The 123,107-nt window shown below is 38.4% G+C and overlaps 3 protein-coding genes across 5 annotated transcripts; 1 reads left to right on the top strand and 2 right to left on the bottom strand.

The window, feature by feature from the left end:
• Nucleotides 1-38,310: 38,310 nt before the first annotated feature.
• enpp7.2 (ectonucleotide pyrophosphatase/phosphodiesterase 7, tandem duplicate 2) lies at nt 38,311-41,842 on the top strand. Its single transcript, XM_026915588.3, has 6 exons — nt 38,311-38,628; nt 39,410-39,555; nt 39,843-40,475; nt 40,596-40,839; nt 41,482-41,596; nt 41,694-41,842. Exons 1-6 carry the CDS (start codon nt 38,382-38,384, stop codon nt 41,749-41,751), a joined length of 1,443 nt encoding a protein of 480 aa, XP_026771389.1. The 5' UTR covers nt 38,311-38,381; the 3' UTR covers nt 41,752-41,842.
• A 7,974-nt stretch (nt 41,843-49,816) lies between these two features.
• On the bottom strand, nt 49,817-51,453 carry nog3 (noggin 3). The gene has a single exon (XM_026915545.3). It carries the CDS (start codon nt 50,972-50,974, stop codon nt 50,288-50,290), a length of 687 nt encoding a protein of 228 aa, XP_026771346.1. The 5' UTR covers nt 50,975-51,453; the 3' UTR covers nt 49,817-50,287.
• A 1,708-nt stretch (nt 51,454-53,161) lies between these two features.
• ankfn1 (ankyrin repeat and fibronectin type III domain containing 1) lies at nt 53,162-120,861 on the bottom strand. Of its 3 annotated transcripts, none has more exons than XM_053238803.1 (24): nt 120,518-120,861; nt 118,957-119,081; nt 118,541-118,687; nt 115,747-115,982; nt 106,707-106,936; nt 94,809-94,846; nt 84,194-84,322; nt 82,607-82,799; nt 81,649-81,859; nt 75,935-76,129; nt 73,787-73,900; nt 73,419-73,516; nt 72,120-72,210; nt 70,718-70,825; nt 66,814-66,913; nt 66,569-66,701; nt 66,139-66,255; nt 65,509-65,724; nt 65,158-65,324; nt 62,799-62,949; nt 60,768-60,936; nt 59,893-60,059; nt 57,464-57,674; nt 53,162-55,780 (listed from the first exon to the last, which is right to left on the bottom strand). In XM_053238803.1, the coding sequence occupies exons 1-24, from the start codon at nt 120,611-120,613 to the stop codon at nt 55,071-55,073; spliced, it is 4,152 nt and encodes a 1,383-aa protein (XP_053094778.1). In that variant the 5' UTR covers nt 120,614-120,861; the 3' UTR covers nt 53,162-55,070. The 3 variants fall into 3 exon arrangements, with proteins under 3 accessions (XP_053094778.1, XP_053094779.1, XP_053094780.1); XM_053238804.1 differs by lacking the exon at nt 120,518-120,861 and adding an exon at nt 120,094-120,499; XM_053238805.1 differs by lacking the exon at nt 120,518-120,861 and adding an exon at nt 120,332-120,499.
• Between the last annotated feature and the right edge of the window lie 2,246 nt (nt 120,862-123,107).

The following is a 123,107-nucleotide window of genomic DNA, read 5'->3' as shown; positions in this document are numbered from 1 at the left end:
AAGATCGATTTCTGTTTTTATGGAGTTAATTCAATATAGACTATTTAAACTGGCAGGGCAGAGAAAGAAATGAGATTGTATTAGCTAGGTATGGATTTTTGCCATGTGAACGCTCTAGGTGCAAAAGAAGGGATGGTTTATAAGTCATGACACTCTTTAAAAGATCCTCACAAGGCTAATTAATTTAAATGACTGCATTGATTATTCAATATCTTCAAAATAGCATGTTGCTTGCATCCCAGTGTAATAATTTAACCTGTTACTGTTTTGTAGGACAGGGAAATATAACACTGGTGTTTTTGTGGCATTTTGTAATTATTCTACAATTTCACCATACATATGAATATAACTGACTGATTGGTTTATGTGGATTATGACAAATAAAACAGTCAAGTTAAGCCACATTTAAATAACATTTAATGTTGCTTTAAAATTTGAATAATGCTTTATTAGCAAAGTCCAATGTAGACACACTACAGACAATCAACACACCATCTATAGGCTGTCAATAACCTGTCACATGACTGCTATGAACCAGCCACTAACCAACAGCTAATTCTGAACAATATGTCAACAGTTTATGATTGCTGATGATTAATAGTTAATCTACACACAATCTATAGACTAGCAGGTTGGCCCTATTTATTTTCACACTATTTCAATGGTCCAGTTTATCGTCGTTGATGTTTAGTGGATCATTTGTAGACACAAAACTCATTCATACTTCTATAACAATACCAACTCCACTCCATGTTGGTACATTTTATGACATGCTGATGAAAGATAGATAAACATAATTAGTCTTGTTGAGAATCAGTTAATACTCTGATTTAATGACAGGGTATAGAGTGTCTACATTGGTCTAAAAGAGAGCCTTGTGCAGGCACCATTGACCAAAGAAATTGGGGCCATTTAAGAAATAATAAGCATGAAGCATAAATGATTGCTTTGCTTCACAGTGGTTTAGTGAAATAGCTTGGAATCTACTTTGGCACCTACCATCTTCTTACACTCCATGATGCTGGATGATTAAATACCGCCATCGTTCAGCATTCTACACAGTTCACCTCATGGGAATAAGCAAAATGTCTCCAACAATCAGTACAGATCCTAGATTTAAGGCAACAGTCTTTCAGCAGTGGGGCTCATTCAGAAATAAAAAAAAAACAAAACATAGCCTTATCTAGCTTCCTACATACTTACTAACATGGACTGGTATATCAGGTTATATTTCTCTGGTTTTGGACTTACAGGATTCCTCCAATGGCATTAGAGTAAAGCAAAAGGTCCGGTGTTCCTTCTGTAGCGCAAAAAAAATTGAATAATATCACATCCATATTGCAATGTAATCCATTTTACATTTTAAATAATGTCAATTATTGCTATGTAGTCCTGCAGGTACCGCAAAGTTGAAGAGACCTATATGAGGGATCCCTAATCTTACACCAACCTCTGACCCAGACAGTTCAAATGCTTGTATACTGCAAATATATACAATCACTTTGCAGCTCCGAGTGGCATCAAATTCTCGGTCACTACGTGAAGGTGCTTTTTATTCATGATCATTTGTCTTATTGAGTGCTGTTGCTTTTGAAAGGTAACTCTGTGAAGGCTTCTTGCCTGGGACATGCAGCACATCTATCACTGTCAAAAAGACAGAGATCCTCACAGTGGATGGGTCAGTGTTAAACTGCGGCATGGTGCAACAAAGGAGAGGATGGCTTAGGGTCACTGGGAGATCCTAACTTGTCTGTCAAAAGTTGGGTATAAAAAACAGTTTACCTGGCACAACTAGATCCTTACTGAAATAATAACACAAGGCAATTGTGACTGATGCCACACACATTCATTAACTCATAGCCTCAGTGCAAGGGTTTAGACAGCAGGTGCCAAGCTCTGGGAGGATACTTTTGGTACTTTGCAAAGTCACACAAGTAGCGCAGATGTTTATTTTGCTTATCTTCTGTAACAGTAGGAGAAACTCATTTGATAGCATACTTCATACTTTACCTTCATACCGACAATACTACAGATTTGTTCTCAGGTGTTTCTCAGGCAAGTCATGAGGAAATTAAAGTGACTGGAAGGTAGCTGCTAATGTATTCAACAAAATAATTGGAATTAATTGCTTTGTAAAATATGCTGATCAAGGCACATATTGAGGTTCTATCAAATCACACAGTATTAGGTTTTCTTAAGAAATAATTCCATAAATAATAAAATAGCCATACCAACTGAAGCTAGACAGTACTGACAGATTATTTAGCCTGATCTTTTTACTACCTGAAATGAAATCTTGTGATTCTCACTGACTAAATTTATATGCACATCAGTTTACAAGTGCTAACTCTTTCCGAATGTTTACCTGCTCAACGAAACAAATAAATCATTCTCATTTTTTCATTCATGGCAAACTAGATATTCCATTTTGATTTGATAATTTGTTGCTAGCTCGTTTTTCTCTTACAGAGAGGTTTATGAATGTTAAATAAAATTCACGAGTCATTGATAAATTTAATCATGGAATGCTCTTTTAGCCAAATTTAGCATATCAAAATATCCTCCAGCACCTTCCAGTAAAACACTGCTATGATGTGTCAGATTAAGAATATGAAAAGTACAGTTTCTGACTAGCAAAACAGAAGCACACAGGGCCAACAGTCATATATTACACTAATTATAAGCTACTGGAAAGGAATATATTTCTTTTAAATATTTCATAGAATCACCCAATTTAGTCCAGAGTATTTCAACATCTACTGAATAGTAACAAGAGAAACGTGATATTCCACCAGTCTCAGGACTGTCCTTTAAGAACTGTGATTCAAATATGTCTGGCAGCACAAGACAGTGATTATTTCTCCATGCTATATTCTCACAGAAACCAGAAACAGGGGGTAATTCTCAAAGAACGGTACCACTCCGAAGTCATTTTCCTATATTAAATGTGTCTGAAGCACTTGCTGCATCAAGTATATATAGGTAGGTGATTAGGAATGCAGGGGTTACTTGATAATGGTCGAGTAATACTCTTTATGTACAGTATATATGAATGATATGTCGTGAAACATCACAGAAATCATATTTTTTTTATTACAACTCACAGATTTCATAATTTCTATAAAAAACAACAAAAATAGCTTGTTATAATTCTTATCAATTCTGCCCACCATTTGGTTATAAGTATGTATGTATGTATGTGATCTAGCAGCTAAGGCTCCCGCGCTCTCATTTCTGCAGCCCAGGTTCGATAACTGGGCAGGGAACCAACCCAGCCAGTGGGTGTGTACTCTCAGTGCTGGTCCCAAGCCCAGATAAAATGGGAGGTTTGCGGCAGGAAGGACACCTGGCGTAAAACGTGTACCAAATCAAAATGTGCAGACCCATGATCTGCTGGGGCAACCCCTAATGGGAGCAGCTGAAAGAACAAGAACTGAGATACCTCTTATAATTTTCTGAAAATAATTAGATCAAGGTAAGTAGAGACATGGACAAAAATCCGATTTTTTTTTTTTTTCAAACTAAGAATCTCACTGAGCCATTCCTCACAATTCAGATATTCAAAGCTATATAAAATCTTTTAATTCGTGCCCAGCATGTCGAATATGCTATGTAGAGAAACTACATTCTTGTTCATGGAAGCTGAAAGACATACTTCAGTTTGCCTTGAGGAAAGCTGAAGATAATATTCAACCAGACACAATGATCACTGCTGTCCTGTGAATCTGGCTCTTGCATTTGGTGAGTAGAAAAAGCCATCAGCTTTGCTTCAAAGCCACACAAGAGAAAATCAATCACAGGTGCCTGGAGTGCTTCAACTTGGGGTGCTTTTCCACTGAACAAATGTCTCTTGAGCGTATACATGAAAGATGCATAATGCCCCACACTGAAGCTCATTTATTTGAAGGCCAGACATCCAAAAAACAGCAATAGCATGATAGATGTCAGTTTATATTGACTGAATCATTTTTAAAGGGCCTCTTATGAAAAAAATGACCCTGAGTAGGTTATCAAAATTGCAATAGTAAAAATATGTCTGTGTATCTACATAGTTCTTTTACTCACAATTTTCTAGTACAGACTTTCTTGAAAAATAGCTTTCTGGAACACTGAAATTCACTTCTGGTCCTGCAGCATTAATAAATGAATTGTATCTAGAATGGTTATAAGAAAAGTTAATAATGATAAACCCCCTGCTCTACACCTCTATCAGAAGTAAGGATGAACACTGTTAAAAAAAGCCAAGAAATTGCTTTTCTATCTAAAAAAAATGAATGACTGTTGAAGGTCACTGGACCAACAGAGCTAAGATAGAGGATAGATTCCCATTGGAGCTTTCAGCTACTTTTCAAATTGGAGTCCAGCACTGCTTTGACACGCTGCTCCATCCCAGTGATGACCAAAGTGTCCATTATTGGTGGCCTGGTCGCTAAATGAGCAGGGGGCGGATGACCTCTGTGATCTAATGAGCTGGTGTCACAGTTAAAAAGTCTAGTGTGGCTGTGTTCAGGGCTAGATACCTCCCTGAAGGACAGTTACACAGTAATTTGATACATTGTCTGCCTCTGTGCCTGGTCAGTATGACACAGACTGCAGCTGCGGCCCAAAGAACCTTGTGTTGGACTGCAGCTTAAACGAATGAATGAATGAATGAATGAAGGAATGGATGGATGGATGGATGGATGAAGGGTTTATTTGAGTCTTGTGAGAACGTATCTCTATTCAATTTGATAGATTAAAATCCCAGCAAAAAGAAATTAGATATACAGTATGTTTTTCATCAAAGTACCTTCTCTTACAATCAGACGTAATTGTTTTCATATTTATCATTAGGTCGTACAATTACAATATATCCAAAGTTGAAAGGAGTCTATTCCTGCTTCCCTATGCAACCAAAAACATACACAACAAAGTATGATATTAAAATGCCCCTAAGTATGTCTAGGGGATTCATGAAAATATATATCCATAGCATATTAACATCAAATATCTCCATATTAGGACTATAAAATTGTACCACAAACTAAACAAGCACAGCTAGATGTTAGCAAATCAGCAGGCTTTAGAAGTTCCATTTGATGGCTATTGTACTTTCATAAACAGAAAAAATAGCACTGACTATGTTTTTCTGTAGCAGAAATAGAAGAAACCAATAATGACCAACTATCATAACAATTTGCACAAAGAAACAATCAGCAAAACTAGTATGAATTATAATATTCATGACTCAAAACTAAAGAATCAAAGCACAATATCAGACAATAACCACAAAGCCACAAATTATAAATAAGTGTAAAAATTCTGTTTTTTTTTTTTTTGGTTTTTTTTTACACGCTGGTGACGGCCTTTGTGTGCAGGTTTCAAAAGTACATTTTGCATGGTAAGTTTAAAAAACAATATTAGCATGGTGACTTTTACCAAATGCTTGCAACACCCCTGCTATTCCCCAACACAACACCAGCAAAACTGTCAAAAATGCTTTAAAAAGCATTTAAACAATCTAGAAAAAGACTAAAGCTATTTAAACTGTAGCTATTGCAGTGCTAGCAAGAAAAAGCATATTAAGCATGCTAATGATAGCGTACCAGCAATTGCTTACTGTCGCCTTGGTCTCTATTTCTCTTAATTTTTACATGGTCTTTGTTTATGTGCTTCGTTTTATGTTGTATGGCTGCTCAGGTCATTTCTCACTTCTTTTACTACATAACATGCCCATCATTTCTTTTGCAAAAGCAAACAAAGACTTGTGCATATTCATGTTTTCAGATGGTTAATGATTCCAGCTTTCTACTTGGGTTCCTTTTAGAACCTTTTCTGAAAGTGAAACTCTCCGTCGTCATTTCTACATAGAAACTTTTCCCCAGAGGAAAAACTGAAATAGCTTCAGGGTGGTAGATATAGCCCCTTTTTCTAATAGTGTAGAGTAGAAAAGTAAAAGTTAATTACCCATTAAGTAGATTTATTTAGCTTTGGCAGTCTGTATAAATATTAGCTAACAGGCTCTCTGATTATTGTTACATGTAGTACTGCTGTTAAAAAAAAAAAAAAAAAAGTATTGCATTCCTACAAGCACGGTGAGGGCAGCAGACTGTCTGCCACTACTCAAGTTAAAGTATTTATGTGAGGAAATTTTTTCCACAAATCTACTTGAGTAAGAGTAAAATCATATAAAAGTAATATTGCATTACATTTTTGTTTACTATTGTATTCTTCACCTACTGACAGATCAGGGGTTAGCAATGCCGGAAAATAAAGATATAGCATATTGTTTGTGATGACTACGAATGAAAACCTTTGGCCTCAACGTGATATGATTTTCTTGAAAGTTCCAGCATAGACTGTTCTCACATTGTCAAGGACTTAAATTGCAAAATATTCTGTAACTAAAGATAGGGGAAAGTGTGTGCTGTGTATCTGTATTTATTTCTGTTGCAGTAATAGAACATAGCTAACTAAATATGCTCTAAATGCTATCTAAAGAAGAATATTGCTACTTAAATTTAATTTTATTATAATTGTTAAAAATGTTATAAATAGTAAACCTCTACTTTTATATTAACAGCTGTTTTAACCATTTCTCTACACATCAAATGCTGAAGCCACTGTATACATTATTAAACTCTATCACATTGCACCATGGAAATTTCAAGGAAATCATATCTCTGTGAGCTTAAAGGCTTTCATTCTTACTTGTCACAAACAATACCTTGCCATGTCTTTATTTCACAGTTATACATACAAGATAAGAACACGGTCAAATGCCAAGGACATCCTTCAAAACAAACTTTCCCATAACTTTCTTTAAAAAAAACAATGACGTGCTCAAGGAGAAGCCATTCAGTGAAAAACAATTTACGACTCCAAAAGAGAGTATGGTGGAAATCAAGGAGAGAAAGCATGAAAAAACGTTGCAAGGGCTTTTGACAAGACCCAAAACTCACTTAAAATGGTTGGCATTTGTTGCAGCCCTCACCTTGAGAAGGCCTCATATAGATTGTGTAGAGATGTAAGGCTCAGAGTCACATATTTTCCTCAAACATTGCATTCCATGGTCACTCGGGGAGGTTTTAACCCTGAGAATACAGTTCAGTTTAGCAGACTCTCCATTAATACTGGCTGCCTTAACATTGTAACCTTTGTGGTGCTCATCTCAAGGGTGTTTTTAAAGAAAAAGACATACAGCTTTGGAACAACAGCTTGGGGAGATTTCAAAGTGACCTCCAGCCAAAGTCTGGGTTATTATTTCTTTTAATATTTTGCTCTTGCTACTCTGCCCTTCACTCTTACCTAGCTTTATTTCTTCAAGCATCATTTCTGTTGCCAGATAGAACAGACTGAAGCATACAGCAGTCTAAAATGAAAGGGAAGGCTAAGGAGCAATAATCATGTCACTGTCTGTAATATCTTACTGCGTTTACCTTTTCATTTATATAAATAATAAATAATACCATCATTTATAATTTCGACTGTGAACATTCTGTTAAAGACAATAATAATGTTACAGTGTTCTCAAGTGAACACAATGTCTGAAACCACTGTGATGTGTGACACACTATTACACACCCGATGAAAATGCATTAAAATAACATAGAGGTGGTATGCTTAAATTCAAACTGCGATCTGTGTAGGAACATTATGGGTTTTTAAACGTAGATTAGCACCTCAATTCTATATTCACTTGCTCAAGGCTCTCCTCACATGTCATCAATGCAGCCCATCAGTGTAGCAAAACTCTGGGCATTACAAAGATTTCAATTTATTTTTATTTGTAAACCTCTTTTAATAATGTCATAAAGCAGCGTTACAGAAATCCAGATGTAGATTTAGAGCCATAATGAGCAAGTCAGAGGCAACAGCGGCAAAGAAAAACTCCCTGAGATGGCATGAGGAAGAAAAAATGAGAGGAACCAGACTCAAAAGGGATCTCATGCTCTTCTGGGTGACACTGGATGGTGGGATAATAAATCATTACACTTCTACAAGCGCATTCTGCAAACGCAAACAGTAGTTAGTGTGATGAAAGGATATTCAGTATGAGAATATTTTGTCCTGGGAGCACAGGACAATGTTTATGATTACACCAACAGTTTGCTAAAATGTTCTTTAAAAAGATCTATAGGGTTTAAATACAAAACACATTATTGTCATGAAGGGGGCAGTAACAATTCCTCTTCAAATGCTGTGTTAGAAATGAAACTATTTTAACCCCATGGCTTTCTGAACCTCCATCTGAAAATTTTGAGCTGCTAGAGTTGCACAGTTACACATCAGCTATCACTGGCAATCAGGAAAAGGGCTGTGTGCAAGACGTCTGTGTCCATTTTAATATTCCAAACAGAGAGAAACAGACAGAAAATCAATACCTTCATTTTTCCTTTCAATATTACAGAATGAGGGAAAACGGCAAAGCCTCAACAACTCATAAAATCTGAGATTAGCTTTAAAGCCATTTGCCATTTCATCTGAGACTGAGCTAGACACAAGCCTCTGGGGCAGAGATATTTAATTTTGTGCAATCACACACATTTTTTTTTTCTGGTTTCATTCTAAATGATCATACAGTCAAGTGTGTTCAGTTTACCTTACCGTGACTCAAAACTGACAACCCTCTATATACACGCTATCTGTATCTTGTCTGTATCTGTATTTGTTTAGTGCTCCAGATATTCATATCTGTGTCTGTATTCAGATTTAAACTGGGAATGGGTGTGGCCTAAACCTGACTTTTTTTTTTTTTTTTTTAAATAACAATAAATATCCCTTCCATTATGACCACAGAAAAACTGGGGAGCACTGACAAAACAAAACAAAATAAAATAAAATAAAATAAAATAAAATGTAGAAATACTATCAGGTCATGGTGTGTGAATTCTGACTCTGATAATTCCTCATCTAATATCTCTAGAGAGATGGGTGCAGGACTGTTAATCCCACTCATACAATTATCATTTTTGTTTGTACTTAACCCACAATATTTTTTAACAAATTTAATTGGTTCTATTTCCCAAAATATCTAGTAGCCTAAGTTAAACCACCTGATCAGGCAGTTGCTAAGGACCATCGCAGGTCCTCAACTCACTTGTGCATACATGAAAGAAAAAACCTCCTGCTTATGCAACTTTTTGGTTGCATACTTTAAGATCCTGGGGCACATCTCTAGTCTCAACCAGATGCTCTGTGAACTTTCAATCTGAATAATGTATTTGTATTCGGTTGCATCCCTACTACATAGTCTTAAAATTCTTATGTAATACAGTATATTGTTTGAGGTCATGTTTGATGTTGTGTGTGTTGATATTAGAAACAAGCAACAATTATGTATCCGATCAAAGGATATGTGAATGGAGAGAATTTGTGCAACACCAAATATGTCCACTCAATTACATGATTTATTTTTTTTTATATTCTTTATAGTACTGAGAATTCAGTTTAAAATGAAGCCTCCCAAGAATAGACTTGATACACCTGCAATCAGTTGGGTAGCAGCTCTCATTCCTATTCTTAATCCATGAAATTTTTATCATGGGCAACTTTTATACAGCTGCCATGAAAGTCAAAGCATGAAGCCAAAGCTGAGAGTAAACATGACCTGAGCTCCACTTGTCCGTGCCTGGCATCATTATCCCAAATCTCACAGAGATGCTATGTTTGTTTTTTCTGACATCTGATACAGAAAGTATGTGAACAGCAACCAAACTGTAAGCCAAATATTGCCCATGGTTCATTTGGAATGAGAAATTTTAATTAAAATAATTTTTATTATTAATTTTGACCGTCCATTTTAAAAAACAACTGACCATTTTAAACATATTGGCATTACATAAACAGCTTGGGATGGTCCTTATTGTCAAGTATAAAGGGTTTCAAAGCTTTATGTGCATCTGAGTACTGGATTAAAGCCTTTTTCAATAAAGACCCCCCACCCAAGTCAAGACATGACAGACTGACTGTCTCTGTTGAACACCACTGTTTGATTTACTTTAAGTGGATATCAGGTAATACTATCAGACTCCTCCAAACCTGACTGTTCACTTGTCTACTCTGGTCCATGCTGTCTGCCTTCAGCTCATATAAGAGCCATATAAGAGCAAGTCCTACTATCTCTCTCTCTCTCTCTCTCTTTCCTTTCCACTCATTTTCAATCTCTCTTTTTTGACATTAGTTCTGACTTCATGCTTCATCTAACCATGTGTGGAAAATTAGCTCAGAACCATAAGAAGATATTCAAAATAAATGATAACATCATTATGGACGCCTTAAAATATCATCATGGCCCCAGTATTTCATCAGTGGCAGCTTCAATATCATTTGTAAAGCTCCTTATTTAAGCCAAATATGAAAACAATATCAGAAATCATATAATTTTGTTCAACATATGTAAGATAACTGCCTTAATAATGTGAATATCAGTCATAATTGTGCCAGTTAAGGCATTCCTGTGAATAAATTTAGCTAGCTTAAACAGGCTGCTTATGTAACCTGTTGTATAATACTATAAACAGTGACAGTAAACAAATAACAGGTAATTATTGCTATTAAAATTATCAGCAATTATTGTGGTTTTGAAATTATTTGCCATTCAAATTGCATACTTCCTATAGCATAGGTGACCTACTGGTTTTTTTTAATTCCAGTTCAATTCTTCATGAAATCCACTCAGAGTATAATGGTATAAGAAATTCTGAAATATTATTATTACTGAAGTATCATTACTTTATGCCATACCATTTATACAACAGCAGATGATAAAATAAAATAAATATCATTTTGTCTCAGGTGTATAGTCATGGCCATGCTAATCTATTGTCATGTTACTATGTAGAAGTAATAAAATACAAAAAAAAATGTATTAAATGAATTACATCTCATTTAGTGTGACCTCATTCTTTTAATACAACACGATACAGAGTACTCAAATATTTCTGCAATGCTACTCACATTTCCTTTAAATTATAGTCATTTTACTGACCGCAGTTGTAGTATTTTGACAGACAAACCATAGTAATCATCGTATAAGTATGGTTTTTAAAACATTTTTCTATGCACATTGTAGTTGTCCATGTGTATCCATTTAATCAAGGTATCCCTCCCACACAAAGTGTTCATGATGCCATTAAAGCTGAGATAAAAAAAAAAAAAAAAAACAGCAGTAAATACGACTAAAGTGTGTTTCTCGTGCCTTTAAGCACTTTTTCAAAGCAGCATCAGATTACAGATTACATGCAAGCAGAGCTTCAGTGTGACAAGGCTTTTTTAAAGATTTCTGCAGGCATTGTAGGGGAAAACATTGTTGCAGTTGTTGATGATCAGAGATTACAGAGCATCAAACCTTCGTCATTTATTACAAACTTCCCCAGGGCTATTAGCTCGCATTCCAAACCCTAAAAGAGTCAGAGTTAAGGCCTTTTCCCCATAAAAAGGCATCACTCCACAAACAGATATAGAAAGAAGCTGGAATCTATTGACATAAGCTGTATTCTTATTTGGTAGTATGAAAAGAGGTATTGTACAAAGAAATTTCATTTAGCTATACATTTGTGTGATGGAATTTGGTTTGTTGTGGTTTTGCATTTGAAGAAGCAAATTCTGCCAGTTATTCCACGTGACAAAGCACGCTGAGTTACTTGTTATTAGTAGAACAAATATTAGTTCATTATTACCATGTATTTTGCTACAGTAAAGCTGTAAAACTATTATTGCCAAAAGGCAACGTGTAATACATGCAATGTATCTTTGTAATATTACTAGGGCAGAAAAAATTGGATTTATAGAAGGTTCTTAGTTCACAAAGCTTTCAGTAAAAGCACGATCAGGGTATTTGCAGTACTAATTCCTTTAAAGAAAAACCAGGGGAAAAAACCTACAGAGTAGTCTTTGTCTGTAAACCACCTAACACATTAGAATGTGATTAAAATGTCTAAACATAGCAGGTCAGAGACAGGGCCTTTTGATCCACAGGGTCTTCTCCTGAGTGTTTTAAAAATAACAGTGAATTATGTTGCTCTTGGCTACCACAAGCTCATCAAAGCCTCTATAGTTATACTTAGAACTATACTGCATTAAAGACATGATCCATATTATGTTACTGTTATTTTAGTTAATATTTCAGACCTTTCAGACCTATGATGCAGACAATTTGCATCATACACTCCCTCAGTACTGGCAAGTCATGTTGGAACTGTTAATGAATAAATCAATTTTGCACACAATTTGATGCTACTTTATATTCTTCACTCTGAATACAGCTTTACAACATTTTCTTGCAACAATTTCTGTGTTAACGTGAATGCAAGTTTTGTGTCATTACCTTGTGAAAAGCACTTCTCTGACCTCCTGGCATAGGTTTGGTTTTCATTTCTTACTGCTGACAAATATGCCTTGGGCTACCTTCTCTGCTAGCTTGTAAGCTCCTGCTAATTATTCATGACTGCTAATGTTTCAATCGCTACAGGTCATGAAAAGTGAAGAAGGAAAATGGTAGTTGTTTTCAGATTGGGCAAACATGAGAACTGAGAACACAAAATATCAGCTAGTAGCCTAGCTGTGAATGGTTCTTGCCATGAAAATGCTAGTGATTTAATGTTAGAAAATATTCCAACACAAAACTATTTTTCTAACATTAGAGAAAATCCCTAACCAACAACTATATAGGAAATCACTCAATACTCAAGAAAGCAATTCTACGGAGCTGTAAAACATTCACTATATGTGTGTTTTGGGAGCTTTTTACTCTCAAGTGAGTGTAGTGATACAATCATTTTTAAAACTTCATTAAAAATCTTACCGTTAAAAAAAAGAGCTACTTAACTATCTTGGTCATCATTTTAAAAGGCTTATTGAAATTATGTTATTTTTATGATGTAGTTTCCCATCAACAGCAACAAAGTGATAACATGAATCCGGCACTGATCAATATTCAGTGTAAAAAAAATGGATAAATTGGTTTAAAGCATTTATTTATTTATTTATTTATTTATTTATATTTTGTGAAATAGAACCCATTATTTTCATAAAATCACAGGTGAATATCTCACAGAAAAAAACTTCACCTGCAATATATATGGTCTACTGAAAGGATTTTAAAGGGTTAATACAGGGGAGTAATGCATTGACTGCTATAAAACTCAAATATATTGCCAGATTAAAACAAAATGCCCATCATCCATGTTCATATGGAAACTAGCTGGCACAACTAGCCATCCATGCACATGCAGCTCAACTCCTCAAACAATAGGACTCTGGATCACACTGACTCTCCAGCATGGCCATAAACCCTGCCAGTCCTCAGAGTGTAAAATAATAATGACAGTGTTGCAAAAAGCAAGCTGTGATAATAACAACCTCTAATGGAGCACTCTTATCGGCATCGAATTCCAATAATGGACATCATATAAAATGTAAGTAATTACACTGTGCAAGCAGAGGGCGTCCTGGGCAAATATCATTATTATAAAATTAGAGCAGAAGGCTGGAGCGGATCATGCACACATTTGGATGGAGGGCCCTGGGGATGTTGAATGGTGTAGGATACACAAAGTACTGAGGCTATCCCATAACTCCCTGCTAAAGTCTGCTTTAGAACTACTCAACCTGTACTGACATGCCATTTACCAAAGCTTTAACTGGGGATTAGTAGCACTCCCAGACATGTTAGTAGCTCAAGGAAAAGATCCAAGAACCATTTTGACCAACAGTATCTTCAGTCACGATAACAAATAAAACATCTCTAGTGATAATAAAAATGTATCTTTTCTGTAGCCCTAATTTACTAAGATCCCAAATAATATGCACTGATTTGATGGGCTATGGGATAATTTGCACATTCAAAAAGTGAGTGTGCTGCGCGTAATTTTAAAGGATTAATTGTGTGAATTACATTGAGAGCAAAGTAGAGGGAAGTGTGAATGTAGGGCAAATATCTTATATGAAACCTTTGCCATGATAATATTTAGTCATCATTTTCAGAAATGTTTTGATCACTTTCATTTGCTAAGGCATATTCTTGATTTTATTCTTAATCAATTCTTATTGATTTTGTTATTATTTGTAGGTGCCACAATTCAGTAGATTAAAATATGAACATATATTTGTTATGTTAATTAGACACTCCCTTAGTTGTAATGATGCTCCCTTAAATGTAGTGACATCGCCTAGGAACTACCAGTACTGAGCTGTGAGGCCTGAGATCAACAAAGTCTGTTGACTGTATGCCTGAATGTTTTGTAAAAACAATTTATTCACTTCAGTAAATCTTGATGAATCTTGATGAGTCCAAAATGAACATTCTTGGACTCATGTGATGCGTACAATTTCTGTGTTTCCAACAGCTCTGTCACAAAATTATGTAAATTACTGACAGAGTGCCACTACATTATTAATAATGAAAGTAAAATTTAGTCGAAACAAATTTCGGCAAATATAATATAGGAGATAATATAAACTGGGAGATAATATTATGGGTGCTAAATTAATCTATTGGCACAGACACCAGCCTGTATTCTCCCAAGTTGCATATTCCTTCAAGGCAAATCCTCAAGCACATACTCTTTTTCTTACGTGAACTGTGCAATTCTCAGTCGATCCTTTAAATCAGTAAGTCAGCTTGCATGATGTATTTTGCAGGTGTTTTTAAGTTATCAAACCTTTTGTAAATCAGTGTGTAGTGTATTAGTGTATTACATGGTAAAAAAAAAAAAAGTCAGCACGATTATACTTTTATAGAAATTATACAGTCAATACAATTGAAGATAAAGCATACATTTATTTTGTGATTCTTTTTTCACTATTTTGAATATATAATTGTTAAAAGTTTTTGGGCCTAACTACCAGATTAAGATCATTCTATAAACCACACTTCATGGCCCAAAATATTTTAGGGCGCAAAAGCAGAATTCCAAAACTATCCTGTACCCATGAGTATCCCAACGCATCCCCATTGATTTACATGCAATGAAAATTACCTAATACATTTCCCTCTCTTTTTTCTTTTTAGTACATACTAAAGTCACATAAACATTGGATGGTGATCCATGTACACATGCTATGTTTCAACAAGCCGTGATGATTTAATATGCATTTACACACATCTTCCCATGATTGCATTTGCATTTGTTTGACAGATGATGCATTCTCTTCCTTTTTTAATGCATTAATATCTGAGAAAGATTAAAACCTATATTAAAACCTAACCAATTTATGCCATGCATCCCTGCAGGCCATAAACATGTAGAGAAGGGGATGTGACCTCGGATGCAGGTGCCAAGATGAGGACTCACAGCTTTTTTGCATCAATGATCAAGGCATTCCCACTAGCATTCCATCAAAGTCATTGTGCTATTATTTATTACAAGTATTTGTTTTATTAAATCGCAGCCCTGAGGTATGTTGTTTGTCCCCTCAGCTCACGTGCATCCATGCACACACCTCCAGTAAAATTGTGCTTGTAAATGAAATCAGACTTAACCATGCGTTGGCTTTTCATCAATCTCTGTGTGATGGCTGCTCGCCCTTGATTCATGGCTCCCAACCTCTTCAGCTCCTCCCTGTGTGCTCAGATATAAGTAATGGCCTTCTATACCTAATTCCCTGCTGAGCTGTTGACCTGCCTGAGGGACAAGCACTGAGGGACAAGGATCACCCCCAGCTATTAGCCATTACCAGCACCCAAATACATATTTATAATCACTCAATATATATATACCCAGATGCAGACCAAGCAAAATATTTCTGCTGATCCAGTTTTTTAAACACAAACTATCACAGCTTCTGCAGCAGATTCTTTTTGTGGCCTGTTACAGCCAATAAGGTAAATCATTATTTACCTGAAGGCAGCTCATTGGGAAAGGTAAGAGTTTTCACAGATTTTCATAGATTTTTATTTCATGATTAGTGAAGTGGTGAAACCGCTTAATAAAAGATGAAAATAAAATGTTTGAAGACTGTTGGACAGGGAATTATTCATTTATTCTCTGCTTCAAGTTTAAAATAGACATCTACGTCAGAGTCTGTGGCACTAGTTACAAGTGGTAATGTGAAGAGCCAGTATGAAACAAAACTTTAAATTGATGTCTTATTTATTAGCCATGTTAGCTCCTTATCCAGACTTAAACAAGAAATTTTATGTTGCTGAACCTTCACAAATGTTAGTTGAAGACCTCTGAAATATACAAATCTATCATTCTGAAATACAGTCAGGTCCGGAAGTATTTGGACAATGACAGAGTTTTTGTGATTTTGCCTTTATACACCACCACAATGGATTTGAAATAAAGCAATCAAGATGTGATCGAAGTGTAGACTTTCAGCTTTACAATATCTAAAAAAGCTTCCCATGTTCTGGAATAAGATTCTTTGGACTGATGAAACCAAGATTAACTTTTACCAGAATAATAGGAAGAGAAAAGTATGGCAAAAGAAAGGAACAGCTCATGATCCAAAGTATACCACATCGTGTGTCAAACATGGTGGAGGTAGTGTTATGGCATGGGCATGTATGGCTGCCAATGGAACGGGCTCACTGGTGTTCATTGATGATGTGACTGCTGACAGAAGTAGCAAGAAGAATTCTGAGGTGTATAGGGCTATACTCTCTGCTCACATTCAGCCAAATGCTACAAAACTGATAGGACGCTGCTTCACAGTGCAGATGTGTCCCTAAACATACTGCGAAGGCAACTCAAGACTTATTGAAGACAAGACTGAAGGCAGAAAGACCCACAAACAAGCAGCAACTGAAGGTGGCTGCAGTGAAGGCCTGGCAAAGCATCTCCAGGGAGGAAACTCAGAATTTGGTGGTGTCTGGGCTCCAGACTTCAGGCAGTCATTGACTGCAAAGGATTTTCATCCAAGTATTAAAATTATGGTTATATTTACAATTATGTCACTTTGTCCAAATACCTTTGAGCCCCTGAAAATGGAGGTACTTTGATGAAAATGGCTGTAATTCCTAAATGGTAAATGCCATATTTTTGTGAAACCACTTAAAATAAAGCTGAAAGTCTACACTTCGATCACATCTTGATTGCTTTATTTCAAATCCATTATGGTGGTGTATAAAGGCAAAATCACAAAAACTCTGTCATTATCCAAATACTTCTGGACCTGACTGTATATTATGATGACATTAGATTGTGAATTAGCATATATGTAATTATATATGATAATTCATAATCTAATGTATTCATAATAGTACTTCAAAAACGATTGCTGTGATGACACTGAATTTCCTTCCAAACAATGCTTCATGACAAACATGATGAGTCTGATTTTGTGGGTGAGATTAGTGTCGTCCATCGATGTTGCACTGTAAGGGCTGCTCACAGGTCAAGGCTTCGCAGGTCCTTTAGTGTGCATGTGAGTGTACCCAGCTCTGCCCTGCGCCCACAACATCTCTATCTGCCCAGTCGTGACACGCCATTAGCATAAACAAGCGACGGTGGCCATGTCTGGCTGTCAGGGCCCTGTCAGTGGCTGCAGAAGAGACCATGGTGCATTAACCCGGCCAACTTATCTCCCACGCTGTCCTCAGAGGGGAGGATTACTGCACGAGAATTGCTTTCAGGAGCCCTGTCACTCCTGGCTGATTAGAGGCCGTCTGCTCTGCCATCAGCTGGCAGACAACAGGGAATCCCGCCTGTTTGCATGGCCCCCACCTGCTGAGTCGCGTCCACAGCACTAATTGGCCGCTGTCATTATCCCAAATCCAGATAGCTGGATGTGACTAGTTAGGAACTGGCACCTCTACCTCTCTATTAATAAACACTGGCACTCTCTGCACACACTCAACAGGCAGGTGATACACGCTTGGCAGAGTCTGGACGCTGTGCAGCTGCGCCATTAGCACTTGGAGGCTAATCCATAATGAGAACCTCAAGGTCAAATCAAACTAGTTTCAAAGCAGTGATCCTACACCAATCACTTAATTAAGCTTGGAACAAAACCCTAACTGATATACATTTCTCCTTCTGCCCAAAATGTATATCCAAAGAGAATGAGACAAAGCAAATAAACCATTAAATGGGCTGTTATAAAGTAACAATGAGAGAATTTTACAGGCATATATAATATCAAAAATCTATAAAGCATTTTCAAAAGATATTAATTTACTAATGAGCAAAAAAGTCTGATAAATTAATGTGTAATGCTGGAACTAGAATACAAATTACATTTCTAGTTTAATATGATTGAATTGCCTGTCCAGCTGCCTTTGTTAGCTATTTTTTAACAAAAGCTCTATTGACTATTGAACATGTCATATTTACTTAGTGAAAGCCAGTTCACTTGTGAGTATATAGTAACAGTATCTCACAGAGATCATACTAGTCCTTGTGTTATTTATGTATATTTATTGTAACAGATGTTATGGAGCAATCAGGGCAGCTTCCACCAAACTGCAGGGTGACACACTCTTAGCCATCACACTCAGCACAGAAAAATATCCTGAACACATGCCAATTTTACAATTACCTACAGTCCAGTAAAAGTCTTTTTGCTTACCTAGAAATGATAGTATGGTGTACTACCCCAGATGCCCCTTATGGTACAGGGAGGTTTACTTCTGGAAACTCTGATTTGGAGAGAGCAGCATGCCAGTAAATGTTCCCCATAAAGCTCCAGCAACAGAGAATAGCTTTCTGTCTCTAAGAAAGCTCTGATGTACTTGTTCATGAAAGAAAACAGCTCAATGACTATGAAGCAATAACACATGTTCTGTAGTGCAAATCAATTTATATTGCAGCTAAGTATGAAATATTAATTTTTACTAGGTATACTATATGGCCAAAGGTATGTGGACATCTGATCATTACACCCATATGTGGTTCTTCCCCAAACAAACACAAAGTTGGAAGTACACGATTATATAGCATGTCTTTGTATGCTGTAGCATTACAGTTTCCCTTTGCTAAGGGGCCCAAACCTGTTCCAGCATGACAAAGCACCTGTGCACAAACCGAGGTCCATGAAGACACGGTTTGCTAAGGTTGGAGTGGAAGAATTCGCGTAACCTGCACAGAGCCCTGACCTCAACCCCACTGAACACCTTTGGGATGAACTGGAATGCTGACTGCACCCCAGGCCTCCTTGCCTGACATCACTGCCCAACCTCACTAATGTTCTTGTGGCCATGCTCCAAGATTTAGTGAAAAGCCTTCCCAGAAGTGTAGAAATTATTATAACAGTAAAGAGGGGTATTAAATCTGGAATGGGATGTTCAGCAAGCACATGAAGGAGCCCACAAACTTTTGGCCATATACTGTATCAGCCTAAACATCTGAAGGATTTTAACCTTTTACTAAAACTTTGAATTTTATTGTCTGCGCTTACTTTTTCATTTCACATTGTTAAGGGACAGACCGGAGGGCAGATGGAAGGGTTGTTTGTTAACGTACGTGGATGGAACACTGGAAGGATGCAGCCAATTTAATGCAGCCCTGATTTGCCTTAATCTGTAAGGTAAATTTAAATTAGTTTTTTTTCCTAACTGTGGGGGAACAAGCCACAGATGGATGCCCTCTCAGCAGCCAGCTGCTTTGAAAAGAATGACTTTTTAAATTACCCATAAATCACTGTCAGCACACAAGGGGCCGCTGTTCCAGTGGCCAGTCAGCAGTCAGGGGAGGGCGCTAAGGTGGCACAGCAATCTCACACCCTATGGCATGCCTCACTGCGCCATTCCAGGTACACAGAGATACATATAAATAAACAAATATATACACTGACACACAGTAAGAGAAATAGGCACACAATATACATATACACTCATAAAACAGTACAAAAATAGAAAATAATAAGGAATGAGCAGAAAATAAGTTAATTAATTGATTAAACATATCCTAATCAAACTACACTGGCAAAATAACCTTAGTGCACTTCTGGTATTCCTTACTATATCACTCACACACAAGCAGACACACACACAGACATACTAGGACTGAAAGTGAGAGGCAATCGAGTTGATTAACAGAAGCTTCAATTAAATCAAACCAACAGCACTTTCATAGAGTTCAAACTTCTAATAAAGGTTACTGTACTGTAGCTCAAAATTATAACTGCAGCGATAAGAAATCAATCAAGTGGCTTTGACTTGAAAGATCAGTAACCAAAGGGCAACAGGAACAAAACTGAAAACAAGTGGGATAACAAGAATAGGTGTTCTATCTAATCCATGCTCTGAAATGTGCCTGTTATACCCTTGGGAATGTCCAATTTTACAGGAATATGAAGCAATGAGTAGAATTTAGAATTTCATGAGGAAAGCTAATTATAGAAATAACTACACATATGTATGTAGTTTTATAATATTATATTTGATTGCATCTAGTGTACTTTTCTGGAAGCCAACAAACCTCTTTAAAAAAAAAACAAAATTGGGATTTTGCTCAGTGGAGGCTCAGTGACATTGTCTTCTCCAGACAAGCAGATGGCAGTACGTCTTATGCTTGTATGCTACAGACTAGCTTTGTCACCATGGACATACCTCATGTTTGACAGTAATTACTACACAACAGTCTACGGCAGCCATGTTTGATTTCCCAGCATAAATTAACACGATAAAACTGGCTCCATCTATTCCACTCTGTCTAATTCTACTAATATAATTATGACATGCCTGATGCAAATCAGTGCTGCACATCTTCAATACGCTACATCAGATATTCATGAAGCAAAAACCAAAACAGCAAACAAGGCCAGACATGCACACATATTTCCAGCTGCGTGTGTGTCTGCGTGGAGTGTGTTTAGAGCAGGTTCAACCTTAATGACAGGTAATTAGTCAGCTACAGCTTTGGTAGAGTTTGAAAAGCTGATCTCCTTGTGATGAACAGAGGTGTGCAGGAGAGAGAGCTTGGGGGAAGCCAACCATGCTGTATTCATCTGTCACACTCACAATTAACACACTTAATTAATCGGAGAGATATCAGTATTAGATCCGTATGTGACTGCCGCTGTGTAACAACATTTGCCGCTAAAAGGAATTAAGCAATAATCATTGATTACAAAGTAGTACAGCAGCAGATTTGATTCTTACAAATGACTATGTAGCACAAGCAGGATGTTACTGTATTGCAGCAGGAAAACAAGTAATTTCTTTACAGTCTAGACTCAACCATTCTTAAATATGTACTTCATCCACTGACCTACTGTATAATGCTGTATTTTTAAACCATATTAAAATCAAGTACAGCTGGAATGGAACATGTTATAATTGATATTAATTTCTAGTCTAATTTAACTCTTAAATTAATCTTACTATATTATGCTATTATTACTGAGAGAAACATGTCCTCTCCCAAACAAGTAAATATGAACACAATATGTCCCAATGATCTGCACTTCCCAAAAAAAAAAAAAAAAAGACCAGTTTATGTCTGAGTCTCACTTTATACTTCTCCTTGGCTCTGGGGTGGTACTATCAAGGGTACATCTTTTATACCTCTAGTATGCATTGTGGTGCATGTGCTGTACCACTAATTAGCTTTTAGGATCAAGCTTTAAAGTGTACCTTATTATTTTTTAAAGCTATAAATACTATATTCATGTTTCTTGGTGAGACACATACTAAAGGAACAAAAGACCCACCCTAGCAACAAGAAAAAGTACAGTTAATACCTTTATTTCTGAGAGTATTACTTCAGTGGATAATCTCACTGCTAAAGACAAACGGCTGCTGGTGTAATCATAAAGACCTGCCCCGTGCTCATCCCAAAACTCCTATTCACAATATGTTCATTCTGAACATCCCTTCAGCATACTTAATTTGACTTTATATACAGTTGTAGATGATTAATGATTTATAAACCTCACTATCCACCATCACACAGAAAAAGGTAGGCTCCCTTTTGAGTCGTCTCAAGGTTTCTTCCTCATGTCATCTCTTTTGTCTTGTCACTGTTGCCTCTGGCTTGCTTATTATGGAAATTTACATCTATACTATACACTTAAAATTCAATCTGAATAAAAAGAACTGAATTTGAGTAAAATTATAGTCTAGAATAGACATGCATCATTAATACATTGGTTAATTGTGCATGAGAGATTTTCTTGTGGGCAGATGGATTTGGTTTGGAAAAAATACTGGTCCAGAGTTTAACAGGAAAATGCATTTTAAATCTCAGCTGTGTGTTACAGGTTCAGGTTGGTACTTCAGGGGTACTAACAAATTGTGATACACCTTCATTAGGCGACATTAATAAAGAGGGCTTAATTTGTGAGAAACTGTTGTGAGAAACTTAAACTTGCCACTCAAACCCATCTGTGCCAGAACAAAAATTCCACCTGCTCATATGTGCAAAGCAGCCCACTGATTCTATTCTGGTCTATAATTATATTCAGTCTGGTGTTTTTAATACCTCCATGGCAATGACTGTATGAAAGCCTGCAACTATAGGCTTTCCACACACATCAAGCTATAAACCCTTCAATCTTTTAAACTGTGGTCTCTGATATCCCCAAATCTTTAACCAGGTTAACATAAGGCACTGGAACTATCAGAGGCTTACAGTGTGTGTTACGAAGTGTTTTTTCAAGCCTGTAATAAATGTGAGTCTTTGACATAGGCTCTAGTGTAGTATTTGCAGCCTTACTCAGAGCTGAGCTTTATGATGGCTTAGATCTAACCCCCCTTGTACAGAAAGACACAGACACACAATCATCTGCCAAGCTTTTGTTTATACCACTCCTACAGAATTGAGTTCCAACTTGAATTCAATATACCTACTGCAGTTAATCTGTCTACCTGTTTAGCCAGATCAGGCCTACTGGAAGGTAGATCCTGGTTTGTTGAAATACTTATGAAATGCTAAACCCTACGCAGATGATAACAGCACCAAAGGTAGGCCAGTGTGGATGGAAGGATGAGGCAATGCACCATACTAAAAAATGGTTGACTAATTTACATATATTCATTAGGCAGACACTTTTATACTTTTAGACTATTCTTCAAGTTTAACTCTGACAGTGTCATTAAACCACAGCCCTGGTTATACCATTCAAACATACATCTTCGTTTCCCTCACTTATGTGGGTAAACATGAACAATTAGTACAATTAGTGCCAAATATGGAAATAATAATAGTCTTATCTTCATCTTTAATCTTTTTGAAAGCACAACATATACCAAGCCTGCAATCTATGAGGATTTGATGGATTCCAAAAAAGCTTGATCATGCTGACCACGAGTGTTCTCCAACAAATACAAGAACATTCATTATCTGATGCTGGTTGCACACTACTAGACTTCAGCCTGAGAGTCCTTTTATAATGTAATCATGGTCCAGCGTCCACTTTGCTTGTGTCGTGTATTTTTGCCTGTTTTGTATGTGTTACTCTTATACATCTTTTTCCAATCATGTAGTGGACGCATCCTTAGAGCATAAAAGACTATTCACAATATTTTATTAGTCATGTTTCCCATTTTAAAGTGTGACGCTACAGAAGAAAACTCCTGATTATGGAGCCTTTCGAAAAGAAATGTGTGATGTCAAAAAGCTCAGCTCATCATTTATCTTTAAAAAGAATAAATGATTAGCTGAGAATCTGGTAGCTGTTCACTGTGTACTTTTTTCAAGCCTGAACTTTCATCATTGATATTCTGTATTACATTATTGCTTCTTATTTCTTCATCTTCAGGAGTCTTGTGTTTCTTAAGACCCCAAGCTCAAGATCAGCAGTTCAGTGTTCAGACTGAACATATTCAGGATCACCATAGAGTGTTTATTCTCAGTTTTTTTTTTTTTTTTTAATAATAATTTGGGATAAATGTATCACTTCTTTTTTTCTGGGGAATCTCTTTGACTTGGCTCAAGTGCTCCACTGGATATTTTACAGTGATTTCACTGTCAGTTCGACATCTATTATGGACAACATTTCCCTGTATATGTGTAGATGAGGAGCAAAATGTACAGTCAGGTCCATAAATATTTGGACATTGACAGATTTATTGTTATTTTCGGTGTCTACCACAGTATATTAATTTAAGAGTATGGATGGATTTGGCATTTGAATGTAAATACCCTCAGATTAAAGCTGAAAGTCTGCATTTTGAGCTCATATTCATTATTTAATTTCAAACCCAGTATACTGTGGTAGACACTGAAAATAATAATAACTTTGTCAATGTCCAAATATTTACAGGCCTGACTGTATATAGTGAGTGTTTCATGTGACAAAATGTTAAACTAGTAGTGCCTGTAAGCCATTGTACTTTCCTGAGGTATTTGTAGGGTGTTTGAACACATTAAATAAGCATTACTATATGGATAACATATACAGGTCAATAACTTCAATATCTTACACACTCCTCCAAACTTGTGTTCAAAATAGAAAGCCTTCTCACACTACAAATTTATTAAATAAATATATCACATGTTCATTTAATTTACTTTACTTAATGTGTTCAGACACACTACAAATTTATTAAATAAATATATCACATTTTTCTGTGAAATCTTAATTTAAAAATGTTATTCGCGTTTTAATTTTATTTATTTATTTATTTATTTTTAATAAACTGACATAGAGTTGCACCCACAGGACTGAGTGCAGGTGAGCTCACACATTTCATGATCTTTCATCTGCTCCGTTTTCAGCCCTACTGATTTCAAATCGGCATTGTATCAGAAAAATAAACGCAAAAAAAAATTATCATGTTACTTTGCCAAAAGTGAGGCAAAAACAGCCTGTTGTTCCTGGACTCATTTATGCAGAGACACGAAAGAAGTGATTTATTTTTAATATGAAGGAGATTTTGGTGATTCAGATTTGTGCCAGATTTTTTTTTTTTTTTCCCAGCTTCACCCTTATTTCCTGGGTCTCTGCATATCATTGCAGATCAGTATTTGCCATTTTGTCTGCATGGTTGATGTCAGCAATGGATCATGGTCATGCAAGCCCCCTGGGAACAGGTCTTTTTGGAGACCACCATTCTACTACCCCCACCATGCATTGACACAGGCACTAGCATGATAAGGACATAGATATTTTATTCTACTGAAAAATAGCAACCATTAGGCCTATTAGTTATCAAATTGGATTTAGATTTGGATTTGGATGTTTTACATTTTGAATAGTGAAATGTAAAATCAGGAAAACAATTCCCCCAGTGAAATCAAAACTCTAAACTTGATCAGTCTTCAATATACCATTATGAATCATTGTTCTAATTTCTTTTCAAGTCAAGCCAAGTCATAATCAAAGCAGAAATATCTGTACACATACGAACACCACTCGCACACAACCTAAAATATATACTATCTGAAATATCAGACTGTCAACAACAGTATGTCATGAGTTAGTAAAATACAAAATTTATATAATATGTGCACCATAGGTGCTGCAATAAAAAAGAAAATGTGTGTCTCCCTGGCATCTAGTAAAATATGCAAGGCTTATAACACACAATCAGCCTATAATGAGTTCCTACAGTCCATCATTCAGCGTGGTCAAATACATAATCTACTCTACTGCCCATCTCTGTCAAGCCTAGTCAATACCCCAAAATTAAATACCAAAGAGGTACCAACAAGAAAAAGTAAACCAAACCTTTTCCTCTTCCTCACCTTCCTCCTAGCAAAACATGTCAAAAATGTGAAAAAATCCAGTTGTCTGACAAGGTCCACTTCTACGGCCATATGATCATTTCACTGAAGATAGTGTCTGTAGAACTGCAGGAAACCTAACACATTCAGTGCTTCCATTTTAAAGGTTTCAATCTGGCCCCACTTTGCCATCACAAATTCCCACAATGAAGACAGGAGCAATGCTGCTGTAGAGATATCAATGTCAATTTTCTGTGATTGCAGATTTGTAGCCTAGAACCGGTTAAGTATGCCATGAATACCACGTTTAAAATGCCCAGACTGGCACTGAGTGCATGAGGATCAGTCTGTGTCTCTTGTTTCTCATCCACATCATTAGATATATTATGTAAGGCCTCACTAATTTGTGCATAATGTCTCCAGAGTGCCTTGGCTGACTTGGCTCAAGTGCTCCACTGAGTATTTGACAGTGAATATGTGCTATGCATGATAGTGGATGTAGGCTGTTCTCACTATCCAAAGATATGTGTGGTGTTCTGGGAAAACCCATTGGATTTTGCTGTGGCTGACAAGCAATCAGGTATACTTTGACACCTCTACTATAAGAAAATATACTTTAATAAATTTATGTGGAAATGTTTTGTTTGCACTTTTATTTATTTAACATTTAACTTTCTAATTAAGAGCAGAGTTTAACAAAAACGGATGTAAAAATGGTCAGTCTGTCTAAAGATGTTTAATTGCTAGCTTGCTATTTCATCATGTAGTAAATGTCATGCTTTAATCTGGCATGTAAATGTCATGCCACACTGAAATAGACATAAGCCTAGTAAATTTTTGTAAGCTGTCTAAACGCTAGCTGTCAAATTGCCCATGATGCACATGCGCCTTCACTCACTATACAGATGGGAGCAGACAAACGTGTAATGTTTAAATACTACTAACTAAATGTGAAAATTCTGCAACAAAATATGAATATTCTGTTTCATGTCCTATTCTTCTGGCTGTTTCCAGTCACTAACCTGTAGTAAATGTATAAAAGTGGCAGTAATTGGATTAATGTGGGTCAGACAGACCATGTGAACTAAACCTGGTCATCTAAACTCTACTTAACTAAAATAATCCTTAGCGCATATTTGCTATCAATCTAATCCATATTTCATGGTGAACAGTGTGGTGACATCATAAATATCATATACGTTTAGGAAATAACATTTACCGTATATGTTGCAATGTATGTTCGTTCTTCCCAAACACACACACACACACACACACAAACATATATAGATACTGGGACCCCATGGTCTACAAGGGAGACCTTTTGCCTTTGTTTCCACGGACTCTGAAAACTTAGATTAGATTAGATTCTCAGGAACCTAATTAACCTACATCCTGCCATAAAATACATTATATCTCTTCCATCTAGTACTCTGGTCATGATGCACTTCAAAGAGACGCAGGAGTATAAAAAAGTATGCATTATGCAATGGTGAGCATTTACTATCAAGCATCCTACTGTATGCCCGCGACTCTGTCCACTGACTCTGTAAGATCTTTTTGTTTTTATTATCTGTATATCATGCATTTGTCTTTTGTACAATAAACCCATTTATTACTTTCAGTAACTAAAAGATTATTCTTTAGAATCATTACATTAACATAGTAAGTTGGAGTCAGATAATTAAGTTAATAGTTATTATAAATTGGATCATAGGAGAACAGCGGACTAAGATAATATCACTTTATATTTTAGTCCTACAGCTTTGGTGACCCTGACATGATAAAACTACTTAATCATCGGCATTAATATCTTTCCAGCGTGATAACCAGTGTGTGATCTGAAATCAGGTAACTTTATTCCTACAGTTTTGGTGACCCCGACGCAATAGAAAATATTTTTCCAACATGATCATTGTAACAATCTGTTTAAGCTAAAACCCGTCTGATACAGATATCCAGATGTGTCTACTGTAAGTAGCCTGTAGTCTGCAGCATAGTATAAGTATATTCAGTAATCCAGAGTGAGTTCAAACAGTTTCACCCACAGGTACATAGTTATTACCTTACATGATAAATGTTAAATATCTGTCATGCAAAACCTTAAAAAAAATGAGAAACAGTAACATTAAGAAGCTTGTGCCTATCATGACCGTATGAGCATTTGGTAACACCTTTTTAAAGACTTTAGTTAGCAAGAAGTGCTCGACACTGCAATTTGTGCTTGCACTTACCTCTAAGGTAAGAAAAGCTTATCTTACTCTTTGACAACAAGGCAAGCTATAGCTGCACGATATATACAGTAGTCACTTTTTGTAGAACGGGTCAGAATACCCAACAGAGCAGCAGGTGCTCCAACGCATACAGTCTGAGAAAGAGCGTTAGCTTTGTACACAATGGCTGAGGGAAAGACTAGCAAATCCAGCAAGCATTCACGCAAATGTGGGCTGATGATGTGAAGGAGACATTAACTCATATGCAACATGAAGGTTCAGTTGTAGACGTGAGCAACGAGTCTGTTCCAGAGTGGTTCTTTTAAGAACATGGTAAAAATGGCACTACAGCACAACGTTTTTTCGCAAGTAAGCCAAAGTTTAATAAACATATATATCAGCCTTTGGATACTTACTGTACAGAAATAGCCTGGACTCTTTGGAGGATGCTATAATTGCATTCAAGAGAATGTTCGAGTCAAATATAACCAGCTATAATGAAGGGAATGCGTCTGTAGATCGACAGTTGCACATGAGAAACAAAACTGGTCAGAGCAGAGCTCAGCATTCACTGAATTCAGCTGAGGTTGAACAAAAGCTAGTGCGCCATGAAATGACTTTTGAGGAATTCTGTGCCAATGCCAAGTTAATCGAGACCACTGATTCACCCTCAGGCCCTCAAATTTCACTGGGATGATCTCACATGTGGAGAATACGTCACCGTGTAGTTCTAGTCGCAGGCTAGATCAGACTAATGAGACGAAAAGTGAGGTCCTACCCACACTAGCTCCATCACTCAGATCTGATCCAGTAGTATCATCTGTGCAAGGTAATGGTGCCGCCCACCAGCATCCAGCTGTGAACCTACAGTCAGCTCCATGTGAGAAAACAGATTTTCAAATTTCAGCAATTAAACGCAAAACAAAAGTGTACTCAGATCAAATTGCGCAATCCCACATAATAAGAGAGGCAAATTCGGTTCCTTCTGCCACAAAATTGGGCATGCAGTCCAGAAATGCTGGTCTTTAGGAAACGAGCGTCCATCACCTTATTTTCTTCTTTAGTTCTGGGGTTTGTAGGAAAAGGGTAGCTGTCCCCTAATAGTAAACTTTGTTTTTGATGATGCCTTGGTTAATGACCTTCCACATTTTTCTGCATTTCTGTCCTGACAAAGATTTCTGAGATGTCCAAATAGCAATCTGTTGTAACCAGCTGGTTTGTGAAATTCTTTGACATCTGAACTAAGCTTACATTGTTAAAATTAGTTTCTTACATCAAATACAACTGCAGTTGTTCTTAAAGAAACACATGCTATTAGTTGTTTATGTATTGAATATACAATCAGACTAATGTGGCTTTTGCTGATGTTGAAAAGTTGTTAATGCAGTATAGTACATTTAGGCTAATGTAGCTAAAGTTGTTACAGTTGTTTATGTATTAAATATACATTTAGACTAACGCAAATACAGCTGTCCTATAGTTGTTAATGTACTGTAGTTCATTTAGACAAAAGTAGTTAAAATTGTGACATAACTGGATAACTAGACTGGATTTGGGTAAAATTGTAGCATTTAGGCATACCAATGCTGTAAATGTTAACCACAGCCAGTAAGCTTGGGTTTGAGTTAAAACTACAGTCTGATCTTAAAGTAGCCATTAGATTATTCTAGACCCACGTGTACCTATGTTGAACTTTTTCCGATCTCTCCAGATGGCATTGTGTGGGTTATTTCTACCATTTCTCATTTGTCCGAAGCCATTGATTAATTTTCTATAACAGCACACCCTGCCATGTTCTATTGCTTGTGCATAAGTAAAACACATAGTCACACACATAGTAACAAACACACACATAGAGAAAATACAGACTAGGTGTCTTAATACATATAGTAATTAGAAAGCATTTTAGCCACCCTCCATTGACCCTAGGGGTGTGTGTGTGTGTGTGTGTGTGTGTGTGTGTGTTAAAGAAAAAAAAGAATGGATGTCATTCACATTAACACTTTCATTGTTGCTTTGCTGTATTTCTATAGAGAGATGTCTAAATTTGCAGTAGAAAAGTTCATGTTCACGTTTGTCCCTCTCTTCTGTCTATTTTAATTTACAACTAGACTATATTAGGCTACTTCTCAGTACCAGAAGGTATAGTCTAGTCAACACTAGGAAACATCCTTTTATTTTTCACATTTTTGAGATTTTATTTTGAGCCATCCATAGTACGACCATATTAAATCATTAATTTTGCTTCCACTATAACTGCTTACCCACAAGCATAGGGTATCTGAGATTAAAATGGTCTATTATGAGATAAATTAACTCTTTTTTTTACGAGAAATGTAAGTTCATTTTGTACAGGAGCAACTTATCTTCTATATCTGTCTGCGTATATTGTCATTTCTGACTAACATTAATGCACAACCTTTTATACCGTCTGAGCGTATGTTTCCAGATTTAATAACTTATTAGAGATGTTGGCAAAGATCAGGTTATCAAATGGAGCCAAATGGTTACATTGCTTAAAGGTAAAGAAACATTCACCACATTGTTTTCCCATGCAATATGAAACTATGCCATGTGTCTGTATGAGTTTACAAGCGCAATTTGTGTCAAATGGAAGTATATCAGTCTATCCAAGTGTTGTCCAAACAGAGAAGTGTCTGAAGGATTGAGGACCTCTTCAAACTATGGAGGTCTCCTGCATCCCACAAAGGAAATAAGGAATAACTTCAAAATGGCACTTTCATGCATCTTGGACAAGAGTACCACTGGACACTGATGTTCTTATGTTTACTAATCGAGTAAGTGTAAAGAAATGCATCATTAGCTGGCTAGCTAGCTTAGTCAAATGCTGTTGGGGTTTGAGTAGCTTGCTAAGCTTATGCATGTTCATGCATGTTTCTAGCTACATAGTTAGCTGTCTGGCAAAGTAAAGGGCCATAATGTAAGGCTATTCATTTTTTAAACACATTATTGAATTATTGATTTTACTGCCTAACACCAATAATCTAGGTAAGTTTGTGTGGGGTGAAAGAAACAAGACAGCAGGTTGTGTTTGGCCTGCAGGCCTTGAGTTTGACACCCTTAGAGCAGCACTTAGATATATTTAACGATTACATATATTTAACACAACAGGTATTTGCTATTGAACATCAAAGTCACATCTTCAATTTAATACAGTTTTTTACAGAGTTTTCATACTGTAAAACAAGATCAGGCTAGCTATTCTAGCTTACTCAGCTAGCTAATGACTTACCTGTCCATGTTTTTGCAGGTTGGATGTTGAGCTGTGAAATGCTGATATTTCCATGGGTTTTGGCTCACATAATTTGCAGATCATTATCAGTCTAATTCCATTGAAGCATTTAAAACTGAAAATACCTGATAAATTGGACCAGGGACACTCATGTGTCTCCACTGTTTGTGACTAAGCATTTGGCCCTTGAACTATTGAGTTTTGGCAGGAAACCGATTTATTTTTATTGTGTCTGAAAATGAATTATTTTTTTCGGATATACTGTCTTAATTGGCTTACAGTCTTTTGGCATTAAATACACTTCATTTTTCCCCTTTGTAATGGTGATCATATATAAATGTAGCAAAGTTGAATGATTTTTTTTTAAACTCAAGTAAAAGTTAAAATACTGTGTACACAATTACTGCAAGGAGAGTACATGTAGTTTGTTACTTTCTACCCCTGGACATACTTAGTAAATCTGGGGGCAGTTGTGGCCTAATGGATAGAGAGTTGGACTTGCAACCCGATGGTGAACCTGAAGGTCGTGGGTTTGAGTCTCAGGTCCGGCAGGGATTGTAGCTCTCTTCCACCCTCAATATCACGACTGAGGTGAGACCCTTGAGCAAGGCACTGAACCCCCAACTGCTCCCTGGGTGCCAGGTGTGTGTTCACGGTTTGTGTTCACTACTGTGTGTGTGCACTTGGATGGGTTAAATGCAGAGCACAAATTCACTTCACTTCACTTCAAATGCATTTCACATGTGAAATTACAACCATTTTAAGCAAAATACTTCCATTTTCTGGGGCTCAAAGGTATTTGGACAATTGACTGACAAGTAGTTAATTGATCAGGTGCGGTCCATTCCCTCGTTACTTCAAGACAAATGAAGCGAATAAAAGGTCTAGAGTTGATATCAGGTATTGAATTGGCATTTGGCAGCTGTTCGACTGGAGCTACCAATCAATGCAAGTGAAGGAGGCCATCATTAAGCTGACAAAACAATATAAATCTATAAGAGAGATAGCAAAAACCTTAGGTGTGGCCAAAACAACAGTTGGGTACATTCTTAAAAAGAAAGAAAGCACTTGTAAGCTCAACAATATCAAAAGGCCTGGAAGACAATGGAAGACAACTAAAGTGAATGATCACAGAATCCTTTCCTTGGTGAAGAAAAACCCCTTCACAACATCAACAGAAGTCAAGAATACTCTGGAGAAGGTAGGCGTATCATTTTCAAAACTGATGAAACCAAGATTAACTTCTACCAGAATGATAGGAAGAGAAAAGTATGGTGAAAGAAAGGAACAGCTCATGATCCAAAGTATACCACATCATGTGTCAAACATGGTGGAAGGAGAGTTATGGCATGGGCATGTATGGCTGCCAATGGAACAGGCTCATTGGTGTTCACTGATGATATGACTGCTGACAGAAGTAGCAAGAAGAATTCTGAGGTGTATAGGGCTATACTCTCTGCTCACGTTCAGCCAAATGCTACAAAGCTGATAGGACGCCGCTTCACAGTGCAGGTGGATAATGACCCTAAACATACTGCGAAAGCAACTCAAGACTTTTTGAAGGCAAAGAAATGGAATATTCTTCAATGGCCAAGTCAGTCGCCTGGTCTCAACCCAATAGAGCATGCTTTTCACTTACTGAAGACAAGACTGAAGGCAGAAAGACCCACAAAAAAGCAGCAACTGAAGGTGGTTGCAGTGAAGGCCTGGCAAATGTCACTTTGTCCAAATACCTTTGAGCCCCTGAAAATGGAGGTACTTTGTTGAAAATGGCTGTAATTCCTAAATGGTAAATGCCATATTTTTTGTGGAACCTCTTACAATATATACATCTTGTATGTGTATATATATATATATATATATATATATATATATATATATATATATATATATATATATATATATATATAATCAAGCATTAGAATGGGGAAAAATGACACCTTATTGACTTTGACTGTTGCATGGTTGGTGGTGGCACACATGCTGGTTTGAGTGTTTCAGAAACATCTGATCTCCTGTGATTTTCACACAAAACAGTCTCGAAAATTAACAGACAATGATGCTGAAAACAAAAAGATTAATTGGGCTGAATTTCTACAGAAACACCTTGTTGATAAGGGAGGTCAGAGGAGAATGGCCAGACTGTTTCAGACTGACAGGAAGTCTAAAGTAACTCAAACAACCATTCTGAATTTCTGCAGAAACACCTTGTTGATAAGGGAGGTCAGAGGAGAATGGCCAGACTGTTTCAAACTGACAGGAAGTCTAAAGTAACTCAAATAACCATTCTTTCCATCCCACAATGCATAAATGTCAAACCTTGAGGCATATGGGCTACAACAGAAGATCACATTGGGTTCCACTCCTGTCAGCCAAAACAGGAATCTGATGCTACAGTGGGCATAGGGTTACTGAAACTGGATATTCGAAGATTGAAAAAACACTGCCTGGTCTTTTTCAAATCCAAAATAAGATCTGGGTTACCATTTCTGGATGCAGACTCCACTGCCCTCGACATACATACTGTATCAACAAATAGGCTGCCACACCACTGTACTTGGCAGATGAGTTGCTTTCAGGGAGACTAGTTGTGGATGGGCCCACCTGAGGAGATTCTGTGCATGGCATGGAAATGTTGAAGAACCAATTCCCAGCTGGTTAATGTGTACCTTACACCAGGAATCCACACCCCCAGTACTCCTGTAGCACCACAGGGTTTCAAAGTTTCTAGCAAGCCTGGAAGATTTGTAGGAAGCATCTCTGTTCCAGAACAATAGGAACATGAAAATAAATGTTGCAGAGGTCCATAGATATGAACATGGAAATGGGGTGTGGCATTCTAAAGACTGACAGTCCATTTAGCTATGCTGGATTTGTGATTTCAAAACCTCACTGTTCTTATTTAGGGCCTCTTTGGGGCAGCTCCAAAGAGTGACTACAGCACAGAAGGCAGATTCCACAGGGATGGTTTGGTTGCATAAACATTTTAGATTGCATCAACCACACATGGCAGTGGATACTAAAAAGGTTATGAGAGAGTCACCCTATGACTTGGCCTATGACTTGGACTATGACTAGGTGTCTTAGCATCAGGAGTGAGCTGTCAGTCACGTCCCTTACTGAGGGGTCTGCAAGTTGACAAGACTACTATAATGCTAGCAGCAGAATAGCTAACATATTACCAGTGCCTGCACATGGTCTTCACCTGGGCATCTGCAATAAGCACTCAGATGGCAGTGTGAAAGAATGTATTTTCTGTTGTTGGTTACAATGCATCATCCAGTGTTACTCAAGCCACAGCCATCTTCTGTATAACTGCCAGCACTATTTTAGAGATTCCTGCAACATGGTATAGGCATAAACAGGCTAGACACTGCTGAGACCGGAGTTGAAAGTGGTAGCTCAATTAGTAATAATTATTTTTCTAAAAGGACCTCCAGAAGAAGCCAGTGTAGACATAGCATTCTCATGCTCCTCTGATGACTGGATATTGAGCTATAAGGAGGCCTCTGTTGAGAAGCCTCAGACTTGTATGGTCTCAGTTCCTGTATCATTGATTTCAGATGAGCTTTGCTTGCTGCCAAGTTCTTGAGTCCTCTAGAGGGTAATTCAGACTGTTTTCTGGGCTTCTTGTTGTGCTTGCTGGTCATTGCCGGGCCTGAGCCTTTGTGACCAGCAAGCTGTTTAGACTGAGGGATTTGGGCCAGATTCTACTCTGAGCCAGGATTCAAATCTGCCAGCCAAGTGCATCATGTCAACATTGGCATCGCCATCCATTCAATGCAGGGGATGTCCAAGTCAGACACAGTGTCCTTGAGATGGTCAAGTCCAAGCAGTGAGCACATGCTCGTGCCAATCATCGCCTTCCAAGAGAATTATACACTAACTACATAAGTCTTTTAGTATGGGTATTTATGGCTACTCAATCAGTATATCATGAACTATGGGAGTGATCTGACCCAAGTGTGAAGAAAAAATGTAGATTATGTGTAGACAACATGCACTGAGAATTAGCAAGAGTCCAACTAAATTAGAAGGTTCAGCAATGGACAGTGCATTGTATGTCAAGTGAGTACTACTCAACAACTTTAGGAATGCATTAGTGCCAGCTAGTTGCCAGGGAATGTGGAATATTCAAAGGTAAAAATGCTGAAAGGCAAACCAACTCAGCGGGAAAAGAAATGACTAAGTAGAAACTGCTCAGTGCAGGAGAATCCACTGACACTACAGAGAAAAGTGTTTGGATCCCCAGAGTATGTAAAAATGAATGTCCAAGATAATAATGGAGGCAAAAATGAATGAATGTCCACATACAAGAATGGCGAGTAACTAGCTAATTGCTGGTCAGCAATGCTAATGAGAGAAAAAATTACTTGAGCCTAACAAATACTACGGTACCCTATAGGTTTCTATGAATAATGCTTATGACATAGAAGAAAGCACACTTACTGAGACAAAAAGTAATAAGAGGAGGCCATTTCCAGCTTTGGAGGGCATGATACCTGTAACTCTGATTAGATGACCTTGTTGGAAGATGTTGGCATGCACACAAGTGGTATACAAATCAATCTTGACCATCTACCTACTTTATCAGTTTTCACATTTATACATTTTCATGTGTGTGTACTGTAATATATATATATATATATATATATATATATATATATATATATATAAAGAAGTCTTGAGCTTAGTAATTACGGATGAATCGCTAACATTATAGCACTTGGAATCAAAGCAATTGAAAAGATATCAATTATTCATAAGATATACACAATTATTTCCTTAATTATACCAATACAAATCATCTTAATGAAATATTTTGGTTTGTTTTTTTGGGCCTCCTATAGCAATGTAACCAAAGCCACTAAGTTTCATTTATATTTAAATTGGACAAAAATTCAAAGACATTGTCCCCACTGGTACAACTGTACAAATTTTGTAGGTGACATGATGACATTACACATCGGATGTCTGGTATGTACAAAATCGTGTAATTCTTTTTGGAAGAAAAATGCTTTAATATTGAGGAATATGTTTGTGATAGGAATCACAGTTGCAACATTTAGGGTGCATTTAGCTGGACTACCAACTACTACGTTCAGTGCTAACTGATATCAGTGTTCTAAAAGTGATTAAAATGATGTGTTTAAAGCTTATAATTCCATATGCTTTTTTTATATGTGTGTGTGTGTGTGTGTGTGTGTATAATATATATATATATATATATATATATAAAATCATGTCTTCTTTTAAGATATACTTTAAAAAAAGGTCTAGTCTGGGCTGTATTTCATCTAACCATAGTGAATACTGCCCTCTGTTGGAAATTCAGCTATCTCAGATTTTACACTAAAAGATTCCCTTACTTCACATCAGGCTGATGCCAGTTTATTTATATATTAATTCTAAGCTAGATTTTCAATCTAAATATTCATGTTATTATGCCATGTAAAGACTGGCTATCTCTCCTTACCACCTCACCACTTTGTAACAGCAATTAACTCACATCCTACTTTTATAGCTGCATATTTGTCCTGTTATGTATACATTGCTTTTAATATGTAAATGTTCTCTCTCTGTTGTAATTAAATCCTGAATTCTTCTTATATGAACTAAGTATACAAAATTGCGTAAGTTATTCTTTTTGCATGGTTTACTTTAATTTTACTTAACAGGTCTTTTGCAGTACCTCTCAAAACACCTCTCAGTACCTCTCACACAGCTACATTTAATACATCCAGGTCATAAGACAACGAAATCCTACTGATTGCCTTTGAAACACAACTGTTCAACAATTTTTCTATTCTTCTTGTAATTGTTAAGATAAGGAGCCAGGAACAGACAATCAAGCATGGCCACTACTAATAGGTCTGTATAATGCTGTTTTTAATTACAACACTGCTATAATTATTATTCTCATATATTTCTCCCCAGACATCTATGAACTACGAAACCAAGCAGTTGCCACTAGGAGTTGGATAGCCTGTTACAGATTTTGCCTGTCTCTGAATAAATTAGCCATGTTCTGACCTACTGATAAAAATTAATTTAATCATTCATCTACTGCTTTATCCTGGTCAGGGTCGTGCTGGAGCTGGAGACTATCCCAGTAACACTGGGTGTAAGGTGAGAGATGGGCTCCAGTCCATCGCAGTGCACTATGCACACACACATTCATACACTCATTCACACCTATGGGCAATTTAGTGTAGCCAATCCACCTACCTGCATGTTTTTGGACAGTCGTAGGAAACTAGAGAACCCAGTGCAAACCCACGCGACCACAGAGAGAACATGCAAAACTCTGCACAGACAGTAACCTGAGCTCAGGATTGCACTGGAGACCCTGGAGCTGTGAGGCAGCAATGCTATTCACTGTACCACCATGCCACCTATGTTTAATTAATTTGTTAATAATAATAATAATAATAATAATAATACAAAAACAGCTAATGATAAAACCTTTTTACCTATATTAAACCTGACTACACGTTTACTGCAAAGTACTATGGTACTATGGTGCTGTGGTTTGGTGGTGGCAGAATTTGGTATGATCATATACATATACTGTCTTTATTCTAAGACAGCCATCTTTCCTTTTGGTACATATGGATTTGTTAATGAATTTCTTTAAACTGGGATTATCATAATATAAATTATTAAAGCCTGATACACCTCACATACCTCACACATACATGGAGCTGCATTATATGTGTTTGTTTGTTTGACAGTACACAGTTAAAATCTTTCCCCATAAAACCTTTCCCACATTAATGCCATTTTAATGTATAATCTCTTTTTTGCAAGGTGGCTAAGCGCAGACCCCTTGGATAAAAAAAAATTAAAATTTAAAAAATATTAATAAATAAATAAATTTAAAAACACATGTAGAAATATAATATCTATATACTGTACTATCTATATATTTTACCTTTTTTCTAACATTGTTGAGCACAAATAAATATAACAACACAATGCACAAATTATATATAACATAATAATTGTAATTTTAGAGTTTTTAATTTGATTTTTAGATGAGTTATTTCAAGTCTGATACAATTTTGTACTGGAGTAAAGTGTCTAATAAGCATGCTTAAATATTCAATATCAGATACACATTCTCACTATAGTACAAAAATGACTGAAAACATTTGCTTCAATATAACCTGAGTAGAGTTATAAACCTCCAGAAAACTGCTGATTGAAAACTGCCCCATTATTAACCTCTGATATAGCAGTTGTGATAAGATAAAATGAGGTAATCTGATCATAAAAAGTCAAGGTGAAGTATCATAAAGTGTAGGAAAGGTTGGGAGCAGTCAGAGAAAGATCAAAGCACATAGCACTAAGCACTGTTAGGGTGTCTGAAGTCTTCTAGCTATGTTGTTGACAATAAGTCTTTGGCTTTTTGCAGTTTCTCCAGCTCTCTTTGCTCCAGTCAAAGAACCTTGTACAACAGGAAGAAACAAGCTGCTGCTCATCTCCTTTGATGGATTCAGATGGGATTATGACCGGGATGTGGACACACCAAATCTCGACAAGATGGCTCAAGATGGTGTAAAAGCTACTTATGTCATCCCACCCTATATAACAATCACTAGCCCGAGTCACTTCACTCTGCTGACAGGTGAGTGAAAAGATAGAATAGCAGATAGATGCAGCATACCAAGTAACATTATGAGTGGATGTACAGAATCCCTTAGATAAACCATAATAATGATAATTTTATGGTGTGAATGCAGTACTCAAGCTACTCAACTGAAATTGTAGAAAAGTTAAAGAAAAGCTTCATTTATTTTTCTATTTTATATTAACATTAAAAGATCTGCAAAAATAACATTTGGATGACCATTTGAGATTTTCGTTCAGTCTTGTGTGTTGAAAAACATGCCGTTTTGATTTACACATTATGTAAGCTCACCCTATAAGAAAATAAAATGCAGTGTCATTGTTCAAAGTGTAAAGTTCCTTTAATTACTCCAGTATTAGACGCTACACTCAGTTGCCAGTGTATTATGCATACCTTAATTTACTAAGTATAGCCATCATCTAGTCAGTCTATCACAAAAGATGGACCACAATGGTCATCTGGTCCGAAACTGATGAAGGGCAATGAGGTGACTAGCACAAATTGTGTAGTATGTACTGAGTACTGTGTATACCTATAGTCTCTGACTGTACATCTACAAGAAAAGGGTAAATGTGACTAATGCAGATGTTATAAGAGTACATACTACTTAAGTGGTGATCCTATGATGGTTGCCGTGATTGATGGAATAAATGAGAGCTAACAAATTGTGCATAGCAACAGACTGGATAAAAAAATTGCAACTCTGTGCTCTGCGTGTGTGTGTGTTTATAGACATATTCTTGAAATATATCATATTTCTTTATACTTATCTGTATAGGACGTTACATTGAGAATCATGGCGTGATTCACAATATATGGTTCAACACCACCACTCAGGAGAAGAAGCAATACTACATGGCACAGTTTGTTGATGACTACTGGGACAACGGCAGTCTACCTATATGGATTACAGCTCAAAGACAGGTAAAGAATCACTTAACCAGCTAGAACATTTTCTAAACTTCCATTTGGTGTTCATTCTGTAGGTGAAAAAACCTTGTTCTAGGTTTCAGTGTTTCAGTGAGGAACTTGAGGTGATAACCAAGTGCATGTTGACTTGAGGGAGCTTACCAAAAACTCCCTAAATCTCAAATATTAACAATGTTGTTGCTATGTTCAACTGTTCCCAAGTTGATTAATGGTGAAGTATCTCATCAGACATCTTAACTATTCCTTTTAACTCATCATATTATTTTTTGAAATTCTCACAGGGTCTGAAAACAGGCTCCTTGCATTTTCCGGGTACGGCTGCCACATATCAGAATGAGAGGGTGCGAGTGAGAGAGGTGGAGTCTCAATTTTATGATTACACCAATGAGACAGATTGGAGAGCAAATGTGGATAAAGTGATGGGTGATTGGTTTAAAATGCAGGATCTGGATTTTGTCTCACTATATTTTGGTGAACCAGATCAGACAGGCCATAAATTTGGGCCTGACTCCCCAGAACGGCGTGATGCAGTCATGAAAGTGGACCGCACCATCGGCTATATACGTGACACCGCACAAAAACATGGTCTTGCTGACCGCCTGAACATCATCATCACTGCTGATCATGGTATGACTACTGTACTGAGAGGGACCGGAATAAAACAGATAATTCTCTCCCAAATCCCTGGCTTCTCATTTCGGGATATTAAATTCCAGTTGTTGGACTATGGACCTAATGGGATGCTGTTGCCTAAAGATGGCATGCTGGAGAAGGTTTATAGTGTCCTCAAAGGTGCCCATCCTAACCTCCATGTCTATAAGAAGGAAGACATGCCTGCTCGTCTTCATTATTCAAATCATCCACGTATTTTACCCCTCGTTCTCTATGCTGACCCAGGATATGTAATCAGTGGGGTGAGTGTTTGAAAGTATTACAAATTATACATTTAGAAAAGTGCAGATTGTTTCAGGTGATAGAAATCTGTTCACAAGCTTATACATAATGAACTGTCCTTTGTTCATATCATTTTCCAGCTTCTCCCAGTTCAGACCAATAAAGGAGAACATGGATTTGACAATCAAGCCTTAGACATGAAGGCTTTCTTCAGGGCAGTGGGGCCTGACTTTCACAAGGACCGGGTAGTGGGACCTTTTGAGACAGTTAATGTTTATCCTTTAATGTGTCATCTACTGGGAATAAAGCCCGAGGTCAATGATGGCTCTCTTGATAACACTAGACATCTTCTAGTCTCTGGTGGGCAACAGTGTGACAGTAAAGGTGGGTTTGGTTTGATTTAAGAACATTTTCTTTACTACCATTGATAATCAAAGGACACCAGAGCTAAAAGGTGAACCTTGATGGTATCATATTGAACTTTGGCTATATCAGATTAGGTCCCTCTCTCGATAAGAATCAGTTCGAGGAATGTTGATACTGGGCGATGTTATTGCTCTTTTTGTAGATTGAACAAGATTATTTATTACCATCAGAATCCATTTTTCCATGACACACACTAAGTGTTATGGAATAATGTTATGAAATAGCATGTAGTGGTGCATGATTTCCCTTTCACTTTAATCAAGTTGAGTTAAATTTTAAAACATTTTTTTATACAGTGATAGCTAGGTATAAGGATGTCAAGTTTTAAAAACTAATAAATAAAATAAACCAGTTGAAGTAACAATAAGCATACAGACAGCAATGCAATGAAAATAAAAAGTGAATGCATAAAAAAGGAGAAGGAAAAATGAAGGATAATAGCTTAACAGAGTAAAAAAAAGGACATATATATGATAATCCTAGTTGATTTGTTGGACATGGGATGATTTTACTGGCCAAAGCTTGCAATGCCAATGCTGAATGTCAACATGTGATTAAATGTGCCTGATGTCCATCTCCCAATTTGTCTTCTTTTATCAGAACCAGACCAGATGAGCATTGTCATTGGCCTAGGTGCAGTGGCCGGGTTTCTGGTAGTTGTCTTCATCATTGTTTCATCTTACAATATCTTCAAGCGTAATAGAACAAATACAAGGTAAAGTAGATCACACTCACATTTATTATAAATCAGTCAAGATACAGTTTGAAAAATCACCTCTCTCTCTCTCTCTTCTTTCCTTTTATTTCTCTAGGAATGATCTCAAAGCAGAATATGAAGACAAAATTGATTCAAAGCAAACAATAATGTGATTATCATTCAATTACATTAGAATGTGTTCATACATTTTTATTTCCCATTTTCCACAACACAATAAAAACACCACATGTTCAGTGTTAACAATTTGACTGGGAAATTGGTGCTATACATAATGGTGTCATACCATCCATTCTGGTAAATAGTTTAATGTATTCTTTTAACTAATATTAATTTATGAATTGTCTGTTCATCAAATTTGATTAAGGAAAAACAAAAACACTAAATATTGTCAAGATACGCATTAAATATGTGCTGTTTGTTTCCAGAATAAAAAAAAAGACATTATAAAATAAAGGTCAAAAATTTAATTTGATAAAATAATTCAGGATCTTTATTTGAATTCTATCAGGCTTGTGTCCTGGTTCTCTAGTGCCATCTAGTGGAGATAACTATACTTATAGCTTAGCACTCCGCTTTCCATAGCAAAACTTCATTTTATTAAAAAAATAATAATAATTAATTAATAAACAATAGAAATAAAATCTAAATAAAATTTTTTAATATTTAGAAACATCAAGCCACATCAATGCACAGCTCTAATTCTTAAACTTACCTGTGTTAACTGGGTTTAAAAAAAGGCAGTTCAGGAGGTGTATATGACTGACAGAAGTTATCATTACACAAAGCTGCAGATTCAATGATTTATAGTGAAATCCTGTCCAGTCATGTGGAATTTTCCCAAAATAAGTTTATGTAAACAGCTCATGACAAAGAGCCACTCAGAGCAGCCTGGTATGCATAAACAGTTTGAACAGTGCGCTGCAGTGTAACCCCCATTTGGACACACACACACACGCACGCACGCGCACACACGCACACACACACACACACACACACACACACACACTCAGGCACCCGCCAGAGTAGAACAGAGCCAGTCTGGAAATGTGGAGTCTCCCCCTTGGCACATGTGCCAGACTCCAATCCATCTTTCAGTGCAATAACATCTCTGCTTCTATACATGGCCTATAATTAGACTTAGTAGCTGCAGCAATCAGATTTCTAGCTGTAGTTTGACACTTTTCAATACCTATAGCATAGTGGGAGGCGCCACCTCTATTGCTCTTATCTCAGTCATTATAAGTGTGTATGCAGCGCCAGATCTCAGGCTTTTGTTAACAGTCTTTGTAAAGCTGTTATGACTGTGAAATCTGCCACTGAGCGTCATAACGTAAACAAAAGGGAATTTCGCTCTGAAGCCCTGGATGAGAGAACAGCACGTTTACACTATGACAACAATCTGACACCAGACTGGGACACACTAATACTCTCCCGACTCATCCATCAATTCAGACAGGACATGTCAAACACTCCCATTCTTTGGAGCCTTTCCCTCTCTCTCTCTCTCTCTCTCTCCATCTCTCTATGTTCTCTCTCTCTCTTTCTCTATGTGTCTCTATGTGCTTCCATATGTTTATGATGTTGAATGCCAGATCTGTCATGAAGTGTCACATACTACTAGGAGACTAAAAAGCCTTGTGAAGCTTTCATGCCAGCATGGTTTAGAGCCTGAGCAGACTTACAGTCTGCCTTTCCCACTAGAATTTCACAAATCTGACCTTATAGAATGTACCATTCACTCATCTTTCGCTGATACGTATTATATCACACCTCAAAAAGAAAGGAGACAAAGCTCTGGGAACTCGAGGTGCTATTTGTTCATATTAAAGTGTAATTTTCAATTGCACTTACTGGGAATATGTGCATTTCCCATGAGCTGTGTGTCTCTAAAGCTCTGTGAATCTCAGAGAGTAGATGAGGTTTGAAACCATGTGAGCTATTTCACAGGAACTGGCCAGGATGCTTTGGTGGTCTTGGTCAAACGCCATGTCTGCCAGCGGCCTTGTCCTGCGGGGGCTGACAAGAACCGTGTCGCCTTGCACTCGGGTGAGAGGAGCTTGTGACGGCAGATTTACTCCAGCAGTCTTGCCAGCCTGGCTGGCCGCGGACACCACGACATACCTGTCAATGAGGTGTCACTGCGTAGCGCGCCTGCAGGGCTTTCTTTCTTCTGTGGCTAAAACCACGGAAAAACTGACTCGACACCTCCACATCCACACACAGTATGTGTGAGCTCAGTCCCGTCCCTGCCATCCTGCCCAGGCAGTTATGGCAAAGGCATGCCTTCGAGCTGAAACAAGGCGTTAATCCATGATAACTTTTCCCCATGCCAACATGTGGGTGCAGGCCTCGCCCCCGCAGCCTGGCCCTCTCCTGCCAGCCTGAATAACTCTACCATAGCTGCAAGATTTAGGAGGTAATATCGACTGACTGCGCGGGGGGAAATGGTCTCAATAGGAGGTTATAAATCTCTTTCTCTTTTTATTATGACAGACACAAGACTTAAAATGCTTTGTGCCAGCCAGTCCTTGAGAAGACTTTAATGTGCCTGAACATATCCATATGGATAATAAGATATGCAATTCAACACTAGACCTCAAGCTAGTGACTGCTATGACGTTTAAAGTCTAATTCTTTCAAATCCCAAGGTAATAGTTTCCCCATGCATTTAAATTTTCAAACTCAAACATTTCAGAAATAATCCCTCACATGAGATCTAGAGATTGGCACCTCAGCTGAAGTAATCTAAGATTTCCAGTTTTCTTAGCCACTTTGTATAATTATGCCTCAGATCGTGACATTTGCTATTATTTCTATCTGATTTTGAATCCATGTATCAGATTCTTGCTTTGCCAGTACTCCCAGAATGATCTAAACATGATGGGCACATTCTGAAACTCATTTTAGAACAAGTAATGTGTTTTATAATAGAGTTTAAAGAAGTGATTCACCTAGTAGAACGCACAAAGATGCTTTGTTTGCGTCGAAATAGTAAAATGGTAGTGGCTGCTAGAAGCATTTTGCGTCGAAATAGTAAAATGGTAGTGGCTGCTAGAAGCATTTTTGTCCTCTAGTGATTGAGCACATAAACTGTTCAAACACATGCTAAATACTTCTGTAAATATTTTATTGCATGATAAAATAACGAGAGAGATGAGTTTGGAAAATGCTGTCAACAACAAATCTACAACAAAACAATGCCTGGCTTTTTCCACTCTCATTTTCACAAGCTGACGTCTCTCTCTCTCTGCCAACATGTTTCATCTGGTTGTTAATTTTGTCAGCTTTTAGCATCAAGTTTTGCACCAAGTTAATTCAGGCAACTAAAATTAAAAATGTAGGCTGTGAGCCAAAACTGAGCACTGCGGAGCTCCTTCATCCAATATGTTCACTACTGAACCACTAGGGGGCACATTGTTATTGGCCTAGATCAGAAAGCAGATTACAAAAGGCATTTTTGATTCTGGAGTCTTTATATTAAAACAAGTGTAATTATTAGAGGGTAAACAAATAAGGACATTAGCCTGCAGAGTCGATGCTTATGATATTAATGAATGTCATATAAAGACAATAACAGCAAGCCTTTATTGGTATGCATTTCATGTCTTTCATCAACAGGATTGTAATTCTTTTTTGGCAAGTTTGGATCACTTGCACAAAGTGTACGCTGAGACATGTCAGAGGTGTCAGAGGGCTCAGAGTCAGGATTCCTAACAGCCAAAGCTATTCTAGCAACTATATAAACCTAGAAACACTGCGCTGTCTTGTCTGATTGGTTTTGTTGGCTGTGAAGGACCTGGGGATAAAAAAGGGATTAAAAATATATATATATATTCTCTTTGAAAACTGTATAAGTAAATTTTATACTGTCTCTATCCATCAAACAGTGACACATGTTTACTTTGAAACACACACAACGCAGACTCTACATGCCAATATTCTTTATGACTCTATGTTCTCTTCTTCCATTACTCCACATGCTGGAAAAGAGCGCCGTCCCAGAATGTATAATCAGAAGTTTTCATATAAGGGCATTTTAGAAAGTGGTCTATCATTCTTGTTGAAACACCTAATTTTATACAATTGCAGACAGACAGAAACTTTCATTTGCACCCACACCCACAATGCATCATCTCTCTCTCTCTCTCTCTCTCTCTCTCTTTAATATAGTACAGACAGCAGATATGCGCATACACACTTACACATAATACAGAAGTGGCGCCACAGTCTGCTGGGTGCATTTATTATGGATCAGCGCTGCCAATACTTTCAACACCAGTCCAGCCTTCTCCAAACAGCTACAAGCTGATACATGATGGATCTCATTCCACCACAGATGACTGATGCAGACAGTTCCCATGTGTTCTCTGCCAGTCCTGGAGTCCAGAAATCCTCACACTCCAACACCTGAATCATCCGAATGATGAATTTGGACAGGGAACACAGCAAGTTGAGATTTAGACCTTAGACCCTGACCCAGCGCGTCGGTTTAGTGTAGATCTCTCTCCTGTATGAATGTGATCTGTTCCATTACATTATAAATTAAGCTCATATGCCCTCCTCTGAAGTAACCATACATAACAGCTAAAAGCTGGATCTAAGAAGCTCCAACTAACTTGCGTTTTAAAGCTTCTTCTGAAAAAATGTCAAAAATGATTGTGCAGCAGACAGCTGGAGGCTCTGAGAAATGCTATGAGTGAAATAGAAAATCTGTTGCCAGTGCTGTAGAAATTATCCTAGGGGTACAAAAGGAATAGGTGGAATGATGGCATGCAGCCCACACAGGCCTGGCCATGGGGAGAAAATTACAGGGGGAAGCTGCCAGTTTCTGCTGCCATAAGCCAGGCAGAACAAAAGGAGATGCAGCTTGTGGTTCGATTAAGCCAAATTGACTCAAGCATTTTTCGGAGCATAGAAATGGAGAAGAATGCTTGAGTTGATGAAAAATAAATATCCATGATGTCAATCTAACATGCACAGAAATTTCAGACTTTTTATTTTTATTTTTCTAGCTTGCTGATTGATGTTAAATGATGTTAATATTACGGATGGTTATAAGTATACAAGTCTGATATGTTCTTTGTATGTAGGCATGTCACAACATATTCAAACATCATTAGCTAGTTTCACTGGAAGTTTGACAAATGTTCAGGATAGTAAAATAGTTATACTCTGTTCCATACTGAGAAGTTTATAAATACACCAGTTCAAATCAGACCCCTTGGCTAGTTTAGTAACTGATAATTGAGTAAACGTTTTAGTTCTTTTACTATGGTAGACATTCTTGTCATAAAAAGAAATTCATTACATTTGGATGTAAAAAAAAAAAAACATACATGTTCATCTCTTCCAGCCATTAGGAGCTTGGCAATTCAGCCTGGAGAAAACTGTCTTACCGATGAATCAGATGCAGCGTAATCTCATCCACTACCACACTGAACAGTATGAGACATTTGAGGGACAGATTCATATTTAACACCTGTGCACTTCTCTGATTCATTGGAAGAAAATGATAACCTTGCACATGACTTATCCAAACGGCGGCTCATGCCAGTGCCAGTTTAAAATGCTAGTGAATAGGCAAATAAAGCATGCATCACTGTCAATACAGTTCATGTTGGCTGCCATTTTAAACACAACAAACTACTTGCTTCTTCATTACAGTACTACTTAACACCAGCTGGTTTACTAACTGACATTGTGGTTTACTAAATGATGTTCTGGTTGACTGACATTCTGGTTGACAAAATGATTTTAGTAATGTGATAAAGCAGTAAAAAGCAGACATAACTCTAAATACATCCAAGTCATGCAAATGCAAGTGGTACAGTGCATAAATAGCTCATTATAAATGATCTTTTATTATGATACAGCAGACTGACTCTAATTGTTAATCAGAAGGAAAGTAGTTATTATACTAATACACAATAATGGAGGGCCTTATTGAAGCCCAGGAGGCATGCACTGTACATATGTTGCACTTCGGAAGCTATTATAATAATACGGTATTCTGTGTAAAGACCCTAGTATTTTTCAAGACTGAGAAGCAGCTTATGTCAGCCTATAGCTTGTGTTGATGCATGTTTCTTCCCAAGACATTCATCAACATACAGCCTATAATTAAAACTTTTTCTTATTCACCACATGATGCTCTGACAATGCATTCCACTCACATAAAGTAAAAATGCTGACAAATGATAATGCACAAAGTTACATAAAGTTCTGTTTTGCTGACAGTAATGAAAACATTTCTTCATTTTCTCCATTGGACCAGCTTTCACTGGTGGGTGCAGATTTTTTTTTTTTTTTTGTGTGTGTGTGTGTGTGTGGTGAAGTTGTCTATTTCTCCATTACTCAAATAAAAAATGAAACGTCAGACTAATGATGCAAAGCATGTGTTCTAATTGGCCAGATTTTCTCATTTGGCCATCTTGAGGTCTACCCATGATGCAAACGCAAAAGGTTAAATTGCATTCCAGGTTTATTACAGTTCATTGGTTTTATATGAATTTTGTAAAGGTCTGGCAAAAGGTGTGAGCTTTGCCAGGCTTTCTCTTTTTTTTTTTTTTTTTTTTGGTTGTTTGTTTGTTTGTTTTTTCAGGCATCCACATTCTGGTATCCACATTCTAGTCGGAAAGATATTTAGTCTAGTTACTAAGCAACAAACACTAGCAATAAGAATCCGTTTTGTTGCCAAGGCGTGGCTGGAAAAATCCAGTGTGAAAGTTTAAAAGCAGTGATTTTTACCACCCTGGCATGGTGAAAGTGAAATTGTGGGTGGCCATGCAAGCCCTCCTCATGGTTGAGGCCCTGACACCTGATTGTTAGTGATTCCGGATAAATGCCAGTGTCTGGGTGGCATGCTGTGGTTTAATGATACAGAGCTTTCTCTTATATCACCAGGAATGAGATGGCCTTAGAGTAGGGTGAGACATGGGCTCTGAGAATCTATCAGCATTTAGCTTAAGGCTGCAGAAGGTAATGATACCATTGTTCAGAGGGATTTTTAACGCTGCCTACTAATGTGGAACGGTGTAAATTACCAATGACGAATCAGTAATAGAGCACTGATAATCAGCAAGGGAGAAAGGGGTGTGATTATAATGGAAGACGCTTATTAAAAAGCAGACTGTAACCCTGTGATCTTATTATATGGAGTAGAAAGAAAGGGTGATATTTATGATGCGGTAAGTCATGAAGAAGAAAAGACATTACAGCTAGCACAATCTCACGTCCGAAACTGATGAAGGCCAACATGCTTTTGGTCATTATTAAAATTAATTAAAAAAAAATAATTATAAATTTAACACATTGTTTATGATCCTAGATTTAGCTAAATATGCTTGTAACCCATGAGGCCAGTGCACATTAGCCAGTCTTTTTTTTTTGGCATCATGTACACAAAGAGGGGCAGTGTTTCTCACTCTGCATGGGGGAAATTTAAAGTCTGTTTTGAAAAGTGCCAAACACCCACAGCGCACTAGGCCGTGTAACATAGTCCCGAGCATGTTATGACTACCCTCTCAGACGACTATCAATATGTCAAACTTGCAACAAATCACTCAACAACATGGTTTCATCACTTCTCAAACTGTATGCATGGAAAAATTAGGCTTATCATTAGACTAATATTATTTTTAGGTCTTACACTGCTTTGATACTAATCCCTACTAATTTAAGGTTGCTTTTAAATGGACTGGAGTTATACAGCGGCATGGCAGCCTTCTTTCGGCTTGTCATATAAGAAGCTTTCAAGTTAATCGATAGAGAAAGAAACTTTAGCGTCTTCATTCTTCACCAGGGTCAAGTTGTTCTTTTCATGCCAATAGACTTTAGGCTGCAGACAGAGCAAGAATGTTTTTACATGTGATCATTCATCCACTATGTGTTTCAGGCGCCACACAGATTAAATGAAAGAATCTGAAAATGAAGGTCTTTAACTTTTAATCCTTTTACAAAGACCCTTCAGACTGTCTGAGGATGGATGGCGTCTGTGGGGGAAAAAAAAAACTGAAGTCACTGATCCACTCCTTCTTAGGCATAAGAATTAAATCCTAACACCTAGACATATGTCACTTGCTCAGTAGCTTTGACACAACAGTTCAAGCAGGGTAAATAATATAAAAATTAATAAGATATCAGCTTTCACACTGGCCAAAGCACATAGCATTTACAGAAGTAAACAAATTAACAGACAAAGGAACAAAAAAACAATCATGCAGTTTAAGTGGTTTTATTTCAAATGACTTTGGACTACATGGAAATAAAGAATAAATAGGTGTTTCTCTTAATTTACAGGTTTATGATTACTCTATTGCCACTTTATATTCACAGCTGTAACAATTAAGCTGTAACAATTACACCGTAATTCATACTTTATTTGAGGTCTATAAAAACTTATATATTTTTTTCCGAATAATGGAAAAAAAAGCTTACAATTCCTTCAGTAAAAATGTCCTTTAATTTTTCGCAGCGCGAAATTTTCTCCACATAAATACATTAACCCAGAGTATGCTCAACAAATACAGTAGACGCTGGATATAAGTAAATACTGACCTCTTTTACAAGGTATAAACAACATAAAATGTTTAAAATAACACCACATATACATCGCAGAGACATTCCTACACTTCGGGCAGTGCTTGAGAGACAGGGTAACCCGCGGGTTCGGTTCGGTTCGGTTCGGGTTCAGTTCGGACAGGAGCACTTGCACTCGGATATGACTGGGTACTGCACGGGGATCCATGTGCACTTGGATGTGCGCCGGGACATGCAGTGCCAGCGCAGCAGCGTGAAGTGCACAGACTTGGAAGGTTTACACATCATGCCCTCGGGCACCGAACACGAGCGCTTTGTCAAGCAGCTGCCCACTTTGACATAGCGCGGCCAGAAGCGGCTGCCCAAGTCCTGCCACGCGTACACCACCGGGCAAAAGGCGTACGACCAGAGCCACAGCTGGAGGCGCCTGCGCAGCTTCTTGTTGTGTTTCTTGGCGTCGTGCGCCGTGTCGAAGTCCAACGCGCGGATCTCTTTGGGCATGGACCGCTGCAGAAACTGCTGTCTGGTCCCGTCAGTGTCCATGCCCTGGTCTTCGCGCTTCTCCTCGGGTGACACGACGGACATGAAGCGCGCGTCGAAGTGCGCGCCCAGCATGCTGCGCAGCTCCGTCTCATTCAGGTCGCGCTCTCTGGGGTCGAGCACGGGATCGGGGTCTTCCTTGAGCACCACGACAGGCAGGCTGTCGCTAGGGATAGGACGGAGGAGGTAGTGCATTGATGTGTGGTGCTGACACGAGCCGCCTTCTATCCGGAAGCCGAGAGCGAAAAATAGCACGCACATGGCCAGAAAGTGAGGCACGTTATCCATGTTATCCATGTGATCTGGCGCGCGAGGGTATCTCGGGTGTAAATCCTGGAGAGCCTGGCGCGAACGTCCGCTCGTGCAAAGCGCCAAACCCCTGATCCTGACTATAAAGCACTAGTAAACAGTGTCCTGCTTGAGAAGTTCGGGTTGCCGAACGGGCCGCTCCACACGACGAGTCGATTTCGCAGTAGCACACGTGAGAAGTGCGCATCCACCGAGTCGCCTAGTTGAAGGTCATGCCAGGCGCCAGTGCAGTAGTAAGCGCATGGCTCCGTCACACGGCGCGCGCTCGGCGCTCAGCTCCTCGTTGCTGCGTCCGCGTGTCTCCGCACCGCCCCGTGTCCGCATGGTGCTTCCTCGCCTTGTGTCGTCCAGCGCCCAACTGAGTGTCGCCATGGCTCGTCCGATTTATGCTCGCCGTTTGTGATGTAACGCAAAAAGCCCAGTGTGAATGCCGGGGGTTTTGCCAGGGCTCCCCCGGCGCCTCCTTCTCTCAGAGGGAGGGGTGGACGGGATTATGGAGGGGGGCGCGCAGGGTGCATGCGCACATCACTATCACAACCTGTCCCAATGTGACACCTAGAGAAAGAGTCTAGGGGTCTCATTAAATCTGTATTTTCCTTACCAACATGCATGACAGGTCAGCATGCAGTTAATATTTTCAGTCCTGCATTCTTTAACTCATCCATTCACATTTTAACACCTGACGCAGAGGTGCACCTATGATTAAAACTATTTTACAGTTTACTAGAACTTTTTTTTTTTTTTACAACTGTTTGAATTGACACACTTCTGCCTGTGGTCTCAGTCTTAACTCCACAAGACTAAGCAGCTGAAAGAACAGCAATAGAAGCAACTGCCATGATGGCATGCAGGGTTAAAAAGGCTCTGTGTTTGGAACTCCTCTGGGTGGTGTTTCCGATATTCCTGTATTCCCCTTTAATGTCTAAATTGACCTTGGAGTAATTTTCTGGCCTAATACTGTGACAATATACGTCCGGCGCCAGTAGGATGTGAGGTCTTACTCGAGACAAAGGAAATGGGGTGAAATTATGTTTCCAAGATAAGAGTGCCAACCAACTGTAGTGACAGGGGGACTGGTGGCCCCCTGCCCTGAAGCGAATACTGCAAAATAGTTTGAACTAGTTTGGACAAGAATCAAAAGTCCATCAATGGGCAAAGATATATTACAGAAGTTGATTATACAGGCCATTTGTCAAAGTTTAACATTAAGCATCTTTAAAAAAGTAAGTGTACTCTGTAGTCCCTTTAGATGCTGTAATAATTCTAATGTTAAAAAATCTACCATGATTGTTACTGTATTTTTTTCCACCATAAACAACTATACTTTAATATAATGATAGGCTGGATCATTTACAGTCCAGCTGTACAGTGGGTCATTAAATTGGCTGCTGTCTGTTTCTGTTAAGTATCAAACATCGCATTATTTAATTCTATCACTTACAACGCTTTTTCATATTTAGCACTATTATGCATTTTGAATTATTTCATTAGCAGGCCTATTTACCTTTTGACTTAAATGGAAATATCTGAAGAAAGGGGGGTTGAAATGCAGTCACAATGAGCATCAATGGTCTCGCACACTCCATGCAAAGTGCACTCAATCTTACTGATGGATCAAAAGGCCCTCCCAGGTTGAGGCACAAATATTCCTGATTCTTTCATGATCCAGCTAGATAAAAATGTAATTTGTTTTTGTTTAATTCCTCAACAAGACCTTTGATGATCTAACAGGAGACCAATTTGAACGCTCGATTTACAAGCTATGGTTTCACTGTAACTGGCTTAAGGTCAGTTCAGTTTTAAATGCAAACATATACACAGACTCTCTCTTCCTCCAGACCTCTTTCCCTTTCTCATTCGCTTTGGACACTCAGAGTTTTTTCCAGCTGATATCACCGAGTCCATCAGTAGTAGATGCATCGTACCATCGCCCCAAACTAATTTAGAGTAACTTACACCAGAAATATTATACCAAAAATCGTAAAAAAAAAAAAATAAATAAAATCCAGTTTATTTTATTTATTTATTTATTTTATTAGAACATAATACATTTAGAGGTACCAACATTCATAAATCGACTCCTGTCAAGAAAGAGACTGTAATGAAAAGTAACGTTATAAGTGATATTATCTTTTTTTTAAGTGATGTCGGACAAAGAACACTTCATAGCATATCTACAATGAGTTGGTGATTTATTTCTGCTTGTAAGTTCATAAACACATCTGCCACATGGTCAGATTCAGTTGCATTGCAAAAGCTAATGAGTAACAATAGAAACAGGGATAAAACACAGTAACTGTCAAAAATATGATACACAAATATATTATTTGGATCAATAAATGCATAATTCAAAAATATACAGATATGATGCTCTTCAATGCTTTTGGCTTGCTGTGTGCACAGTATAAAGGTATAATGACAAAGACGTATCATTTAACCTTATCTGGAATGAGAATTGTTTAAACAAAAGTAATTGCAGTGAATTTTTACTTAAATGCATTACTGATTAGGGAACAGGCAGAACACATACTGTAAATACTCAGGGCTGAGCCCAAACACACACACACACACACACACAAGATAAAGTAGTGCATTTTATCATTAGTTCAACTGACATCACTGTACAGAAATTGGGAGCATGGAACAATTTCAATCTTTAAAAGGACAGAAGTGCAGTAGAAACATTTTTTGAGGAAACCATGGTGCAAATACATATTTGTAATACACTGCAACATCAACAAGTCATAACAGTGCAACAGACAATTTCACTATGTTGCTCACATAAGCTGCCCTTGTTGCCTCTTTTGTCCTGACAAAGAGCGCTTTGTCTCTAAATACTTCAATATTAAGTATCCAGTCTATTCTACATACTGTTATTAAAGTGAAACTGCATGGATTAGCCGTTATAAATTTACAGAGATATATTGTGGCTGAATGTATACAACCCCACTATCAGTGCAGTACTGAATCCACAGACAGAATTGTTTTTTTAAGAATATAATTCTCCATACACTTAAAATCTCTATGGCTTTGAAGACACCAAGAGTCGCCAAGTGGTGCATACCCTTCATATAAAGTGGTACAAATGTCCAGTACCAAAATTAAAAGCAAAATGAAAAAAAAATATTTAAAAAAAACTGTTTTATTTTTACTAGGGCCAACAGGAGAACGAAAATGTCAACTTTACTTGCATTTGCTGCATAAAGGATGTAAACAGGTCTCTAAAGTGCTCTTTTTATGTGCCTGTTCATAAAACATGAGTGGTTTTAATGCCAGCAAGATAGTGATCACCCCAAGAAACTTGGACAGACATTTCACGCTGTTGACACGTCAGATAATAAAATATGTACACTACAAATCATTCGAAAGAGGTAAACTGAATGCAAGTCGAGCTGTTTGTTATCAAAGACCTCTGCCTGTTCACTAGCTTTCGCTTCTGAAACAAAGTGGACAAGTTAAAAGCTTCCAAATACCCACACTGCATGTTTCTAAAGGGTTTTCATCCACTCACACCTTCTAGAACAAGTCATTTAAGACCCTTTATAAAGGTGATTTGATAATTTACGATTCTGAGCCCATGATCATTTTCAATGGTTTAGAAGTGCCTGGAAGCCATGCTTTAGTAATGTGAACTGTTTGTTTCTATTCAGCACCATCGGATCATGACTAAATTCTCTTTTAATTATATCTGACACTAATGAATTTTTCAGGTTAGAGTAAGTGTGTGCCAGAGGCAAGAACTGAACCTGAAAGCCGATTCTAAAGACTGGGAATTTAAGTACTACTTTTCACCTTTCACCTGTCATATCAGTCTATGCAGAGGCAGTTTCAAGTTCAAAGGTTAAAGCAGCACATTATTTCATGTTGCATTAATAGTAAGTATATTAACAGTCATAGCCACGGTTTGAGTTCTACAGAGTTGACCAGCAACTTATTTTTTCTTCCTGCACATTCTATTAACGAATTTTCCACATACTACAACACAGAGAGTCTGCATGCCATAACTGTATTCACTTAGAGGCTGTCTGGTGGCAATATGACAAAACACATCAACATGACATATAATAATGCAGGATGGTTTATTTTAGAGAGTGCTGCTGAGTATTTCAGAAACCAGCTCATTGGTTTGGTCATCCGAGTCCACTTCCTGAGCTGTCGTTTCTCCTGCTGCAGCTCCTCCATGTTCCTCATCCTTCTCATCTGGCCATCGAGCACCGTCTCTGCTCGGGGACGTCTCACTGCACGACTCCACAAAGATCCTGCGCACCGTGGGTTTGCTCTCCCTGTTATTCCCCTTCCACTCGTCCATGCTGTAGGAGGAGTGTGGGAAAGAGACAGGGAGCTCTAGAGGCAGGTCCAGCTCACTCTGCCGGGTGTAAACTCCCTCTGAAAGTGAAGATGTCTGGTTCTCACTCTGGACCCTCAGCCAGCGATGTGTTCCGCTGAAGCAGCTCCTCTGGGGCTGGCTCCTAGACAGCAGCTTGCGCTTGTAGCGGGACGTCTTTTCTGACGATCTGCTGGAGTAAGAAGATAGGGACAGTTCCTCCAGGTCTTTAGTGAAGGATTCAGTCTCCAGCATCAGCTTAGAGCAGGCGCTGGGTTTGAGGTCATGCATCTGCAGGACATCAGGGGCGCTGCCGCTCAGTGTATGCACAGCCTGATGGGATAGATCCTGGGCTGAAGAATAAACCAGGTCTAGATCTCGTGGGCTCAGAGCATCGCTGGAGTCATAGTCGCTGTCTGTCGGAAGGAAGACCTCAGAGCAGCCTTCTTCATCTGAGACCGCCTGAGAGTCTGGAATGAAAAGAAAAAAAAAAATGTGCTGATCATTTTAATTTTCAGTACACATAACTATAGTGGCCCATAAGTGCAAAACATGTTAACAGGCAAAAAAAACATAACAGTAAAATCAGAAACGTCAAAATTAACTCAAAATGTAAAAGGAAAGTCTGTATTAAACATTTAATCTTTTGGCTAGAGAGGAGGTGTACCAGCTCACAGAATGGTGTAGAGACAACACTCTATCTCTTAATATTGATAAGACTAAAGAGATGATTGCTGACTTCAAGAAGACCCGAGCAGACCACTCACCACTGCACATCAGCGGAACAACTGTGGAGAGAGTCAAAAGCTCCACGTTTCTTAGTGTGCACATGACAGAGGACCTTTCCTGGACTCTCAACACCACCTGCCTAGCCAAGAATGCCAGCAGCGCCTGCAATTCCTATGGAGGCTGAAGAGAGCCAAACTCCCCCCTCCCATCCTCACCATCTTCTACAGAGGGACGATAGAGAGCATTCTGACCAGCTGTCTCACCATGTGGTATGGGAACTGCACAGCCTTCTTCCGCAAGAGCCTAGAGCGAACTGTGAGAACGGCTGAAAAGATCATCAGAGTCTCTCTACCCACCTTCGATACCTCATACAACAACCGCTGCATCCGCAAAGCCACTAGTATTGCAGACGACCCCTCTCACCCCTCTCACGAACTGCCATCTGGCGGAAGGTACAGGAGCATCCGTGCCACCACCAGCAGACTCCACAACAGTTTCTTCCCTGAGGCAGTCAGATTACTCAACACCCTGCTGCCTCCCAGTGCTCACCTGGGCTAGTCAAACACCTAACCCAGAGTGACTCAAAAACATTGCACACCTGCACTTTACAAAGCTGCATCAGACACTTTTTTATTATGGAACTCCTTCTTGCTGCCAATATTGCTGCTATACTTATTGCTGCTACACTACAAAATTTTACAGTTTACAGCCCATGCTCTGTGTATTTATTGTCCTGTGTATTTATTGTTCTGCACTCATCTCACACTGTCGTGTATTGCACTTTATGTAGTCTTGTGTACTGCTCTGTGTCGCACCATATCCTGGAGAAACGTTCCAATGTATACAAGCTAGCTATATAGAGGAATGACAATAAAAACCCACTTGACTTGACTTGTCTATAGCATGCGTCAGTCTGAGAAGCCGCGGGTATTTACAATAAAAGGAAATATTAGCATAAATAAATCAACTAATGCACTGTGCTTATTTTTGTCAAGGGCACACATATGACATTATTTAAAACGTGCTAGCAACTTAGTATGACATTATAATATGAATATGTGAACACTGAAAGCCCACCTAAAGAAAGAATTACTCCTCACTATAATAACATCAGTAACTTCACAATAAATTGTTTTCACTAGGCTAACTAGAAAGTGAAATTCTTTTTCCTGAGATTGCTGTAAACTTTTCACATTTGCGATGTGTTTTGGGTTTGCTGTTATGTTTTCTGATTTTATTTAGCTTTTTTGGTCTTACTGTTACTGTTACTTTGGTCTGTTACTAATTCTTATTAGAAGGTATCAGTTCAACAATAATCACTTGCCTAAAGTCTCTGGTAAGATGTCCCATTAAAATACTGTCATTATTAAACACCACCATATATATGATATACATGCATATATATAATAACAAACATGTTTTACCGTCTGTAGCCTTTCTTCTTAACTCAGGTGAGGGAGATGGAGTAGGCAGGTAGTCTGCATTGGAAGAGATGGAGTCATACTTCTGTGGTACAGGTTCTGAGCTGGCATCCACCAGCCTTGTGATGGGCACACCACCCAGAGGCTGTTTATAGCGGGCATACTGCAGGGCATCAGTGATCCACCGGATATCTCGCCACATCTCGTCCATTTGCTGAGAAACAACACATTCATAATGCCATCGTGAAAAGAGAGGTTTCATTCATTGCCTTTCCAGTTGCACTCTGGTAGAATAACTCACTCTAAGAGAAAAACATTATTTTGAATGATGCTTATCTGGAGTTATCTGGAGTGCACTAAAACCGCATTTAAATGGCAAGTTGCAATGAAAGAAATCAATGCCAAAACATTACCTAAGACCTAAGAACTATAAGGGACTATCTGACAGTGTGTAATATTAAGATATTGAGCCATAAATGTTTTTTTACTCTCAATAAGATGCAGAATAAGAAGCAGATTCAACTTTCCACCATTATATATATATATATATTTATTTAGATTATATATATTTAGATTATATATATATATATAGACTATTAATCTATTTTAGTGCAAAACGTCTGACATTTATTCAGTGGCACATAAATAACATCTCTAATAAAAAATGTCAGCTAGAAGCTATTAATTATCAAGGTCTTGATTGCCACCAAGCCTTTTTTAAAGATTTTTTTAAATCTGAGTGCCTTAGAGTGGCTCTTTGAATCTTCAAAGTTTAATAAACCTCAGTCCGTGCTAAAATAAAGTGAAAAGCAGAATGTGTTTTCAATCAGAGCTGTTGACTTCCACATAGTGAATCTCCTCAATTCCCACTTTCATATTTTCCATTCTTGAAACTTACTATGCAATTGTATTTACAAGGAACTCGTTTCAGAATGGTGAGGAAAATGTAGAGAAAAAAAAAAGTCAGGGGAGATGAAAAAAAAAAAAAAACGCTGCAATTTGAGCTCCTCCTTGCAAATGTCATGTGAAATTCAACTTATGGGAATGAGGTTTGACACCAGAGGATGACTGCTTTGGAAAGTATGCTGGTGCTCTAATGACAAAAGGAGGGACTAGAATACGACAAGTGAAATAAAATGGAAGGGGCAGCTTTCACTTGCGAGAGAGCTCAATTCAACAAATCAGTGTTCATTTTGATGTTGGCTTGGAGATACTGCAGCAAATAGGGGGAAAGTACACAAAGGATATTGTAGTCTATACAAGAGCATTAGTTTTCTGCTTTTTAGAATAAGGATCTTGTTTTTGTGCATTTGTTTTTCTATTCCTAACTAAATTCAACATGATTTCTAAGCTGTTTAAGATTTCCTAAGCTTTTCTTTTTTCTTTTTAAACAGATTTAAAACAAGCCCTATCTGTAACACCGAGCCATCATGTACTTGCTGCTGACCTGAAATGATTCAGAGATTGCAAAGCTTCCACATATTAAACGGCTCCACAAGAGTTCTAAAAGCTATGATGATCAATGACAATTTTTGATGATTTAGTGGATGACACACTGAACCTATCCCAAGTAAAATAGCCAATCTGTTAAATTAAGAGATTGAGGTACCCACTTAAGAAAAGAAATATGTCACGGAATCTTCACTTGTGAATGACACGATATGGCTCAAATATTTAAAGTGCATGTTTTTGTGGTCAGTCTGTACTAGTTCCTCGACAGGACCTGACAGTGGAAAAATCCATCTCTCATACCAGAGCAGAACCTTAAGTGCTTTGCGCTAATGTGCCATTTTGACAGATGTGGCCCTTTTTTTTGCATGCTCCTCTGTGGAACATTAAAATGTTTATGCTAATTGGTGCCACATTGCGTAGCCACACACAGGCCACGCAGTTCCTCACATTGATTGGTATTCTTTCTCTCCCTTCACCACTCTCAGGCAGTGTGTAATCTGCGGTCAGTGTGCCACTTTTTTCCACAGCCTCTTGGATCCGACATCACACAAACACTCTTGTGGTTTTGTGGTCAATCTCAATTAATAGTCCAGACCGTGGTGGCGAAGAGGGATTATTTCAGCCCAGTGCACTGAACAGACAGCTCTCTTTCAAGTCCTGTAGCGAGACTCTGTTAAGCTCGTATTGAAATTTCTACACAAGAAAAACAAGCCATTTTACAGTTTATATGTCTAGTAGTTATACTTTACAACATCAATAAACTATTCTAATTGGATTATTAGCTTAAGTTGTTTTTGTAGTTTGACATTTCGCACACATCGGTGTGTCTGGGAATACGTGTAACAGTAATCACCACTGTGTAACAAATCACGTTTCGTCAAATCTCACTGCTGCCGTTGGAGTCATAGATGCGTGATAAAATGTGTGACAAAAAAAGACTAAATCAGAATGTTGTGAAGCCAAGTGTGCAGTAGTAATACCTGAATATAGTCAAGTATATGTTGGTGTCTTTGTTTAGCAATGGACAGTTCAGTATCTGTTATGGCCTCTCTCAAAGCCTGCTGGGTTATCAAGGCGTCCAGGTCAAGCACAGAGGACAGGCGGCAGTACAGGCTAATGAACTTCTCCTTATATGCACAGAAGTGAACTGAACACAGAGACATGGAGAGAAAAAAACAGAAGTAATTCAGTAATGTTGTGTTACATAATGTATAATAGCCAGCTACATCAGAATCTCAGTTTATTTAGTCAGTTTTTTGCTTTGAAAAAAACTGAATCCTTCTAAATTATCTTGCAAAGACTCAAGTACATAGTGAGGCTATAATTAATTTACCAAGAACATTGACAATTCTTTGAAAAGTCTTGCCTTTAATGGAAATCTGTGGGTGGTTTATACATGTATTTAGATAGAATCTGCTCCATATGATCATATTTCAAACAGAGCTGTTCAAAACTGTCCAAATAACATCAAACCATCAGCCAAACAAGTAACTGAGCATTCTAAATTACAAGCATGGCTTTGCACATCAACAAGATTTGATTCTTCACACAAATTCACAGGCTGATTGAAATAAAAATGATTTAGTGGTGTTTGCACAGATCTGGTTCAATTACAATATCAATTACTTGTTTAACCTTTCTTCATTTTTACCCAGTCTGGGGCGGGAGGGGGTATTTGGCTAGCCACAAAGCAGACTGCTCCCCTGCTGGCGTGTGTATTTGTGGGTCTGTGTGATTTAGTGAGGCTCCGCTGGGAGTATGATTGGACGCAGAGGAGGGGGGGAGAAAGGAATCTGTGGATTTTATAAGGCCAACTGAGCTAATATTGTAGAGCTTGAAACAGAAGCCAGTGTACCGAGCTCAAACATTTGAAGAGGGAGGTTGAGGAAGCCCGAGTGGGGTGTGTAGGGATTGGTCTGGCCCGGGGCAGTGCACACGGCGTCTGAGGCAGGCAGCAGCAAAAGAAAGGACACATTGTGACCCAACTCGAGCACCTCCTGTGTGTAGAGACGGAAGTGCTTAGCCTGTGCAAGAAATAGACACACAAAGGAACACACACACACACACAGTTTTCAGTTTAAGTGAGACAATGGCAGGCCATTTTAGCTTAGTGGCCAACAAAAATCAGAGGCAATGCTTTTCAATAAACATGGGTGCAAGTAAAAGATGCGCCGAACAATTAACACAATTATTAACAATTAACACAATTGTTGCAAAGAGAAGTGCAAGATTCAAAAATATTTCCTAGCTATTCCTATATTTTTACGTTCAACTTAGAAAACAATGCCTAAATGTCAGCTTCACATGAATACGCCAGTGTTTTTCAGCCTAATCTCTATTTACCACATCTGGAGTGTGTGGTTGATTATCACAGACGAGAATTTTAACACATTACTCTGTACCGAGAAAAGAACCCAAAAGGATGTTTACTCAAAACTCGCTGATAATGGAAGTCTAAGGGCAATAAACAGTTTTGGGAAACTATGTTTTGTAGAATGTGTTCATAAGTTACTCAAAGGTATGTGTTAATTAAGATCTAAATCTGCATAATTGGTCATTTTTTTCAGAGGAAAAAAAATGTGTTTTTGTTTTACTTAATGTAATTGTGTGGGTCTGATGGCACATGGATGCCAAAAAACATTGCAGAAACCTGAAATGACTTTTCACTGCATTGTTCCCGTGTGTGAAAGTTTTTCATGAAGAGTTGCAGAGATACACATTTACATGTCTATCAATGAAGTGCAAAAACTGTTAGGCGTTTATGGATTTGCTTATGGTGAATTATAGCTTGTGACATTTGTGAAGAACACAAGTCTACCCTTGATTGGTTGGTTGGTTGAATGCAATGCGGTGACCACACTTATTTGCACGAAGCTGAGCTTTGCTAAACCTTTGATGCTGCTGCACACGAGCCAGATTTTTCCACACTGCAAGTGCCAGACACTGAGCTCTCCAGTGGCATGAATAGCATGCAGGGTGGTGAACTTGGACATGGACACATACCAGTAGGCTTCCATTATAGGATTGTACTGAGTAAACAGATTTTATGTTCTTTTCTCAGTACAGGGACACACAGAAATTCTTTTTGAATTGGTGAATGGTGTGAGAATCAGAGCCCTTTACAAACAGTCTCCCAAGAATTACTCATCGTTCCAGAGGTGCCAACATCGCTAACAAGAAAATACTAGCAGGCAGAGAGAAAAATAACTGAATTTTACAAAAAAAAAAACCAAGAGTATGATGATGGATGGGATGGGATTTTTTTTTTCAGATGTGCTCCAAGCAACAGTAAGAAAACATTGAAACATAGTCTGGTGTGCGCACTACTTAATAATAAGAACCTCCTCTGTTTTTTAATGACCAAACAGACTACAGTCGTGTCTTCTTTTTTCTATATGGCCCAAAAGACAGAGGCTTGTGAATTCACAGGTCAGAGTTCACCTAGATAAAGTCTGCATGAATTGAAACTAACTGCTACTAGTGAATTCTACTTTTCAGTTCAGGAAATTGGCATTACCACTGGATTACAGACCACTGCTTCAGCTGAGTCACGTAGTTTACAGGTGTCTCCTGTATCGCCATGGCAAGAGGTCAGAAATTGTAAATGCTACAGCGAAACCGTTGATGTTGGCACCTTTGTAGTTCATTAGAGGACCAACAAACAAACAAACCTGCTGTGTAGCAGATGATGAGTGCCTTCAGTCATTCATTGTGCAACTCACAGACATGATCAAACACACTATGTTTATACATCAGAGTGAAAAACTTACATTTTAATAGAATTAGATGTCATTCAACCTTCATAACCATGAGATTATTACATGTACTCCCGTGCTATTGTTCTTTTGACATACCAGAATAAAGGTCACCTTTTTGTGTTTAGTACCTGGTGCAGAGGTAGATTGATCTGGCGCAGCAGATTCTTAATGGCTGTCTGGAGCTCGCAGAAGAGCAAGGGAGCGTTGCAGTCTGCTGCCTGATCTGCTCTTTCCACCTCCTCAGGCCCAGACAGGGCATTCAGCCATTCCCACTCATCTCTGGGTGGGAAGATATGGCACTCAGTAAAGACACATACACACACGGAAAAACGCTATTGACACATCCGTCTCTGCTGAGGTGCCCACTATAGACTGCGCCACTCCACACTCCCATTACATGACGGCGGAGTTTCCAGAAGCAAGTGAGCAGTTAAGGAGCCACACCAGTTCCTGATATGCAGAGCGAAGGCTCAGAGAGTGAGTAAAATGCCACCAACCACTAGACACCCCATTATTTTCAGTCTGAACGTTCTTAGCCAAAATGTGGGAAAGTTCTATTCGTGCCACCCTCACACTGAGCAGGATGCTTTACAGAATTTATAGAAAAGCTGTGTGAGAACATGTGGATGCCTAGAGGGTAACAGACAGCTCATTCTTATAATCTCTAACATGCAAGGCATTTAACAGTGAGAATACTACCACTTGGCATCAAAGAGGTGGGAATGTCTGACATTTGAGAAAAAAAAAAACCTGCCACTGCTTCTTTTCTCGACTAACGTTTGTGTCTCATCAGCACAGCTAGAGGCTGATAAGCCACAGATGGTGTAATAAGAAGCGTTTTGGTGTAGCTCATAATGATAAATAAGTGTCTGGGGGCTAAGCTGGTGGAAAAAAGAGAATTTCTTTGCTTCAGAGATTTTCCTCGAGCTGTGAGTGGGCATCATCCTGTGTGAGCCTCCCGCTAGCTTCCACGCTCCGGCCCCATAGTAAATTTAGTTTTACTACCACACTGAGCGGCAGGATAATGCTCTCCCTGTCTGGACCTACCTACCGGGGTCAACAACATGACCTGAGATGAAAATAAATAAATAGCTCCTTTACCGAACAAAAACAAACAGGAGTTTTGTTTTGCTCATAAAAAATGACCACGTCAAGAAAGTATGTGCTCCTGCGGTGAGGGGGAGCATTCCACGACAAGCCAGCGCTTTGACACATTTCAATATTTCATCTTTACAGGCACACGCACTCCTCATTTATGCAATGTACCAATGAGGAATCTGTTTGTCTGGTCCTGCGTTATACAGCATGTACTGCTGGACTTATTCATCGGACATACACAAATCTCTTTTGGGTGTGCAAGAATATTACACTTAATACATGAGAGGGTCATTTATTAATCTGATCACAAACTACCTGAATTTCCATTCTGTCTTCTCTGTTTCCAAAAATAAATGTTTATTTTTAGATTTATTTTTAGTAAGAACCTCATCAAAAAGGCAGAAAATGTGGAAATGTGGAAACATGGTATTAATATTGTTCACAATCATAACATCGAATGTCATCATCATTGCCATTTCATTTCATTTCACTTTTATTCTAAGAGTCTTAAGTGCATTAGTGCATTAAAGCCAGGTGCACACTACACAAGTTCCAAAATCTCCGCTGCGCTCACACTACGCAACACGATTGCTCGCATATAAAGGTCACACACTACATAATCTTTGATTCCAGATGAGTGCACTGGATTTGCAAATCCCGGTTTCTCACAAAAATAAATGTGAGAGCTGTGTATCATGTGACTTTGTCACTATTTTTTATGGAAACAAGAAAGAAGAGCAAGGAATGTCTGCTCTGAAAAAAAGAACTGGCAGTATACTACAAAAAGAGGCTATTTTTATACTGTGCTTCACCAGGAATCAGGTTGTGTTTGATTTTATTTTTGCTGTTCCCAACAAGCATTTGGGTATGACATGCTGAATAATTTCTTACAGAAGGCATTATTCCTGTGCTTACATTTTGCCCTCTCCATCCCACACAAATAGATGGATGAGAAACTAGATTCAGGGAACCGCTGTGCATTTCAGCAGATGAATCTGATTTCTTCTCGGACTCTCTTGTTTCTCAGCTCTGTTCTTGCTACTAGCCACAGAGGGGTTCAAACTATGTGATTCATCACTGTGAAAATTAAACATACTTGGAGCAAGTGGTGAACACTTGCAGACTGAGAAAATCATCGCTGCTGAACCGTTCGCACTACATGAGCGGTCACTGCGGGAGCGGAGCAGCAAGTAGTCACCGAGCTGTAGGGGTAGTACCAAAATTAGTCAACAACTGGGAAATTGGTGGCTACAATCATGTAGTGTGCACTAGGCTTAAATGCAATCACAAAAAAAAGATCAATGTAGTCAAGGTTAAAATAAATAAATTATATTTATATAAGAAATATACAGATTTGAGTGTGAAGTATGGAGGAAATATGGAGCTAACCTGGAGACATTCCAGTTGTCCCGTATTCTGGAATGGCAAAGCATGCTGGGTGTTCGCTGTGGGACCAGCACCTTGATCTGATCCACAGAGCTGCTGAGCTTCAAGTAGCCCAGATACAGGCCTGGAGAGAGACGGTGCTGACTTCGCCGCTGATACGCCAGGATGTCCTGTTTACACGTTGTGCATATCAGCTCACTCACTCATTAATAAAAGCTTATAGTAATCTGAACTGTAAACATGCTCAGGTTTTAAATTAGTGAAGTGCAAATACTAAAAGTCTTTTTCTGCTACAGCAGGAATTTCGTCAAACTCCACTTAATCCAAGCGTTACTGAACAGAGTCAAGTTGTACCTGTATGGTGATGAGCAGGATGTCCAGGGCATAAGGCTCTTCAGGGGTGGACAGAGACTTTCTCTGGCTCTGCAGTTTGGACACCTGCATCCACTTCCCGTTGAAGAACGAATAGGAGCTGTCCATCTCCCTGACTGTCACCAGCAGCACATTGCCATGGCGGTCTTTAATAGGCTCGTAGTGGACGCGGCCCAAGTTGTGCGTGCCCAGAAGGTTCTGTGTGGACGGAAAGACGCACAGCTGTGATTATGAAAGCATGTACTCTAGAATATTACAATACTGGCTTAACAGTGCTCTTATGTGCTTCGTGGGTCTACAATGCTAACAAAAGAAGTGGGTACAAAAGTGCAGTAAGAGTCAGCTCTTAATCATGAGTGGTTTTGGAATAAATAGCTCAAACTGTTCGGGAGCAGCAGCTATAATTGCCTCGTTTCACACAGTTGTACACACAAACTGCACAGCCGCCTACACGTGCACCAAGCAAAAAAAAAAAAAAGAAAGAAAAAAAAGAAAAGAAAGTTCAAAATTTCTCACTGTGGCTCTTCAGACTCAATTCAATTACTGTGTTGTGAGACTACAATTGCATTAGGCTAATTCGATGCTAGAGAGGCTAATTGAAGGCTGGCAGACCTGTAGCTGGCCGGCGGCAGCCAGCATCTTCTGCCTGGACTGCAGCGTGGACGAGGACGAGGAGGAAATAGCCATGCTTTGCCTGAGCCATCGGACATCCTCCCACATACACGAAAGCTGTAAAGCATATGTACTATCATTGGAAAATTGAATGCACGACCAATGGAACTTAGTTTTGCTTTGACAGATTTAGTGGAGGAATCGTATAATCATGATACATCACTGAGCAGAATGGAACAGCACACATTAATTTGCTTTAATATGATCATTTTAAAAATAGAATAAACCTTGGCTGAATATTTTGACATGTCTGTCATTGTGCAATAATCCATGCTTGTAAAAATACCAACAAACGTGCCATTACTTAACTAGAGTCATTCTGCTCCTTCCATTACCCAGGCGTAGCGGTCAGCTGGAGTGTTTGTCATACCTTGGTAAACCACAGAAAGTCCTGCATGAGGGAATTGCTGTAGGAGTCCTCCACCTCCACGATGGGTATCTGATCCTCATTAGTCACCAGCAGACTGTCCTTATGATAAAACACTGCGGCTATGTAGATCCCCCTAGAGCCCAGGCGAGAGCACATACTCGGTGCATGAGGGATTACCCAGAATGACAGAAGGCAGTAACACATGTCACCATAAGTGCTGATTTAAGCACATAAAGTATACTGACCTTTTGAGAGTTTTGACAAATTTAGTGGAGGAATGAAAGAGATGTTTCAGGCTTCTAGAGACCGATTGCTTGCGACTGGGGTTCTGCAGCTTTGACGTGTCTGAGAAGAAAAGGTAAGTAAGGTCACTGCTCACATACGCACACCAGGAACAGACTGAACCAGAGACTCCTTTTGGAAGCAAAAACATTGAACTGAACAATAAACAGAAGCACGACATGTAAGAAGAAGGTTGAGTAGGGCAATGTTATGAAGCTGCTTTTGTATCTTTCGCGTGCTGTTGTTACAAAAGAGAAATGCAAACATGTCTGGAGGCCGACTAAGACAGCGTGAGGTGTGCGTGTGGCGTGAAACAAAAATAGGTGAAACAGAGGTGCATCGTGTGAGAGTGCGCCTCAGGGCTGCTAAATCGAGAAGGTCAGGAGGGTCACGCCACAGAAAGAAGTATTATCTACAACTTTTGAGCTGCGTATCTCCTGCTTCAAATGCAGTCCTATCAGTGGTCCTTTCAGTGATGCCTATCTTCAGACGACCCTGTTTTCATGAAATTAAGCGTCACATAATTGCCCCCCGTGTAAACAGTGCGGCAGACTGAACAATTCGGGAGGCTGAGAAGCTGTTTACAGCATGCAAGTGGCCATCAGAAAGACCCAGTCACCACAAGACTAATCACGCTAGCTCTAGTCTCGCTGTCTCCATGGGAGGGGGGTAGACAAGGGGGAACTTTCCATTTATACACCGCTATTAGCCCGCATATGGACTAGTGTGTAATACAAGCCCCAAAAGAGCTTTGTCTATGATTTTGTTGTAATATTTAAATAAAACAAGGAAACTGACAAGGGCATTTATTTCAAAAGCTCGATTTATTTGCTTTAACTTTAAGGACAGAACATATACCATCCTGAGACTCCTACGGCATGGTACTTATCCATATGTGACACTACAGGCTTTATGTCCAGCATATGAGAAAGCTGTAGTGAATTAGCAAAGAGGAAGCTCACAGTAAGCATGGCTACTGTTGCCGCTGCCGAATGTGCTGATAACACAGCCTCTGAATTTGTATTTCTCGCTCTGGAGGTTAACTGACTTTGACAACTGGATTATACGACATGAGTGCACTGGCCTCCTGTGCCGCCAAACTGTCACCCCAAATAAATATAGAAATGCTTTTTCATTTATGAAAATAAAAAATGGATCACGTTTGATTAATGACTTGGCAATCCATCTGTCTGCTGTACACATGGTGTGTAACCATGAAAAGAGGTGAGTGAGAATGTGTGTGAGCTGAGTGGAGTACTGCTGGTAGCATTTCTCCATTTTCTAAGTAATTTAGTGAAGGTCAGAACAGGCTTTTTTTAACATATGTGAAGCTTGCAAGCTCATCCATAACGACCATTGCAAGACTTTCCAGGCGCCTGCTCGCAGTAGCAGCTTACAGCTGAGGAGGCGTGTGTGTATGTGTGTGTGTGTGTGTGTACGCATGTGTGTGGGTGTCACTGTGTCTCATGTGGAACACAGAGAGCTGTGTGTAGCGCACACACCCCTCGTTCTGTGAGCACCCTCTCAGCTCCACATATACACATCATAAATTAAGATAACCTCCCCTTAAATGAGCAGCATTTTTTGCCGTGGTTTTTATAGTGGTGGCATTGTACCAGCGCTGATTAATTTTGCAGATTTATTTTCAAACACCATCTCTCCAAAAATAAACTGAGTAAATACAGCAACCTCTTCCAGCATATGTGCTTGCGAGCACAGAACACACACACTCACAGCTCAGTGAGACAAACAGACGTGAGAGAGTACTATGTCTCGAGCACTCAAAATCAGACAGCTCTAAAAGCTTAATTCTACTTGAAGCGTGAACGTAAGAGGGGGTTTTCTGTCAGACGTAGTGGGAGGCGATTTTCTGTTTTTCTACATTTCAGTGCAAATCCTTAAACATCACGAATCATGATGGGGGAAAAACACTTACCATAAACAACTCTCAAATAGACTTTTTCTTCTAGAATCAATTATCCAGTATAATGTTGTTTGAGACTCTGGCAGCCATCCCCCCTGACATCATTGACTCATGTGTTGACTCATAAACAGATGAGTGATGCAGACTTCTTTTTTTTTCTCACTCACCCAGCCCCCCACCCCCCCACCCCCCACCAGTGGCGGCCCACATAGCTGCCTAATGAAGTTGGTGTTTGTGAGCTCTGAGCTACTGTCAGCACAGTGAACAACACTCCTCTATGCCGTTCTCGCCGACTTCTGGATTAGGGAGTGGGCGACAGGCCAAAGCTGGCACTGCTCTTCTCACGTATAGACAGCATCCAGCCTCGCTAATCTGGAAAGGTGTTTGCGCTCTGATTTACAAAGCTACAGTATGCAAGCTCAGCCGCATAAACGTGTGCAATCCAAAATGGATAGATGTATTAAAAGATTATTTATGTACACAATCTCCTGAACTCTGCTCTTGTCTCTCCCAGCAGGTCCACTCGAGGCTGACAGAGCACATTCACACTACTTTGGATGCCTAAAGCGCAGAGTGAAAACATTTTTAGCACGCATCATTTTTCCACTTTAATATCAAGTTAATCTAGCGAAAGAAGTGAGGCTTGAAGAGAAACGAGAGGAAGACGAGGAGGCAGAAAGCGGTCCTCGTGAGTGTGCAGAGAGAACTCAGAAAAAGAGAGTGAGAGTCTTATGAGGGTTGTAAAGAGGAGATGAAAAACACAATAAAAAGAAGAAAGGAACGGGTGAGAGAAACAACAAAAAAAAAAGCTGGGTGAAAAACACAGTTGATGAGCATGAGGTCATTTCTGCATTCACCATCTGAGCTCTTCAAACTAATGTCACTCCTCTTATAGCTGCAGTACAATCAAGACACAACAGAAAAGATGTGTGTCTGCACAACCATGATTTTCTGGAACAGCGTGGGAGAGCAGGCATTGTAAAGCAAACTATAGCCAGCACTGGCTTATTTTCTCTTGAATGCAAAAAAACTGGCTTGAAAATATTCATTAGAAATTATGAATATAAGGTACAAAAGAATTAACTTATGAAACAATGCAACCTAACACTAATCTAGCTCTAATCAAGGTCTCAATATTTGAGCCAAAATGTCAGAATTGCAAAACTATATGAGTAAATGTGGATGCGCTTATGATAACCTAACATAAAGTACATCTGTGCTTGGCATTTACTTACTTACTTTACTTACTGTTTTGAAATAGTGTAAGTCATATTTTGTGAGTTTATTAACTTTATAAATTCCTGGGACCAACAAGTCGGCGGGTCTAGACTTGCGTTCCTTAGTATCGTTAACTATATTCCTTTTCTTATTACTTTCACAGTAGTAACTGAATGATTCATAGCAATAGTTGAATATTATGCTAAATAAATAACTGAGAATAAGCTGAGAATTTCCGGTTTTAACCAGATTTTAATGTTGACCGAGACTCAGATACATAACTATTTGATATACATCAAGAAATCCTTGTACCTCGTATGAGCAACCTGGAAAATAGGTTGTTAAATATATTTTAGGAAACAAGAAGGCTTTTGGTTTTATCTCATACACTTAACCAGGACTATATTTTCTAACATGTTATAAGCAAAAAAAAAGAAATCATTACTTCATAAAAAAAAAAAAAATGTATGTGATACTAAAGCACACACTAAGACCACACAAAGAGAGCTACTCCTAGCTCAGACCTCAGACAGACACACAAAATTATTAAATCATCAATACAGCAATTATGACAGACAAAAAATGTTCATGCACCACAGCACACACAATGTGGAGTGAGTGATTGAGTCAGTGAGAGAGAAAAAGCCAGAAAGAGCTCTGAACGTGTACTATGAGTAAGAGTCTATAGGAGAGTAGAGTGTGTGTGTGGGTGTGTGTATATGTACCTCCACAGCTGTAGTGTTGGTGTGTGGCGCGGACCTGCTGGAGCAGTCTCTCCATGGCCTCAATGTGCCCTCTCCGCCGGGACTCTCTACCATCGCTCTCCTTCCAGTCTGACACACACACACACACACACACACACACACACACACAGAGTTCATATTACACCTCAGAGATTTTGTTATTCTGCCCCCTGAAAAACCATCTGCCCTTAGTATAAACATAGTGTTTAAAATCCACACTACCACAAAAACGTTAAATATTTGGTCAGGAATTTTTATTTTATGATTAAAAAATTACTTATAGTTTGCTAGTTTATTTTGGGTGTAAAAATTTTTGTTAATGACAAAAAATGAACGATATGCAAAATTGCATGCAGACTGTAGATCTGCTGCCTACTTACTCAGTCATTAAAACACAAATGAACTGCAGCAAATACAGAGACAGCATCATGTCAGCTTTACACTATGAAAGGCTCTCTGTGAATTAGCAAATGCAAATGAGGCGCCCTGCACAGAAGCTCCCGTGAATTTGTTTAAAGCCTGGCTAAAAGTGGATCATCCAAAACAAAATTAGCATAATGCCTGATTATTCGAGTAACTGAATTGAAAATATTAGTAGAAACATCTGAGCTGGACTAAAACAAGACATTACACATCAGAATAAATGGCCTATATATTTTCTGTCACTCTGTACACACGAGAACAATTATCATTTGTTCTGTAAACGGAGAGATTGATTGGACCTGATGCGGGTTTACGCCTCATGACAAATTAATGTGAACATAAAACGTCAGACCACCAAATCAGATTTGCCAAGCAATGTTTAAAACTCAACGAGCCCCTCGAGATTTGCAGCCCACAATCCAGAAAATAGTACTTTAAGAGACAAATGACTACATGTATGTGCAGTGCAAACAACATTAAACACTTTTTTTTATCATTAAACATTAGAGATCGTGTTTTCACAGAAGGTTTTTAATAAAAACTGTAGGGATACAAAACATTTATACGGCCAAATCTTAACACTCAGCGAGTCTCAGTGAATTTTCTAATGAATTGTTTGTCATCTGCTCATGAATAGCTAGCCAGCTCTAACAGCAATGACAGATTGCCTTTTTTTATTGAGTGCTGCTTATAAAGAAGCACCTCGAGGCCAGACATGATGAATAGCAAAAGCAAGTAAGTCGTGACAGTCGTAAAATCGCAGAGGTTCTACATTCAAGGATATATAGCAAAAACGGCTCCGACAAACATTTCTCTTTTCCATATTTTTAATTATAAATGCAAAAGTAGTCTAAAACTGTGTTGTATTCGAGTGACATACTCCATCATATCTGAGTTCATCATGACTGTGTATGATATCAGCACAGATAGATATCATGGCAGTAAACAAGTGTTCACTTACTGGAGGGAACAGCACAAGGAGGTTGAGAGAGTTGTGATGGCCCCCAGCCCTTCATGTTGTAGGCAGATACCCGAACATAGTATTGCCTCCCCTGCAACAAACACAAGCAAATTGGTTCTTCTTCAGCTGCAATAAAATTACATTATTGGAGCTTTCTTATCAAAAATCACTTGAAATTTTTAAGTGGCTCTAGAAACTGCTAAACATATTACATTTTGCAAGCTTTGCAATGAAAATGTTACTTTTTTTTTACCCAATTTATGCCTACTTTAGTCATACCTCCATCCCACCCGCTAGCTAGATCTCTTCTATCACTTAACAGCTACAACTCTTGAAAGCTGAGGCTAATACGTGCTTGACTCTTATTGACAAGGGAGAGAGGAATTGTGGACTCTTATCTACAGATGACTATGACACTCTTGCAATCTCCCTTAGACTGTTGTGCTGCTCGGCAGCGTTAATTTTAGCAGCTAATCTGTATTTCGTTCCAGTCTTAGTCTTTTTGACGCAAATAAATAATAGTTTAATCATATTTTAGTCATTTGAGACCATACTGAGACACGGCAAGGTTAAAAGATACATAATTATTTACACAGACAGTACGCTCTCCGTATTCAGAAACGGTAGACTGTTGAACCTGATCGCATTCATATAAAGCTGTATGTTGAAACTGAAAAGACCAAAAAAAAAGATTTTTCATACTGTGCACCAACAGGTAATTGCTCACTCAATTTATGTGGCTATATGATACTAAATGGCAGTCATGAAATTGTACACTTAAAAATTGTGGGTTATTCCACATTATGTTAACTCAAATTTTGGGTAATTAAACATTTGGGTCAGTTTTGCTGCTGCAGTGCCACTGGCTAGAACTCAGTACAGACAGGTCAGAACTGACGAGTGAGAACTGATGAGCAAGAGGCAAAGAGTCGGTAAATTCATTTAAAATATGAAGAGATATACAGTATATTTAACTAGAAAGGTGAAGTATGTATTCATTCCTTAAGCTTCATCGTGTAAACAAAGATTTCTTAAAAAAATATTTGTTTGTTAGAAAATGAACACTGCCACACAAGAGAGGGACAACTGCTCTAAAAAGTTACATAATACATCATTAGATGCATTTAAGAGTGTTCAAGACATTTACAAATGTTCACAGAGGTTACTTATACTTTTGCTGCATCCTTAAAACTGTCCAAGTATAGTATAGTCCAAGCACATGTAATCAGATGTACAGTATACAGAAGGACATGTATTGGAACATTTAATTTTGTTTTCTTTTCTGCTTCTTTCAGTTACCGTTGTAAGGCCTGTTATTGTACATTTAAGACACTGTAGATTTTCAAGGATCAGTTCTCCAGCTAATAAAGAGAAGTCCTTCAGACAGCTCCACTCCACTGCCAGGGATCCATGTAACAGAACAGAAAACAGGTGAGAATAGATTAACTTGAGACAAAAAAATTGAACAATAGAATTTTGCATCAGCAGATCCAGCAATTTTCTGAACAGTGCTATGGGTTATTTTGTATACACTTACTCAAAATTACATATACAATATACAGAGAAAAAAAAATCTATTGTCAGTGACATTTTCAGTCTGCTGAGAGTGGTGTTTTCTTCCACGATAACTGGTTTGTTGCTCAGGATGCAGAAGAAGGAATTCGCACCTTTATATCTGGTGACCACAGTTGAATTGATGCTGGCTGGCTCCTGAAATGTGACAGTGAGAGATGTGCTGCTGCTCACAGTCAAACGCACAGCTGTCGGAGTCTCTGGAGCCTCTGTGAAAGCCAAATGTCAAAGCCCAATAAGAAAGATTTAAAATGACTGCTGGGGACTCATTATAACGTACGTAAGGAACGCAGCACAAAGGAAAATAATCAACAAGAGGGTAATGTAATGAATGAAGCAGATGGCCATTAATATTTCAAAGTTGATTATTTTCCAATAACAGCAGATTCCAACATGTTTTACTCCCCTTGTACCATAGCAATTTGCCAATGTTAACAATGTTTTTATTTATTAAATAATGAAATGTCATATTTTTTAACCAATTCTAGTTTAATGTTGTGGAATGTACTCAAAACAAGTTCGTTCCAGTTATCACTTACATTACAACATCTACAACATGTCATTCCCTCACCATCCTCTCTTTTTTCTCTTGCTCTTAAAGTTAATATGACAAAAATGCATCTTGTCATGTTAACAAGAGACCAGAAAACATAAGGTTCTCTGTCCTGAAGACTCTCCTGTGGTGGAAAACCTACTGACACTTACAAAGTGCAGACACTGGAAATAAACACATCCTTACAGAAAGTTTCCCCATATTAAAAATTAACAGTTTAACACATTTTATTAAACTGTAGATTATGTGAAGAGCCTGCCACACAACTATAGAAATGATAACCTATTAGAATAAGCTCATTTGCAATGAAACTGACACTATGGTCTGAGCTGATGTTTTAGAAAATTAATCAACACCTTCTCATCCATCAGTATGGAGAATTCAACAGTGTTGTGGTATAAAGGCATGTAATATCCACACGTTCAGGTAGCATAACACTTCATCATGAAATTGTTGTTACCAGTTGATAGGCTTGATTTGAAAAAAATACCAGGCCAAATCAGTGTGCACATGTTTGATAAGTTTCATTACACATAGGATTTATTTTTGGGAACTAACATGGACAAAAACAGCGTACTATCTGTAGTTTTGTTTTATATTGGGTGTTAAAGGAAATCATCACTGTATCAGATTTTATTTTCAGCAGCAATCCACTACAAATCTAATAAACAGAAGAATGATTGATATAGGATTATCCACAAATAATGCCATTGTGGTGACAGATTAATGGCATCATGCTGTAGACTGAAGTGGCAGCCAAGGCATGACTCAGACTGGTTTGAATGTTAACATCATGCAGGTATCCGGATTTGTATGAACTAAGCATTATGATCTGTGTTGAGAGCATATTACTATTAGCAACTGCAAAATGGGAAGCCTATTTTGATGGAGACTAGATTAAATTTCAGAAGGTGGGTAAATAAAATGCAAACATATGACTATTGATTGTATTTTCCTCTCTACTGATTACGGCAGCAAAAAGAAAGCTTTTTGCTGTTCATGAATTGGGCTGCCATTTTCCATTTGAAAAATAAAATGGATTTTGTCCATGAAAAACATAGTCCTTTTACATGCTTTCAAAAGCTACAGCTTACAGTGACATTTGCATTCAGTGTTAAACCAGCATTTAGAATAGACCATGGGAGTACCTCTGCTACTTAAAAGATTATAGTCCTCTCTTCTTCAGCATCTTAATCTGGTCTCGTTCTAGCTGCATTCACTGGGCTATTTGTAACCCAGGGCATACTGCGCTACAAACAACACCATTCTGCTCAGCTGAAACACTTTTCATAGTCTCCTTTGAGAATTGAGAAATCTTTCAGCAGTCTTTGAGAGGGTCTGTGCCATAGCTTGCTTGACTTGTAATAGCTGCCTTGGCAGGGGTTTACACAGAGAGGACCACAAAAGCAGGCTGATATAACAAGCATTCAATTTACCATGAGAGCGTTCCATACCATCAAGGTACAAGGGCCATACGAGGGAACGGCCATTAGGGCTAATCATAATCCGCATACCAGAGAATGTGCATGTGTGTGTGTGTGTGTGTGTGTGTGTGTGTGTGTGTCGCTATCCTTGTCAGGGCCCTATAAAGAGACGCCATGTCTATACTGTACAGCTATGTGAAATTCTGTTATTACAATAGGTTCACCTATTTCAGGTTTATCAAGGAGAATGTGATTAAAGCACTCACGTGCGTGCTCAAATCCAGTGCGCATGCGTTTGTAGAGCTTGCATCTCCACTCCCAGGCCTTGAGCTGCTTCTCCTTGTCTGACGTCTCCAGACTGAGGCTCTCTCTCATCACCTGTGTGGAGAGCTCGCTCGCTCGCCTCTGCGCTTCCTGCACCAGTGCTGAGAGATGAGCGTCACGGCTTTCCTGACTCACAACTGAAAAAAAAAAACACAACAACTCAATCAAAGCACTTTCCTGGATTTCACAGAGATATGTTCAGTGCATCTACAGCATAACTCATCATTTATTTCACCTCAGTGTCTATTGATGATGTTTTCTTTAGGGTGTCTGATTTTTTTTTTTTTTTACGCTTTATACACACAAACACATACACAAGAACAAAATACTGTGCAACTAGAATCATGGTGCTGCAAACAAGGCATACAACTCTGTAAATAATGAACAGAAGTTTCAGAAGCAGCACTTAATGTAAATTTTAGTCCACTGACAAATATTTAAAGTCTCCTTTATAAACAGTTATTGTAACATAAACAATGTAACATTATATCTAATGATGGTACATACAATGTGTAAGAATCAGTTAAAATTAATTAATATTTAATTACGAAACAAGTAAGCAATAAAACATGATGCGGCATGCTGTTATAGGAAAATAATCACAAAGGACACAAAGGAAAGGATTACCACCTTAAAATGTATTATTTTCCAATAAGAGCAAATCCCAAAGTGTTTTGATCCTCATAGACCACAGTAACTAGCCAACAATTAGAGTTTTTCTATTAATCTAAGAATAAGACATACTTTTTACTTGTTTAAGGTTGTGCAACATCAGTGACACAAGTTGGTTCCTGTTATCTGTTAACAGTTATACAAAGTTCTCATCAGCCTCTCTTTTTTTCTCTCTTGTGAACTTAAAAAGCTAAAAAATGTCAGCTTGTCATGTTACCGAGAAACTTTAACTTACAGTTTTTCCTCTGATTGTTACAAAGTACTGACAATGGAGACTCCTTCCAAAAATATTCACCGTATAAACGATCACACAAATTTTTTCAACTGTTTATGTGGAGCATCTGCCATACAAATCCCTGTCTATGTTGTTACTCTAGAAACAATAACATATTAAAATGAGCATATTAATATAAACCTTTCAGCTGAAACTACTATCATAGCTGTGCTGTGATAGGAAATGAATCAACACATTCTGACCAATCAGAATTGAGAATTCTACAGTGCTGTGATCCAGGAATTAATCATTATTTTGGCTTCCACCTATGGGTGGAAAAGGTGGACCATGGGAAAAGGCTTTCTTACTGTCACTTTTTAAACCAATGGTTTGTCTTTATCAGTGCCAGATAAAAACATACCATCATTCATTGCGAGAGACAGTTCTTAAATGCAGCACAAACATAAAAATCAGTCACAGGAGATTCTATGGGAGGTTAGGGGTTGAGAATGATGGAAGGTAATTGATGTTAGCTGTCAAAGTCTGAACAGAAACTTCAGACTGACTTTGTGTACTGTGTCAGGCAAGACAGCTATGTAGCTATATCACATCACTCAAAGTAAGAAGGTAGCACATTTGGAGGCTAACCAGACTAACAAATGCCAGGGCTCTACTCCTTTTCTCTACAGTAAACCTATAAAAGTGTTTTAGAAAAATTTTTTTACCTAGAACCACATCCTGATCTGAGTCTGAATATCATTCTCTATTGGGACAATTAGCTGCATAGACAAATATTAACTAGCTGCATAGATACGCAAATCTAATCCACAAGCATCCCGTGAAAAAGAGGACATGACAATGTTTATTGTCACATGTACAAGAACAATACAGACATTTTCTTTTCCTCACATATCCTAGCTTAGAAAGCCTAGAAAGCTGGGGTCGGAAAGCAAGATTAGTTATGATCTGGTGCCCCTGAAACAGAGATGGTCCCCACTGTGGTAGCTTGCTGGTGCTTGAATTAATGTATAATATCTAGAAATATGCATGTAGTGTACCTTTAAAGCTCCTGTCTAAAACATATTAGGGCTCATATAGGGGTTCAGTATATTAATGTATGTTCAATAAGATATTTTGCTCTGGTTTTATATAAGATCCATGTCAGATTTAAGTACATTCTCAGAGTGGTTTTCACAGCAGAGCCTCTGCCACCACTTTGAAAGCACCATGTCAGACATCCAGGAATTTGATGGCTTCCCTAAGACGACCGGTTTCCTCTGAGGACAAATTCAGCTTGCAACCTTTCCACTCACTCTCATATGTGATAAACATGAGCTGAACAGTTCTCAGACAGCCAGTCAAACTCTTCCAAATACTTATACCTTGTGTGAACTTTTAAAGTGGCTCCATTTGTCCTTTCATAAAAGTTGCAGGAGAGGATTAAGTAAAAGTGCATACTACTACACTACTTCAGATTCGATAAGCATCTCAGATGAGTTAACAGGTCAAACAAGCCTTAAGACTCTTTTTAATTCAACAAAATAACTAGAAAATGTGGGGAGGGCAAACCAAGTTATTCAAACATAATACACTGGATCCTGGGGTCTAGTCTAATTTAAAATTTTAATGGCCAAATTGTTGTCCTGAGGTAGATGACAGAAGCACAGCTTAGGGGACCAGAACATGATTAGCTAATCCATCATTTACAGTAAACATGCTTATTAGGAAAATAAACCAATCGTTTATGAGCTTCTAGAGTCTCAATAAAATCCTTAGTAATCATTTTCATATACATCAGATAAGAGATAATTGTTCTAACTACATATGAATGAGCAACAAAGCCATTATGTCTCCATTAATCACCACAATGCTGCAGCTTGTCAAAGCCAGTGTCAGTGTGGTTGTATTTGATCATTTGGGGGTGGTGAACTAAAAAAATGGACATACTTGGAGGTAAGCTGAAACACACAGCACTGTGTTTGGCCGTATAGATTTGTCATGGTAAAATGAATGCTGCCTGGCCAGTGCTCCTCATAGACTGAATACTACTGCATGGTCTTTCAGAGCCTTAGTCATAGACCATGACAGCAAAATAAACAAATAAATACATGGCCAAAGAAACCCTCTTTCACTGTGGCTGTTCTGCTTGGCCCATACCCCTCGAGACGAGAGCTCTCCAGGAGAAATGATAAAGTAAGTGTTGTCTTCTCTGAAAAAAAAATGTTGGTGGTGGGGAGAGGGGGTGAGGGTAATAAAATGAACCAGCCCTACTTGGGGGTCCATGGTGCAGCGAAAAAGCCAGCAATATTAGCAGCCTAGAGGTGCAATTTCCTGTTCTATGAAGATTGACATCTGGCCACTATGTGTGGTTAATTGAACAAACTATAAATTTAAACGCCAACTATGCCAATAGTGGCTTGTCTTACACAGTTGGCATTGTTGAGAAGCAGGGATCGTCCTAAATATAGACATTATGGCGACCCACTGAAGGCCATAAACATGCTTTAACTTCAACCTACGCTTGGACCTCCAAACTGTAAGGCGTCTGGCTGATTGATTTACTTGGCACTTCTGGCCTGACATAAATATAATGCAGAAAGCCCAGAAGGGGAAAATGCGGCAATGTTTATTTTCTGTTTGTTTACAAGGATCGAATTGTGCCACGGTGAAATGTTTTGAAATTTAACTGCCACCTGGGTACAATAAATCACTTAGTATAATTGCCCTGGGTTACATGCATCATTGGAAAAGTTAAACCATTAAATGACAAACCTTGTTAAGATTTTTCAGGAGGATGCTGTGCGATGTGTCCCCTTGCCACCCTAACGTCCAGACGGCAGCACAGTGCTCTCTGTCTGCTCTCAGACAACATTTGGCTTTTTCTTGCTCCCACTGATTCAAGCGCTTGCTTCTCCTGATGCTTTTTTCCTTTCAGAGGCATGGGAGGTAAGAAACACCTGTTTCTATTGCCAACTGCTTGCTGAGATGAATATGCTATTGATTAGTTGGAGGGCCCTGGGTGCAGAACAGAGCTGTTGCTGTCTGTCTGTACACTGCATTCTGTTTATTGCTCTCTGTATTCAGTACATGCATTCTGAGTTTCACGCGCCGGCAAATCTTTTCTGGTTTAATGAATTCTTTCACTGTAGCTTTAGTAAAGAGAAATGAAGCAATATTTATAACCTGTTGAATGACTCTGTTGTCAATTGCTTATAAGAGATCCACTCACGGGGATCAAACAGTTCGCAAATTCCAGATTTTAACTGATTTCATCCATCTGTTTTGAAGGCTACTGAAAAAAATCATCCCAGCTTGTTTTTAACCAAGCACTGTAGTCATGATCGAAATGGTTATGACAGTCATCATTTGATTTGTCATTTTATAACACAGCTATGACTGCTTATGACAGCTGTCATGGAAAGGTTGACTTATTTGAGTGTTAAGCCGCTTGCTTCACAAGCCTCTAAAGCAAAGTGTGAGAAAACATCACACTGCCTCCCTCTATGGATACCTGTTTTCACTGTAAACGCCTTGTCACATTAGTGAGGCCTGCTTTTGGTCTCAACATTAAAAAACAACATTTTGACACAAGACAAATCTCCTCAAGATGATGAATTAGGGCAATAAACCTTCAATCTCTGAAGGCTTTAGTGGTTTTGAATGCAACCCCTTGATCCTCATTTGAGTCTACAAATCTAGATACACTAAACCTGTTTGGGTTTTTAATCCAATTTTAATTGTAATGTCAAAAATGACTTATAAATCACCAAAATAGATCAACACACAAAGATCAGAATCTCCAACTTTGTGTCTTAAAGGAAACCTCCATGCTCAAACATATTAAATATATTTAAACTGAAATATCTGTGATGTGCTTAACAATTCTGGCGCAGAAATTTGTTAGCTGGTGCTGTAATTTCATTATTGCTATGAGAATGGAGAGATGTTGGTAGCACACTTACAATGGCATTTAATAGTAGAAAAAAAGATCTCAAACATAAAGGATATTAATCAGGTTTTACTGCTAGCTCTTAAAAACAAAAGAGCAAGAGCTTCTTTGTCAGTCACCATTTTCCAGTGACATTCAGTGTCATACTAAGGTCAAATTCAGTGTAGAAGTAGCGGAGACATCAAATGTTGGTCTCAAAACTCCAGAATGCAATTGAGCTATACGACACAGTTGCACTGAGTTATGGCAGAAGCCCAGCTCGGTTAGTTAGTGATCTATGAGATGACAAGCATGGTGACATCGACAGCGGTATTAACATGAATACTGAAGTTTTGGACCCTGATCTGTTTAAGCAGAGTGTATGAGGAGGTGAGAAAGTTGGACAGACTAAAGGATTAAACCGCTGCTGTATCACTCTCTTTTTAGGTATGAAGCAAGGGCTCACTGGCACCACTATCAGTGGGCAGTTGAACAGCATTGTGGGTAATATAGGAAATGGTTAACCAAAGTGAAAAATGACCAGCATGTCGACGAAAGAAGTTTAAACTAAAACTCAGGATTTCATTACAAAATAAACATGGCACTAAAGATCACATGTTAAGATTAATATACAAAAAAAATCCACCCTGGTTCAGGGTGGATTTTTCCTTTAGCTGTATTTCATCCTGCAGCTGTAGATGCTTAAAACTCTGTAAACCACCCAAACCAATCTGTATGAGTCTCTACTATATCTGTCCATCAACAGGCAAGTTGGTTCAAATGAAATGTAACCTGTGAACATTATCTTGTTAAACGCTTATCGGCCATGCAGGAGTACTCACAATGTGGGCTCTCTCTGGCCCCCGCTTTGAGCAGCAGCTTGGCTATTGGCACATTGTTGGTCATGATGGAGATGTCGAGCGGGGTCAGCCCTTCGCTGTTGGGTGTATTGAAATCCAGTTCATCTGCTGTGTACTGGAACAGAAGGATCTGTACAGCGTCCAGGTCTTGCTGTTCCACAGCCTCGAATAAAGCCTCGCTGCACTGAATATTCTACAGTACAGAGACAGAGGAAATCTTACCATGTCTGATATTTGCTCTGAATTTCTATATTATGACTAAATATAGCACAGTCGACTCAAAAAGCACCAGTCCTATCATAAAACAGACTACACCATTCTCAACTACTATAGGACAAAAGTGTTCTTTATTACTAAATATAGTGATTTTGTCACTGTTTTGAGCAGACATGGATTATTATTTCAATTAAATGTCATTTGCTGAAAAATCATTGGCACTCTTCATGAAAACAAGCAAAAAGCTTATTAGATATTATTTAGCATATCAATATTTTGCGACATATGTTTTTTAGAGAAAACATTACAATATTAAAAAAAGGAGAATGATTTAAATAAAAGGTTTCTCCTTAAGTTGACTATGTGAAGGTGATAACGTGAGCAGGATAATGTAGGAATTCAGCACGATTTCACTATGTAATAGAGCTCGATTAGGAACTAAGGTACACTGAAGAAGGTCACACTCTGAACACTTAGCAGAGTCCAAGGAAACTGTTGCTATCAAATGTGTGAAAAGCTCACTTCTGGAGCAGCTCTGAAACTGACAATCAATAATCAGTGACATTTGCAAATGGAGTAACATATGGTGAAATTATAAAATATCCATAAATCATTTAGCGTGTAATTTCTCTATGCTGAGCTACACTTAGTGAAATAAAAACAGTTTGAATAACCCCAGGTCAGAACAAGCATATTTATTCCCAAAGTCTTAATGGTTGCTCACTGAGGCTTTGCGGATGCGATCTGAGCGGCCAAAGAAGTAAGCATCCTCAAAGGACGAGTGACTGCCCTTGAACTTCTCGGAGAGGTTGCGGTAAAGGCGCTTGGCTGCGCTGGGGGAGGCGGGAGCGGCCCCCTTCTTATTGTGGCTCAGCTGGAGGTTCTGCATCTGCTGGGTCATACTAACACAGAAGCTCCTGGAAGAAGGAGAAGACAAAAACTTTTTATAGACAGCACCATTACTGGTAGACAAAAGTGTCCTGTTTACTGCAGCACAAGTGAATTCAAAGCATTCATCCTATCTGATAAATTCTCTGCCTTTTTTACTGACTAGTGGTAATTAAGGTAAAAAAAAATGGCTGATTTTGTTTAACCTTTAAAAAGTTCACTTTTAATATCTGCCAGTGTTTATATAAGCTTGACTGAAAAATGTAATTGAACTTGTATGCCATCACATTGCTTTTCATTCTTGTCATGCTTGTTCTTCAGTATATTACGTTTGCTAAATATGATTAGAATGACAAAAGCAACATGTATTATTTCCATTAAAAAGACATATAATAGCTCAATGTCAAAAAAATATCACACCATAAAATCCAGTCTTTTAACATTACTATAAGTCACATTCTCACTTGTTTATTTAAACTTCAAAGGGAGTTTTTGTTTAATTTTATGTTATTAATCAAATTACTTCTGAGACTAAAATACAGTGAAGTCCAATGAAACAGTCTTGTTGTATGAAACATTTCCTCTGACCTAATAAAAGAAAGAATGTAATTCATCTTCCTACAAGGAATAAACAAAAGACATTAAATGAAAGCCAGTGTGTGTATGATTATATTACTTCTGTGCTGAATGAGCAGTGTTACATAACATCTCTCACACACACACATACACACACACACATACACACACACACAAGCTTAATGAAAACACATCATTCAAAAAAACGAGGTTTTAAAAATCATTCACAAAAATGGCAGTTTTGCAGTTGAATGGCCTGGGTACACACTGTCCTAAGATAAAAGTGGTGTGACTGTACAAAAAACTGAAGACAGCAGAGGCATAAAATTAGCAAAAAAAAAAAAAACACTCAACATTATGTAATTAAGAAAATGAAAAACTCAGACCAAGTGATTTCATCCAAACTGTCCTCAGTTAAGATTGACATTTTCCCTTGAGAGCCATTGAACCACAGGGTTCTGGGTGATATTTCTCACCCAGCAGTCTATAATCCATTCAGACATGACATTACAACAGTATGCCATTTTTCATTGCTTGCACCAAGTTTCTGCAAGAACGCCCACGCAGCGCTAATAATACACGCTCTACAGTGCAGGAGCATAGCCTCTGACACCAGCAAGTGATTTAGAGAATGCCTTGAGAGTTCTTCTTTCCTCCATGTCATGTCTGAGACTGACTTTTTCCTATCACCCAACTCCATTAATCAAAATATGCAAGCCAGAGGAACACCTAGCGGGTGCAGAGTGACAGCGTGGATCTTACCTGGGTTAGATAAGGTCAGTCAATTCGAAAAGGTGTCATCGGAAACAGGAGGCAGGGAGGAGTGAGGAGGTTAGAGAGTACTCACCTGTCAAGACTCTGTGAGCTCCCTGGAGAAACACTGAAGAAGAGAAGCGGCCGAAAGTCCTTGATCAGCGCGGCATCTCTCTGCCTTTGGTTGAGTCTCTGAGCCAGGCGGGAAATCTTGCTCTCGGATCTGACAAGACAGCAAGGAGAGAAGCCCAGGTCAGTCTCTTGGACATTCAGGCTTTAAGAAGAGCCAAGCAGCTCTGAAGACCCTGTTCTTCGAAGTCAACAGGGAACACCTGGTGGTCACTAACACACTCCTATCCATGCGCATCTCGCCAGAGAGCTGGCTGGTTAATGCGCAGAGACAGGAGCATGGAGAGGAGAGATGGTGGGGGGAGGGAGAGTGAGTGAGAGAAAGGAAGGAAGAGGAAAAATAGAGAAAAGGAGGGAGGGGAGGAGAGGGGCATTCTGTCAGCACTAGGATGAGTAGCGCAGAGACAACAAAAGCACTCAGGCATTTACAGCAAGGTCCCACTGAGCATGCTCACAGTGTGCAGTGGCAAGAGGGGGGTGGTCGTGAAAAGAAGAGAACCTGTTGTTCTTCCTCTCATCACTCGTGTTCACTGCAGTGTCACTTATCTGCAAAAACAGGCGTCAAATCTCTTAACACTCAGTACCATGGCTGTCTCTGAGACCAGAGAGAGGTTCCCAGGTCACTGGCACCACATAACACACACACACACACACACACACGTTTTTCCCCCAAATATATCATATGTTATGTATCTCTATAAATCAAGAACAAGCTCAGTAAATTAATATCTCAGTTGCGACCAAAGACTGTACTGTATTGATGCAAAACAATACTGTATGTACTCTAACGAACTCGAATTCGTCTTGAAGATGTTCATTTCTTTACATTTAAGATCCAAATAACTGGCTGGTTTAGCAAGAAAAATTTTACTGCTCATCATGTTGTTATTATACCAAGTCTGTGTCTTATGCTTTCACAAAAAGAGTAAAGTATGTGATCTCGAGTTCCTGATCACATAACACAATGCTTATAATTCTGACCACCAAATGGCCCAAAGAGGTCTATTTTCCAGACAGTGTACTTAGTGCTCTTGTGCACAACGCATGGGCTAATTTTTATTGTTTTCAGTGGCCACTGGAAAATTACAGCCTCTTTCCCTTTATGTGATATTTTTAAAGGTATAACTAATTTGTTATAAGAGTAGCATGAAAAAAAAATCAACAAAAGCAGTAAAAAATACTGAGAAAGTCATGACCTGAAACAAGCCTATGGGAAGAAGGTAAATGACACCAACTCATATATTTCAGCATATTACTCCATGATCTAATATTTCATTTCTGAAACAGAACAGCTATCCAGCTCACATGGAAGCTCATGTAATACAGATAGGTTTTCATTAATAGTAATTGTACTGAAGACGTGAAAGTCATCTCCTGGTGCTTAAAGCCTACATGCCTATTTAAGACCAGCAGAGTGATAATATCATGTGTAGGGTAGCAGAGGACCATGTTTCATAACACCTAGAAATAGAGACAGAAAAAAGACCATATATGCCAGTTAACTGATAAAGTGAAATACGTTCCCTCTCATTTATCTTATCAGTAAGTCAAATCAGAGTCCTCAGAGACAGAAATAGTGCATAAAAGATAAATAGAAAAGCAAAGACATTACTTCCTCTCACGTTAGCGCTGGTTGATTTCAAGCCCAGATGGTAAAAAGAGAACAGTTCACATAATTTCAAAACACATGCAGATGTATTCCTGAGGTTGTCCACACTAGTCAGTCTTTCTGTCATTTTATGGTTTGATCTTGTCAGGTCTGTGACAAACAAATGGAAACTACAGGCTCATATGGACAGAACAGCAATTATCAGAGACACCAGATCTACTCCAATATCAACTTCCATGTTGCTGTATTGAACGAAATTAAGGGTAAGGCCATTTTAAATGCAGTGGCTCAAGGCATACATTCAGACATTTACAATGTCATCAATCACACTGCAAAACGGTATGTACAGAACACTTCCCATATGAACTTAATGATTGTTATGTATTGTTTACTGTGCTTCCAAAGCTATAACGATGTGTTCACTAAACTATAACCCTGCCAGGACACAACTCACACTCAACTACAGAATTATTAGCACCTTTTAAGAGAATTGGCAACAATTACTATATAAAACAAAAAATTATTTCCACTGTGAAATCTCATAATAAACATCTCATAATAAAATTCTCTCAAAAAATATATGTACCAAAATTAATGATATCCTTAAATGAATACAGACAAATTGGTATCATAAATGTATATACAGTATTAGGCAGGTGGTTTTAATGTTATGGCTGATCTGTGTGTGTGTGTGTGTGTATATATATATACATATATGTGTGTATATATATCATGTATATACATGAATTTTGCCAAAAGTCAGCTGCAAATGGAATCATGTGTGCTGAGACCATAATGGCCATACACACCATCTGCATATTTGGAAAACATGGGGACTGTATCGAACAAAGGTTCCCATGCATCATTTGTAAAATATGGTGGTTGATCATCAATGCTTTGGGGTTGTTTTGCCACCAGTGGTCCTGGAGCTTTTAGGAAGACTGATGATGTCATATATTTCCATGAAGTACCAGGAATAGACTGGTTCCTTCTGCAAGGAGGTTAAGAATCTACACATGTCTATAACTTTGTTACAGATGACAGGAAAAAAAAAATGTTTTTGCAAAAAAAATAAATAAATAAAAATAAACCCTTACCATTTTTATTGTGATATTAGACAATAAATTAAATACGTTCCATTTTTATGAAGGGTGCCAAAACTTCTGAAGCTGAATATATGTAAAAATCAGGAACTTGCCGTTATACTATTCTTGTTTAAATTCATGTTGAAACGTGTTCAGAAACATGAAACAAAACTAATTAAGGGTGAGAATCACAGAGAAACTCTGTAGCTTCTGTAGGCTTTTGAATGCCAAGATAAGTGAAAGCTTTTAATTCTTGTTTTAATCTTGGTGCATACATTATCACTTCAGTTTTAAACACAGCAGTCCTCTGGGTCTCAACCGTCAGTTCAGAACCTTATCTTTAGGTGTCCTAGGCAAGCAGATGAATCATAACATGTCAATCAGTTACAAGATCCTCATGGCAATAGCTATATACTTTAGTCTAGCTATATACTTCATTTATGAGTGACGTGCATAACAACTACAGTAAATTCACTCAGTGGAATCAAAGTAAAAAAAATACTCAAAATGAAAAAACAGAAAATCTTGGATTAATCAAGAATGATGCAGGTATAACAAGATGCAGGCATAAATCTTAATGAGCACAACAAAATAAAAATAGCAAACAAGGTTCATTTGACAGAGAAAAGCAATGAAGAACACTGAAGAGGGTGGACTCTGATGCCATGGAGGGATAGCCTATTCACTCAGAAACAATACTTCTATCATTTAAATACAATTTTTCAAGCCCAACATCCATGAAAAAAGAACAAAGCTGTTTCCATAGCTGCAGCTTAAAAGCATCTTGCTTGTGGATACTCACAAGGCACAAGCCTAATGAACTGTGACACTGATAGCTCTGTGAGAAGGCCATATCACCAGGGTCTATATTCATTATCTGTCCTACCAGTGGATGTGTTTGTCAGACGTTTACAAAGGAAACGAATTTCTGACAACTACAGTTTCTTAGAATGACAAGTGCAGCACACTACAATAAATACAAAGGATTAATCCATATAGACAGCATAATTCTAGAAAATCAAGTAAACTGCACATGTTTAATAAGACACCATGGACATGGCACCAACATATAGAATATATAAATACATTAAGTGATACTAAGGTACTGAGATGATGATTTTTTTTTCTTATGTATTTCTGAAATCAACCCCGAATACTCAAATTCTACAGCTGCTTTCTGCTTTACAAGCAGTTTAAAGTGTACACGTGTACAGCAAGTCTTCATAGAGTAATTCATAATATTAGCGACTATTGTTAACCAGTAAATGGTGAATCAAGCAGTGGTAGTGTATAAAAGCAGGTCTTTGTTTTGTGCTCTTCTGTGTAAAGCTAAGCACTTCAGTGGCAAGGCAGGCACATAAGCACAAAGCAACTCTATTCCTAAGAACTTATAGGATTTTGAAAATAGGTAGGTAGAACAGACAGAACTTGATAGATGATGGATACAATATATGACTTGTAGAACATGTTATATGACACAGTGTAAATAGTAGCTACCGCAATGTCACTAGTAATTAAGAGTTGAGGGGCGAAAACAAAGCAAAAAACACATCTTGGACAATTATAGTTGCTTATAACTTGTACATCTGTGAAATAACAGCAGAAAAATCTGCAATTTTTCACAAAATGCTTAGTTTATAGTAGTGTAAAGCAGAGCTGGAAAAATACGAATATTTTAATAGTGATTATTCTTGTGAATTAATTGACAAATATTCGATTACTCAGTTTAAATGTGGCTTGTAAATAACAGCTGTAACAAATTTTTTGGCGGATTTGTTTTATTTTATTTTCAATAAAATAACAAAAATTGTGATGAACGACTTAACATTTAATTTCTTGTTACTCTACTGGCATTCTCCTCTAAGGCGAATCTCTAATGATTATTTTCTGTTACAGTAGCAACATATTTAAATTATAGATAAAGAATTTGATTAGAAATTTATTTTAAATAATAGCATGAGAATACAACTGCAAGACTTCTGGGATATGTCTTTATCAGCTCTGCTCTGGATCCTGACATTTTTGCCCATTTATCTTGGCAACATTGCTCTGTCAGATTGGATGACCGTTGGTGAACAGTAATTTTCATGTCTTGCCACAGATTCTCAGTCGGATTGAGGTATTTCAGGTGCTTTGACTGGGTCCTTCTAACACATCTTGGTTTTTGGGTTTCATCCACTCCAGTGTAGCTTTTTACAGTATTTTTAGGGTCATTGTCCTTTCGGAAGGAGAACCTCTGCCCCAGTCTCAAGTCTCTTGCAGACTAGAACAAATTCTCTTCTAAGATTCCCCCGTATTTGTCTTCTTCCCACTTGCCCTCAACCCTGAACAGTTTCCCAGTGCCTGCTCATGAAAAGCGCCCCCACAACAAGATGCTACCTTCACCATGCTTCACTCTAAGGATGGTATTCTCAGGGTGATGAACATTGGGTTTCAGCCAAATGTAACAATTGTGCCGAGGTCAAAAAGTTCAGTTTTGGTCTCATCGGACTATAGAACTTTTTCCATGTTTGCTAAATATCCAAACATATCCAAAATATCCAACATGCCTTTAGGCAAACTATAAACAGGATTTCATATGTTTTTTTTCTATAATGGCTTTCTTTTCGCCACACTTCCATAAAGCCCAGCTTTGCAGAGTGTCTGGCCTATGGTTGTCTGGTGAACAGCCTTTCCCATATGAGCTGTGGCTCTCTCCAGCTCCTTCAGAGTTACTTTTGTCCTCTTCATTGCCCCTCTGACTAATGCTCCACTTACTGACTATTGGTGGACAGTCTCCTCTAGGCAGAGTTGTCCCCAGATTGGATTTCATAGGTCCTTGGTCTTTAATGATGCTGGTTGTTTAGGTATGTTCTCTAAAACTCTCTAGGGCCTGAGATCACCTGACACTTTAATTGCACAAAAGTGAACTCCATTCAAATAATTATGTGATTTCTGATGGCAACTGGTTGCACCAGAATTAATTTAGAGAATTCACAGAAATAGATGTGAGCACTTTTACATTTTTATAATTTTGCAAACTATATTGATTTTCCCCACTTTAGAAATTATGGGCTATTTTGTATAGATTTATGTCATACATAAATATATACACAGTGAGGGGTGTGAATACTAATGCAAGGTACTGTAATGATATGAAGGCAAAGTTTGAAAAACCAAAACTATCTTCATACCACTCTAACAGAAAACAATTGTACTGCTTAGACAGGGTGAGATATTTTCCATCTTGGCATCTCAACAGCCATCACATATATTCTGATTTGTTCTATTCTAATTCGAACTGCTTTCACATACAGACTCACACCATTTTCTGCAAATGACTACATGCTGATAAAGTATCAACAAATGCAATCAGGGGGAAAAAAAATGGTAATTCACTTTGCTTCCAACTGCCTAAACTTAGTTTCTAAGTGGAAAGATTTCCCTCTGCAGCACACCTTTGTACTGCACACTGTGCTGAAATGAAACCAAAGAACTTGATTATGTGTTCCTGAGGCTTAAATGCAGCTTGCATTGAGTTGATCTCCATGGCAACAACACTAGTGCCATATTTCTTAAAGGCTATCAGGGGCTCGTCTAGCTGCAGGCACTGCAATCTGTCACGATGGGGGGAAAAGTGTTCAAAGCCACTCGCCTCTGCAGCGCCATTAAACCTGCATCTGCAAACACGCTTTTGCTAAAAACCAACACGCACAGACAAGTAACCACTTAAACACAGCACAAAAACGCAGGCCAAGATCACATGCTCTAACACTGGCACTGCCTGAGCAATCCTATGAGGACCACAGCTGTAACTCACTCTACCAAATTCATAAAATGCCAAATGATGGAATGTCTCAGAATAGTGTCCAGTGTTGTTTTAGATGTTTTTTTTCATAGCTGTGATGCATCCATCTGACGTTAAAATACTAGCATTAACAAAGGTTGACTGATAATTGCCTCCTGTTTCCTCCCCACCCACCCCTTGCAAGGCCTCTTTAGTCTTCTGCCATCGGGGAGGAGATTTCGAAGCCTCCAGGCCCGAACCACAAGACTGAAGAACAGCTTCAGCCACCAGGCTGTCAGAAAGCTGAACTCTCTCCCCTCTCTGCCCTCTGCCTTAAGAGTCACCGAACTGTAACCCCCCAACGCGCACACACACACACACACACACACCAAATCACACAAATGCACAAGCCACTTTTACTACTGTTGCTCTCTCTGTTGCACTACAATATAACCAGGTCTACTTCCACAACTGCTGCTCTCTCTTGTTTTGCACTAAAATGTAAATATCTACACACCCACATGTGCCATGAATGTCTATAGTGTACATATTGTATTTTATTTTACTTTTTTTTTAATTACATGTCTTGTTATGTTGGTTTCTCACACCATGGGTCTGAGGGAAAGGAAATTTCAATCCTCTGTGTGTCCTGTACATATAGCAGAATTGACAATAAAGTTGACTTTGACTTTGACTTATATGACTTCTGTGAAAAGTTTCATCAAACACAGGCCAAAGCCTACAGCTGATACCTGGAGGGGGTAGGTGTTTTAATTAATCCATTTAAAAAAACAATGGTCTGTTATAGCAGAAAGATAAAGGTTTAAAGTGCATAATACTCTTAACACACAGTAAATTCATTCATTCTTCATTCTACATCTTCAGACATCTTCCAGGTCAGGGCCATGGTGGACCTGGAGCCTATTCTGGGACAGTGGTGTACCAGTATCAGTGTCTATATTGGCATACAAATCTGACATACAATGCAGTGTGTCAGTATGTGGTTTGAGACGTAGCCAAACAAACTATCTTAGCTACCATTTAGTGACCACACCGCATCTGTTTGAAAGTTCTACCTGAAATTTTAATAGTCCGCTTAGCCTTTCCATTGAAAAATATAGCTAGTTATGAGAAGTTGATGTGATGGAAGCAGGAAAAATGGGCAACATAAGGATCTGAGAGACTTTGACAAGTTGTGATGGCTAAACAACTGGGTCAGGTCATCTCCAAAACGGCAGGTCTTGTGGGGTGTTCCCAGTATTATATATTCCCAGTGGTTAGTACCTAACAAAAGTGTTCCAAGGAAGGACAATCGGTGAAATATGTGAGTGTGTGTACATATATATATATATATATATATATATATATATATATATATATATATATATATATATATGCACACAAACTTTCCATTCTTCTCCTGGTCATGACCAGCAGTCATGGTGCAGAAAGCATGCATTCAAGCTGCAAGGTTTCCAAGCATAGGCAGTCACGATACACTAATAAAGACATTATTAAAGGCATATCAAGATTCAAGGCTTCAAACTTGAACATAGAAATTACATCGATTTAAAAAATTTAAGTTTACATTAGGACAAGAACCTGTATATCATTCACATATTTACATGCAAAGTCAAAGCTTAAATAAAGACTCCACTCTGGGGGAAATATCAGACTGATGGATTTTTGGCTTTCATCTGATTAAAGACTGCTAAGGATTTCAGAATAAACTTGTATAAATCACATAAATATTGAGCATATAGTGTAACCTTGGGGCTACTCTCTGAATATAACATGCTAGGAACCTGGAACCTGCCAATTTTGGGTAATATTCATAATATTTTGCTTAATTTTAAAGCCCACACAAAAACTTCTAAAGCCTCAGAGAGAAACAGCATTCTTGAACTATGTTAAAGCTACGTTTTTTTTTTTTTTTTAATTCATCAACTGACGAAGGCAGTCACCAGTATCAGGCATACTGTATCAGTGCTGATTCAACCAAATGCAATGATTTGATGTTTTGGATTAAGTACATTTGCTAGCAATAGATGTTCATCCAGCTCATCACAAAGGGTTTTTTGAAATAATGTTTTACTGAGACAGTTCTTGAACCAGTGCTTAACATACTAAGAAAGAAAAATGAAATCCCAATAGCATGACCCCAATAGCACTGCCTTGCATAAGAATTCACCCTTGTCCTCTTTGGTGCCTCTCAGACTAATGCCCTGATTGACTTTTAGTAGACAGCCTCCTCTATGCAGAGTTGCAGTTCTTTTTTTAAATAAATTCAAAATAATGGTTTTAATAGTGCTTAGTGAGACGGAGTTTGGGATATTTTTATAACGAACCCTGGCTGATACTTTTCCAGAACCTTGTCCCAGTTTTGATAGCTCCTTGGTCTTCTCTGACAAACTCTGGGGCCTTCCAAGAACAGGTGTACTTACACTGAGATCATGTCTCTCTTTTAATTGCAGACAGGTCAGCTCCGTTCAACTAATTATGTGACTTCTGATGGTACCTGGTTGTACCAGTTGCAGTTTGGGTGAATACTTATGCAATCGCAACTATTACATTTTCTATTTTTAATTATTCCTGTCACTTCGGTTTTATTGACTATTTTGTATAGATTCGTGACATCTTCATAATCCCAGTAAAGTCCATTTCAGTTCCAGAATGTAACCAGTGCAAAATGTGGAAAGGTTCAAGGGGAGTGAATACTTGTGCAAGGCACTGTATGAATTCTTGTTTGTTTAATATTTTAAAAGATAAAAAGAATTGTTTACTGCTACAACCCAGACATTAACTTTGTTTCTTAAGGATTTCTTAGCTCAAAGCTCAGAAAGTTTCCAGAAGCTCAGCATAAGGAGATATCCAGTGCTGCCAATTAGCTCCTAATCTGGCAATAAGTCTCTCTGTCTGGACTCAGCCTCACCTTACTGACTGTGCCATTGACTGCTAATGCTTGACCTCCCTGCCTACACTATAAGATAATAGCTAACAGAGGTTCATTGATAGAAAAGAATGAACCACTTGTGGACTGAATTTTTGCCACTAGTCCCCTGGTGCACATTGGTTGGATGACAATTGTTGTTTTAACCTTATTGATAAGATAAACATTAGAGCTATTCCCAGTGGACATCGTCTAAATGACTCAGTTAATCGAGTCAGACATCCTCCTCTGAGGTAGAAATGGTTCCATTGTGACTTCAGACATTTTTCTTTAAACACACTGGGCAAAGCAGCAAAGAATATGGCAGAAATTAAAAGCGATTCTCTGTAAGCAAACGTAAAAACAACTGTAACTGCAATTTCACCTTATAGCATTAATAAAATATTCAACTTAAGTAATTATTCCAGTGGTTAATAACATGTCTTGCTTTGTTTTGATAGTTCTTTCATGTTTTCCTTTTGGTTTTGAAATAAATTAATGAGGAGTCACATGGAAAAAAGAAAAAAAACAAAGAAGTACAGAAATGTCTTTCAAATTGATAAAGAGATAATTTAGCTTAATATACTGCACTATACAAATAAAATGTTTATATAGACCAAAATGACAAGAATAAGAAAGAAGAAATGGAAGCAGAAAACAGCAACCAGTTGAGAGTGAAACAGAAAGGTGATGACGGATATTTCTAAAAAATCTAAGCATCTAAAACATTAAGATCACTAAAGCTGACATATTATTAACAAAATGTTTTCTACCTGCTAATAAAAAAATCAAAAGTCCACTTTAAGACCAATTAAAACTGAACTTGCCTCAGAATTAGCTGATATGTATATGAATTCTCACTTTCTCACCTTTCTCACCTTTCTTTAGTCACAAGTTATGTGTTGAATAATATTATGTGCAATTTCCTTTATATATTAACTTATACGGACCTTTATTGATTTATGGTAGATATTAAATAACTAACTATATTAACTATACTAACAGCCTTAAAATATTTCTTATAGTCTTTTCTATTTACCCTTATTAAACACCCTTATTCTGAAACTTGTGCAATGGAATGAGCATTACCTTTCCTCTCTCAGCAAAGATCTTTTAATAATGCATTTGGTTGTTTTCCCAAGTGATCCTCCTGGGTTTTATAAGGCTTCAGAGAGTAAATGAAAAACTTACTTTTTACGGGTTTCGTATGTTCCAGTCTCCCCAAGGCTCTGCAAAGGAAAGGACAAATAATAACAGCTTTGACACCAAGGCACAGAGTACATCCATATATTTAGCAAAATATATATCATTTATATCTTTATTTATTTAAAAAATGTACAATAGTATAAGCATGATGCATCACTCTTTATCATCAGAGACTGATATCATCATGTCGCCAGCAGTACAGTTGTACTAGGGGTAGAGTAACAAGTAGATTTTTCTAATTATAGAATAAGTAATGCAATTGTCTTAATTTCAATTTTAATTAATGGCATTACAGAAACACTTCCTTTTGATAGACACTTACACCAGCTCATCTAAGAATGTGTCTTGGTGTACTTAAGAATGGCAGCTGCACTGTTGTTATAGCAACCTTCAAGAATGAAGTTGGGAAAATTCCCTTTCTGGTGGTTCAGTAGCTCTTTTATCTTACATGTAACGTCATCTGTACATGCTGCACTCTACATGCTGGGTTTTGACGGATGTATCGTTGTTTCCCTCTAGCTAAGAAATATGCTTATAGAAATATTAATGTAAATCTTAGGGTTCCAAAAGCCAGACATAAATGTGTGTGGAGTAACACTTTCAGGGTTAACATCTATGCATTTCAGAACAATGCCTTTTTCCGCATGAACAGAAATCACTCTTGAGTGAACAATAAGGGACAGCTCTTGAACCAGACCATTTACTAGAGTACATTCAGCACATACAGATCAATTATTTCCAGATCATAGTGCAAAACCTGAAGTAAACAAGGCTTACATGTCCACCATACATTCACAAACAATGAACCAAAAAATTGTAAGTGATAAAAAGCCAAGTTATAGGTCTTGCACTCAGATCAGTCTAAGGAAATGTTAAGAACTCCTTACGTGTGACATACACACACACTTTTGAATTATAAGGGAACATGTTTGTTGAAAGGTGAACATTGCCTACTGAAATCTATCATTTTATCTTGACAAGCAGACAAAAGATGTTTGACTTGCTCAAGGTTCCTTCAGTCGGCGTGATGCATTATGGACTGATGCACAATGCTGCTCAAACTGTGCAGAAATCACTTTCCTCTAAATAAAACCCTGACAGCCTTGCATAAGTATAGCACATAATATTCTACTCTGAGCCGTATAATGTCTACATCTTGATTATTTTATTTAGCAAATCTGAGCTACCACCATTTTCCTTGAGGATCTTGAGCCCTTTTAAGCGCTTTCTTTTTTTTTTTTTTTTTTCGCACAGGACATTGTAAGTTCAGCTAGAGACACTGTACCTTACTGACAGTAAAAAAAAAAAAAAATCATATAGAAGCATATGTGTACAATAATGTGACCTATTCATACCAGTATAGGAAGATTTTATACATTTTAACATTTGCAATAATTGTATTCATGCATTGTAATAATGTACATTGCATGCAAAACCATCTCATAATTATACTCAAACAGTTAAGACACATACCACTTATAAATAATGTAAGACGAAACAAACAAATAAAAAGAATGAAATAAAACAATGAACTATGTCTAATTCTGTACACTAAAATGTCACTGAAGAGGACACAACAAGCTGAGCAGCCACTTTACGAGGCTTTGCTGTGTCTAATAGACACTATAGCTATTGGCATCTTGGTGATTTCGCTTAAATGTCACACTCAGGATGCTGTTGTCTGGAACACGGCACAGAGCTGAACTTGTCTGTGCCTCTTCTTTAATGTCAGTAGACCCCTTCACCAAACACGACGCTTCTAGGGAAACAGCTGTCCATCCCCATGGGTCCATTGCTTTAGTCGGTAATTAAGTCGGTAATTGCTTTAGTCAGGGAAGGCTCCTGCACACTGAGTGTCATTCCAAAGAGCACATTTAACCTTTATGTTCTATATTTATATCAGTATAATTTTAAAATGTATAGTAATATATCTAACCAAATGTATCTTACCCTTATCAATATCCTTTTCTTTATAATTAAGAATATTAAACACATATTTATACTACTAACCATGGAGATAAATGATCATAAATATGATTCCCCCCATTTTTCTCCCCAATCTGGTCACCTGCCAATTTCCACCCACCAGCCAGCTCTCCCCTATCATACAGCAGCTACCAACAGAGGAGGGTGAAGGCTAACACATGCTTCCTCCAAGACATGTGACGCCAGCCAACTGCATCTTTTTTCAGCGTAACACACTTGGAGGAAAATGCTATTTGCCCTAATTCACATACATGAGTTCACAGATGCTCATGATTGGCTTGTGTTGCTGTGATTGATGGGGGGAGAGAGAGAGAGTGCCATCCCTCTCACCCAGAGAACATGGCCAATTGTGCCCCCATGGCTCCCAGCCAAGCATCGTCAGGATTTGCAATCTCCCTATGATAGGGTGCAGGCTTTTCCAGGAGCCATAAATATGTATATTAGAACGGATAGGGATGCACCAATCCAATGAGATATATTTTCCAATCCAAACCACTCATGCATTTGATTCCAAGGATTTGTGATTTGTTGACTAACACAAAGCTGTTGCATTGAACCCAGGCCTTACAGCTTGCCACCTACACACCTGCAATGTTTTGCATAACCTGCAGAGAGTTGCCTTGTTTAGCATCAGATCAGTAACAGATATAATAAATATACTAGATATATAATAGATTATAGATATATTATAGATATATAATATATATAATAAATATATATATAGCAGATATAATCAGCAAATATACTGAATAAAAAAGGGAAAAAATATGATTGGTGCATCCCTAGCAACAGTAACTAGAGAAAGCAGACAATAATTTTTATTCGCAGAGGCTAAATGAGTGTGACTAAATGTCTGCAGCAATATTGGTACAAACACTTCCTAATTTACTTTTGCTTATATTTGATGTTCATTAAATTATCCTCCTTCAGCTTTAATAACATTCGAGGCACCCTTTCGTGAGATTACAGCAGGTATATTTCTCCTATGTCTTGATGAGATGTCTAACAAGGGTGTCTCCAGGGTAATTCTGGAGGAAACTGCGTGAAGAATTTATGAGTTCTTGATAAGTCCTTTATACAGTGTCCTACATATTTATTTTTAGACAAGAACATCGTATAGTTTTATTTAATTGAATAACATAATGTCTAAGAAGTTTGGGGGCACTTGTAGAAGGATCTTGGTTAACTCTGCCATGCAGAACACTCTAAGCTCTGTTATATTCTTGGGTCAGCTCATATGGACTTCTATCTTTAATTCAGACCGCAGCTTTACAGTAGTGTTCAAATCAGGAGACTGAGATAACCATTGCCAAACACTGCTTTTGTGTCTTGTGCAATGGTGTGTATGACCAAAAAGTTTGAATTTGGTCTCATTTGACCACAACACACAATGGCAACTGTAGTTATAATGACACTTGGTGAAGTTTAGGCACTGCATTTTATGAGATGCTTTCAGGAAGGGCTTTGATGCTGTATTTCAGCTGTGCTTCATTATGAAAGTGACATTTAACGGATGATTTTGAAACTTGAAAACCACACGCAGCAACTAAATTGTGCATTTCTAAAAGTGATCTTTGGGCTCCTTTTTCCTTTCTTCGCCATCCTCCTCACTGTGTGGGGAACAATGTGCTCACGGGTCCAATTCATGGCAAATTTCTAACTGTTCACTCTAAACAGGTGAAACCTTTTGTTATGGCCTTAATTGTGCATAATGGTATTTTAACTGCTTATGTATTTTAATACCCATAACTGTGCATGTTAGCAACCTTTTTTCCCCATGGTAACAGATGACAGATGAATTTTCATGTATTCAACATCATACTTATACCAGCCATTATTTCTGGGTCCCTGGTTGCTGGGGTAGTTCCTTTACTGAGGGATATATAAATTATAACTGACATTACACTCGCATTTTGGGGGTTACTGGGGGCAATACTTCTGGGGCACATTGTAGGTTCTAGTCATTTTAACTGGAACACTTTTGTGTTCAAGTTCATCCCATGGGAGCTCAGCTGGTGAGAGATCTTGTGATCATGGCTAGACATCAATAAACCAATATTGTGATGTGTTAGTTGTTGTGACCATAGATTTTGGTAGGGCATAATGACATAGCCTCAAATAAATTTAAGTCAAGAAGCTCTGGCTCATGTTATAAGCTACTATCTAGTGATTTTTTTAGAGTAATTCCATTAGTTAGGAAGTTGAGAATCAACAAAACTTGAATGAACTTGAACAAACTATGTACACCAGTCTTCAAAGAGAAAACAGAAAGATGTAGTCTGGTCTAAAAGCCAGTGGCCCTAACACATGAATAGTCTAACACACAATAGAATTTCCTCATTTGATCAAATTAATCTATCTATGACATCTATGACATAACATTGCCACCTCACTGTTTAAATGGTGCAACTATGATGGTTTCTGGTTGCTGATACTTGCACTCCATCCATCCATTCTCCGCACCGCTTATCCTACACAGGGTCGCAGGGTAGCCTGGAGCCTATCCCACTAGGCGGGGGATACCCTGGACAGGGCGCCAAAGACACATTAACAACCTTGCTAGTTATGTACACTATATGACTAAAAGTTTGGGGACACCTGACCATAACCCCCATATGTGCTTTTTGAACATCCCATTTCAGATTTAGTCCCCCCTTTGCTGTAATTATAAGTTCCACTCTACGGGGAAGGCTTTCAACTAGATTTTAGAGCATGGCTGTGGGGATTTACCGATTCAGCCACAATAGCATTAGCGACGTCAGGCACTGATGTCGGGTGCAGTCGGTGTTTCATTTCATCCAAAAGGTGTTCAGAGGGGTTGAGGAGTTGTACAAATGGATTTTTAAAAATAAATTCAACTATATTAGATACAGGAAGTATGGTTCCTGTCACCACTGTCACAGTGTGAAAGATGAACACAGAAAAGCTATATCCTTAACGGTCCGTCGTTTGCCCCTCCCCCATTCATAAACAAAATATTCTTAGTGTGAGGATGGGCCAGTGTAATACCTGACCCAGTGGGCCTCTGTTAGCATTTCTTGTATTTCCAATTTCTGACCATTAGGTGCAATAATAACTCTGAGCTAGAGTTGAAAACGTAACATCTAGAAAGGCAACCAAATTAGAGGAACATCGACTTATATCTGTCAAATGGCAACATTTTTTTTTTACATTGTTGGTCAGTCTAAATAGATAATTAGTACTTCAACTGAATTTAAAATGTATGGGGTTGTAAATGAGAATGTTATGGAGATTAACATTTGTTGAATGGCTGATATATATGGTTGGGCTCTGCCACAACCGTCCCTATGTATGACCCACCACTGCTTAACTGTAAAATATTTAAAAGTCATTGGTTGCATCTACTTGTAGTGTGTAAGTGTGTAAGTATGACTTGTAGTATGTAAATATCCACAAATACAATATATATACACACTAAAGCGAAACACCACATATGCCTCCTGTAACAACAGGTATTTTTACACCTACACTTTCTCCTCATACAATGGCAGTTAGGTCAGGCTCAGCCACAGCTGTGCACACTGTGGCTTGATAATAAATGGCGTAAGCAAACACTCACACTGAAGGCTCGCACACTGCCTGAGACAAAGTTAAAGGATTCACCAGTACTGAAATATCTGCTCTTTGAGACACGCATTTGGGAATTGGGGGCTCACAAGTAAAATAGTGTCCCCATTTCCCATAATAAACATGTCATGTAAAATCCTTAGCAAATCCTCCTTTCACAGCACAGCCTGGAGGTGTTCCAGAGCTGCATTTATGATTGCTATAATCATAGTTGCTTTCAAGATTAAAAAAAAAACTCTAATAAAGCTCACTTGCTTTGTTATTAGTCAGATCTGATCACTTGGGAAGAACAACATGTACTGACTACTGTCTAATAAAAACAAACTCAGATGATGCAACTACTTCATCACCATATCTGTGGATACACATAATATAATTTGTTCATACATATGATTTAGCAACAGAATGCTATTGGCTTTACTTTGGAAAATCAATCATCTATGCTCGTTTTAATGAGGCTACTGCATCTTGACCCTGTTTATATGAGCTTAATTGATCATATTCATAGTACCCAGCTGGAATGAAGTCAATTCGGCGGAGCTTGGCTGAACTAAACTGAACCGAAATAACCTCTTTCCACAGATTAGGCTACGGCCAGCTTCGAGCCGACTGCCGAGACAGTCCAGGGCTCCTAGAACTTCTCACTTCACTGTGCTAATTTAAACAAGGGTTTTATTTTTCTATTTGTCAGTGGGCTAAACTGTAGCATGGTTGTTAAACCTCTCCCAGACCTAATTAAGAGAGCAATGCTAGCATTCATAGGTGAGCTCGCGCTGCTGGACCGGGAGGAGGAGGGGGCGCTGTGCTGATGCCTCTGGCAGCCCAGCCTGGCAGCTTCCAGCCCGTATGGCTGCAATATTAAGTGACTGCTGAAATTCATGGCCTGCATAGCTGTTTTATAAGTGTAGGCGACAACCTGATTGCATATGGCGCAAGAGTTTTTAATGCAGTGCAACACATGAGCAAATTGTACTGGTTCATAATTAATTAGGGTGTTGTCATACCAAGAGCACCCAAGCTTTTGTAGGAGATTTTCTTTTAAATATGCCATTTGGGGAGTTTACCCAGGTGTCAGCCCACATTTACACTGCTCGCGGTGTAGATTGTGATCATTCAGTGACGACAGTCTCAAAACAATAACATCAAACTAGATCTTGCAAAATTGCAATATTGCTTTCTCAATGGGAATAGTGCTATGAAAAACATTTTAACTCCTGCTGTGAAAAGCAATAAAGATCACAGTGCATAACCAGGCTGTGCCTGATGGGATGCTCAAATGTTAATGGGTACATTTCTCTTGTATAAAGGCCACTGTTTAAAAATACATGCAGCACAAAGAAAGAATAACTGTAGGCTTAGTATTAAAGCTAAATAAAAAGCCAAATATTAATACAGTCTCAGCCTTTAGTAAGGTCTCTATAGATTTCAGAGCTTAGTGAGATGCTCTGCCCGAGGCTTTATATTCTTTTTTTTAATGTACTGAAAATTTTCACAGACATGAAAAGTGTGTCTGAAAAGAAAAACTGTCATAATCTCTTTCTCATTACTCTGACTGTTAAGATGCATTGGTGCAACGTGGCTCTAAAATCGTGCTGTTCTTTTCTCCTTTCACCTTGGGCCAGACAACAGTTTCAGCTAGTAAGCAGTGAGAGGGCAAGCTTGCCCCCTTATGGTGTTTCCAAGAAATAAATTTTACAGAGTGTATGAAGCCTCAAAAATCAAACTAGTCCACATTCTCCAAAAGCAAATACATTTAAAATGCTGCTTAGAGATTAACATCAGGAGGGTTTTCACTTGGCATTTGAGTTTGTGAGCTGAGTTGTGTTTAAAAAAAAAAAAAAAACTTGGTTGCTTGGTTAGAGTGATTCACTGCTGCACGTTTTTCTAGAAACCACTGTGGATGAAAGAGGAGAGAAGAGGAGAGACGAGGAGAGGAGAGCAGAGGAGAGCCTGAAAAACCTTGGCAGGGATGCAAAGCTTATGTTGGCTGGAGGTCAGGGCAAGGGGTAGCAGATACACTGAGTAACCACCGCTGGTGAACATAAAGTACACTAAACAAATTATTGAGAGCAATGCAAGCTAAGACAGTGAAGTAACTTCAGGTGAAATGATAATCGCACCTCAGAGAGAGTGACGTTGCCTGACAATCACACAGGCAGGTGTAAAACAGTCAGTACTGTCATCTCCATTTAAGAAAAAAAAAAAAAAAAAGATGATGACAGACCTTATGGCACTTTTATGTAAATTTCTACACCACTAGGTCACAATATACAACAACACAATATAAAAGACTGATATTTGTCCATGCTCTGTTTAAATATATATATATATATATATATATATATATATATATATATATATATATATATATATACACAATACTGTGAGTACTGTGCAAAAGTCTTAGACACCCTATTTTTTTTTAGTACAAACTTTGTTATAGATTTTTATTTTATGACTTCTACATTATTGATTCAGTACAAAAACATTTTAGATTTCCAAACATTAGTTTTTCAGCACATAATGAAATGTTACAGAAAAATATTTATATGTCAGCAAAGAATATTACATAAGAGACCACTTATCAGACAGAAAAAAACATAATGAAGGCTGCTGGGTTTTGCTGCAAAAATAAGAAGCAAGTGTGACAGTCAAAGTCTGCAGAAGAACTGTGGCTGCTTCTGCAAGATGCTCAGTAACACTTACAGCTCATTTCCTTATAAAGCTGCACACATTGTACCTGAGACTACTATTTTTTTTTTAAAAAAAGAGAAGGATTGTCACACCAAATATTGACTTTGTTTCATTTATTACTGTTTACTGCCCTTTATAGTATTTTTTTTAATGTAGAAACATTTAATTTCATTATTTTTTGAAGGCATCTTTGCTCTACAGCATTTCTTTGCATGTGCCTAAGACTTTTGCACAGTACTGTGTGTGTAAATATATATATATATATATATATATATATATATATATATATATATGGAAGAGTAGTGGAAATCATTGAGAACTCTTTTAAAGTTCACATTCCAACTAATAAGCTTGCTTTTTCCAAGGTTCATTTTCTAAATCAATAATATTTCTTTGGCCAAAGCACATCTGCAAGTATCAGTATAATGAAACAGTTTTCTCAGAGCTGGAATGGAATAACTGGATTTCATGCTCTTTGTCTCAAGCCATGTTTCAGTGTTTTCCTAAAGCACCTCCAGCAAAAAGCAAAAGACCACATCCAAGCTCCATAGCAACAAGGTGGACTAAGGGCAATAAATCACTGCATTGTACATAGCACCGCATATTACCTCTTTGTATGTGTTGTCATTCACTTCAACACTTTTCTCTACAATTAGCCTTGACAGTGATGTGACTGTGTTCAAAACTGACCTGAGGGCATGGCCAAACCATAACATAGACTTTACAAAAATAATAACAAGGCGCAGATTTGTTAGCTTAAATAACAACTGGAGCACAGCCTAATAACAGAGGAGAGAATGGCTCTTATTGTGTCGCTCAATATCTCAATATTCTTCTCAATATTCCACAGCAGGTGAGAGCCATAACCAGGCGATTTCATTACAGGGTCTTGGAGTGCTTGCTAATAAATAATAAATGGACAGATAATCACACAGCATAGAGACCTTGTCGAAAAATACAATTTAAATAGAATTGAAATTCCAAAGATTTTACTTTTCACGGTGGTGTTGGCCATTACAAAGGAGCTCTCCTTTGCCAATTTCCATTGACTCAATCATGAGAGGTAGAGGTGGAAAATGCTGGAATATCTGCCACTGTGTTTTCTCCAGCCCTGCAGTTATAAAGCCTGACAGCTCATCCAGAATAGTATTCAGAGAATGGCAAACAAAACTGAGGTAGTGGTCTGTGCTAGATTTACCTTTTTTTTTTGTTCACATCACTTCTCAGAAATCCTGCTCTTTGGCAGAGGCACAGGAATCAGGCACACCACTCTATTACGACACACTTCATGATGGAGAGTAAAAAAAGTAAAAGACCACGGCAGCATCAGGAAACCAAATATCTGGTATGACAACTACGTAAATACGCAATTACCAAGCGTATATTTTTGGAGACTCAACAGCGGTCTGATCCTACAATAAGAAAAAGTCAAGTATTGACTTACAATAAAAGGATTTTCCAGACTAGGAAATCATCTCCAGCTGCTCTGTAAATTCTTATTCACTCTTTCGAAATATGCTCCTTTAACCAGTCAGCCTTGAGTGTTACGATTTCATCGGCCCTGTCTCTGGGGACATTATGCTTTCCTGACACATGTGCTGGGTGCAAATGTTCCATTTCCATTTGTTTGTTGACTAAGACAGTAGAGTTCACATCTCTAGTCCATATACATGCACCGGCCACATGAGGAATAAGAACACCTGTACCCCTGTTTATTCATGCAGTTATCCAATCAGGCAATCATGTGGAATCTGAGGAATCTGAGGCTACTGTGAGCACAGGTTCACCAAATCTGGCAGACAATGTTGTTCTTATCTTCAACTGTCCAGTCATGTTGCGCATTCTGAGATACTTTTCTGAACACCACAGTGGTAAAGAGTGGTCATTTAAGTTACCGTAGCCTTCCTGTCAGCTCGAGCCACATCAACAAGGCTTTCCCGAACTACTGCTTACCAGATGTTTTTGGCATCATTCTGTGTAAATTCTATTGACTGCTATGCGTGAAAATCAGCTGTTTCTAAAATACTCAAACCAGCCCATCTCCGAGATCATCTCTTAGATCATCTCTGTGTCGCTGAGATCACCTTTTTTTCCTCATTCCGATGTTTCATGTGAACATTAACTGAACCTCTTGACCTTTATGTGCATGATTTTATGATGTATAAGGAAATCACATTTAGCTAACAAGGTCTTTTAGCAGACTTTTTACCACTGCATTTGTTAAATTGGCTCCTTACTGGCTCTATGATTAAAAAGTAAATAAAAACATAATTTTTTATTGCTTTGTAAAATATATTGTTGGTTTCAGTTGAGCTCAAAGTATGTTATGGCAGAAAAAAAAAAAAATTTTGGTCAAAACCCTCTTATTTCTCGCCATTTTGGGCTGTTCAGCTACAGTAACATCTGACGACATTTCACCACACCTATAGTATTTGTTCCTGGCCAGTGACTACACAGGCGGTACCTATGTAAAAAACCAAATGGCAGGAAAGTAGAATGAAACTGAAATAAGTTGTGACTCTTGACCCACAACCTGCATGGTATGTAATGAAACAAGCTGACAGTCTCACTTGACCTACTGACGAGTTTCCTAGAAAAAGCAAAAGATCCTCTACGATTTAAGCACTGTGTGCTTATTGAACCTGAAAAAGACCTTTTCATGATTATAATGATGTGTTTTACAAGCATTTTACACTGTGCTGCATTCCTGTCTCACCTTGCAGAAGTGCTTTTATCTGCATCTTTTATGTGTTTTAATGTGCAAGATAACAGCCAGTTATTAAAGCATTACTAAAGAGGTTTACATCTTCTTTCAATTTAATATTCAATGTAACATTACTTTGATTTGAAAGTCTAATATACTGTGGACTAAATCATGCTAGAGTAACTCAACCTGATAGATATTCACTCGTAAGCTTGGGAAAAATACTAACCTAGCCTTTCTAGGTAATGGACATAATAAGTACATCTGAAATGAAGGCAAATAGATGCAGATAGGACTCATCTTCTCTGAAAGTACAGAACATTAGGGCCGTTCTACCATATTCTGCAAAGTAGTCCTCAAAGCACCGAGCACTGACTCACTAGTGTGGGATGTCAGTTGAGTGTGCTGTGTTTAAGGGTAAAAATGACTAGTGTTGTTATAAAACTCCAGTTTTATAGCGGCTATGCAAGAGTAAGACAACACCACAGAAACCACAAAACCCCTAAAGTCAAGAAATCAATATCCTTCTACAAAGGAGTATAAGCTTATAGCTGTATCGACACGTTTCTCAGAACATATGATACAGCGTAAATATACCAGTCATAGGAAACTGGCAGGAAATTGAATACTATCACATATTGTGTGAAGTCTGCCATGGGGGAGTGGCTGTGTTCCAAATATGTTCTGCTTACCAGAATAACAGCAGGCATAATTTATGGCAGCTCGGATTAGACATTTACAGTTATCTCCCTTTTCCTCAAATTAATTCTTTAGCCAGTCACTTCCTTTATGAAAACACACTTTTGTCATTCTCACTCAAGACATTTTCTCTCTCATACACACACACACACACACACACTTATTCCCTTTCTCTCTCTCCCTCAGCTCTGGGTAGAGTCACTCCTACTCACGTGGATGTTCCTGAGTTTCTTCTTTCCTCTCTCCAGGCGGCTCAGCAGTGTGCCGGGCTCTGTGGGCGTCTGCTGCAGCAGCCTGTCATCCACCGACACACACTTCCTGAGTGCCGCTCTGTCCCCCCACAGCTCTGCACCAGGTTTCGCAGACTCCAAAGGTTTAGGGACACGTTTCAGTTGCGACGCACTAGCCGCCTCTCCTCGCTCATACTCACGCAGCACTGAACCTGAGAGATGAAAACAGACACCTCAGGTGATAAATGACACCCAGAGAAAGGAGGGGTAGGGGGTGCATCAGAGAGAAGCGCCGAGTGAGCATAGGAAACATCAGGAAATACGATAATTATTACTTTCACTCATGGGGAGGCTCATAATAAACTAGCTGTCAAAACGACCACTTGACTCATTTCCTGTCTTAGTCCTGATCATTTCTAAGCCACCCTTTAATGATTCAGACTGCATCCCACTACTTCCTTCTGACAATCATTTCATTCCCCTGAGCTTACACTAATAATTGTATTGCAGAGATGAAAGCATGCATCTGGTGCAAAACAAACAAGTGCTAACTCCAAGACTATTCCATTAAAGTTAAAGAAGAGAAAGACAGAAAATAAAGAGATATGATAAAATACTACATGAAGCCAGCTCACACTGTTCTACATAGCCAAAGTGGCATAAAGACACTAAAGAATACATCATAAAAGCTGCAGCTTTTGGGGGAAAAAAAAGCATTTCACACACGAAGAAACATGACATGTATTACAATACAGTAAAATGAGTTTTGCCTTGCTTTAATAAAAGCAGTAGCTTTTGTTCAACTAAAATTAAATAAAATGTCATTTTCCTCATGGCACCCATCCAAATATTCCAGCCAAGTTCAAAACTGTTGCATATTTCATCTGCGTAAAAATTAACCCTCCCACTCCCCCTTCTAAAACAAAACTTTTAACACTTTTAGTTTTCAAATAAATAGGTTTTTGTAAACACACACACACAGTACACCTCCAGGTGAGCAGGTGTCTTGTTTCCTCGTATTCATTCCCACCAGCTGCAAAGCTGCAGTAGATCAAGTTCATCTTTGTGACTATCTAGTCACTGGAAGCCACAGAGTGTCTAATCAGCTCAGCAATTAAAACTTCATGAGAATTTTGCATGTATTGTCTTCCGGAGAAAAGCTGTTATGGGAACAGGAATGACCTCTGAGACAGAACTCAGTGATGAGACACTGCAGTAACTGAGGAAAAGAAAGCTCAAGTAAAAACTAAGCAGATTCACTACACAATGAAGCTCAGATGTGGCATTACTGGCATTTGTTTAGTCCACTTTCCTAAGGCTTGTGTATGAACATTCCTTTTTTACTGCCTCTTTGTACTTTTGTTCAGTGCTGGGAACAGTGCCAATGCGGGAGGCTTGTGGTATCACAGTCATACTTTAGAGAACATGTTTGGAGCGTCTCTCCTGTAGTTCATCGCTATGGTGACTCTGATGGCGATGGCGGGGGGAAAGAGGCAGAGCTGTGGATCCATATCATGTATCCCATTGTGCTGGATCAAGTTGCCTCGCTGGAGTAGGATTCCTGTCGAGTGCTAGTGTGCAGAGCTGTGTCATTATTTTCTCATTATGAGCGTGCATCTTCTCGCACCATCTGGTTTGTTGGATTAACCATATGCAGTTCTGTATTTTTGTTTCAGACAGCAATGGCACTTCATTCATCAGCTTTTTATTTGTCTTTATAAGTCATAATCTTCAGTTTAATGTCTGTTTCATTTTTGTGTCACATTACTCAAAACTGGATCTGGCAGGAAAGTGTATTTCTTTACTGCTGCAAAATCTTTGCAATGTTATTATATACTAAAATAATATAGAGTAGATATCATATAATTATCTGTTGTACATTGCTGCCTAGGATTTGTTTCTAAATTAATTTAAAGCTACAGTGAATAGAATTCTACTGAGTGATTATTGAGTCAGGGAACAAAAAAATACTTTATAATGTGGTGTTCCTAAGTTGAGTGAGTTGCCCTGACAATCCTGTAACAGTAATTCACAGTCAGCGCTGTCTTGGGGTCTGTGATATGGGGTCAGATGTCATAATGCCCCAAAACTCAAGGCTCAAAAGACGTCAGAGTCCAAAATGTCAGCCAGCCAATCAGGTGAAAAAAGAGACAGTGGGAGTCAATATAGTCAAATAAAAAATGGATTTAAGAGTGAAAATTTGGTTATTTTCTTATTAAACAGGTAGGACATTTATTTACTCTCTAATTCAGTGGAAAGCTAGTGAATGATGGTCTTGATTCCACAATGATTTAGCCTCATTGTGGAATTTGCATCATTTCCCAGTCGCAAAGTTGTATTAGCTAAAGAAACAATGATAGCCAACAAGAGGCTAACAAGTAGTTTGGTGTTTTTCTGTGTATTTAAGTATTCAAACACAGTTCTGTGTCTCATCATCGGTATCTGATGTCCAACATACCATCCACCAATCTGTGAGTTTTAGCGAGCAGATGTGATTGTTTTGTTCTGTATATTGTATTCCAGCTATGTAATTAGTGGTAGCATGATAGTTAGCACGATAGTTACTACTATCAGCCCCAGAGATGGATACACCCTATGTACAGGTTGTGAGATTACCATTTTTATCTTTTGTCATACCAACTGTAGCAGATTATTTCTATCCTTGTGAACAGTTGGACCACATCCTAAACCAAAGAGTACTGTATTAAATAGTGTGTCAGTATACAGTAACTTTGGATAGTGTATCGTATATCTATGGAGTTCCCACTTTTTAGGCATGCTTCTTATTGCACATTATGCTGTTTGGAACACAGCCTTGAATTCTTATTAAATGTCTATTATATGCCCCTCACAGCCAGTAATAACAGTAGTAGAAGTAGTAGTAGTAGTAGTAGTAGCAGCAGTAGTAGTAGTGTTGCTGCTTCAGAGCATCAGTGTCCCCGGTTCAATCCTGAGCTTGGGATACCGTCTGTGTGAAGCTTCTTTGCATATTCTCCTCGTGTCCACATGGGTTTCCTCCAGGTTCTTCGGTTTCCTCTCACCTCCCAAAAACATGCCAGTAGGTGAATTGGCTAAAACAAATTGTCCCTAGGTGTCTGAGTGTTCGAAAGTGTGTATGTGGTACCCTGCCATGTATTGGCGTCCCGTCCAGGGTTTTTTCCCACCTGCCGCCCAGTGTTCCCGGCATAAGCTCTTTATCCACCATGACCCTGACCAAGATAAAGCAGTTACTGAAAGGGAGTGAGTAGAATGCAGTAGCACTTTTCCACTGGAGAGGCGACATTCCAATATCTTACATACAGTAGCTTTAATACCTTAGCTTAATTTTTTATCTATCCTTGAATCAATCAGGTTCTGTCCAAACACTCAAAATAGTCATGTGACTAACAGCTGACCAGTTTACCTGTTTAAGACCTGCTCTGCCCTCAGACACATGAGCGTCTTGAACTCTTGCAGACGCAGCTCTAATCAGCTCCATATCCCGAAATCAATATATACCAATACAAAATATCATTTAATATCAACCACCTACAGGTCTAACTGAGCCACGTACCTGCTTAGAAATTACTTGATAAATGCAAACTTACAACATAACACATTTATTGGACTAAATTATCAGATTAAATTACTATTCAACATTACAATACACTGAATGATCATGTGCTTTCAAATTACAAGCAATATAAAAGTCTTTGTGCTTCAATGATGTGTTTCTAATGAAAATACTCATTCCTTGAAGATTAAATGATCCATAAACCAGTACCACAAGCCTAAAAGGAGATTCTATGAGGAAGCCTTTGTTCATGCTGTCTCTGTCTACCCAACGCAGCCAAGATAAAGTAAGCGCAATTTAACCACAAACTCACTTACATTCCTATGTGCAAGTCCAAAATGTATTCTAATAAAGCAATACTTGTAATACTAAATAATAAATGTAATACTTCTGAGCTTCATCATAATCTTCATCATCATCATCATCATCATAATATTCATTGTCCCAAAGAGACCACAAAGAAGGTGGTTTTATAGCTGCATGCCTACTCATACAATCAGCTGATCACATCCTGCACTTTACTCAGCCATTAAGAATGCTCCTCTCACTTACACCCCAGGGCTTTAGGCTAATGTAGAAAAGCAAATAGATGAAAAGGACTGAAAAAAAAAAAAAAAAAAAAAAAACAGATCATAGTATTAAATAGGTATTACTGTATGACTAATAATCCGGAATATGGTGCAATAATATCAGCTAATATACATTATTATTTTGTGATAAGATACATCAAATAAGCAATTCATACACTTGAAAAAGACCAAACCCCAAAAGCTATCCCATAAAGTTGTGAGGATTCTGGCAACATAGTTTGGCACCTGCAAAGTATGAGACCAAATAAATGTACTGGCAATTGGCAAATTGTGGCAAAGGCTGTGGCAAAGAACAGAACTAACCTGATGCCCTGATCTTACATCTGCTCCTCCTATAATTGTACTATGGATTCACTTCACTGAACACTGTTAAATCACAGGAGATTAAAAGCAAGGTGTCAGCGGCCATTCTACCTGATGCCATGGGTGTGTTTGGTTAATCATGCCTGCACAGCATGAATGATAAAAGACATTTTTATAGCGGAACGTAAGCCAGAGGAAGGAGCAGCAGGCCATCTATTGCCTTGCAGCATTTCCCTGTGCCGACATGATTAAATGGAACTCAAGAGAGTTGCGAGATGAGAAATTGAATAGCTCAGTCTGAAACCATCTCTTCAGGATTGTTAACACAGCTTCCACCCTTTACTGAGCACAAGCACAAATGCTACAGTGCCCTCTACAGGATAAGTACAGAACGGGTACTGAATGAAAAAAGAAACTCGACACTCACTGGACTGAAAATCCAATCAGACAGGTCACAATATCTCCTGATATTAGATATCAGGGAATCCTAAAAGTGCTTTATACTGTAAGAGCAGCGGAATTGAGCCTCACATCTCTTTCTCTGATGTGGGCATTGCAACTGCTAGCAGTGCAGGCATCAGTACAGGAGGCAGATCTGGAACGATCTCTCAGAGCAGTGTTGGTCCAGCTTTCAGAAGCTCATTTGTCCTGCCTGTTCACTGCATGCAGCGGCTTTACTGGAAGAGGTCTGACACAGCTGGCACGACATGCCCGTCTACTGCATGCCAATGACATCCAGTCTCCTTTCATGGGGTTGACAAGTTTCAGTGTCTCACTGCAGCAGCTATACTGCTATTTTTTTATAGGGGTTTAAACAAATTGTGGACTCAATTAAATGGTGTGTATTATTTATTAATCAGGTTATATAAGAAAGAGGATAACACAATTGGGTTTATAGCATTGCCAACAATAAACCTGAAACTTTTATGCTTATGCGTAAACTGGAATGAAAGAGCATTAATATAGTGACTTGTGACATACGGTGATACATTCAGGCTCTTCAGATCACCAGACCTTCTCTATTCCTTGACACAGATCACAGCACGCCATAATGTGGAATCACACGTTTTTGTCTGTAATTTCAAGCTGTAAATTGTCACTAACCTTGTTTTCAGTTTATCAGATACCTATCGACCTGTAATCAGTGCTGAAATATAATAGAAGCAATAGCGAAACGCAATATAATTGAAAGAATAGAATAGAATAGATGCATTAGTGAATTAAATAGAAAACAGAAATATTAGTTAATACAGGGACAGCTGGAAAAATGAGAGAGTAAAGGAACAATGGAATAATCATGTCTGACAGCCTAAGCCACTCTACATTGGCTTCACACAGTGGTTATCAGATGCTGATTATATCTTAAAACCTTCACACTGAGCCACAAACCCCAAAGAGGATGTAGTAGATTAACTCCCACCTACTGCATTACATTACGCAGAGTAGCAAGAGATCCAATACCCACAGGCCTCATTCATAAAATGTTGATTCCAATGCTAATGCAGTATGTCTACAGTGTTAAAGCTCTCTCAGGAAACCCAGCTAGCATAACATCAACACTTAACATAAGTATAAAATGAGCATAAAAAAAGGGCTGTGGTGATACTGCCAACATGTCGTATGCATAATGCCGGGAGTTTTTCGGTTTGTCAAATGCATGAATGCATCTGCGTAAGACCACGTATACAGTATAGACTACAGTGTATGTTTAGAATGTCCATTACCATTATGTTCTCCACCCATGCGCTGTCAGCATTGTTTATAGCTTGACAAAGTCACTTCCTGCCTCACTGCTCCACCCATAATGAGAGTGATAATAGCTCTCTCTGCTAAACAAGGGAGACTTGAAGTGGAGGCGACCGATTTGCTTTCGGCCCATTGCCGCTAGCCGCTGTTGTTTTAGTTGACAGCTTCTTGACAAATGAATCGCTCATTAAGCCATCAGCAAGCTTTGACACAGCAATTGTTACAGCACTAATTAACAACGTCTGCAGGTGGCTGCTGCATGTACACTGTGCAATTAGGAGCCATTTCCTTGTCCAACTAAGGCACTAATGACAGGGTCACCTCTGCTGATTGGGAGTTTAACTGCATGCATTCTTGGCCTAATTTCCACCATGCTATAATAATGCTGCTGGTACATACCTCCACAAAGGCTTGACATGCACGTCTTCACACACATGCCATGCATAAATCTCCACATCATTTGTGTAATTATTATAAGCAGTTTTCTCTCTGTTTGAACAGTTGAGGACACTGCTAGGAGATTCCGGTCTAGAAGCCAACATCCAAGTTTAACTACGGTTGTTTAGAATACACCCATGCTCTTTCCCCTTACACACAAATCACACACACACACACACACACACACACACATATATATACTGTCGCGCTTGCTTCTTATTTTTGCAGCAAAACCCATCAGCCTTCATTAAGCTTTTTTGTCTGAAAAGTGTCTCTTATGTAATATTCTTTACTGGCATACAAATATTTTTCTGTAACATTTAATTATGTGCTGGAAAACTAATGTTTGGAAATCTAAAATGTTTTTGTTTTATTGTAGAAGTCATATACATTATATATATAACAAAGTTGTACTAGAAAATAGGGTGCCTACTGTATCTATATATATATATATATATATATATATATATATATATATATAGAGAGAGAGAGAGAGAGAGAGAGAGAGAGAGAGACAGAGAGACAGAGACAGAGAGACAGAGATAGACAGATAGATATTCAGCATATTTGGTGCCCTAGGCAAGCTTCACCCCTTCTCCCTTCTCTCCACCTCCCCAGACTGCCTTGTTTCTGTGGCCATGTTTCCCCTCTCACACACTGCTTCTTCACTGTGTTTGCATGCTTCAAATCAGTGGCCTTAATAATCAAATATATTTCTTTACATCAGCTGTATTTTTGCAGCAGTCCAGCAGCAGGTGCACACCTTTTTTAACTGCATCTGATGTTACATAGTATTATAATATAATATTTATTCCATTTTTTTTTTGTGTGATAGAATAATAATCATTAAATGATAATATCATCATGTATATTCTCCTAATAGTAAACCAATCATCATTTTTATGTGTGTGTTAATTAATACTGTGTCAAATAAGTCGAGGACCAGCCCTGTGAACCTTTAAAATTCCACTCCACTCTCAAATTTGCCATTATGTGTTAACTCAGTGGTTTATAATCTGTGAGCTGTAGCCCCCTAGTGGGTGATGGTGATACTGCTGTTTGGGCCATCAATATTGAGCTTTACTTTTCTTGCTAAAACACTCATTATATGGAAGTTATAGATAGACAACAAGGTTATTACTTAGGTTGGGTTAAGGCTTCTGGATATTATGAGTGTGAATAAAATCTTCACACTCATAATAAGTCAAATAGAGGCTCAGATTTGTGAAAAGCTAATTGGACAGGTGTTTCCCCAATCTAATTTATTTTCTAGCGATGAGTACAATGGAAAAAAAAATACATATCAAGAGATACACTTAGGTTTGCCAGCAAACTGGCAGCAAAACAGTAGCGTTTCATAAAAAAACTGAAAAACTGAGCTTAATGATACTATTACAACAGCATCAATGAGGACACCTCCACTGCCAAAAATCTAGTCCTTCTTGTTATTAATTTTAATACTTCAAATACATTTGAAATATACTTCAAACAGGGAGGAAACTATTGAAGAAAAACTATTTCAGACATCTATTTGACCATGTAGTGACCTTGACCCTGTTTGGATCAATTCCAAAATCTTGTCAGTTCATATCCTGGTGAAAATGATAATTTCATATAAATCCTACAAACATTCAACAACTCATTCTTGGGATAAGTGAATTTCGGGTGGACAGACGGATGGACGGACTACCAGGAAACAGAAAACAAACAGCTAGTGGCAGAGGCATAATAAAAACGTACTTATATTTGAAAAGGAGAAAACACAAATTTTACAAATTACAATAACATTATAATATTAAAGCTTCAGTACAAAATTCAAAAATTTAAAAATCAAATTCTTCCGATCAGAGTTTGTAACTGTTATTTAAATTCTTAGAAAAAGATATCATGATGTCTGTCATATCTCAGAAAAGTGACATACTGTGATATAATTTACTACAAAAATTGATATTATATCATCATATTGCCCAGTCCTTGTCTCTTCTTTCTGTTTGCAGTTAGGGTCAGTTCCAATCTGCTGTGGGCTGTGTGAATATTTATGGTCAGTTATACGGGAAAAAAGAGAATGTAAATAAATGTTTTTAAATATTTGAATTAATTCATAGTATGTCCGTCATGTTAGTCTGTCTAAAATTGGCCCGAGTCGACGCAGATGGTCATAATGCCCCGAAATGCTAATTGTACATGGTTGAAGGAATGGGAGCCGAGTTTATAACCAGCATCATTCATAACTATTATATAATATAATCAGACACCATTGTTAATAATATTTAAGTGTCTGAACTAATAGTATAACCAAGAAAGTCCATCTAACAGTAAAGACTCAGTAAAGACTGAAAGAGTTCTGATGGGAAATGTATTTTTCTAATGGGAGCCCATGGTTGTGGCCTACCTGAAGCATTCCAGTGCAGTCCTCCGGGGCTGGCAGCAAGTCGGCGGCGCTTCCTTACACTCGCAATGTCCTGATAGGAGTGTGTGCCTGGCTTCAGACCTGGAGTGGAGCAGGTCTGCGAGGCCACAGGGGACTGAGGGGTCACAGAGACTGGCACAGTGGGGGAAGGTGGCACATGACAGCTTTCCCTTTCTGGGGAGTGGTTCAGATAGATAGACTTCCTCTCAGGGGGCCTGCTGTAGAAACAGATTATGTGATTTTAGTCATTCTACTGTGGAATATGGTGGTAGCTCCCTAGACAGAAAAAAAAAATGTGAACAATTTCCCTAAAAATGTGAACAATGCAGTCAGAGAAAGTGGTAATGTAATAAACTTGTAAGCAGTGGTAAGAAGCCATATAAAGCATTTTAGCTACTAATAATAACAATCTACAAATGAAGAGTCTGATTAATAATTTGATTTTCCCACAACACCCAACATCTATGCTAATAAAGCCGCTCTAAAGCCATGATGAAAAGATACTTTATATCATCACTCCACTCAGAAATTTCACACAAATTAAGTTGAAAACCTAATTAGTTTTTACACTGCAGTCCAATCTTCAAACCTGATTAACATAGTAACCGCATTCACTATCCTCCTTATAATAAACCAAAATGAATAAATGCAGACTACAGATTTGCCTTGAAACATAAAAACCTGAAATTCTTTACACAGTTGCCCTGAAAGATTAAAAAAAAAGTCAAATTCCTTGTCTGTCTAATGTACCTGCTAACTTGAAGTGTATAACTTTGGCTTTTCCATGATCCTCTCTTGTATGACTTCTTCTTTTTTCTTCTGAGTAAAAACTCAACCAGACGCTCCACTGTAAACATGCTGGCCATGTAGCTGCAAATCCTTCATTCATCACCTCATGAAAATTAGCTCTTGAAGATTTCTAACAACAATCCTCCATGTAATCTATATTCGTCATCTGTATGTGGTGCCAGTACGTTTGTTACGAACTCTCTGTGTAGTAGCGTCACAGTTAAAACGCAGGGTGGTAAAAAGCCCCTGGTTAAAAGCAGCAGTAGTGCTCTCTTGTGTTCAACGTCCATCATAAATATTGAATTTCACCTGCAGCTAAAGTGTGCCAACAAAGAACAAACAAAAGCCACGTCAGTCAATCAAGAGTCAGGTGTTGCGTGTATCTGATCGTGAGTGAGCCGGTTCCCGATCACCTGAAGCGAGATATGAGAGTTTTCCACAGTATACTTTTGTTTCCATTAAGAGATGTAATACCACCTATACGGTAGGCTAGTCTTTCCACTGTATCCAGTAAACAGCTCAGTAGTGGTCTCCTAGAATTATGAATTCTGTTCCAATTCCCGTTGCCCTTCCAAAAGACCTCAACATTAATTTGTGGGACAGCTGCTTAGATTCCTGAAACAGATATCCACTGTTTAGAGTACATTCCTCCAGTGACTAAAAGTTGGCAAGGTTGGCATTTGAAAGGGAAAGCATTATGTGCCGTGTTCATTGGAAATTTCTCCATTTCTTCTCTTCCGTGCAGAAACAAAGCTTCCATAAACAGAAAATTATAGCGTTAAGCACATAAAGAACCACTTATCTTAGCTGCTATGAGCACATTACGGTAGTGCTTACCCTCTGATATACTCTGAATTTCAAAATAGCACTCTATTACATTACTAAAAATACATCCCAAGTTACTAGTTTGATGTATTACATCAAAAGATGTCTGGGTTTTTGTTTTCTACTAACACTACTCCTGAGATATACCGATTGGTGACAATATAAAAAGGAGAAAAAAAGACTGATAATGATCAACATACTGATTACTGATCAGTATATTTGGGATCCTTATCACTAACCATTCACTTATGTAACATCACTGAGGGTTTGGACACTGATGTCGGTTAATCTGCTTTGAGATCTGTAATGTAAAAAGTGTTCTAAAAAATACATTCATTCATCATTCATTCATCTTCAGTAACCACTTTATTCTGCTTAGGTTTGTGGTATGTCTGCAGCCTATCCTTGGAATACTTGCCATGAGGCAGGAAAACACATTGGATGGGATGCCAGTCCATCTCAGGGCACTACACACACACATACACTCCATTACACCTAAGGCAATTTTATCTTAGCCAATCCGCCTACTGTCGTTTTGGAGAGGTGGGAGGAAACTGGAGAACCCAGAGTAATCTAAAATTATACAGTTCTATTAAATTCTATTCAATAAAACTGATATGAAGTTGAAACTTTCCAGATGATTAGAATTCCACGTTCCTTTGAGGACTAGCTGATCTATAACGACAGCACACAGTTTGCTCAGAGCTGACACACATTAACACACAGTGCATCACTTTGCTGAATTCCACCATATCAGTGCTACTCAAAACACCTTTGCCATTACAGGAGTCATGATGATGCTACTGTTTCGCCATCCAACAAAAAATGTCAAGCTGCCCCTGAATTCCTTCATAAGGATTCAATAATGACCTCTAGTGGACACACATAATACCATATCAGAGTATCTACAGAATGGACACTTTCTTTGTTTTTAAAACCAATAAAATCAGTAATCATTCAAAACACCATGCCCTTCATAAATCATTGCAAAGAGGTAAATGATACGACTAGACAGCAAAATATAGGGAAGAAACAGAGCAGAAAAGTAAACCCAAGTAGAAAACCAAAGCTCATTCTCAAGTCTTGCTAGATAGCAGTGGACAGCTTGATAATCTACTCTACCTTGTAAACATGAGATGTGTACATTGTGTAGGTCCCTCACCTGGTTTCAGCATCTCCAGAGTCACTATCAGTAGACAGTGGTGAGGCAGAGCAGGTAGAGTCCAAGCTCCTGGGCAGCAACGTTGATGGCATACACAGCCACGACTCCAGATCCATGAACTTTGAATAACTCAGCATCTCTAAAACACTGCATACATCATTTAAAATAATGATCAAATAAATGATCTCTCTAAACAAGTGGTGGCTGTAACACTAGCAAGAAACGCTTGACGTGCTTTTGGCCTATTTTGCTTAGACCAAAATCGTCCAAGATAAAATCTAAATGTGAACATTTCTGAAGTTAAAAGTGATGACTGGTTTATACAGAATATTTTCAGAATAAACGTAGCTCATTTTTTAACTAATATAACTGAAGCAGCACACATTAAGGTAGGTTACAGAAAACAGGGATCCCACCTGTCCTCTCCCATGCCTGGAATTTCATCTTTCTCATCCGCCGTGTGGAACACACAGGATGCCCGCGATTCCCGAGGAATCAACAGGCATGTCTTCTCCGTCTCATAAGCCATGTTGAGCCATGTCTAACCATGCACCCAAAGAACAACAACATGAGAGTGTGAAACATTTTCCCGGTTGCAGAATGAACTCTTATATACTTCCTGGATTTATATATAACCACTGAGTTAATATGTCTCTGTAGGTGTTTATTAGATGCTATGCATTTTCCTGTGCACAAAGGCAACTGCTGTGTATTGAAGACAGTTTAGCGAATACAGTAACGTATCTTCAACAGTGTGCAAGTTTAAAGATTTTTTTTTACAGTTTACACAGAAATTAAGTGACACACTCTACTGAAGTCAGAAGGGTACGTGGACAGTGTTTTGGGCGTTGAGCTGATCCATGACTCAGATGAAGTTAAATAATGAAAGCTGACAGCCAAAGCCAGTGTGAACAAGAAACAAGGAAATGGCAAGGAAAAGGCAAATCCACACACACACACATACACACACACACACACACACACTTAAACAGCTCCAAAACATTCCCTGAAGAGGATGAAGAGATACACACTCTTCATGGAGACTCTCTCTCTTTCTCTCTCTCTCTCACACACACACACAATCTTCATGGACACACTCTCTCTCTCTTTCTCTCTCTCTCTGTCTCTCTCTCACTCTCTCTCTCTCTCACACACACACACACACTCTTCATGGACACTCTCTCTCTCTCACACACACACACACACACACACTCTTCATGGACACTGTCTCTCTTTCTCTCACTCTCTCTATCTCTCTCTCTCTCTCACACACACACACACACACACACACACTCTTCATGGACACTGTCTCTCTTTCTCTCACTCTCTCTATCTCTCTCTCTCTCACACACACACACACACACACACACACATACTTAAACAGCTTCAAAACATTCCCTGAAGAGGATGAAGAGATACACACTCTTCATGGACACACTCTCTCTCTCTCTCTCTCTCTCTCTCACACACACACACACACACACACACACTCTTCATGGACACTCTCTCTCTCTCTCACACACACACACACACACATACACATACACACACACCTCTCTCTCTCTGTGATGTTACCATATCCATACTCCTCATTCATCCATCTTTAACTCGCGCGTCCCTCATGATTATTAGCTTCGTGCTTCTCGCTGTTTGTTTTTTTTTTATACAAAAAGCGCACCACTAAGTTCTATCCTCACGTTTGTTTGTGTATTTTTCAATCCCTGTTAGTCGTTTTAAAACACCAGAACTCGTTCTCGTAGCTTTCATCCCTGGTGAAGCTAACTAGGCTACCTCCTTTGTTCTCCAGGTCTGCTTTGTAAACTCCAAACATCTGCATTCAGTTCCTGGAAGTGTGTAGCTCAGCTGAGCTTCCCGCTAGCCGCTGCTCACCAAGCCCAAGAAGCCCAAAGACGCCAGAGAAAAGCCGTGTTGTCTCAAGTGCAGTGTGAAAAGCGTGTTAGACTGGATAAAACTCACCAAGTAGGGTCCCTGTTCGCTATCAGGAAGTGACCCAATCTCTGCCCTCTCTGTCATCTGGCACTTATTCTTCGCAGCGAGAAGCAAACTTTCCATGCCTAGTGCAGCATCTCACACTCCGCTCTCGCTCTCTGACAAAGCTTAAAGGGCTGGTTTTTGGGACCTGTGTTCAAAAGTCGTTTCTTTCAGAAGTTTCAGAGAGAGCCCAAGCTTCAAAGAGGACGGCCGCCGAAAGGAAGACAGCTTTGGACAGGAAATGTTTGTGTAGTTGCTGAGGGAAAATTGCGAAGCTGCAGTAATTAGGCCGCGGAGTTAGATAAACAGTGCATCTTCATCTCAGGAATCATCGAGACTACACTCATTCAGCTGGCTCTCTCAACTACTGCAGATAGGATCATAAACTGATGAAGCTGTACCATGCACAGAAATGGTCATGATCTGCAGGAGTTTAATAACCATCTTTCATATCCACATGGCAGCCCTGCTGAAAAAAAACACACAATAGAAACCATCACAGAAGTTCTAATGGTTTCCACTACAAATACCATTACAAACCATCAGCTAATCTTAAAACCATTACCATTACTGGTCCTTACTGGTATCCGTCCATTCTCTGTACCGCTTATCCTACACAGGGTTGCGGGGTAAACCTGCAACACACTGGATGAAGTGCCAACCCATCGCAGGGCACAATCCAATCACACACACATTCACACACTACGGACAATTTGGAAATGCCAATCAAATTACATGTATTTGGACAGGGGGAGGAAACTGGAGTACCCGAAGGAAACCCCTGATGCATGTAGAGAACATGCAAGCTCTACGATGCGTGATTCGAACCCCCTCCTTAATGGTATCCACTAGACATAACATGCCACAAACAGAAGGCAACATATTACCAGTAGAGACCCACAGGTACCATTACAGTTTCCATTAAAACCAATTCAATTCCCATTATAACCATTAAAACCATTACAAATTCTGTGAGGGTTTCTATTGGGTTTTTTTATTTGTTTGTTTGTTTGTTTGTTTTTGGGGTTTTTTCAGCAGGGAGATTCAGCCTGGCAGAGATTATACTTATGTCTAAGTGCATGATTAAGGGAAATAAATGTGAACTGTCCATGATGCTATGGAAACTATTTTCATAATCCTAATTGCGTACTAAAAGAAACAATAATACATAGATCATTGGCTTATACATATATTCAAATCAATATTAACAGTAATAGTGATCAATTCCTGCTGGAAAATCCAGCTCAAACCTTTTTTGCCAGCTGGAAAGCTATCCATCTTCCTTAGGCCTATTACTAAACTGATCAGTACATGTTTGAGATTTTAGAATTGCTTTACTGTTGTGCTGCTTTCAATGTAGCATCAGAAGCAGTCATTTAGAAGCTGTTTTAATCGACCAGCTCTTACCAGCTCAGCCTGTGTTTTGGCAGCTGGTAGCTGCTCAGACTGAGCTGGATTATACAGCAGGGAAACCGTTTTTACTTAGTCAAATGGTATTTTGTTCTGTTTTTCTTTTTTTCTTATTATTATGCTAACAGTTTTTTTTCACAAGCTACTATAAAAACTATGGTGGTTATGGTGGATGAGTCTTTTCATTCATTAATATATATCTTTCACTTGGACAAATTAAGATGCTGTACCATGAAACTAATTTAAAGCACATAATTGGACTGCAAAGACAAATTTGCACTGTACGTTGAAGAACAAAAATATATGTGTACTTTTTCTCGTTGTGTATGCTGGGAAAGCTATAGTCTAACAGGCAAGCTGGGACCTGAATTGCTTTTCTGAGTGAAAGTGAATCATGATTATTTAGAACATTTTTGGATCCATGTAATGACTAATAATTAGGTATAAATTTTTCTAATAACTGCTTTCTTTTACCTAATGATTTCCTTTACATTGAGGTTAAAATGCCTAATTACAGAAAGGAAAATATTGCTAGAGTGTTTGTAAGAGTGTTGGGTTCACATGTTCTTTAAATCAGAATTGCAAGGAGTCAAAAGATCAAGACTCAACATCTGTTCCTATGTAGTACATGTCTCTGTGAAATCAGGAAGTTTATGGGAAGAGCCACCTGCACGTTGTATATAGAGTTTACACAAAAGTAGAGTAAGAGTCAGATTAGAGCAAAAAAGCAACAGGAGAAGGGAGAGGATGAAAGAAGCAGACGGTATTGGACATCTGTCAGTAATCCACATCATGGCAGAGTGTCCAGGACACTGTGTGGCCTTGCAGCTGTGGCCTAATTTTTTATTTTGCTTTCTGGGACAATGTGGCACCCTGCAGCCTGGAGGATGGCCTTCAAGGGGGCCATCATGAATGACTGATTTCTCTGACCCCTCTCTCCTGCCTTTCCTGTCTCACAACAGTTCCCATTAGCCTGATGTACCAGTAAAAGGAGAAAGTCTCTTTGTATTTTTCCAAAGTTTTCTCCTAGAGGTCCAGTGAAATGTTATTGTAGCATAGTCATTGTACTTTCTTTTCTTGAAGAGAGAAAGTACAGCAGAAATTTGTGATGAGATTGTATTGAATCACAGAAACCTGTCATTCCAGCCTCTAATTGTGAAATAAA

Source organism: Pangasianodon hypophthalmus, chromosome 12, assembly GCF_027358585.1.
Source record: "Pangasianodon hypophthalmus isolate fPanHyp1 chromosome 12, fPanHyp1.pri, whole genome shotgun sequence".
Taxonomy (NCBI): Eukaryota; Metazoa; Chordata; class Actinopteri; order Siluriformes; family Pangasiidae; genus Pangasianodon; species Pangasianodon hypophthalmus.
This window is presented reverse-complemented; position numbering and strand designations above follow the sequence as displayed.

Bases quoted from the DNA above. Each gene is read 5' to 3' on its own strand.
- ankfn1 (XM_053238803.1), bottom strand. From the start codon at position 120,613: ATGGAAAGTTTGCTTCTCGCTGCGAAGAATAAGTGCCAGATGACAGAG. The intron at 94,847-106,706 runs GTGAGTAGGAGT...TTTCCTTTGCAG, and splicing joins AGAAACTCAGGAACATCCAC to AGCCTTGGGGAGACTGGAAC. The intron at 70,826-72,119 runs GTAAGTGAACAC...TGTGTGTGTCAG, and splicing joins TCCTTGTGCTGTTCCCTCCA to ACTGGAAGGAGAGCGATGGT.
- nog3 (XM_026915545.3), bottom strand. From the start codon at position 50,974: ATGGATAACATGGATAACGTGCCTCACTTTCTGGCCATGTGCGTGCTA.
- enpp7.2 (XM_026915588.3), top strand. From the start codon at position 38,382: ATGTTGTTGACAATAAGTCTTTGGCTTTTTGCAGTTTCTCCAGCTCTC. The intron at 40,476-40,595 runs GTGAGTGTTTGA...ATCATTTTCCAG, and splicing joins CAGGATATGTAATCAGTGGG to CTTCTCCCAGTTCAGACCAA. The intron at 41,597-41,693 runs GTAAAGTAGATC...TTATTTCTCTAG, and splicing joins CGTAATAGAACAAATACAAG to GAATGATCTCAAAGCAGAAT.